The sequence below is a fragment of the Haemaphysalis longicornis genome, unplaced genomic scaffold (assembly GCF_048455015.1).
Source record: "Haemaphysalis longicornis isolate Haplotype H1 unplaced genomic scaffold, Haemaphysalis longicornis Haplotype H1 scaffold_99, whole genome shotgun sequence".
NCBI lineage: Eukaryota > Metazoa > Arthropoda > Arachnida > Ixodida > Ixodidae > Haemaphysalis > Haemaphysalis longicornis.
The window spans coordinates 8,268-152,446 of NW_027526471.1; the positions used below are offsets into that span (position 1 = coordinate 8,268).

General features: G+C 46.7%; 1 protein-coding gene across 1 annotated transcript; it reads right to left on the reverse strand.

The window, feature by feature from the left end:
• Window positions 1-11,217: 11,217 nt before the first annotated feature.
• On the reverse strand, window positions 11,218-86,049 carry LOC144154836 (protein O-mannosyl-transferase TMTC1-like). Its single transcript, XM_077685928.1, has 3 exons — window positions 85,238-86,049; window positions 18,255-18,432; window positions 11,218-11,295 (listed from the first exon to the last, which is right to left on the reverse strand). Exons 1-3 carry the CDS (start codon window positions 85,915-85,917, stop codon window positions 11,218-11,220), a joined length of 936 nt encoding a protein of 311 aa, XP_077542054.1. The 5' UTR covers window positions 85,918-86,049.
• Between the last annotated feature and the right edge of the window lie 58,130 nt (window positions 86,050-144,179).

Genomic DNA, 144,179 nt, shown 5'->3' on the forward strand with positions numbered 1-144,179 from the left:
ACAGTTTTCGCCATATCTTATTTAAACTTTTACGTTGCTTTCCTCGGTACAACCTAGAGCTGAGGATAAATTCAAAATTATTTCCTTGCGTCTTTCATCCTTAGGATTATTTTTAGCAATTCTGCAAGTCAAAAAAAAAAAAAACTGGCCGCGTATCTGCTCTTTTTGTTGCAAATGTCGACGTATGACGATAGTCGACTGGCACCTCTGGCAAGTAAATGCAACCCTTCTCTTTCGCTCTCATCTATCATGCTTTTCCTCTCCCGTCTCGTTCCTTCCAAGATTACACGCTACAGGTTTGCTCAAGTCAATTTAAATTTACCGCGTTCCACTGCTCCAAGTCTGGTACCTCGATGCCAGCGCTGCCGTACGGAGGAGACGCGCGTGAATCAAGGTACCCGACTACAACGTTTATAGAACCACGTTGCCATACTCCACGGGCGTCCCAAGCAGAACGCGAAACCTATATAGTGGAACCTTTCGTTGTGGTTGCCATTTGATTTTTTGACTTCCGACAGGTAGCGCGGTCCAACAGCAGGGGAGGGCTTTTGCAGTTGATGTATTATTTTATTTGTTACCGCAAAAGCGGGCATCCGTGAATTTTTGAATAAAGGAACATGGTCAAAAAGTATGGCATGGTGACGGGTAGTTTTGTGAACTTGGCGAAGTGCCTAGAATTTTGGCATGGGGAATGGTCATCAACACCGCCAAACTTTGCTAATGTTAGTTGGGTCACCACCACAGTAAAGTACTTGGGTGTTGAACTGGAATATTACAGGGATAGCGAACCATACTGGCTTAGCCAGACAAAGGCTTTGAGGGAGAAGGCCGAGAAATGGGAGGGGGCAAGGGCCACGGCATGTAACTTATTCTTTGTAACGAAGATCTGGTATATTATGCAGCTACTGCATTGTTCGCGAGTGAACGTCCAAAGGCTTCACCGGGTATTTGCGGTGTTCGTTTGGGGTTCAGCATGGGAGAGGTGCAGCAGGACTAACCTGTTTGGAGAGTCCGATATAGTGGCTAGGGGCTCGCGCACCTGTAAGTGCGACAGCTGGTAAACAGTTTTTTGTTTTGGCGAGATGTTCGCGACCTGTTCTTGCAGAGTGTCATGCAAGTACGGCTGGCGCGTGGTATGCCGAAATATGTAGTATCGACATGCTGCACGTCAGGTGGCGTGTATGGGTATTTAATGCAAATAGTCATGGCAGCCCGTTTCCTATTCGCACGTTTTTGTGGCGGAACCTGTCCTCCGTGACACGCGAAAAACTGTACAAGGACATTTGCGATGTTGTTTTCCCGGTCCCTATGTATAAATGTCATTACCGTGCTGGGCCAGGCCAAAATGTGCTAAAGCCCGTCAAAAGAATGGAGGTTCACCCTGAAGGGAAAACTTTTCTCTTCAAATTACACACAGGCACTTTGTCTGTTGGAACCTGGATGCAGGATAGAGGTATTTTTGTGAAATGAAGAACTCAGCGTTCAATTTACAAACAGCCAGAAACGATAAAGCACGTTTTTCTGCATTGTTTGGCTGCTGTATTTTTGTGGGATGTTCTCCGCAGGAACCTTCACAAAGACTTCCTGCTGAGCCCCCATGGTATACGCTTTTTAGGTGTAGAAAACCAGGAGGAGGAACCCTTGGACCTCGTTATGTTGTTGGGCTTGCATAGCATATGGCGCTCGCGCATGGCCCGGCTCCACGGTGATGTGGACGCCCGCCCTACGCGACAATGTTTTCGTGAGTCCATATCACAGTACGTAGAAGTGCAGAAGGGCAAGACATGCGCTCCTGAGTGGCTGTCAAGGATAGAACCCTTGACCACACTTAGGAAGTTTCAGAGAGACATCAGCCTTCATAGGTGGGTGGCTTGTCACTCGAGTTGCTCATGTAAATAAGTTTGTTTTGTGTTTCTGTGTGGTGTCGAAGACCGGCATTAAAGAAAAAAAGCAGACAGACAGACAGACAGACAGACAGACAGACAGACAGACAGACAGACAGACAGACAGACAGACAGACAGACAGACAGACAGACAGACAGACAGACAGACAGACAGACAGACAGACAGACAGACAGACAGACAGACAGACAGACAGACAGACAGACAGAAATTTTTCTGTTGAAGTAGCCCAGTCTTCCCAGTGCCATTGTATAGAGATGTATACTGCAATGGTCCAAGGCATATGTGCTAAAACGAGTGAACCAAATGGAAGTGCCAGCTGCGGCAAAGACTATTTTTCCAATTGCACGCGAGTACACTTTCAGTCGCTACTTGGATGAAAGAAAGGGGTCTCTCAGTGCCATGGGAAACCGACTGTCCTATTTGCAAACAACCCGAAACTATGGAGGATGTTTTTCTTCATTGTTGGGCCGCAGTGTTCCTTCGTGATGTCCTCCAACGTTCACTCCAGAAAGATTTTCCACTCAGCCCACACGACATACGTTTTTTGTGCATTGATAGAGAGGACGGTGGGCCATTTGACAGTGAATGTTGTTGGGCCTGCACAGCATTTGGCGTTCGCGCCATGGCTTGTATTCATTCTGATGTTGGCGCGCGAACAACGCGACAGTATTTTAGGAAAAGTGTGTCGCAGTTTGTTGAAGTTCTCAGAGCGAAGAACTCTCCACCAAAGGGGTTGTCGAAAATTGAGCCTCTAACTATGATTAGCGAATTTTAAATGACAACACCGGCCCTGGGGAGCATGGTGGGATTACTGTTTTTTTTTTGTCTTTGTATGGGGTGCTTGGTGTTGTCCGAGATTGCTAATAAAAAAATAAAAGGAAGACTATCACCTTTACAAACTGGACGAGCACAGAGTAGCATTTAGACTGGAAAAGCTTTCTCGCATTTATCAATTCCTGCAAAGGAAAAAAAAAAAAACGCCCCATAATTACGCTGAACCACTCCAAAAAATACGCAATAACAAACGCAGCAAAAATAGCGCCTGCAATGTTTACGGCCCGTTCGTATTTTCTCTTATCTAATGAGGAGGTGCTCTCTAAAGAATGAATAAGCATCCAACGACTTCTTGCTTTTCTTCAGCGCCAAGATTTAAATTTTTAATCAGCCTCGAGGCTCTTCCATTCCCCTGCCCCTCTCTGCGACAAGCTTAAGGAAATGCACGAAGCAACAGCCCGGCGCCTGAGGTGCCCAGCTCATTAGTAAGCGCCACGATTAGTCGCTACCGTGGGCTTCCCAGAAAGAGGAGGAAAGAGGGAGGGAAGGCTGTGTATTAGAGGAATGCAGAGAGGTTTCCCGGCATGTTGTCGCCTACATGCGACGGCTCTGCGGTGAACGAGAAGTAATGCAGATGAGAAAGGCGGCGGCGGTCGTCTGCACGCTGGCGAGATTATTCTCGCCTTGAGGTGGAAGTAACTCGCTTCGTTGGATATCACAACGAGCTTTTAGCAAGGTTTACGCAAGGCGGGGCTGGGCTAGGGAGCAGTGGGTATAGTTTCGGTGTTCTTCCTCCGGATCGAAGAACTCAGGTGGCCAGTACGAATGGCATCTGGGGTCATAGTTTCGAAGAAGCTGGAAAATCGCACGTTCCGATGATGCTAATCCGCAATAATAACTGGTCGAGCTTTTTTCCTTCATAACTTGTGCCTTTTTAGAATGCTCCTTCAATTGGATTACCGGCTAGTTTTATGGGGAGTAAAAGCTCAAGAAAGCCCAAAGTACATTCCAGTATAGTAATAGTGCTTGAAAAAAGTCTGGACTTCTCGGAAATATAAATCACCGCAAGGTATTTTATGCCCTGAACTTCGCGTGTTTCAGCCTTTCACATTTATTGGTAACGGCAGAGTGTTCAGCTAGCTGCTTTGGATTTGTGCATAGACTGATTGGCGGACGTACGCCGTGCACCCCTCCAGCATTACTCATTTCAAACAAGCCATTGCACAGATCATCCTTCAGTGACTTGTTTACCACCTCAGGTAATGCCCTTAGCGGGGCCTCTGAGGTATAATAAATAAATAAATAAATAAATAAATAAATAAATAAATAAATAAATAAATAAATAAATAAATAAATAAACAAAAAATAAATAAATAAATAAATAAATAAATAAATAAATAAATAAATAAATAAATAAATAAATAAATAAATAATGATAGGCAGAGCAGGTCACCAAATTACCCACTAAGTAAAAAAACACAAAACAATGGACATTGCACTACAATTTCTGTTTATAACGCGCAAATATTCCTGATTTACGGCATACATGATCCTCCGTTTTATTGCATCAGCTCCGGACGGAAATCCTAAGTGACATCATGCCGATCGCGCAGAAAGCGTTATTCTCAAAAGAATGCCGCACTATAGCTCTTTGAAGTAGGTATCTCCTGTGTTTGACGTGGTAGGGGCATAGCGGGGTATTGTGGCGCGTGATACTTGCTCTCGGGGACAACTTTGAACGGCATTGTATACGCAAAGCGGACACACCCACTATGAGAGCGCAGCGGTATGTACTCCAGAATTAAACAGCACATCTGTGCATTTTATTTTTCAAAATCACGTTTTCCTTCAGGTTATAGTGTACGGATACTATTGAGGCTAAAGCCTTAAAGGACAGACAACCGGTTTTTGTGGAGTGCATGCTCTCTAGATCACATGAAAGCCAGCGTTTTATATAGCGGGGTAACCCCAAAGAATTCCGAAACAAATGGGTGAAAGCAATTTTTTTTTGGCACTGAACTTCCTCAAGTCTCAAAGGTGGCGTGCTATAGTGTCGAAACGTGACACTACAGTACGTGTCCCGGTCACATGATGTGGAAACCTCGGAGCTACTTAAACATTTATTCACTTATTGAAAACATTTTAGCACAACTCTTTGTATAAGTTTAAATTGTTATCTTCTGTTTGTCATTTAGAAGAGCGCCGCAAAACCTTAATGGCCTGTAACGAACAGCTCAGTTTTGGTTTCCGAAACATGAATTTCCTGCTGGCGCCACGGCTGTTTATAACGCGAAAAAAGAACTTACAATGCGTGATTGAAAAAAAAAATACACAAAGGAATACGAAAACCTGCACTTCATTATTTTTTAGTTCGAGAAAAGTTCTTAAATACCGCTTTTCATTTCGCATGCATACAAAATCACGTTGCCGCGCTGCTTTATATCATGGTTGCCAGCATTTCTTTGGCAGGACACGTACGGCTTGCAGATCTTAAACTTCGATTTAAATAGTTCTCGGGCGCTATCAGCAAAACCGTTTCGGGTTAAAGGTGTTGTATGCGATGCCCTTTCATTTCCAATAGAGAGCGTATACTCGACAAAAACCGGTTGCCTGTCCGATTCTGCGAAAAACCGTCGTTGCTGTAGTTGCTGCCCGGTCATGAAAATGGCGGCTGCTATGAAGAGCAAACAAAACGGCACATACGTGAGCCGATGAGAGTTGATCGCTCGCCAGCACAGCAGATCAGTGCTCTACCAACTGTGCAACCCCCCCCCCCCCGCTTTTTTACTGCACGAAAAAACCCGTACAAACGTAAGAACACTACCAACACATTACATAGTGAAGCAGACAAGAGTATATAAAAATGGGGTTGAACACAAACACCTTGAAATTCAGGCAAACACACATTGAAAAGAGAAAACCGTTCGGATAACTTGGTTGGTCTAAACTACCATACGCACTGTATACGAGCCCTGCCGTTTTACGAAAATAACACTTGATCTAGTGGGTTGAACATGCATGCCTATCACACAGCTGACACCGCCACAGACGATAGTGACCAATTAAGCCAGGCATGTCGTAGGGTTGCTCATCAGGACACCCGAACGGAGGAAACTGGATTGAGAATGGCGTGATATTTTAACAGCGAAGCTGTTTAGGAAACCGTAATTTGTCGTGTCCGCAGTTACAAATACCAAGAAATTGCCGAGCGTGCGCACGTGAGCTCGGGCCGCGCGGCGCCCGCCCGGCAGTTAACAAAACCACGAAAATACCGAGCGCTCGTGTGTGCGTCCTCGCGACGACCGCCCAGCGTCCTCTGCGCACGACTTTCAAGTAAAGCATGCCCACTTAGGGGGATTTCCCAAGACTGGCCAGAAAAAAAAATACTGCAGAGTTCGCCGTAATAGAGAGTTTAAGTATAGCGGGAGCTAGCGTTTAGCGCGCGCAAAATATTGCGCTTGCGCTCCGCAAACGTTTTCTCCCAACCCCGTTTTTAGTACTGCGCCAGCAACGCTCCGCTAATAGCGTGGTCCTGCTGATGATGATGATCGTTGTGGGCAGAAATCCTTTGTATCGGGTGGACACCGAAATGTCCAAGCCAGGTGAAAAAGTTTACAAACTACATAAAAAAGGAAAAAAAAAAACGGCTGAATGCCCAAAGTTACTGCACTGTCCCCACCACCGAGAAGGCTTAGTGTCGTCGCTAGCGCCATCTAGGATGTCAACAAATAACTATAATTTCGCAAGCCAACCAGCCCATACAAACAAGAGCCAAGGTAAACGGTGTTATCGCCCACACCGGTTGTGCTCGGTACGGCTGTCACTGTCAGCAACGCGAGATCGTCGGTGAAGGCGAGGCGCGCGCGCACAGAACCATTCCGGGGGGCAGCGGCCAGCGGGGGCAGGCCGTCTCGCGCAAAGAGGTTTCAGGAGACCAGCGCCAGCTGCGCGCGGCCCGCAACGCTGCAAAGTACCGCCCATAAACTCTGGAAAATAGCGTGCGTCCGCAAAACGCAAGCCCTCCTTTTGCGGACTGCGCATGCGCACTCGGGCGCACGCAAGGAATAGCGCGCGCTAAACTCTAGCTCCCGCTGTACTAAAACTCTCTAATAGTGGCAACACTTGCTCGGAACGACCAAGACACGTCATAGCGTACGCCCCTCCAACGTGATGTCTAATGATTATCACTTTCACAAAAATTGACAAGCTCACACTTATAGCAACAACGATGGAGTAAAGGTCATTGCGGCAGCGAAGGATTTAATCCGCTGAATCGTGGACTTAAACCTTCGTCATGGTCGTGAAAATTGCGTACAGCTTCGCTACCTTCAAGTCTCACGCGTTAGTGTAAGCCTCGTTAATTTTTTCATTCTTTTCTCAGCGCTCTTTTCAAAATGTCCCAGAAACGGACAGCGCCCTGCATGCGATCTACAAATCAGCGAGCAATTGTTTCCGGCGCGAACACAGACTGTGATTTGTCGGCCAAGCTATCCCAGCGTGAATTCCCCGATCTTGCATCCGGCGCATGGGCATTTTTTTTTTCAACGTAGCAATAAACTTACGCGCGAAGCCTACGTCGTGGCCAGTGACCCGTTAATTGACATTCGCAAAATCACGTGATGGTGTGTTGACTTCTGCGCCGCTTTAGTTATCAGAGGTAACAGTCTTCGACTTGCAGATGTTTAGATAAAGGCATGTATTGTCGGTAGTAATCCGAGGCCTTTTTTCTTCAGGCGTGAAGTCGGGCGAATTCAGAAAAATGTCGTCTTTTTTTTACGTAAACAATAAATCAGCCAGAAATGCACGGAAAACAACTCGTGTCATCATCTTCGGGAAGGCTACACGAGTTGGTTATATTTAAGCAAATAATTCAGTTGCTGCCGCATAAGCTCACGCACACCAGTCTCGAGATTGAAGGGAATAGCTTCCATTTACCGACTGAGGGCACCCTGTTTTCAACATGGCCCCCGATGACGGCCGCGCACAGATTTGAGTTGCATATTATGCAATGTGCCACTCGAACTACGCAACGAAATTCTGAAATCAGACGTATGAGCTAGGAACGGCCTAAAGTCCTCAGACCTTATCTCTCCCAGGTTTAAAAATAAGAAGGGAAATATCTAGTCTCGCCGAACCAACTGCAAGAAAATCGGACAGTGACTAACGATTCGAAGCTGAACGTGGCGTAGTGTTGTACCCTCATTGGGCCAGGAAAGCTAAATACAACTTTGTTCTATTTTAAAGAACAAGACATCGGCAGCTCACACAGCTCCATTGCCTCCACAGAGGGCCTTTTAACCAAAAAAACTTCAAGGACTATAGAAAAACCTCATTTTGCGCCATAGTGACGTAATATGGGCTGGAGGGACGTGTTATGAAACGGCACTAAGGCAATTTTATCCGTGGGCTAACTGCGCTTTAGGATTCAAGTGATACGATCGAACGAAGCTAGAGATCATATAACCACCTCCCGGTCTCGTTTTTTACCGATGGCTTAGCTCAGCGGCCACCAATCGCGCAAACAATGCCAAAGATTGCGCCAATGGCGCAATTCTGTGACGTAGTAGAAATTTTCCAGAAAGTGGCCGGGGAGTCGCCATTGGTGAATATGTTTTCTTTAATATCTCCGTCATTTGTTCGAGGTTTGCGCAAAAGTGGTATTGTTGTTATCATGATAAAACGGACTTTTTAATGAATCAAACGCTGTTCGTCTTCATGGTCCCTTTAAGCACCACTCTTCATCTTCTATCCACGGGTCTTTAAGACTTCGTGTGTTTTTGAAGACCCCAACATGTGTTCAGGCTGGGATTTAATGGTGGTGTTACGAGTCGGGAAGCCGTTCTTCAGCGTTTATTGGCGCCGTGGAGAGAGCGACGCAAAGCCGTGCATGGTCGTTCAAGCGCAGCGTTCCGAACTCAATCACGAGCCAACGTGCCAGCACGCATCGGTGGCGCGTGTACGTGCCACTTCGTTGCCGGTGTCTCTCTCATCATCATGACTGTTCATGTTGGCGGGGTATTCGAAATCCGCAACAGGTGGTTCCCCTACAAGAAAGTACAACCTTTGCGACATTGCACGGAGCAGCAGAAGGACTGACTGAGCTTTCACGCAGAGACGTTATCAAAAAGCTCAACTTATCGTCTCGTGAGGACCACAAGTAGAAGCACAAAGAAACGCCTTAATTAAACTTGTGCCGCTCTTCCATGTCTTTCCGTGTCACAATTATGCCTACCGCACTTGTTTCACTCTCTTGGCTTCCGACGCTGGAATGATATAACGAAGATTAAGTTTGAAGAGAGAGCTTGCAGAATGTCAAGGAAAATGCTGTAGTATTTCGGGCTATATCCGTGAAGCTTCTGCTTCACAAGAAAAAGATCGAAGTACTCACCACCTTAGGCTCCCGTAAAGGGACTTGTGAGGCCATAGACCGGCGTGGGGTCGCAGCGGCCTCTTCGTCGAAGAGACGTACAATGTGCGCAGCCTCATCAGTATGCAGACAGGAAGAACGCTAATGCCTTGTTCCTTGGAGAGCAGGGCACAGGCGGCCATAAGCCCACAGGCGGCAAGCCACAAGGCCAGTTTGCTGCTGGCCACGGCACAATCGAAGTCGGTGCACCTACAGAAACACAAATTCGAACCCGTTATCGTACGCGGTGGTAGAATATGGTTAGGCCCGAACATGAAATAGTCTTCTCGGAACAGCGCAAAGGGACGACGACGAGGTGTAGACTGGGCACAGCGGGACACGTTGTGTCCCGTCAACACCTCGTCCCGTCAACATATAGACAAACGCGGACTTTCGTTACCCCATTCAGTTTGTGCCCGTTCATTGGTTAAATGAGTATTGTCAAGCGAGGGAAACCGTTATATTCGGCTTGAGGCAACAAATGTATAAGTGCGCATGTTCTCTGAGCACGCGCACTTAGTTCAGAACAGTGGAACAGCAGAGAAAATCAACTTAAGTCCAGCGTCTAGCCACAGCCTGAAGCTTCCCGTCAGGTTTTGGAAAAACCAGCGAAAAACACGAAGACACAAATCAAAGAAGGACAACCCACTAGCTTTCTTTGACTTGTGTATTCGTGTTTTAAGTGCGAATGCACTTTATAAGCGACCCCAAACCATCCACCGCCGGCGGCGGCGGCGGCGTCGGCGTCGGCGTCCGCAGTGCTCCTCTATATTTAGAGGAGAAACAGCATCCGGCGCCAGGTTTCGATCCGAGGACTTTGCGGCCGCAGCGCGACGCTCTACCGACCAAGCCACGGACGCGACGCTGATATCAGTGTTAGTGACACGCCTTATATCTTTAACGCATTCAAACTACGCCGTCAGCGGCGTGCGTTGGCGACTCAGCGGCGTTATAGCGGCTTGATAACTGCGTTGTGTACACGTGATACTACAAACCCGATGGAAGAGATGGAAGAGAAGGCGGCGAGGCGGTGGGCTGCGGGGGCCGAGCGCAAGCGCCGCAAGCGGGCCGACAACCGTGCATTCGAACTTTCACATTCTCCCCCTCGGGGAAATGCGGGGGAATTTTTTCGCTTGGTTTTTCCTAGGCGTCAGAACGCTCCAACTGGCCCAGCAAGCCACACGTCCCGTCACGCTCACAGAAGTTTGTACTTACAACAACCACTCACATCAAGCACAAACTGTACATGTGTCCGCACACTTATTTTGGATCGACCTAGACAAGTAGTTTCAGGCACACTTTTTAAACCTAATTTTGTGGCACTTTTTAATTTCAAAGTCATTTAGATGTCCGCTGGCGTATAGCTGTACAATGCCAGGTGATGCTCATCTCTGTTAAATGCAGAGCATTTCTTAGCCTCGCCTCTTCCTGCGTCGGACGGCGTCCACAGCTCCGCGTCCGCAGCAGGTGCGCCTCTCCTCCTTCCCTCCTCTCTCTCAACAGCAGCTGGCGCGCGCATGCGTCGTAGTCAGTCCGTTCGCTCCGTCGCGGTCTCGGCGTAACAGGCGCGTGATAGCAGCGCGGTGGGGCGTGGAAGGGCGCGCGCTGCTTGCGCGTGCGCGCTCTCCCCCCCCGTACTGCTCTCCCTCTACTGCGCGCGCTGCAAATGTAAAGCGGCTAGCGGTCGCTCGTGCTTCAGTCACTGCGTTGCTCCTTCCTTCCTTGGTTGACGCTCGCTCCACCCTAACGCGACTTTACTCTCCTCTCTCTACCCCAAACCAACACCAACGAAACAACGACCCAACTACCCACCCTAACACGACTTTACGCGGCGTTAACGACACCCAATGCTCTGCATTTACTCGTGTTCCCCTCGCGGGAAGGCGCGGGAATTTTTTTATCTATACGCGCACTTTTCTGCGTTCGGATTGGTTAAAATGCTGCACGCAAGTCCGCCTGTGGCCTCCGAACAGAGACGGTATTGCGTGTTCGATCGGTGCTGAATAATCGATCGTACACGGCGGGTAAGCCCCAAACGAAGACAATAGAACTGTGTAGGAGGGCGGAGAAACACTTGGACATCGACCGGCATAGATACCTCACCGCCATACAGGGTTCGGCCATAAGAACGCTCACCTTTGGTAGCACACGAACGACAGCAGAAAGAAAAGGCAGCAGAGAAGCTCAGCCCGGCCGACAATGCTCGACACCTGGACACAAGTGTGAGGGAGAAAGGGAGGAGAGAGGAGAAATGCGAATGGCACAGCCGATTTACAGGACGTGAAGTTCACGGGAAGCAACTCGTACAAATAAGTATTACGGCCACACTTTTCCGGCTGCAGGAGGTTCCCGCGAAAGGAATAAAAAAGGTTGTAAGCTTACAGCGATTATTTATTCTATAAGTTTCGGCTGCTCCTGTTGCAGCTATCATTGTCGTTTTTTCGCGTTTATGCTTTTACGCCTGACTGCCACTGTAAAATGATGTGGCGCTGCAAAGTCAACTTTAGTTGACTTCATAGAAATGTCAGCTTCCCGAGTGGGGTACGGATAGAGTCAAGCCGATCCTCTAAAAGCTTTTTGTCCCTGCTCCCGACATCGCTGAGAACGATGCTGAATAAAATATGATTTGATTTGAGTGTAGAAAAGGAGCAGAAAGGAGTATATAAAGTAGTTTAAAAGGGGTATAAATGAAGCACAAAGGGAGTCTAAATTTTTGAATGCGCCTTGGTTTGCAGCAGAGCAAAACGAAGAGTAGAGGAAGAGTCACAAATACAGAATAAAGCTTGACTGAAATGTACTAATCTGGCATAGAATACTACCGCAAAAAGCGAAATTACCGCGCATTCATAATTACCACGCAGTGTGCGCAGTCATAAATGCTTCCAGTTTGTCCACGGTGAATATAAATTCAAAAAAGTACTTTGCAACAACCTAGAATACCGTAATGACGTATTCTAGGTTATCAAACTCCTGTCTGTGGTTGTATCGCGCAGTTCAACTCCTGTCTGTGGTTGTATCGCGCAGTTCAACGCATGTGACCCACTACTCAGTTTTGTAGTTCTAGTGCGGAGCTGTAGCTAAGGATTAAAACTGGCAAAGGCATAAAATACTACCTGATTTTGTGGCAACTTGAGGAACCACCGAAATGGAGTAAATTTAGCTGGCATTAGGAAAAGGCGTGCGCTCAGCCTTCATAAACTGATGCCTGCTGAAGATTTTACTGCGCAGAACCAGACGCGGATTAAGACAAACTGTGATGCCTGCATATTTCATGCTTAAAGTAAATTTCTTTGTTCGAGGGCAGGCGAGACACACTCACAACCAATTTAACGCCACGCATTTGTCCGGTTGTCGTCACAGCTTCCGTAAAAATATGGCGAAGAATACGGCACTTTGATACGCAATTTTCTACGTAATGCGGATAAGGAGATGTTTATATCACCGCTTTTTGCTCTTTCCTTTGTGCTTAGAAGCATTCAAAAAACCGCAGTTGTAACCAGGACTAAACGGCGATACATCGCTTGCTGGCAGGTGCTGGCACTTTTGAATGATCACATTGGTCTTGCGGCGATTCCATTAAACCTGTTATTGAATGCTTCGCTCTGATTACTTCATTTGAAACCAAGGCGGCTGATAGCGGCCGTATGGCCTGTGTGACGCCACATATAAGCACACAGAGAAAAAAATTGTGGGGCCTAAAAAGATGTCGTAGCATGAACACGTAAACGTTTCCTGGGCGAGTTTCCATTTTGCTTGATGTGGGTTAGCAGGGAAATTTAGCTGGTCGTTTTGTGGTTACCTCATCTAAAAATCAGACACGAATAGTGACCTTGCAAATTTGTTTCACGAGCTGAACAAAGCTCATGCATGTTAAAAATACCCTAGCAAGTTAAGGACACGTTCTGAAATTAATTCCGATAAATTAGATAACGTACACAATGTTCATAACAATGAGGTAGGGAGAATGTGTTTGAAAACGTCACATGCTTTAGCAACATACAACGACGTTATATTTACAGCATATTTAAGGTATTTGTTTACAGCGTAATGCTTGTTTCAGTACCCCACGTACCCATATAACTTGCATCTTAAGTACAAGCTAGCATCACTATTCGCGAAATTCCTTCCCACAGTTCATTCATTGAATACCTATGCTCTACGTTTCAAGAACCAAGTACATCCAGAATTCTTCTAATTATGGCCCCCTGCAGACTGTGTGGAAGCCGAGGTTAAACTTCTCATCGGGACACTTACTGCATCATCAACACAGGCGGGGCTTGTACGCGTCCTTATCGGTAAATACAGAGGTGTCTTTCCGAGCACAGCCCTATCCTTTATGCATAGTGCGCATGTCGTCACGACTACGGTAGCAAGAAGAGCCCATTTTTAAAGCAATTATTTACACTGCTAGCGACACGAAAATCCAGCGGTCCGGTGTACTCAGAAAACTTCTCCGGCGCAACCTGCTGCCCATGCGCAAGAATAAAAAAATGGCCGCGTATCTGTTCCTTTCGTTGAAAATGTCGACAAAAGATGATAGTCGAGTCGGGCCCCTGCCAAATGAATGCCTCCATTATCTGTCCCACTCACCTCTCATGCTGTTCCTCTCCCGTGTCGTTCCTGTCAAGATTACACGCGAGAGGTTTGCTCAAGTCGATTTGAATTTACCGCATCCACTGCTCCACGTCGGGTGCCTCGATGCTAGCGCTGCCGCACGGCGTAGACGCGCGTGAATCCAGACACCCTACTACTATGTTCATCGCGGACCAAGTTGCCCTACTTCACGTGCGTTCCAAGCAGAACGTTGAACCAATCTAGTGGAACCTTTCGTTGCTGTTGCCGTTTGATTTCTTAAATTCCGCCAGGAGCGCTAGCAACAGCAGGCCACTGTTTTCTGCAGTTGATGTAGTATTTAATTCACTATCGCAAAAACCAGGCATCCACAATTTTTTAAAATAAACACTGCATATACTACTTATTTATTGACTTTCTGCTTTATATTTGCGTACCGTCTTGTTCTTGTTCAGCAATGTTGACATATATATGATCAGTGAAACCGGATTTAGACGTTCAGATTTGGCTGTGGGTATGTAAGAGTATTGCGCAGCTTCTGTTTCACATTGGCCGGTTTGCAGAATTGAGTCAGACAGACAGAGAGACAGACAGACAGACAGACAGACAGACAGACAGACAGACAGACAGACAGACATACCAAAGTTTCTGCGCGTAAGTAGCCCAAGAAAGACTATCGTCTTTAAAGGGACCCTGCAACACTTTCGCTAAACGCTTTTACTCTTTTCTTCGCGTCTGTAAGCACTGCGAAAGCTACAGTTATCGTCATCAGGGAGCGGCACAGCGTGATTTGCTCGTCGCACCAGATACGCCTTCCGTTTCTGAATTGTTTTTGCTTACAACGGGGAGAACGGGGCATAGAACGGGAAGCAAATGGGCTGGCTAGTTCATGTTTAAAAATGTAAAAAAAGTTGCTATCGAAAAGCGGTCATTGCTGCAACTGAAGGAAAACCGGTGGCCAACAACCGCTACCGCTGTAATGACGTAGTTCGAGCGGTCGAAGAACGTCAGGACCGGGAAAGAAAGAACAACTATTTGAGCGAGTTTCAAAGTTATCTGATGGGCATAGAGCAGTAATTTTTGGTTGAGCTACTTTGCGACCCCCTAATCTAAGTACTGGATGTGTTTGGTGAGTACGCTGTGCAAGCATTTAAGATTTCAAAAAAGTTGAAAGAACTGTTTCAGAGTCCCTTTAAAACAGGTTGTAGAGGAGTTGGGAATAAGGGGAGGGAGTGTGGCTGGGTTAACTCTGTCAAAGCAGTGCGCGCGCGCAGTAAGCTACTGCGCGACGCACAAATCAGGCGAGAGCGACGGTAAGGGTCAGCCGGTGGTGCGGGAGGAGCAGCGTCAACGTGGAAAAGAAAAACACCAGCCGCAGGTTACTTGGAAATGGGTAGGGCACGCGTCATGCGCGCTTCCGAGGAGCAGGCAGCTTCCGATCAGCGGCGCCGTGAGCAGTAACGGGAACGAAAGAAAATCGCAGTACCCAGAGCTTATCATGAAAAAGTTTTTAACGAACCATTTTAGTAGCGACAGGCAGTTCAACAGCAGCCGCACGTTGCAGCGTCGCTGCGGCTTAACCGTCTGTACAGAGCGCATGGGCGCATTGCATGGACCCTGCAACATTTCATTCAAGATTTTTTTGACATCCTAAATGCTTGCAGAACGTAGTCACCCACCCAATACTTAAATTAGGGGGTCGCAAAGTACCTCAGCCCAAAATTACTGCGCTATGCCCATCAAATAACTTGTAAACTCGATCAAAAGATTTTTGTCTTTTTCCCGGTCTTGACGTTCTTCGACGCCTCGAATTACGTCACTAGGGCCATGTAGTGGCAGTTGGCCAGTTTTCCTTCAGTTGCAGCAATGAACGGTTTTCAATAGCAGCTTAAAAAAAAGCCACAAAAAAACAAAGCAGAAATGGAAGGCGTATCTGGTGCGACGATCAAATCACGCAGTGCCGCTCCGTGCTGCCGATAACTATAGCTTTCACATAGGTTCCAGACGCGAACGAAAGAGTGAAAGCGCCTATCGAAAGTGTTGCAGGGTCCCTTTAAACTAATGCGTTTTGAGAAATCTGCGTGGGGCCGCGTTCCTCGAGATATTAACTTCAACGCGCGTTACGCTCTAGTGTTGTCGCAAAACGGCAGAGAAGATTGAGTTTTTATTTAATTACGTGGCCCAGAACCTACAAGGAGAGAAGCTGCGCGTGACTAGGTAAAGAAAGAGCCATAGAGAAAATTTTCCTGCAAAGGAGAGCAAACTTTCAAGCACGACGGCAAGCGTGTAAACGGATGTTCGCTCGTATGTCGAGTCCGATGAGTTGGTATCGATCCACTGTTGACAGAAGAGCGAAAAGATAAACCCGAGAACGGGAAGAAACGCACCGTGAAGCGCTGTTCGTCTTCGTGCTGTGTTGCCCTTTCCGCCCTCGTTCTGTCTGAAGTCATTTCGACTGAAGTTCCGTTTGTAAATGTACGAAAGAAGGAAAACCTGACGGCTGCTACCAAAAGCATTGGTAACTACCCTCTAAAAACTCTGGTTGATTCCTCTGTCATACGAATCAGTAAAACACGAAAGTGGCATGTTCAGCGAAATCTGCAGCTGAGCAGGATTTGGGGTCGGCGTTTGTCTTGTGTGTGTGCTTGGCGAGCGACGTCCTGGTGGCGGGTCGCTTCGGCAAGGGTGTACTGGCGTCATTTCGGTGAAGGATATGACGTCAGTGAAATATTTCATGTTTCATGTTAAAATGTTATGTTAACGCTTTCATGCTAAAGTCTAAAACCGAAAAACGAACAACCCTAAGTATAAGGTACTCTTTAGTACCAAAGGTTGCTTCACCGCAAGAAGACCCTGTGTGCAGGGATGCACCCTCTACAGGTCACTTGCTTCGTTGAACTGGAGTCACTTCCGTAACGGATGTGACATCAGCGAATTCTTGGGGCATCTGGGAATAAAGCACTTTCGTGCAAAAATCGGTTGAAAGCAGTGCGCTCAGCGACGCCTGAAAATGCGCGACCTTTTTGTAATGGAAACGACTCCTCATCGTCTTCATATTCAGTATCACATGATCCCCCCCAAGACAAGAACATCGCTGCGAGGGAGAACAAAGAGAGCAACAAAGCAGTCTTTTTGTAGTGGCTTGACTGCAAATCAAAATGTAATCAGCTGAGATTCTATGTCCTCTGAGGTTGTCAAAGCTTGTGCAGACGGGCGCGTGGTTTTAACCATCAGTGTCTGGTGCCACCGTTTGTAATGTCGTACATCTTGTATTTCTCGCAAGGAAAGGGCTAATAGGTTCGTGCATGGATTAAAACAAGGAAGTGTGTTTCAGAAGTTCAAAGTAAAAAAAATATTGCTGGTTCCTCTTCCATAGGAACCGAGAAAACACGAAAGTGAAATGTGCCTTCACAGGAGCAGCTGAATAATTATTGTGCATTTATATAAACTTGCACATCGCTATTTACATTTGGTCGGTATGGCACCGTTATACGCATCAACGTTAGACAACACTGGATTGCACGCGCCTGAGCACTGCGTAAACCCGACTGAAACCACAGGCGCTCGCAAACCATCCGGGCGAACGAAACCAAACGGGTTGTCAGCGAATCGTTGTAATGAACACACGGTCCGCTGCAGCGAAAGGAGCTGCAGACCATGCCAGCAGCGCGAGATTCGCACTTCGGCATCGATCTTACGCCGTAGTCGTTGCCTTACAGGCTTCTCCGCAGGTTACGCTGCGCGTCCCGCGTACAAGTAGGCGCTGGCATCGAGGCGCCAACTGTCGGGGCTGATTAGCGTCATGATGCATCACTTCGCTTCGGCTCTCCTAGACGGCAGCACCATCTGAAGGGAAGGATATAGGGCGCGTTTGTCGTCCTGCTTACGCGTGTGTTCATTGCGCAGTCGGGAGCACATTTCGTACCTCCTGTTGCGGCGAAAGAGTTCGTGGTTCAAATCCCGGCGTGGCTGCATAAAAATAAGTTTTTCTGGCGATGTCAATCCCGTGACGGGTATGATTTCAGTTAGATTTTGGTGGACCCCGGCATAAAACACTTTCATGTTAAAAAACCACGCTGCATAAACACATGCAGCCCGTACAGATGATTAAACAGCGAAGCTGAAACGTGCGGCCACTGTTTCGTGCGTGACACATGGCCTACTCATTTCGAGGTTCGTGCGGGCGGGTTCCCCATTGCCACATTGACGTTGCTCCGCCCATTGTTGCTTGAGCGATGCTTCACGCAGTAGCTCGCGTGAATTTCATGCATTCCAAAACGTTTTCCTTCTACTTGCCCTCATCAAAATCACAGCCACCGAAACGACCTTAAAAACGCTCCTCTATAAATTTCTCTCTTTCTGCATTCCTGGCTGTCGTACTGCTCTGGTAGCGGGGGGGATCGGGACACCAAAAAGGAAAAAATGATATCACGCACAGATCTGGCTTCACGTCACTTATACCGAAGTATCGGGTTGCGGAATGAAACAGATGGGACTTTTTAGTGAATGACTTTTGATTTAGCTCAGACCACAAATCTCCCCTGGCAATACATTAGACACTAAAGGACCACGGGCAACAAAAAGACCCACTACTTACGGCCTCCGTGTGTAGGGGGTGTGCGGCAAACAGCGTCGCAGCCAAGCCCGCAGGCAGGGACTGCATCCTGACATCCGATTGGGCCACGGTTGCGACCAGCGCTGAGCATGCGCAGTGCAGCGCCACGTTGATGACGTGGTAGCCGCGCACCTGGAGACCGCTTGCGAGAAAATTCGCCCTGCGAAAAAGAAGGCATGAACTTAATTAAGGCATACGGAGGAGAATCACAGTGGTCGTGGAGGTCACAGAAAAAAAAGGGCTTTATTAAAGACGAGAGTCTTCCTTGTTCAACTTAAATGCACAAATTTTGGCCTGTCTGTATGTCTGTTTGTCTATGTGTCTGTCTGTCTGAGACTCGATTCAGCCACGCGGCCAAAGTGGAGCAGAAACTGTGGAGTAGTCTTATATACCGACAGCCAAATCTAGCTTTCACGTTCCGCTTGGAACGGACGTGGAGCAGGGCAACATGGTTCTATAAACATTGCAGTTGGATGTCTCGGGTCGCGCGCAACTCTACCGTACCGTACTGCTGCGCTGGCATCTGGAGCAGTAGAACGCAGTAAATATAAATTGACGTGAGCGAACCTCCAGCGTATTATCTTGGGAGGAACGAGGCGAGAGAACAACAGCAGGACAGGTGAGCGGGAAAGAGATTAAGGGAGGCGTTTATATGGCAGGGGCACGAGTCGACTATCGTCTTTTGTCGACATTTGCAACGAAAGGAGCAGATACGCGGCCATTTTTTTCTGTGTTGCCCTTTGGAGTGCTTTATTGCCCTTTATTGTTTTCTTGGAATAGCGTTTCTTTGAAAGCTGTGCCGGGTGTCCTTCGACGGTTCTATCGGCGCTCAACTAAAGCGACGTCCACCCACCGGCGTTTCGCAAGAAGGAGGCCGCGTTTGGCAATACCTCGCCTTCCCTAACATAACGGAAATTAAACATAGCCTAACGAACGGAAAGCAACATTTTAAAACACTGAAAGCTATTATAAGCCACCAAAAAATTTAATTCAAACTGAAGATGTAAAAACATCCAACTTATCTTTCTGGGAGAAAGATGGTTGAAACGCGAAGATTTCTTCGATACAAACGCAAAGTCCACAGTCCAATCAGCAGGGGTCAAATATACCGGAACGCTCCTCTAACCAAATGTATGTTATGATTTTGTATCCATTAGTTTTTAATTGGGTCTTCTGAATATGCCGATTCGGTTAGCTCAGCGTTCTCGTTGATTTGTGATTCCCATTGGTTAAGCTTCTACGTGCCATGTGTGCTCGACTGCCGTGATCAACGTGCCATATGTGCGCTTTCATCATCATCATTAGCAGCAGCAGCAGCAGCATCACAATCATCATCATCAACAACAACATCTCTTAATCGTATGTCGCTAAACTGCATTAGTCTACCACAATGCAACCTGTTATGCCTGTAAAACCTCCTATTGTATACGAGGTGTGTCATTGACGGGCTTTTCATGGAAACCCATTGTGGCGGGGTGACTTTCTTGCAGCAATTTTGGCATTCCTGCAGTGCGTCTTTCCGACACCGCCACAAGGAAAAGTTAGAAAGCTGCGCTTTAAAAAAACACAGTAGGAAAGAGCCGGACTCAACCACTGGAACCACCGCCCTAGGTATCAGGAAGCCAAGGCGGAACCTCTACACCACAGCTCCAGACGCTCTGCCCTCTGCCAGCCTCGTTTTAAAAGTTCGGATGTTGTCGGACGGCACTCTAACCTTGGCTGCAACGTTGAGCTGGAACACCGTCTGACTTCCCTCTAGGCATTGTATTCTTTGAAGACTACTAAAGGCTCCGTCAACTAGGCCCCACCGCCCTATGCATCAACAATTATCAACACGTCGTCGTGCCCGCCCAAGATTATTCGAGCAGTTAGCCAGCTTGCGAGCCGCGAATTAAAAAGCATTATGTGTTCTCCTGGTGTTCCTTATCAAGGATTTCTTCGTTGCTACGTCGCGTGCGTGTAATGCTGGTTTTACGAGCCTATTAGAACACATGTTCGCAGCTTCTCTATGGGTAGTTTGGAACAGTGTGTGGTCTGGTAAGCAATGATGGTAGAGAAAAGAAAGCGGAGAAAGAGACGCAAACACGAGGTGTCAGTCTTATGAACCAGGCTATTGGATCCGCTAGGGGCGCGTGTTCGTATTGGTGCCGACACGCAGTTTTAAGTGCGATGCACTTCTTAAGCGACCCTGAACCTGCGTCCACCGGCGATGTCCTCATAGCATACCCACGTGGGGGATTGGCCAGGAATCTCCTCGTCTTCCTTGGCAACGGGGGGAGATGGGCGCGCGCTGCCTGGCCGCTGACATGGCACATACCCACGTGGGGGATTGGCCAGGAATCGGGCGTGAGAAGGGCTAACGCACCCGCTTAAAGGAGTACTGACACGAAATTTCAAAGCTGAGATCCGCTCTAGCAATCAAGTACAACGACAACACAAATAGGTGTCTGTGAATAAATGCATCTTTCTTTCTTTGTAGTTGTGTGTGTGTGTGTGATCTCTCTTTCGCGAACATTACCAAACCGCTCAAATTCAACTCGTGCATTCGCACTTTCACATTCTTCCCCTCGGGGAAATGCGGGGAATTTTTTAAAGATAAAGCCTTATGGCGCCTCGTTGCGAAAAGTGTGCCGTTGTTCATGGCTGCATTGTTGGGTAATTACTGCCCGTGTTCACAAATGTAAAAGCACAACGAGAAACTTGACCTCAAACAACGCACACCAAATGTCACGTCACATACATATCCTCTCTCAACAGATTCCAAGAAATTTCAAAATCTCCATCATACGGCACAGATACACTTCGCAAATGGTATTAACCTCCAGTGATTCCCAAGTGCCCCTACAGCAAAACACTCAAACCTCCGAATCTCCATAATCTCCTCGTCTGACAGCACACGAAATTTACAGAATACAGAACTCTATTTCCCCTTGCTCTGACCCCCCCCCCCACCTTCTGTTGACTTAGCACATTGGAAGGACATCTATCATTCAAACTCCACCGCTCGCTATTAAGAGCGACTTTGTGGTATAGAGTTGGTGTACTCCGAAGCCGATGCTTTGTCTAAAAAAAAAAAAATATTCCGGACGCGTTTTGTGGTGCTCAGTGCTGAGGAACTCTAAGCTTCAGCCCTCTCCCTACACACCCAGTACCCATGCCAGGCCTATACCTCCCTTTGATCAGTAAATGGGCAACAGTAATACCAACCGCGTGCCAATCGATGCAATTTAGCCAAAATGGCAGAAGATGAACGCGAGCCCCTCGCTACTTTACAGCGCGCCCCTCGTGGCTTTATCGCGCGCAAGAGAATGCCGCAAGTGACAGCTTTCGGAGTGACTCGCGCCGCGTCTTGTGATAGAAAGCGCTTCGACGAAAAGGCTGGTTTGGGCGTGTTAGCAGGACATGGCAAAGATTGGAAACGCTAAGACAACAAGGACGATCACCAAGATTTGTTGCTGGACTAATTGGTCGGGTACTTGAAAAGCCATGAGAATGACGCAAAAAGGACGCTCGTCCTGTTGTCTTAATTCTTTCGTGTGGCGTCCTTTTTAAGCAATTTTTATGGCTTTCCAAGCAACAAGGACAAGCGAGTGTGTGTGTACATAGCGCCTTGTGTGTGCCTACGCACTTATCCTTGTGTTAGCACTTCCAATCTTTGCGCTTGGACGTCGGGTTAGTTTGGGCGTCAGCAAAACGGGGTCTGCCACGCAAGTACCGCAAGAAGGCCGCAGCGCGGCAGAGGGAGCTCAACGCCACGATGTTGGCGATATTCCAATGGTGTCGTTGCCTCTTAACCAACTGACGCACGGAAACACCATGTAGCAGTGCGAAACTCTTTCACAAATGACGCAGACAAAGTTGGAAGGCGTTCATATTTGAGGAACGTGAACACACTCTCACAAGTCCCCGTAGGTTGCCTTCAGCACAGCGCCCCACAATGACCAATCGAAGTGGCCTAGTGAGAAAATTTGGCTATTGAGGACGCCCAACATACGGTTTGACTAAAAATAGTGCATGTGGGCTGGATCAACACAAAAGACGTGCAAGGGGCTTTGCATTGCGCGATGTCCCAGCGCAGAAGCCCTTTTTCAATCAAAATTAGATGCTCGGTCATGTCATTCGTCAGATTCGCACAATGGGCTACCTCCATTAGCAATTCTGGAACATTGTGGCGAGGACGCTTTACGAGCACTTCTTAGGGTGTAGTGTGTGCTGCTTAGTTCACGTGAGAAATATTTCTTTTAGGGGCGAAGCACCTTAAGGCCGAGGCCTGTCCGTTCGGCGTCTGGCGTCCTTGCTCAGGGCACGGCACCGTGTAAATCAAAACATCGGTTAACAAAGGGTACACAAAAGGTTAACAACAACAAAATACAAGGTTTACTAACGGTTAGAGAGAAAGAGAGAGAGAGAGATAGAGAGAGAAAGAAAGAGAGAGAGAGAGAGAGATAGATAGATAGATAGATAGATAGATAGATAGATAGATAGATAGATAGAGAGAGAGAGAGAGAGAGAGAGAGAGAGAGAGAGAGAGAGAGAGAGAGAGAGAGAGAGAGAGAGAGAGAGAGAGAGAGAGAGAGAGAGAGAGAGCTCATGGAGAACCGTGCTGCGCATGCGCGAGGGGTATTTTATTGGATTGGATTGAAATGGATTGGATCGGATTGGATTAGATTAGATTGGACTGGATTGGATTAGATTGAATTGGATTGGATTGTATTCGATTGGAAATCGTTTTAGCAGCAGTAAGCACTCTCACGGGTGATTTACGGCAAGAAAGATCGCCAGTGCTTCGCGCACACGTCATGATTCACTTCGTGGAGATGCGTGATTTTTTTATTACATACTTCGAAGGAAGGAGGGAAGGATTTAGACGAAAGGCAGGAAAATTAACCTTGCTAGAGACTAGTTTGCTATCCTGCACGAGGGAAAGGAAACTTTCCTCCATTACATACTGTGGACCATTGAAGGTCCACGCAGGGTGGGTGATTACATAGTAAACAAAGCAAGAAATACAATGCGAACACGAAAACAGTGAAGCAAGGCAACAAACACCACTGCGAACGATACGTGACATTTTTAAGGGAATTCCATTCAGCTATTGTACGAGGGAATACAGAAAATTTAAGTGTGTCAGTTCTAGCGAAATACGGTGTTAGGAAACGAACATGGAGATGTCGCGTTTGTCGGGTCATTAAAGGGGATAGATACGATGTGACGTACATGGTAATTGGATTGTTAACAAGTTGCGCGGGAAAGTTCAGGCGGAATGTTTTCCTTCGTAGCTGAAGGGATGGGATATTGTTAGCTTGCATAAAGTCAGGGGGGAAATGTAGGAAATCTACGCAATACTCAGGTAATAGTACGAAAAATGCGCCAACTCTATCGTGCTAGGCGGTATTCTCATTGAAAATCTGATCATTCGTAAAGAAGAATTTCTGGACAAAGTTACGGCCACTAGGGTAACTATATTTTGCTTAATTGCAATGTAAATCTGAAAATTCATACGCGGATGAACTAGAATGCTGTTGTAGCTAAGTGGTAGAACTCTTTCTTTGGGTAGAATGGCCTAAAACACATTGCTGGGCTAATTTTATGGCCCAAGGTGACGTTCAGAGCGTACCCTTTTAAAATAAAGTCTGAAGGAGTGTGTGATGTAGACAAAGGTCATAAAAACTGTTATTAACTGCTCCATATAACCTGTGTAATCCCATAGAGGCATCGAATTACCGGTAACGGACGGACGGACGGACGGAAACATTTTTCAGCGGGGTTGCACCCGTTAATGCTGTTGTCCCAGGATATAGTTGATATTGCACCCCGGTACGAGCAGAGGTTCGAACGCTACAAATTTTTTTGAAGTTTGTTGGGAGTTATAAATCTGCCGGAGCACCTTATAAGCAGACGTTTTTCACGCGCGCGAAGACGATCCATCACCCGTGATTGCCGAGGGCCCGGCGTGCACCGCGAATTTTTGAAAATCTGTTCTCTCTGTCATTTTGCTTCCCTCGACGGTCTCAGGAATCCGCCTCATAAGGCGCCATAGCAATAACGGGACACCGCCCCGCCGCCAGTGCTTCAAGATTGGAAGCGCAGATGTAAAAGAATGCTCTGCAAAACTTTCCCGAAGCTTCTAACTCTTGACTCGAATGTGTGCCCGGGGCGGCGGGGATAAATATTTAGGCTCATTCTTCAAGTCTTTAACAAGTTTGCCGAGTGCGAGATTTATGGACATATTAGAACTTGAAAAATAAAGCTTCATTCGAAAGTTCAGGATGAAGTCTTGGGTGCTCCACCGAGCAATATCTCGGCAATCGGTGGGGGAAAAACAAAACTGCTCCAGAAAGGTTATATCGCGGATACTCTCGCGGGGGAGTCACCGGGGATTAATAAAGGCGCATGAATAAGACAAGAACGGGGGCGTATTCGCTCGCTAAGGTAGACGGTACCTTTTTACATGTCGCGTCCTCAGCGACCTTGTTGAGAAAATGGTTAACTGTAATGGTTTCGTCAGGTTAAGCGGTTTTTCCAAATATTTTTTATATCGGGCGGCAAATGGAGTGGAAACCACCACGATGACTCAGTGTGTAAAGCGTTAGAGATGTAGGCAAGAAGTGAAAGCGCCCGCGTGTCGAGATTTCGGCGTACGTTAAAGATCATCAGGTTGTCAATATTAATCTGGGGACTTCCACTGCGGCGTGCGTCATAGCGTAGGTGTAGCATCGGAGTGTGAAACCCTGCGATAAATCAATCAATCAATCAATCAATCAATCAATCAATCAATCAATCAATCAATCAATCAATCAATCAATCAATCAATCAATCAATCGACAAAACTAAAAAATAAATAAAGAAATCAACAAATAGATAAATAAATAAAAATAAATAAGTAATTTTTTCCGGTCTCACGAAATTTTACGAAAGCGTTCTTTACAAGCGGTTTTCAGATCGGGCGGCAAATAGACAGGCCGCATGTCAGGCTTACATATGCTGCTGTCGCAGAAAAACAATGACCCGGCGTGCTATTTATTCTGTCGACGATTGCGAACAGACTTTGCACAACGAACTACATTACCGTGCGGGTGGACTGGGTGCCGGTACACGCGGGTGGCGTCGGGAACGAGGCCGGCCACGCGTGGACGAGCGACAAAGCAAGTATCCGCTTCGACCGATCATACCCTGTTCCGTCAGCGCGGCCCGGCTCAGGCTTTGCGCACGACAGGGCCGCTGCAAAGCGAGAAAGCAGGGTGACGCTCCGTGCCGCTACACCCCATGACCCACGACCACTGCCAGGAAGTCTTCCCAGGGGGGTCCCAAATCCTGGTCACAAAATAAGAGCTGGGGCTGCTCTTACAGGAGGACGTGCTCGCAATGTAGCGAGAATACGTTCCTCCACGCTCAAGACCCTTGAGAGAACTCCTCGAGAACTCCAGGGAGACGACCATTGTGACCAGCTCCTCGTGTCACGTGCCAACGAGGCCCACAATGCCGCACATGCTGTGGGAGTGCTCAAGGCACGCGGCGGAGAGAAGAGCCTAACTTCCGCCGACCATCAAGACCCTCCAGGAGTGGGCATCACCTCCTCTGGGCCAGACTCACCCAAAAGAGGAGGTTGTTATGTCCCTGGTGACTTTCGCAAGTATCACGGGGATACCAAAGAGGATGTAGACGCTTCCACCTCCTTTAGCACCTTCCCCATCCCTAACTAGACCTTGAGTCCCCCCTTCCGAATAAAGAATTATAATAATAATAATTCTGTTGACTGTCTGCGAAGCGTGGGAGGGATTTGTACATTATGCCTTCCTGCTTGCATCAAAACAATGAAGGAGGATCACACTAACGCGTAAGACTTGAAGGTAGCGAAGTTGTACGCAACCTTCACGACCATCACGACGGTTTAAGTCCACTATTGCTGTCGATTTGCTTCTTCTTCGCTGCCGCAATGACCTTTACTCCAGCATCGTTGCTATAAATTTGAGCTTCCTTCAATTTTTTGGAAGTGATAATCATTGGACATCGCCTTGGAGGGGCGTGCGCTATGACGTGTCTTTCTTGTTACGAGAAAGTGTTGCCATGATTACGGCGAACGCTGGAATCTTTCTCGTTCTGAGCAAGTGTTGGCACAATTACGGTGAGCGCTGGAGTCTATTTTTGGCCAATTGTGGGCAATCTCCCTAAGTGGGTATGCTTGGCTTGACAAACGCGCGCCGGGGACGCTGGGCGGTCGCCGCAAGGCACGCACACACGAGCGCTGGCCATTTTCTTAGTTTTTTTTTAACTGCGGAAACCCAGCTGTAACGATACGTTTTACAGTTTCGCAGTTAAGAGTCGCTAGCGGCAGTTAAGAGTGTAAGTAGATTGGATCATCAAACTGGACAGAGGAGGGAGGAATGGCGGGAGAGAGGGAGGCCTCATTGATAAAGAGAAATCAGCCTGGAAGCGGGCTCCGCTTGCTACTCCATACGAGTATGAGAGGGGCGAAAATGAGCCGAAGAAGCGAAGAAACAAAAACACGCACAAACACTAACAAACGCAGATGAGCACGCAGAAACTGACAGGTGCACGAACGCACACACAGCCCATGCGCAGCAGTAAAGTTAAGGCAAACGTCCACAGAGTTTTGTTGAGACCGGAGTTACGGAGAAATATCACCAAGGCCCTTGCAAGCCGCGTCACCACGGCAGTTGTATCGTTTCAGGGTGCATCAGAACGCAGTCCCAAAGTTGCCTTCATGGTTAGCCGTGGAGCAGCAAAAAGGGGAAACACACATAGTAGTTGTTTAATGTGCTCAAAAACACTGCTGCAAGTGTGACAGTGAGGGGACGCAACTCGGCGCTTGCTGATTATCCAATCCAGTTGCACACACTTTCATTTTCTAAGCGCTCGCTTTTATTTTAACAGCGAAGCTATTTAGCAAACCGTAATTTTTCTCTCCGCAGCTAAAAATATCTAGAGAATGCCGAGCGCGCGTACGTAAGCGCGAGCGTCGCAGCGACCTCTCAGCGTGACGGGCGCCTGTTTGTCAAGCCAGGAGTACGCGCTTAGCGAGATCGGCCAAGATTTTCCGAAAAATTCCCAGCATTCGTTGTAGTAGTAATAACACTTGCTCGGAACGTGAAAGATACGTCATCGCGTATGCCCCTTCGAAGTGATGTCCAATGATTATCACTTCCGAAAAAAATGAACGAAGCTCACACTTACCGCAACAATAATGAAGTAAACGTCATTGCGGCAGCGAAGAAGAAGCAAACCGGCTGCAATCGTGGACTTAAACCTTCGCGATGCTCGTGATGGTTGCGTACAGCTCCGATACCTTCAAGTCTTACGTGTTAATGTGAGATTCTTTCATTCTTATTGGTAAATAAAAACAGCTAGGCGCATACAAGCACATAAAGACAATCCAGAAATACATGTAGGCAGGAATGGGTACCATTAAAACAAAAAAATAACAGGAAATAAAGCAATGCAGCTGTTAGAAGTGTGGCTAATGTAAATGTAGAGGGAAAAAATATGAAACGTCCGCCTGTAAACGCCAAGATAACTTCCCCGAAAAGGTTTTCCTCCTGGCCTCTAGACGAAACCAAGACGAATGAGTAGCAATTTGCGAGCAGGTCTCTGCACCGGCTCGAACGCGGCTACACAGAATCTTTTCGTGCTCAATCCGAACTTGTTTCCATACTGGCGCCGGCCATCTGCTGCCACTTGTAGGAATTGCTTTTTCCTTGGCGTGGTTGACTGTGTTGCCGTGTTAATCCTTCCGCTTACTTTAGCTGTCCATTACCGTGCTTAATCATGTGCCCACATGAGTACTCAGCAGTGAATGAAAGTATTACTATCACGTAAAAGTTACTCTCGCAATTTTCACCCTAATATTATTTTTACAGGGAAGCGGTATGTGGCTACGATCTTGGGTTTCTCGTCCCGAGGAGACGATTTCCTCGGCGCGGCTTCTCCACTTGTCCCCACCAGCGCTAACGTCTCTTTCTTAAATTTATCCCCCTCGCCACCGCCGATGGCTCTTTAACAAGTTTTGGAATGGGCTGATAACGGCCATATTCCTTATCAGCAGTTGCACTTTTAACTCGCTATGAGACGGACGCGTTCCGTTCGCTCGGAGGAAGAAGAGCAGGAATTGAAGGAGCGTCGGCGCCCGCAGAAGCGCGAATTGGCGCGACAACACCGGAAAGCTGCCATCGCAGAACGCGCAGCCGCCGCGGTTGCCGCATCATGTTTCATCTCGACGAGTAGCTGAGAATCTCTCCCGTATGAAGAGTAACTTGCCCGCTTGGAACGCCAACTTGAACCATTAACGATTATACATAAATGCAGTATAGCACAACCCAACCATATCAAAACGTACCGTAGCTACAGCTTCTCTGGCTTGCATCTTCACACGCAGGAAAGGCTCTGAATTTTTTTAATGTCCAGCGCCAAAATTTGTTTTTTTAGAATAGAAAAAAATTTGGAAACTTATAATGGGAAATAAATTAGAACTGGCTACCTAATTTAGGATTGCAACGCCTTGGGTAAAAGTGTTGTATCATTATTCCCCCATGGGTCATATTATTAGTTTGTATGCTATACACAAGTAATACCAAGACAGATGCAAAATATATGAAGTAGTTAAGCAAACGTAAGACGGAAACAATGCCTAAACGACCTGGATATTATCTTTCAATATTGTTTTCACGTTTCATGGGTTCTACGCGCCGATGATAACCTGGCCTTTGAGGTGTGCCATTATGGAGGGCTCCGGAATAATTTCGACAACCTTGAAGGTCTTACACGTGCGCCGAAGTATCGACCCATGGGCGTTTTTGTCTTTTTGATTTCGCGCTCCGAAACGGCCCTCGCGGCCGCAATCGCACTCCCGCCCGGGCACAGCATCTTGCACACAGCAAAGGATGCTCAGCGTGTGTACAAGTTGCCATCTTCGTTTAGTTCATAACTCTACTGCTACAAACTTCTTTATATGGAACTACTTCAGCCGAACCGGTTCTTTATTACCAACAAATGTCATGCACTTTGCCATTCTACATCACGGTTTGTTTTTTAGGTAAGCGAACTCGAAACCAACTCGCCGAAACCCAAGGGATTCTGAAGCGAAGGTGATTGTCAATGGTTTTAAATCGAGTCTTTCTTGGGCTGCTCAAACGCGAAAATTTTGGCCTGCCGGTTTGTCTGCCTGTCCCTCGAATCAGGCAACCGGTCAAAAGTTAAAATAATTTTGAAACGACACGTTTATATAGGAAAAACGTTTCAAGTCAATAAATCTAAAAACACTCCTTATATTTCCCCCGTTGTTCAGAAAAAAAGAAAAAGATTATGCATATTGAGGCAAAACACCAATACCTAAGTGGTGTTTTAGAAGTGAAGTTTAAAAGATGTGTGCTCGATTGTTAAGAAATAAAGTAAAAAATTGGCCGCGTATCTGCTCCTTTCGTTGCAAATGTCGTCAAAAGACGATAGTCTTTGTAGACATTTGCCAAGGAAATGCCCCCTTTGTCTTCCCGCTCACCTCTCATGCTGTTCCTGTACCGTCGCGCTCATTCCAAAGTAAAGACACTAAAGGTTTGCGCAAGGCGATTTGAATTTGCCGCGTTCTACTGCTACAGGCCGGGTTCCTCGATGCCAGCGTTGCAGTACGGCGGAGACGCGCGTGAAAGCAGGCGGCCGACTAGAAGGTTTATATAGCCGCGTGGCCGTGCTCCACGTGCGTTCCAAGCAGAACGTGGAACCTAGCTAGTAGAACCTTTCGTTGCTGTTGCCGCGTGATTTTTCATTTGCCGCCAGGAGGCGGCGGTTCTCTGCAGATGTTGAATATCATTTGCTATCGAAAAACCAAGCATCCATGAATTTATTAATAAAGGAACACTGTAAATACCCCTTGTGTACTAATTTCCTGTCTTATATTGGCGCAATGTCTTCTTCTTGTTCAACAAAGTTGACAAGTATGAACATATAAACCGAGCTTAGACGTTTACATGTCGCTGTGAGTATATAAAACTATTGCGCCATATCAATATTACTTTGGCCGGGTGGCTGAATCGAGTCACAGACAGACAGACATACAGACAGACCAAAATTTCTGGGTTTAAGTAGCTCAAGAAAGACTATCGTCTTTAAAAACGTTGTAACCACAAAATGCTACCAAGGCTGATGCCCGTGCCCCGTGGCTCATGTCTCGAGCCATGAGTCCCAACAGTCCCAACAGATGGCGCGGTAGCAGTGTGAAAACGGAAAAATTTAACCCGGAACGAACGAACGAACGAACGAACGAACGAATGAATGAATGAATGAATGAATGAATGAAAGCTTTATTCTATATATATTTTGTAGGTATGGGTCCCTTCTGTTCAGGAAACCTGTAGGTTCCCTGTCGTAGCTTCCTAGACAGAGTCGTAGTCCTGCGTGGACTAGGTTGAGTCCTTGTCGGGGGCTTGTAGATCTCCCTTCCGGATGCGTTCCAGGTGGTGCTTGATGAAAGCGGCGAGGGCGGTTTGGTCTTCACGTGACGAGAGTCCCACAATATGTTTCTTCCCCTGGTCCCTTGTTACACTTGCCGAATAGGTGACGCTGGTCCAGCACTCCCAGGAATTTCGAGCACTGTGGGGGTGGTCTGGGTAAAGGGCCATTCGTGCTTGGATTGGGAGAACACCCGTTTGCGCCTGCCTCACTAGGATCTGTTATTCTTTTGTTAGGTGTGTGCGGGGTTTAGGGTAAGCTTCGGGATGTGTCGTAGATCTTTCAGAGTGATGGGTTTTGGTGGGACGCGATCTCTGTGGGGCTGGAAGCGGTTGCAGGGAGACCGGAGTGCGGATTCGCTGGCGAGTCGGTTTGTTCTTTCGGAGAAAAAACAGTGTGGGAGGTTAAGCGGATGAGACAGGAAGGCGGTTACGTTGCAGGGCCGGCAGAAGACTGTTGCCTTTCGACGAAATTTGCTGCGACGCAAGGAGATGCGCTGTCATTTTTTTTTTGGGGGGGGGGGGGGGGGGGGCGTTCAACAATCTCCGGCGAGGCTCACATAACTGAGCTAGCTCACGGGCGTGGCAATACATGATGCACCTAACTCCACCTTTTGACTGCGTGCTGACTGGGACACGTAGCGCCTGCAGACGGAGCGGCTACCAACGCTGTGATAGTATAAATCACGAGACCTCTTGCACATATCGCACGCGTGTTCGACACTTGCGTTGGGTGTCTTCGGTGACACGGCTTCCTCTAGAAGTTATAAGTACGGCTTGAAAGCAACTGAGTTCAATTTTTTTTTTGAAAAATGGTTAAACACGTATTTTAACGTCAAGCTGAGGACATCCACAGCACACGTTATGTACGTTAAACTCGCACCGCTGTTCTTCCACTTAAAGTCAAAATATAGGAAGGCATTATCAGGTGCCAAAAAGCTACTAACATTTTTAACTACGTTGTTAGCACGACTCGCACGTGTGTCTGAAGGAGTTGAAGAATGGTACTTTGAATGAATTAAATTGAAATAACGCAAGAAACATTATCCAGCTTTCGAAGTATACACACATATATATGCAACAAAAATGCACCGGATACTTATGGGAAATACTTCGACAGCTATTCGTATACCTGAACACAGAACCATAGAAACGTAGGATTGTGTAATCAATCGTAGTCCTAACTATATCCCGTACCTGTGAAATATTCTTTTTGGGACACGCGGCCAAGTGCACAGAAAGGACCGACACTTGTTAACGTAAAAAGAGTGCATAGCGGGTCACAACTTATGTGATAACAAAAACGAGGAATATCACAAAAAATGGGAATTATTTACAGCGTTCCAAAGACAGCCCACAGCGTCTTTTTTTTGGAGAGGGGGGGAGGGAGGGCTTTCTCCTTTCTCCCCAACTGGATAACTGTTATAGCCGAATTCTCGTTACACATGCGGTACACACGAGCGGAGAGCTCATTTAAATTCAAACACCTGCACGCACGGAGTGCGCACACCACTCGTACGATTCAAGATTCTTTTCAGCCATTCAACATACTTTCATCGAACGCCAGACCGCCGCTTCATCGAATGCATTGCAATCTATTTTACTTCTTTGTGTTGTAGAAGGAACGAACTGACGGTGCGCTTAATTAAAAGCATAATCACCGCCCTGGGCAATACATCGCTCTTAAAGCGCAACAAGCGGGGGCGGCCCATTTCGGGACCATCCGCCTCGGAACAGCACGGAATGTTGGTGTTTTATGAGGTTATTGAATTGGGTATAGTTCCCGGTTACTGAATTATAAATATTAATAAAGACGGAAGGTGGTACTGTTTCACTACTGTCAGATAAAAATATCCGTGGAATGCAGAGCACGGGTTCGGGCTAGTTGGTTAATGACTGGTTGGATTAAATAGCACCATAAAACGAGGACAAATGAAAGTACCAGCGCTCGTGTCGTGGGCTCCTTAACTTGTCCTCGTTGTATCCCGCTGTTTAATCTAACCAATCCGTGGACAGCTAGCACTTTCTATGGGTTGTGAATGGAAAAGCGTGAATGTCCTGCTGAATGCCATAGACACCTTGCTTTGCCTCGCGTTGTCGAAGGACTTTGTAATCTTGTGTGTCTTTTATGTAAGAGATAGCGTGTCTTAGTGCGTCAAAACAAAGTGTGTCTTGACATTGTTGGTCGAGAAAAAGCATGTCATATATAAAACACGCTTTGTTTTAAGATCGGCGTATAGGCTATCGTTTTAGGCTATCGTTTGGCGTTTAGGCTACCTTTTAGGGCTACCCTTTAGGGTTGCTTATAGCTACCCATAAAGACACCCTTTAGGGTTGCTTTAATAAAAAACATAGCTTAAAGTTTGTTTATTTGAATGTAACATCTTTCAGTCTCATAATAAAGTACTTCCGATGAATTTTTTATCAGATGGCGAGCGCTAATTTCCAAATTGCTTCTTGTTATTTGGCATATTCTCTTTATCTCCACAAGAGCTTCCAGAATGAGCTCTGGACCGCCCCCCTATTCGGAAGACATACCGCAGCAAACGAATGAATTTAGGCCATACACGTGTGGCGACACGTCGATATTTTTTGAGCGCTGTACCCACAACCAGAAGTTACAAGCGGCATTCGCAGACGATGATTCAATTACTCGCACAGTAGAAGAAACGGCGGCGCGGGAATGATTACTTTCGCTTCCCTGTATCTTCCAAGCACCGCCACGACGACCTAAAGCGGCCATCAATTACTTCTCGCGTACACGAGAGCTTTTCAGCCCAAAATAACGCTACTTTACAACGCACTTTGCTGGAAACGGGAGCCGCGGTGCTTTTTTTGGTTCTTCTATCATTGCTATTTTCTCCGAGATGCATTTTTTTTTTTGCATGCTGGCTTTCAGTCCTGTACTCACGTGTTCCGAAACATTGTTGCATTTTTGTTGGCGAGGACGAGCGCAGCAAACGCGTGTATATGTCGTTTCTTTCTAGCCTCATCATCGTGTTCTCAGCGCCCCATTATTTTTTCGTTGAGTGAAACCCGGAAAAGGAATTAGGTTGTCGTCAGGCCATCATAAGCACGTCTTTCATTACAGGCCGCAGAGGACAGTGTCGGTCCTTTGTTTGAATGCATGTTACCCGAGCCAAGAGGCGTTACATTTAATTCACATGCATCAGTAACCTCGAGTATAAAAAAACGTGTCTTTTGTTTGTCAGACTTGTGCAGGCGGATCCACAGTTAGTCGGATCCCAGGGAAAGACTGGAAATGCACTTCGCCCTTTGTGGACTGACGAGTGCATCATCTATGCGCGGCGTGGGAGAGGCATCATCACGGGCGGTGTTATTCTGGCCACTATAATGAACAAAAGCGCGCCTGGCCATCATTCTTTCGCAAAGAAACAGCTTTGGAAAAAATTGGCCGCGTAATTTCTCTTTTTGTTGCAATTGTCATCAAAAAACAATAGTCGATGAAGGAACCTGTAACTAAAGAATTTCAAAGCTAATGCAATGCGTAGTGGTGTGTCCTACACTGCTTACATAAAAAATTCGCCCATTTTTGTGGTGGTTCAAGCATTGCGTGACTCAGTGCTAGCTTTGACAATTTCTTGATTGATGTGTAAGCGGGCGTACGGCGATAAAAAACAATTTAAGTACACTAAGATCCTTAGGATGTTCCAGAAAAAACGCGGGATGCTTTTGGGATGCACGCGGAAATTTTAGGACGTACGTAGCCTTTGCTATTGAACGCCGCGAGACGGGAACACTTTGTACACTACTGCAGAAAACCACCGCCTTCTGTTGCCCTCGCCACTTCTAGGCGGCATATGAAAAATCCGGCCGGCAACAACAGCAACGAAAGATGATGATGATGATGTCCTCAAAGATTTTGGCACGCACCCACAAGAGGGGATTGGCGGCCAGGGCTAAATCGGTTGTTTCACTAGCTAGGTTCCAAGTTCTGCTTGGAACGCTTGTTCCACTAGCTAGGTTCCATGTACTGCTTGGAACGCACGTGGAGCACGGCTACGCGGTTCTATAAACCTTAAAGTCGGGTGCCTCGATTCACACGTGTCACCGCCGTACGGCAGCGTTGGCATCGAGGAACCCGGCCTGCAGCAGTGGAACGCGGTAAATTCAAACCGCCTTGAGCAAACCCTTGGTCTGTTTACCTTGGGATGAGCGCGATGGTACAGGAACAGCATGAGAGGTGAGCGGGAAAGCAAAAGGGGGCATTTCCTTGGCAAAGGCTATCGTCTTTTGATGACATTTGCAACAAAAACACAGTCACTATTATCGCCTAGCATCTACATAAACGCACTCTTCATTCGGCGCTTATGTGTGCCGATGGCCGAGCGGATTCCCCGGCACAAGCCTGACAAAAGACACGTTTTCTATACTCGAGGTTACTGATGCATGTGAATTAAATGTATCGCCTCTTGGCTTGGGTAACATGCATTCAAACAAATGACCGACACTGTCCTCTGCGGCTTAGAATGAAACACGTGCTTATGATGGTCTTACGACAGCCTAATTCCTTTTTTCGGGTTTCGCTCGACGTATTCAACGAAAAAATAATAGGGCGCTGAGCAGACGAGAATAACGGTAGAAAAAAAAAACGATATGTACACGCGTTTGCTGTGCTCTGTCCTCCTTTTCTTCTGTACCCCATTTTGCCCTCTCCCTGTCTCCTTTGCCTTTGTGTTGTGGAGAATAACAACAAAATGGCGGTGCCCATGAACCGTCGCAGTGCAAACAAATGCCATGGGATGCGAACTGACCAATGATCACAGCGGTGGCACCGAACAATAGAAAACAATGAGTGCCGATACTCTGTAATCTTATCTAGGTAGGCCGCTAGCGCACGTCCATTACCATCCGTCTTGAGAGGTGGATGTACCGACGGGGGTGAACAGGGGACTTCTGGCGATGGCGAGACAGTGGAATGACCTGCGATGGGGGCGGTCCAGTGGTGACGGCCGCGGCTACAGTGTTGCGCATGCGCGAGGAGCATTGGATTAAATCGGATTGGATTAAATTGAATTGTATGGGATTGGATTGGAACTTTATATACTGTACACAGGCGTTGTCACTAATTTAAATGCGCGAGTGGGCAATGCCACTGGTGATTGACGGTAAGAATGATCCCCAGTGGTTCGCCCACTCGTCATGATTCACTTCGTGGAAATGCGTGAATTTTTTTTTGTCGACTTCAAATAACTTTTTTTTGTGACTGACCCCCCCCGTCTGGTCCTAGGGTGTCATCGAAAGAGGGAGGTGATGGTGCAGAATCTGATGACGGTGGTACGGTAGCTACGCCACGGTGGACACTAAGCCAAGGGAAAGATCGTAATAACTGCTGAGTGGAGTTTATCGGATGGCGCGTAAGCACTATTTCCAGGGACTCATCTGATCTCTTACACCGCTACCATTTATTGCCTCAGACGCCACATGACTCGTGCATATATACACTGTAAAATGGTTTATATTCTTAAGGGTAGCTTTTACCTACAATCAACACCCTTACACCCTAACAAAAACACAAAAAACACCCTTGTTAAGGGTGTTATAAATGACAACAAACCCTTTCAAAGGGAGTTTTCTTGTGTTTTTGTTAGGGTGTAAGGGTGTTGATTTTACTATACATTACATAGAGGGTGTATCCTTTTGTTTTCTTCTAGGGTGTAAGGGATTTAGTTATCGACAATCAGAGTTGTCCTTAACGGTGCAAATCATTTTACTGTGAACGAAGATGGTCATGTAAATCGTTACACACTGAGAGATGGACGGACGGACCTATTTCTGTGAGGAGTAGCCTGAGAATGTTTACGCATTAATAAAAATCGAATCTTTAATCACAATGCAATGCACTCTGCTGTATACGTGCGGAGATAACTTTGGCGCGCGTGCAGGCTCCCAGGCAAGGAAATCAGTCACGTCGTCAAAAAGTGAGCATGACTGCACGGACTTTGAATAAAACCGCTCCTACACTCTTTTGCGGCCACTCGTATACACCAGAATTTAGCCGGGTCGGCCATTTTCCGGCGACCGGTGCACCACCTGGCGGGAAATTCTTGGGGACTGCGGGGCGAGCAGACGACGCTGTGGTCACAGGCTGTAGTTCCGTGCCGTCCGTGGATATCAGACGTCTCAGCGGCATCGAAAATCGGTAGGTGCCATTTATTCGGTATGTAAGCTGCGCGAAGTTGAACAGTGCTTTCAGGAGAGCGTTCAAAGCGTCCGAGAGCTGTCAGGTTTGCCCATAAATTCTGTTTCCAACCCGCGAAAGCGGCGTCCCAGCCGACAGGTGCCTCGTCCTGACGGGGGTTGCCTGTGGGGCTACGTTTCACCGCGCCAGCAGGACGCCAGACTTTTTATCACCAATTGATGTTTATTTTCCTAATTCTGGGCAGATTGGCGTTATTGCCTTTACTTGCAATCTATAGAAGCTACTCTTCCGGGTGTCATTACGCCGTTGTTGGCTGCACCAACAATCGGCGTATCAGCTGTGTTGGTAGTACGAAATAGCTTTATGCGGCGGCAAATATAGTGTCCGATATCGCGGGGTTCTTAGGGGTGACCTAGCCAGTACTCCGGCGTCGGCCACCACGCTAGCTCCCGGCGTATCAACCACGCGGGCTCCCATGGCTACGGCAGCCCAGCGAGGTTCGCCGATACGAGAACACAGTAGACAGTAGTGCCGAAGCACAGCCGTTTATTTGGGGAATCCCAAAGCATGCGAGCACAAGGCTCGACGGCGTTCACGAATCACGCCGTCCGGGTAGCGACCGCGAACGGGAGGCAGGCACTCACGGCGCGCGACAAACAACAGTTCCCACCTGAGATACGTGTATCCATCACCGCCGCGCTGTTCCGCCACGTCTTGCACTGACCGGGCCTCCGGCGAGACTGCCTGCGTCTCCCCCGCGCACATGTTCGCACCGCCCGCGGCCCTATGCCCCGCATTGACCGGTGGTGCCATCTCTCGGGGGCCGCCGACGAACCAGTGGAGCGCCGGACCGGTTTCAGCTCAAAGCGTCTCTCCCGAAGCGCGCGCCAGTCGGGATCGCGGGACACGGTTCTACGCGGTTCCCGCAATAGTTAAAACATATTTGACTTTTATAAGCATGTAACGTCTACGACCTGCACAGCTAAACAGAATATAGCATGGCCTGGTTTAAGAACCAAGTCACGTTCGCGCTCCGGCAGCAGGAAGCCATGCTTAAAAAATTTGCCCTTCCGCGCGATCGGAGGCATTCGCTGAATATGCCAACCCACTGAATTCTGAGCGTACGTAGGCGGCATTCGCAGGAGGCATATTTGCCGCTGCATAGCACTATTTCCTGCTACCAACAGAGGTGCAACGTATAAGGTACACCAAGGTTTTCGGCCGTTTGCTGTCCCAAAAGAACTTTTGCGTTTCAGCGGCGGGTGCACATCAGAACCACGACCACCAATGTACCGACACGACCCGGCGTGCTCCGACACCGCGACGCTCCTATTTCATGTTCGGCTCGCCTTTTGCCCGTTTCCGAGCTGCACCACAGGTGAAATGAACAGAGAATACCTCCAGAGCACAGAAACGTGCGATAAGAATTGAGTATGAAGGTGAATAAACAGTGCTCTCAAACGCAGCGTACGATCGTACTTACTGTCGCAAATTTCCTAGGTTCGAAATCTTTCCGATTCGGCGCGACGATTAATTCGCGGCGGTACTCAAGGGACGCAGGAAATTTGTGCAGCGAATAGACTCCGCACATGCAGACACTTCTTTCGTCGTGGTGCAGTTCGCACGTTTCTTGTATACATGAGCACTTTGCGCTTACGCTGATTGTTGTTGCAGCCAGCACCGGCGTAATGACGCCCGGTCGAGTACATTCTTTGCTATGTACGAATGAATAAGTTTGCGCAAAAGACGAGGACGAAGAGACGAGGGGACAGGACGGTAGGACAGGTCCTGTCCTCTCGTCTCTTCGTCCTCGCCTTTTGTGCCAACGTATTCCTTCGTACATCATGAACCAACTAGCCAGTAAACAAGTCCTGCTAAGATTCTTTACATCACCAAGTAAAGGCAATAACTGCATCCTGCCCAGAATTAAGAAAATAAACATCAATTGGTGATAAAAAGTCACGCGTCCTCTGGCACGGCGAAACGTAGCCTCGCAGGCAACCTTCGTAAGGAGAAAGCGCGTGTGGTGTCGTGCACGCCGCTTAGCGGGTCGGGAACGGAATTTATGGGCATACCTGACAGCTACCAGACGCTTTGAACGTTCCCTTTAAAGCACTGTTAAACTTCGCGCTGCTGACTTACCGAATAGATGACACTTCCCGATATTTGATGCCGCTGGTACATGTGATATCCACGCACGGCGCGGAGCAGTAGCGTGTGACTGCGGCATCGTCTGCTCGCCCCGCAGCCCCCAAGAAATGCCCGCCAGGTGGGCATCGATCGTTAAAAAATGGCGGCGTCGAGTGAGCGAAGGAAATTCTTGTGTATACAAGCAATGGTAGCTCAGAACAATCTCCATGGTACGCGTGGCGCAGATTAAGATTATCGTGAACCAAAAGACAGCGCTTGCACCTACCAGTTCTGATATTTCTGGAACTCGTTCATCCTCAGCTTGCGTCCCCCCTGCGTTCATTTCTGCGGCATTTGCGCAAGCAACGTGATTGTTTTTATTGCAGGAAGAACCACCTCTTTTTTCTAGTTTCTGCGGTTTAGGATTCCTCTGTAATATGCTTCCTATTACAAGAAATTGAGCAAACTCACACTAATGAGTAAAGAGCGAGAGACATGCACGACTACAGCATGCGACTAATAGTTACGACGGTCGCCAAGACTAGTCGTACGCGTGAATTTTAGGCACATCTCCAGAGTGCGCGTGCGACGAGTTGTCGGCGTCTCTCCGCCCACTGTTTTCGCTCCATGGTTGCCTCCTTGTTTAGGCGCTCTCCGGCAGATTTAGAAATGTGCCAGAGAAATCTGAACAGGAAAAGAAAACATTTATCAACTTGAAGTAAGAATGAATTGTGCTATATTACGGTATACATTGCATTTATTTTTGTTCAGTAAAGCGGTGTGGGGGAGGTTAGCACCGATGATTCCACTCGTCCATGCTTGTTGGTACCGCTCGCAACATGCATCTACAAGGTTTCTGTATTGTCGGCCGAGAGCGCGCGGGTAGGCGGCAGCACCGGAGAGCTCTCTCCACAAAATACTCGGAACTACCATTAGTGCCTCCTCGAGGCTTTGAAAGAAACTTCCACCATGACGTCATTATGACATCTTCGGGCTCTCATTGGCTGCAGCCTCACGATGGTCGCAACGATGGTACGATTGCATCTGAATCGCCAGTCGTACGTCGTGACCCTACTACAACAAGAGTAGGGCGCGAAAAGCGGTCCCAACGATCAGTCGTAACGATCAGTCGCATGCCAATCGCGTGCGCTAGTCGTGCATGTGTCTCGCGCTTTACACTTGAAGATAGCGAAGCTGTATGCTACCTTCACGACCATCGCGAGTGTTTAAGTCCCCTACTGCAGCCGATTTGCTTTTTCTTCGCTGCCGCAACGACCTATACTCCAACATTGCTGCTGTAAGTGCGCCTGTCCTTCATCTTCTTGGAAGTGATCATCGTTGGACATCACCATAAAGGAGCGTACGCTATGACGTGCCCTCTTTCCGAGCAAGTGTTGCCACGATTACGGCGAACGCTGGAGTTTTCTCTTTTGTTTTGGTCAATCTGCCTAAGGGGCTATGCTTGGCTTGACAAACGTGTGGCGTTCGCCGCGAGCCACGCACACACGGGCACTCGGCATTTTCTTGGTTGTTTAACTGCCGAGGGGTCGCCGCGAGGCACGCGCTCACTTGCGTTCGACATTTTCTTTGTATTTTTAACTGCGGACACGCCAAACAGCGATTTGCTAACCAGCTTCACTGGTAAAATTTTTAACGGTTAGCAAATGTGCGCAGATAACCGGGCCGATATATTTGCCACTTTATTTTTAGTTTTCTTGTAGCTCGACTAATTTTTGCCTAGTTTGGTCCTGGACTTGCGGACGATATGGGAACGACGTGTAACCGGGCTTAGGACATCCCCTGCCCATTCCGCTTTTTTGTTTTCGGGGCAACATGGTGCTGGCTCACAATTTATTCATGGTGGGTTGGATAACACGGAGTTGGACGCTAGGTGAGGTTAATTACGCAATACAACCCGTACGAGTTAACTCTGCACCTGGACCGGACGGAATCCCAAATAAAATGATCCGAACTATCGACGACACATTGGCGCAGTTTCTGGCAAAACACTTCAACGATTGTTGGGAAAGTGGCCACATACCAAGTCAGTAGAAGGCAGCCGCAGTGAGGCTCATTGCGAAACTAGGAAAGAAACTCAATCTGGAAAATCCCAGACGTCGTGCCTACTAAAGCTTCTAGACAGTCTCTACTTGAAAAAGGCGCTAACAAATACACAACACGAGAACGAAGAAGGACGGGACGGATGCGCTTCGTTGCGCTTCCTTGGACTTCGTTGGCTTCGTTGTGCTTCCTTCGTTGCGCTTCCTTCGTTGGACGGATGCGCTTCCTTCTTCGTTCTCGTGTTGTGTATTTGTTAGCGCCTTTTTCAAGTAGAGACATGCACAGCCCAACAACGTACTTTTCTAGACAGTCGTCTTCAACAAACTCAATCGATGCATGAAAGAAAAAAAAGGAAACAAATGTGGTTGATCCCTTTTTCATAGGAATCGGTAACACACGAAAGTGAAATGTGCCTTCAGAGAAGCAGTGGAATGCTTATTCTGCATCGATATGAACTTGCACATTACTATTTAAATTTCGTCGGTATGCTGCCGTTCGACACATCAATATTAGACGCTGGATTACCCACACGGGAGCACTGCGTAGATCCGATTGAAACCCTAGGCGCTGGCAAACCGTGCGAACGAAACCGAACGGGTTGTCAGCGAATCGTTTGGTAAAGTCACGGTGCACAACAGCGAAATGAGCATGATTTATGGGTCGGCAGCAGTCTTGTCGGGGTGCTTGGAAAGCGACGTCCAGCTGGTGGTCGCTTCGGCACAGGTACGACCACTTTGGTCCTGCTCCGTGACGTGTACGGCATACGCTGGCGTTGCTACGAGCTCAGATTGTGGAACGCGAGACGCAGAGTTCGTAGCTTGGACTGTGAATGCGTGAACGCATTCCGCTCCCCGCTGGCGTGCCTGTCGGCACACCAGAGCAGTCACGACAGCGACATTCAAAGTCGGCGTCGATGCCTTTCTGCCTTCACGCAACAGTTTTCCTACACGGGGCCACGGCGGAGGAATAAGTTATTCCTCCACCGCGCACGGGGCCATCACAACGGCCGCACAGCGGGCGGATGGATACCGCAGCTTACGCTCCTATACGCTGCCCTCAAGAGGGGCCATCTACCGGCATTCATTTACGCCATGACGCGCTATTTTGCTTCACCCCTCCTAGACGGCAGCACCATCTGAATAGAGAATGTTATAGGCCAGGATATAAGGCGCGTTAGTAGAGCTAGACAGGCATGAGTTTATAGCGTAGTTGGCAGAGCGTTTAAAACCTCCCGTTGCGGCCACATTGATCGTGGGCTCGAATCCTGGCGCCGCCGCGTCAATAGAACTTTTTCTTTTGATGAGATTTCCGTTACCGATATGACGTCGGTGAGGTCTGGCCCCGGCATGTTAAAAGAGCTATACCCCCCACCATGGTGGGTTTAGGAAAAAAACTCTCCACTCAAGACACCATACTGAGATTGAAGAGACACATTCTCGAGGGACAGGGCGGGGTCCCCCTAGACACGACTTAGATCTAGCCAGAGCATTTGATACCGTGAAGCCCGACGCTATTCTCCAAAGTCTCCAAAAGGGAGGGTTAGGAACGCGACCACATCATTATATCCGCAACTTCCTAAGCGGCCACGCGGCATCACGCATCCAACAGGCACTTCGAGATCAGCGCTTCGGCTGGTCGGGACTGAACATGGGTCCCTCTCGTTGCGAAGCCATTGTCAGTCCCATTGCACGACACAGGCGTACGTTCCTCATATTCAAATTGTTGGGGGTGATCTTAGCGCTGCGCCGTTACTACGTGGGCTGCCGTTGATAGTCCACAAATAAGTAGGGACAAAGGGAAAAAGTCATAAATTAGGGACAAAGGGACAATAGGGACAATCAGGGACAAATTAGGAAGAAATTAGGGACAATAGGGACAAAGTCATAAATTAACGCACATATAATTGCCCCAAAATAATGACAACTCAACCCAGTGTGTCTTTATACGTCATTTCAGGGGCTGCGGCACCCTCTCACTATCTTGACTGCTTTCGAAATCCACGCCAGGCTGATAGTGAAACTAATCAAGTGAGGACGCCACAGCCCCTTTGGGAAATCACTGAGCTGTGCTTGACAGCTTGCCTGCGTGAGTGGAACTGATTTAATTTTTTTTTTGTAATGTTGCCTTCCTTCACACTTCTGCTGTGCTTTTACCCCAATGCCACGTCCTCGTCGTTTCAGCGCTTTATGTGGCGGCTTACGCCCTCAATGCCCTCGCGCCGGGATCGGCAAGGCTCATCGTTTTTGACCGCGACAGCTCTACCAATTGTTTTGCCCGAGTTTCGCGTCCACGTGCCCGAAAATGGCGGCGCCGCATTCTCGGAGCACACATGGCCTTTACGGCAGCGATGGTTCATTGATTGATTGAATGACTGACTTATTACTAAAAAAATTGACTGACTGATTTATTGATTGACTGATTGATTGATTGATTGATTGATTGATTGATTGATTGATTGATTGATTGATTGATTGATTGATTGATTGATTGATTGATTGATTGATTGATTGATTGATTGATTGATTGATTGATTGATTGATTGATTGTACCGTGGCGGCTTCATTCCACTCTTGTCACTCGTTGCTCGTGCCTACCAACAAAATGCAACTTATGTTCCAATTCTTCAAATTCTGCGCCTCGCGCGGTAAGATTTTCAGCTTGACAAATATCTCGGGCAGTTGGGTTTTTACAGAGACAGCGCGCCACTTTCGTGATTCCAGACTCTATCCTGCATTTGCATGCGTCAGTCACGTTAGCCAAAAAGTTCAGCAGATCCAGCTCCTGAGCACGCGAAACTACTTCGCCATTTGCGCGACATCTGTGTTTCTGTTGTCGAGAGACGAGCCCAAAAACTGGGGCCCCGTTTAATTCCACACTCTTGGCGTTCGTGGCTCCTTGCGCACCGGCGGCGCGTGGCCCGCACTCATCGCTTGTCGCTCAGCCCCAGCGCCATCGCTCTTGCAGCGCACGGCTGCGGCAGCAGACGACCCGAGCCGTTGGGGCGCCGCCACACTGTCAAGTGGTGACGGGAGGGTATTATAATGTGCAAAAGTATTACGAGCGACCTATTAGTGGAATTTATTTGTTTTTGTAACACAATGCAGGAACACGACAAGATCTCCCGACTACTCTCAATCTGGCGATGTAATTGTCAGGCGAATAACGAATACTTGGCGCTTGGTGCTCTCTAATGGCGTAAAAAGCGGGAAAAATTCAAGGTGAGGAAGACCTGGCGAAAAAAGCAGCTTGCTGGCGTCTCTATTCATTGCTGGGTTTCTACTTTATAAGAAGCCCTGAATGAAACTAAACGTAACAAAAAAAAATAACAACGAGCGAAGGCAAGCAAAGGAAGGAATGCTCAATAGTTGGCCCTCTTAGACCAGGCGGACGACAGCTATGAGGTTCATCTGATAGAAAAACCTTGTGCTGTTTTTTTCGCCTAACAAACAGTCAACGCTCGTCATTTTGGCGCTAGGAAAAATGCCTCAGTTTCCCAAGCCCCAACTAGCCACACTTTCCGCTCTATTTCTCGAGAGAACCCTTTTGGTTGCCCAGCAGTGCAGAGCAACTAAACTAGATTGCGCATTCTAAGCGGGGCATATGCTTTCTGGTGTACATAAAGTTGTCATCGTCTATACTGCTCCAAAGAACAATAATGTTATCCCGTAGTTCTCACATACGTCGGTTCCCCAAAGTAATTTCCTTATTACGTTCATAAATGTTTGCTGTCGAGGCCGTTTTTTTTTTCTCACCAGCCAGTACTCTTTCAAAACTGTGAGTTTTGAGGCCCATTTCTCTAGGATTGCTTTCTGTTTAGTGAGTTTTTTTTTACCTTTGTTGGACGCTGCCTGGCGGGAATCCAAGACCACCCGCCGTGACGTACAGAGGAAAGACACCCAGTTCACCTTTCTGCTCTTTTTTTATGTGTGTACGGAGACATAAACAGCGAAAGGCACTCACTTCCATGGTTCAGGCCACTAGAGGGGCTCATCGCGGTTTCTTTCTGTCTAAAGAAAGTCGAAAATACAAGCACGCCGCTACCCTATTCACCAACAATTCCACGAATTCCTGGACGGGAAAATACCGCCTCCTCAACCTCGCTGGGTCGCAAGAACCGTTACTGCGCTCTTTTTGAAGCCCAGCAGGAAACATAGGCACAAAAAGGTGCCCCTCAATAGATTATGCATGACGTCTCCTCACGCCCGCGTAACCTCGGCTCGTTGACGGCTGAAGCCTGATTTCCATGACAAAGGGAAGAAAAATCCCCCTCCTCCGCTTCCCTCCGCGGTTTCACCCGACGCCCCTTCGGGAGCGATACCCCCCGCCGGCTGCCGCACCAGGAGCGCAGTCGTGCGACACACGCCTTTGTGCGAGGGCTCGCTCCGCGTCAGCAAATACGACGCCCCGTGAAGTAGGGGGCGCCACTCGTTGCACACAAACCCGATTACCAGCGCGACACATTCGCGCAAAGGGAGGCGCAAAACAAATAAAAGGAACCCGAAGAGGGGGCGAGGAAGACGCATCCACTCGTGCTTGGTTGGGCAAGTGTGTACGTGGCTCTTAACGAGTTGAAATCCCCGCGTTCTGTGGTATCGATCGCAGGCAGGGCGTGCTGCTCGTTTGCGCAGTGATCACACGAGGCTTTGCTATGAGATACAAGAAGGCGTCGCGTTCATCGAAGCGCTAAAACCCTGCCTAGTAAAGGACACCCGTTGACGTTAGACGACACTGGGTAGCAGTGTCAAACATGGTTGCGAATTTTTGTTCTTTTTCCCGATTGCCTTAAGTGTCTGTGATGTGACAAACTGTGGGTTGCAAGACATACTTCTGGCACATTGCAACTATGCTACCACAACATGTCCACCTTGTAAGAGCTGCATTTCCCGTCAAGCCCGTTGTTCTCCTTTTAGACATCTTGTATTCCGTAGCTTGTAAAAACGGGAACTACGGTTCAGTTTTGGCTGGTGTACTGTGTAGAATGGAAACATGAATGTCAACAGGTTCGACAACCTATCCCGGTAATTCAAACGTTGCAGCAGCTGTCGCACCCCACTTCGCCAAGGATTAGAATTCTCTGAATCCTTTGGGGAGACCAGTTGCGTTTCCCACTGTTCGGGCAAGAATAGGCTGAGGTAGCTAAGGATAGAAGCACTTGGAGGTCAATGGGGGAGGCCTTCGTGTACATAAATGTGATGACAACGATGATGACGATGACGACAAAAATGATGATGACAATATTAATAATGGGCATTCAGCCGTCTCTCTATCGCACCCAATGACGCGCAGCAATCAACTAAAACTTCCCGCTCCCGTGTAACCGTGAAGTCCTGTTTTGACGATAAAACGGTACATCAAGAGTTCCTAGCCCGTGAGACGAAGCAAAGATTTTCACCAATATGACACCGTTAACAGCGCACCACGAAAGTTTTGGCCTTCAAATTAAGCAGATTGATCAGTTGTTTGTGGAAACTAGCTGCGTTCGCTCGCAGTTAAATTGGCGGAAGCTCGATTGAAGTATGACAAAAAATGAGTGAACTATTACTGTTATTATCACGATCTGAAATAATACACTGTGCTTAGCGGCTCTAAAATTATTCCAACTATGGCTTTTACACATCCTGGAAAGATATCGCAGGAGAAAAAGAAAATTAGTTTCAAAAATTCAGAAGTTTGGGCCGGAGCTGCACCTGAGTTGGGTCGCGCACCGCATAGGGCAGCGACGGGTTAATTCAGACCATTCGGAGTCTTAAACGCAAGCCAAAATTTCGGCAGGCAAGAATCTCTTAACACGTAAGTGTTTTATACCATGATACACAAAGATTTCACTGACGTCATATCCATCACGAAAATGACGCCAGTAAAACGAAGTAAACAACCTGTTAAGGCTGCACCCCTGCACACAGAGTCTTCTTGTGGGGAAGCTACCTTTAGTACTAAATAGTACGTTATACGTAGGGCCGCTCGTTTTCGGGTTTCATATTTTAACACGAAGTGTTATATGCCGGGATACACCAAGATTTCACTGACGTCATATTCGTCATGAAAGTGATGCCGTTCGCCTTTGCTGAAGCGACCCGCCAGAAGGACACCGCTCGCCAAGCACACCCACAAGACAGCCGCCGACCCGCAAATCATGCTTAGCTGCAGATTTCGCTGCACATTTCACTTTCGTGTTTTACCGATTCCTATGACAGATGAATCAACCACAGATTTTTTTAGCCTCCACTAAGAAAAAAAAAACGTCCGCAGTGGTGGGGATCAAACCCGAGCGCCTGCACGTTAGAAAATGAGCCACCATAGCAGCTAAAACGAAAGAAATAATCGAACTGATGTACGGCTTGAGTGCAGCCCTCCGTATCTTTGGGAAGTCATCGCGCGGCTCATCGTTTTAAATGGACCCGGTGGACCCTCTCCAGTAATCACGTTCTCCGAAACTCTTTTTCCCTTTCCTTATCACTGTTGCACAGTCGGAGCTACGTGCAGAGCTTCGTGGGGAGACTTACGCAGGTAATCCCCGCAAGGCTTACGCAGTTAACCTAGTCTTGTCTAGTAGTGAAGTTAATTTCTTTAGTAGAAAGCCCCTCTATTGTCCACTTAATTTTTACTAGCGCCATTGTCTTAATAGAACCTTTATCATTACCTCCACATGCTGGCAGCGGTGCCGCTCGAAGGAGAAGGGTTGTTGATCCATCCTTGACATTTTTGCACTTTTTACGTTATATCCCGTCGTCCACGGGGGGCTTAGTTGTGATCATTAGGTTTGGGTGCGCATTCTGTTTTAATAGAATTAAAAGGCTGTTCCCACCCTGATCACGCACCCAACAACTTGTTTTGTACTCATAATCATCCTTTATGGGTTTCCCTTTGGCTCGGATCCTCCGTCTCTCTGTGGAGAAACCAGGCAACCGAGAGAGAGAGAGAGAGAGAGAGAGAGAGAGACAGAGAGAGAGAGAGAACCTTTTTATTGAGCTTTATGCGGCTAGGGCCGCTGGCCGCTGGCTTGGTTGTGGCCGCTGGCTTGTGCCGGGCGGCGGTATCGGCTTCTCTGCTGACCAAGGAGGTTTGCACCTCTAGGTCTGAGCTCCCCAGCGCCTCCTCCCACTGCTCATCAGAGGAAATTAAGGGAAAGGGATCTTTCGGACACTCCCAGATGCGGTGAACGGTTGCGAGGCCTCCACGTGTAGGCATTCTGGGGAAGGGTGTAATGAAGGGTGGATTCGGTGGAGTATCGCGGGATTAGAAAACGAGTAGAAAGACGCTCATACTTTTGTTTTCATTGATATACAAAAAATGCGTATATTACAAATGAGTAAAAAACTAGATACCACAGAGTAAAAAAGCAGATACCAGACCCCACCAAGAAACAAAAAATGCAGATTTTTTAAAGGAAAATAACACAACACAATTTACCTCTCTGCAGACTTCATAACAAAGACCTTTTCGTTTTAACTGAGATCAAGCATAAAAACAACCGCGTTTCCTGCTTTTTTTTTATGCCCTAAATACACGTGAAGCAATAGTAGGCGCATGCAAGTCCGCATTCCACCTTAAAGAACAATAGCTTAAAACTTAACCGTGTGATGCCGTCTTAATTAAACAATAAACTTCAAGCTAATCGCAAGCCAATCGTTGAATATTTATTATGGCTTATTTAGGATAGGATATGCCCTTTGATTTGGTGTATTAGATCGCGGAAAAACCTAAAAGGAAAAAAAATTACGCCCATCTTCCCGCGAGGGAACCCTGGTGTGATGCGACGCATCGGGGGGTTCGTTTGGAGTGACGCTGGTATTGGATTGTGTCACACCACTCGCTGAAGAGACCGTCGCTTCCATCACGTCTTCATCGGAAGACTCAAGTCAAGCACGCAGTCGTCAAGCAAAGTGACGCGAAGTCGAACGAGAGCGAGCGTTGACTGAACCGCCGCAGCGCGATACCCGCTTTATATTCACAGCGCCTCAAGGAGAGGAGACAACGGAGGAGAGTCGCGCATGCGTACGCTTGAGCGACGGGAGCGGAGCGAAACGAGCGAAGCGCGCGCACACAGCTGTTGTTTGTGATGAGACGGAGTGAGAGCATTGCGCGCACAGCTTTCGGAGAGAAGACGGGAGGAGAGTCGCGCATGCGCAGCTGGCGTGCGGACGCCGGACTACGCCGACGCAGGAGGGACATGCCTCAGAGCAAGAGATGCGTCGCATCTAATAAAACGAATCTTATTCTGATGATTCATATTGTAACCTTCTTCAGCTTAGTATATTTTTTGTTCTGAGGTACGTTGTGTCATTACGTCATCAAATTGTAAAAGTGAAGTGGTATAGCTGTATTTATGCTATAAATTCGACCGCATCAATGTCAGATTTATTATTTCAACATAAAATAGGCGGTACAACATGGCATAAGAAGTGTCAGTTGGTCATAAAATTAGAGAAAAAAAGGGTGGTGGCTGCATTTCATGCCACATACTTGGTCGCACCAATGCTAGCTTTATTATTGGAAGGACAAGAAAAAAAAAAAGCTGCGCAACTACCGGACAGAAAGAGAAAACTACGGCGAACGGGTGCTTGTTTTTCAGTACTTCTGCCCTTCCGTCTTGCTGTGGCGCTGTTTGTTCTTTCTCTCCGGCCTCCCAGGCCCAGTAAAGCTGTTTGTTTGCAGCTTCTAGCTCTGGCGACCCTCCAGGCAATCTTTCCGGGAAAATAAAAGACGAATGGAAATTGAAATTGAAGTGCGTTACGCCAACCCACCCACACGAAGCTTCCGCTGCAGTTGGGTGAGTTTTTTTTTTTTTGTTCTGCCTTTCTTCCGTATCGTCGCATCTTTATGGGACAGTGATTTTATCATCCCCTTCTACTCCTCTGTCAAAAGAGAGGAACGGCCGTCCTCCCGCGAACACCCGACCATCTATCAGGCTTTGTAGCATTGCTCTTGCTCAGAGTTCTGTGCATAAGGCCTTGTTTATCGCATACGTGCACAGACACCGAAGTAAGTTCCTATGGCTAGTCGAGTGCTTCGGCGCTGTATGTCATTTCCATGACACAAAGCCCGAAACTGTCCAAACTCGTGATGCGAGCTTCCTCTGAAGTCGGCTTCCTTCCGGAGTGAGCCCCCGTATTTTATGCAGTCACGACTGCCTCAGGTCGAGCTTTTGCATATGCAGGAATGACGCGCAGTGTTACACACGTACGTTGTGGAGCAAGCAAAAAAATAAACGTGTCGAGTGTTATCCCAAACGCTCCTCGAAGGTGAACGCCGAAGTGGCGATGCACTTCGCGTCACCATGTCTATTTTTTAAAGACGGTAGTCTTTCTTCGGTTCCTAAACGCAGAAAATTTGGTCCATCGGTATGTCTGTCAGTCTGTACCTGTGTGACTCGATTCACCCACCTGGCCAAAGTGAAACTGTACTGTGCAATAATCTTGTATACTCACAGCCAAATCTTAACGTCCAAGTCCGGTGTCACTGTTTATACTTGTCAACATTATTGAACACGAAAAGGACATTACGCAAATATAAGGCAGAAAATCAGTACATAAGGGAGATTTGCGGTGTTTCTTTCTTTAAAAAAATTATGGATGCTTGGTTTTTGCCAAAGCAAATGAAATACAGCATCAGCTGTAGAAAACCGTCGCCTGCTATTGCCAGCACTAACTCCTGGCGGAAATTAAGAAATCAAACGGCAATAGCAGCCGAAGTTTCCACTACGTGGGATCCACGTTCCCCTTGGAACGCTCGTGTAGTAGGGCAACGTGGTTCTATAAACGTTGTAGTAGGGTGCCTCAATTCATGCGCGTCTCCGCCGTACGGCAGGGCTCGCATCGAGACACCCGACTTAGAGCAGTGGAACGCTGTAAATTTAAACTGGCTTGAGCCAACCCCTTGCATGTTATCTTGGGAGGAATGAGACGGGAGAGGAACAGCATGAGAGGTAAGCGGGAAAAAGAAGGGAAGCCGTTACTTGGCAGGGGCTCCAGCCGGCTGTCGTCTCTCGGCGACATTTGCAAGGAAAGGAGCAGATACGCGGCCATTTTTTTCCTTAACGTTCATCATCGACATATCTCTCTTCCTCTTCCGGCATGACTATTTATTAGCAAATCTTATATTGACGTCTGCACGAATTCACGTCGTCACCAGCATTTTTGCATTTAAATCAGCCTGGTTAGCTTCCCTGCTTCTATGTTCACAGTTTACCAGCGTTCTTCAACTCCCTTCATTTTCGGTTGTGTTGTGTGGGCGGCCGTGTCTCGCTTCCGCCAACTTTAAGGTCGCGCTAAGGAATGCTTCCGGCAATGGAGCGCCTTATGGACGTCTTTTAACGGTGAAGCTGTTCTTGGTAGAGGCTTTTGTGGCACAAAATGGGTTAGCGCGGTCGCAGTGATGTGGAGAGGGCATAGCCTAGTGAGAAGGAGATAAAGCGCCAAGCACACGTGCAGCACGTTGAAAGAATTCTTGAAATCATTTCTAAACTGGACAATCTGCGGGCAGTGTCTATACTTGTCAACACTGATGTGCAAAAAAGAAAACTGTGGTTGATTACTCTGTCATAGGAATCGGTAAAACACGAAAGTGAAATATGCAGCGAAATTAGCAGCTGGGAATAATTTGCGGGTCGGAGGCTGTCTTGTGGGTGTGCTTGGGAGTGACGTCCTGCTGGCGGGTTGCTTCGGCAAAGGTGTGCTGACGTAATTTCCGTGACGGATATGACGTAAGCTGCAGACGCATTGGTGCCGGCGCGTGCCCAGCTGTGCGCCTCCGTTGCGCAGTAGCCAAGTCTGACGCTGCGCCCAACCACCGAGCCGTCTTCGTGGCAATCTTCGTGAATTCCGGAATAAAACACGTGCGTGTTGAAAAAAAAACTATGTATATTTCAGGCAAGAGATCAATGCTTAAGTGACATTCACATTTTTAAATTAAACATACATGGCGGCTTCATTTTTGCCGTAGCAAATAAAACTACGCCTTGAAAAATTTTTTGACCTCAAAATACAAAAAAAAAAACGGTCACGGCGCTCCTGCGTGCCAGCGTTCCGAGTTCAAGAGTAACAGAAGGTTCGAGTAGATAGTGCGAATAGTGGAACACGGCAAAATTGAATGCACCGCATGAACGGCAATCGATCTGTGGCTATGAGAAGTTCTGCAAAGCTTGCGTTGCGATTAGGGATCGCCAAGCAACTTCGCTGTTAAAACCAGCGTTGTGGACAGGATTCAGTGGAGCTGGGTTTCTTCAGAACGAGAATTTTTTTTAAATACAGTGGGGCGCTCAAGGTCACTGAAGGTCGACTGAGGGGCAAGGCATGCAGGGGTTCTTTGTTAATTATCTCAGCTGTGGGAGAAAGGAAGCTCCGAGTTCGCTAGCCAAGTAGCACAAAAGCGGGCCTTTATTCCCGACGCCAGGGACGTCTGTGTGCCGTCAAGCCTTAAGACGCGGGCGGGTTGGTTCCATGTGAATGCGAAACGGAAGCAGCACTTGCTTGACGAGGCACTGTATGAACGAAGCAAGGACAATTCACTTCTCCTCCTTTTAACTTGCGTCTCTTCGAAAAACTGCTGGTCCCGTTTTGTAGTATCAAATTAGCCGGATCTGTAAGTTGTGCGGGTTGAATCAGGCTCTATGCGTTTCGTACTCGGTGTCATCACTGCTCATCCACAGCTCCTCTAATGATCACGACTACAGCGCAGAAAAACGGGCACAGGACCCAGAAAGGGGTCCATAAGAACCGCTGGCTTCCAACTGAACGTTTATCATGACGGATACCCTTGCGCCATGTTTTTATGTACACAAGGGCTTTTTTATCAGACACGTTCACTTGGAAGTCAGCACTGCGTATGTCCATTCTCTGGGCTCTGTGTACGTTTTTATGTGTTGTGGCCGTGATCATGCTTAACCAAATAGACCAAACTTATTCTCCACTGAAATCAATAAACCCTTCTGGGTTTATGCTTAAAGGGACCCTTCTGCCCTTTCGATAAACACTTTCACTATTTCCTTCGCGTCTGGAAGCACTGCGAAGGCTATAGTTATCGCCAGCACAGAGTGGCACTGCGTGGTTTGCTCGTCGCATTAGATACGCCTTCCAGTTATGTTTAGTTTTTGTGTCTTTTTTTAAAGGTTGCTATCGAAAGAATTCATTGCTGCATTGAAGGACAAAAGGCCAATTGCCGCTGCATGGCCTTAGTGACGTAATTCGAGCCTTAGAAGAACGTCAAGACCGGGAAAGAGAGAAAACTCTTTTGAGCGAGTTTCTATATTATCTGATGGGCATAGAGCAGTAATTTTTGGCTGAGGTACTTTGCGAACCCCTAATCTAAGTAGTGGGTGTGTTGGGTGACTACGTTCTGCAAGCATGTAAGATTTCAAAAGACGTTGAAAAAGTGTTGCAGGGTACCTTTAAGGTTCCCTTAACTGCTCAAGAAGGCGGAAGAGTTGTTGGTTATGCCTCGTATAATCTGCCACAGCTGCTAACATGACGAAACAATACGCAACGTTGCTAGATATATCGACACTCTACAAATGCATGGGGGTGAAATCAACGGCCCCAGGCCCATACACATTTGCGTCGGTATGGATAAAATGAATTATACCCGACATGCCTATCACTCGTCGTAGGTAACACCTGGCATGGATAGTAGTCGCGTCGAGGTATAACCCAAGGGCAAGCTGTTTCTAAACAGCTTTTCATGATCACCTGGCGTAAGCGCAAAAGGACTCCACGTAATTCACGGAGAAAAAAGAAGCAGCTCGGCAATATCATCATCACCCTAGTTAGGTCTACTGCAGGACAAAGGGCTCTCCAATCGCCCTCCAACCATGTCTGTTGTGTGCTGCTGGAGTAGATTATTTTCCCCCGAATTCCCTTATTCGGTCCCTCCATCGAGGTATTGGCGGTCCCCTCCTCCTAGACTTCTAGACCCGTTTCTCAGTACCCACTCCGTTGCCCTGGTGGTCCACTTGTAACTGGTGACAAATGCCAACGTCGGTGTGAATGAATGAATGAATTAATTAATAAATGAATGAAGGAAGGAAGGAAGGAAGGAAGGAAGGAAGGAAGGAAGGAAGGAAGGAGTGTTTATTTCTACAAACAACGGTACGCAGAGCAACAAAGCAAAAATTGCAATGCGCAACTTGACGGGCTCTACAAACATTATTCCAGGCGGAACATTATTACTTAGAATGGCGTCCTTATAGATGCGACGCTCAGAGCATCTCCTGTCGGCGGCCCTGTCCTTCCTGCGTGCGTCCGTTGTCCGCGGCGTGCGTCCGTTGTCCGCAGCCACTCTCTCGCGAGGGTAAGGTGGCTAGAATGGGGAGGTGTGAGTACCGCGGCGCCTTCCTTCGGCCGCGCGTGACTCCCTTGCGCGCAGATGACACCAGGGAAAATGTGGCGCTGCCCGTCGAGGCGCGGTAGCCGCAGCCGGCCGCGCCGTCCTGCCCGCGCTCTCCCTGCCCTCGCCGTGGCCAGCTTCGTCGTGCGTTGTAGACTGTCTCGCGTCGCTCTCCCGTTCGGGCATCTGTTCGGGGTGCGATGCTGTCGACAGCAAAGAAGACGACGGAGCAAACGGAGAAAACAAACTAACTTGCGCATTCAGCGTAACACGTTTGCATGCTAAAGCCGCGGCAGAAATTCGCTAGTCGATGTGCCGCAGGTTGGCTGCCGAGACCATTCTGCTGCCCTGAGCTTCACGCTATACGGTTTTATTGCCTTAGGAGGATACAGTTTCTACTTAAGTTGTGAACTAGCAAGGTAATGAGAGAAACTGAATGCAGTGAAACCTTGCATGATGCAGGCTGAATTTTACATTTTTTTTAATTCTTCACCTGTACAAAAATTCACGGAAGCTTGCATTCACGCGCAATACTTGAATGACGAAGCTCTTGTAGTTGGGCATTGCCGGACGCATAGTTAAGTTTTTAGTATCATTGTTTAGTTGCATTGTTTGGGAGCTAGTAATCGCGTGTCATATGCATTGAAGATGCCGTCGTCTTCGCGGCGAGTGGTAGATGCAAAGTCATCCTCAGCATTGTAGACTCGTACCGTGCTCTTCTTATCCATTCTCGAGGCAGCGGTGGCGGGAACTTCCGCATTAGCGCTGAAGTTTTTTTGTTTTTTTTTTCTTTTTACATGGGCGGTAGAGCTTGACGACAGCGCTGTTTTTTTTTTTTTTTAACTAAAGCCACTTCCCGTGCCGAAGGCGCTCGGTGGTCGCCGCGAGGCACGCGCTCACGAGGGCTCGTCATTTTCTTGGTATCTATTTTCTGCTACGGCGAACTTACGGCTTGTACAACAGCTCCGCTGTTAATACTTTTTCTTTTCCCCCAATAAATATACTTTTGTTCTCTCTTCACCTGTAAATACTTTTTTGTTTCTTCATCACCTGTCAGTAGTTTGTTTTTCTTCATCTGAAAATAGTTTTTCCTACTTCATACCTTCTTTTAGTATCCTCACTATGAACATTTTTTTTAGTTTTTTTTTTCATCTGTTAATGCTTTTTTTTTGTTTCTTCTTCACCTGCAAATAGTTCTTCCCCGGTGAATAGTTCTTGTTTTCTTTTCAGCGGTAAATGCTTTTTGTGTGTTTCTTATATACAGGTGCTAATGGGCACCTGTCAATATAGTTAAATTTGTATCTTATCATGTAAATAAACCGTTTTTTTTTTTTCATTGTAAATAAACGATTTCATGACGAGACCAGATGGGTTGCTTCTATGTCTGCTATCATTTCTGATTTGAGCGGGATAACTGCATGCGGTCTAGCGGTTTGTTAAGGGTAGCAGAAAGCGCGGTGTACTCCGAGACGCCTTCAGTTATTGACAGTTTGCAGGCCCATGCGGTAGTGCCGATCTCGAGGATGGCGGCCGTATTTCGAGGGAAGCGAAATGCAAGGCGCCTCTGTACCGGGCGGTGTCAGTGCACATTATATAACTCCAAGTTTTTTTTAATAGAAGCCGGAGCCACTTCACGTAATGTGCAAACGTGCTTTTGAAACTGCATGCAATGCGAACTGTTCCCGTAAAACTAAATTTCATGGGTGTAATACAATGGGCTCATAAAATTTTTTTAGTGATAAATATTCTCTTTTACTCTTCCAGAAAGCTCGCCATATCGCAACGGGTTCGTTTCCCCCTTGATGGTAGAAATGCAGCCGACGCGATGCCGGCGGCGCGCTCATTCCAGCTGCGCGCATTACCGCGCCCTACCGCGCCTTGGTCAACAGCGCCGCCCGTGGCATCTGCGCGCTTTGGAGTCACGTTTCCGCCGCCGGTACTCACACCTCCCCATTCTAGCCACCTTAGCGAGGGGCATTGGACTGGATTCGATTGGATTGGATTGGCTTGGATTGGCTTGGCTTGGCTTGGCTTGGCTTGGATTGGATTTGGATTGGATTGGATTAAAGTGGATTGTGTTGGATTGTGTTGCGTCATCGCCGCGGCAGACGCACTGACGCCGGCGCGTGCCCAGGTGAGAGCGTGTGCGGCCCAGCGCGCTCTCACTCCGCCGGTGGGCGGCGCTGCGCGCAGTGCTGCGCATGTGCAGTAGTCTCTCTCTTCGCAGTTTCCTCTCCTTCGGGCGCGCTGCGCATATATAGTGCCTAGAATATAACCGGTGTGCCGCTCTCCGGTGGCCTTTCGGTCGACGGTTGCTCTCCGCTTGCGCTTGAACCCCCTCAGCGTCGCATCACACCAGGGTTCCCGCGAGGGGAGGTGGGCGTAATTTTTTGGTTGTTTGCTAATTTCTCGCTGACTTCTTCAGCCAGAGCGTTAATTTCCGCGTTCGGATCTAACGACGGCTTGAGGAAAAGGTCGCGTGGAGGTTTTTACGGAGATTGCCTTTAGCTGCAGAATTATTTCGGAAAGGTTGCTGTAGCAGGCTTTTAATTTTGTCCTCAGCTCGTTGGATGTGGCGGCCTCTACGAACAAGTTTACTGTCGAATGAGGGAGCTAATTGGCGAATGTATTGGAACAGACCTTCTATATTAGGCTTAAGCGGGAACTTTCAATTACAAAATTGAAACACCACTCCAAGCTCTGAAAACGCACATGGGAGAGAAAATCGAAAAGTCACTTCAGGAATAAATATTTTCTTCCTCCCTGCTCTTTCAAATCAAAACTGCCAGAAAAAGATCGACGGTGACGTCATTGCTTAAACTTTCACGGAAACCTCTGCCCTGTTAACGGTAACCGCACACGGCAAGATTTAAAGCCACCGCCGAAAGAAGGTGATTTAGAAGTTGTAATGTTGTTGAATCATTTATGGAGACGAAGGAATGCTGGAGGTGGCTGAGATGGGGGATGGGGTAGTAGCAATTGCAAGAAAGAAAGAGACCGGCATGGGATTCATTGAATTAAAGGAGTTCTAGGGCGCCTGAGTGAGTTGTTGTGGAGAGGCAGCCTGGGTTCTCTTCCCTTCGTACTGCTCAACACTGAATGGTTCATTTACTCATGTAAGCCGTCGCTTTACGTCTCGAGACTAATGCTAGAGCGCTCTTAGTAACAAACGCACAATCGGCGCGACGATGTGTTTTCTTGTATTTGACACTGATCAATGGCGGGAGGGGATACCTAGTAACACGGGGATGGCCTTGGCGCTGACGTATCCCGATATGTGTATACGGTGAGGTATACGTCGTCTTTTTCCAGTCACTTTTACTCTGAATTGATGATTAAACCTTGAAATATTTTTACAGCCAAGCTGTTCACCTCTAGCCCCTGGTAGGTGGGGGGGAAGGGTCTACCCAAGCCTTAGGTGCCCTCGTACGTTTTGTTTCGTGAATGTGCGCAACCAAATGAAACTCAAATAGCTTCGCTGGGTAATCACCCAGCATTTAAATGCTTCGGGCGTTGAATTGATAGGGTGACATCCCAAGGCGTAGCTAGAGGGAGAGGGGGGGGGGGGGGTTCAGTGTCAGAACACTCCCCGAAAGTTTAATAAATGGCGCATCCCCTCCCCTTTTCAGCCTTTATTCCTGCCCAAGCTTTTTACACACTTTATAAAAATTAATTTAATTGTAGGGTTTAACGCGCCGACGCGACGCAGGCGATGAGGCGCGCCGTAGTGGAGGGCTCCGGATTAATTTGGGCCACCTGGGGATCTTTAACGTGCGCCGAAATCTCGTACACACGGGCGTTTTTGCTTTTCGCCTCCATCAGAAAAGCGGCCGCCGCGGCCGGGAATCGAACCCGCGACCTCGGGCTCAGCAGCACAACGCCTTAGCCACTGAGCCACCGCGGCGGGTTACACACTTTATAACGTTACACACTTCATTTATAACGTTAAATGTAACATTGAGATTGAGGTCAGAAAACGAAAATAATATACTGTGGACTCGCGATAATTCAATCACGGATAATTGAATACTTCGCTTAATTGAAACAAATTTCAAAATTTCGGTTGCCCCGCTGTGTTTCCAATGCATTTTAAAGTCGCCTTATTCAAACTGCTTCATTGCGTGAATTCAGTTATTTCGTACTTTTTGGTTGTCCTTGCCAGAAAATAGCTGCTGAATTTGCCGCTTCTAGCTGCCAATTTGCATCCTCTCAGCACATTGCTGAAACCCGCAAGTTCTCGACCAGCGCAGAAAACTCTCGGAATAAACTGGCTGTCCATTCTGGCATCGAAAACTTTGTTTCGAACTATCACGCAAAGACAAAGCAGTCATCCATTTGTGGTTTTTGTTTTTCATAACGTTAATAGCACTTCAGTATTTTGTGTGAATATTGCATTATTAAATATATGCGAAAGTTTGATTGCAACACAAGTCGTTGGGTTGTCCAGAGTCATATTTATGAGAAGTACTGATAATTAGAACTTCTGATAAATCAAACAAAATCTTGGGGTCCCTTCGAGTGGGAAATATCCCAACCCTAATGTATTGTTTTGGCGCAAACTATCTTTTAAAAAAATTCCAACCGGCTGGCTATAACAACCCCGAAAAATACTTCTGGCTAGGCCACTGGTGCCAGAAAAAATAAATAACTCCTCAAATAGCTTCCCGGCCTTGGTGTCGATATAAGCCAGTCAGCAATTTGGTAATTGCGATACTCCCTTTCTAGTCATTAGTGGAGTCAATTAAGATACCCTTCCTAATTTCTCAACCTAATTAAACAACTTCAAGTGTTCCTGGTATCCATAATGTGGAGTACTTGCTGATGGTTAAAATTAAGCGCAGAAAAGCGTCTGTTTTCTGTGCTCTTCTCTACGCGAGAAACGCCCTTACATAATCCATCTTCTACATAGAAAAAAAAAGGACATCCTTTAAGGGTAAGCTTAGCATTTTTCTCTCGTCTCTGAGAGCAAGAACTTCAGTCCGTTCCTCCCATAAATAACCAAACTTCCACGGTAAGGCCAACGTGTATTTACGAAGGAGAAAAAAAAAGGCTGCAGCGCGAACCGAGCCAGCGCAGGCGAGTGCAGCCCATCTCCGGCCGTGATCGCGTGACTCACACCCATCTGGCGCCAACTGTGTCCAATGGCGTTAAAGCGTAGCGGGAGTTGTAAGGCGGCCATTCGGAGCAGCGGTGCTGGAACACGTGTATTTGGGGAGATGGCGGACGCCCCACCAACGGGGGAAGAAGCCGCGCCTAATGCACTGGCTATCATCAGAAAGCCGGCCATTGATGACGTCAGCATGATAACGAGGGGCTAGTGCAGGGAGCTGAATTCCTTCCCATCTTTCCTTTGTCTGGGAGAACACTGAGCCGAAAAACAAGGACAAAGGGCGATCAAACATTGTGGCGAAACAGCGCGGCTTGAAAAGGACACAAGGGGAAGGAATCAAGCAGGCGAACGCTCGTCCTGTTTGATTCCGTCCTCTTGTGTCTCTGCTGAGCCGCGCTGTTTCGCTACATTGTTTGATCACCAACTCGCCTGAGTGTCTATCCTTCGACAAAAGATCAGGGGAGGACCGGACAAAGGCTCCTGCCCTCGTCCAATCTTCCTCGTTTTTTTTTTTCCCGCGCTGTGTTTTCTAAGTCAACATGAACCAACACGCCCACGATGTTTCCCTTCTTTACTTTTTGTTTGGATGTGCTGGCTAATGAAAAATTCAACATAATTAGTTTGAATATTTATTCATTCATTTACTTATTTACACTCAAAGTTGAAGCAATACAGGAAGGAGTGGAGAAAACCAAGCAAGAAAACAAATGCAGCAAGGTGGCAAAAAGTAGTCAGACATGGCAGTTCATGTACACGCCGATCCAGAACGGACAGTATATTTCACAGTGGTTAATAATTTTTCTTCCCCCGTTGCCATGCAACTTCGGGTGTTCTTGGGCCTCTTTTATTTTTTATTTATAATAATGACTTACCACATAATCTATCATCCAGAATGCGCTTATTTGCAGATAATTGAATTGTATACCACCCCATCACTGACTCTGTCAATTACATAGCTCTCCAACATGACCAGAACACTATTTCCCATTGGTGTGAAGTCCGGCTTATGTCCCTCAACCTGTCCAGATGCAAGCTTGTATCATTCAGACGCAAGCGTAACAGTTCCATCTTTAAATATGTCCTAAATTACCTGTTTCCCTAGCTCCATCATGTACGTACCTGTGCGTGCATCTCACACAAACTTTCCTGGTCCTTAGCAATTTTCACTATTTGCGCCGAACCCTCCAGAACCATGGTATATTTACGTCGAAATTTAAAACCACCTGACAAATGTCCGTAGGCTTGCCTACCTAAGGTACGTTTGCTCTCAACCTTAGTTTGGTTCATCTGTCTGGTCACCTTACCAAAAGGTAGTGAAGTTCTATGATCGAAGCAATACAAAACCGAGCTGCACGTTTCATTTCTCAGAAATGCAGCCGTCGTCATAGCGTAACTCAAATGAAGGCTTATAACACTCTCGAACCCTCAGAAATAGGTCGTTCCGTGGCTATCGCTTGTTTACTTCAAAAGTATGTAAACTGCTCTTTTCTTCCACCACATCCTATCGAAGCTCCCGTACGCATGTACAATAGGTTAAACAATCCGCGGTGTTTCAAATGCGTTTACGGCCACACCCCAGCTTTTAACTTATCGCCACTGCACATAGCGGTAACATTATGGAATGATCTTCCTGACACAATTGTTTTAATCACTGAACATACATAATTCCGCAACCAAGTGCACCTGCATTAGTCATCATAAAAATGTGGATTTGCGCATGTGCCTTGCCACCTTTTTGCTGTTTTGAAGGAAGAGCGCACTCTTCTGGTCGCAGTGTATTGCACCATTTGCATGTGTACAGGTGTCCCCAAAAGTAAATGGAGCACGTATTGGTGATTTTGAGCGGATATCTCCGCCATGTGCCTTGCCAGCAAACTCTAAGTGACTTCTCGATCAAAAAAAGTCATTCTAAAACAAAATCAGGACGCACATATTAAGTTTATGCTGGCAGCCGCATAAAAAAGAAATTATTCGATATTCGCGAATCCGTGATCCATTTGCCTTTTGGGTCATCTGTACCTCTCGCATTTACACAACTTTGTACTAGAAAGCATAACTGCAGTACGCTTCTTCCATCTTACCTTTTCTGATAGTTATACTCTATCACCAGAATGCATCGTTTTATACCTTGTTGCTTCAGTTCAATTTGTGCTTGGGCTTTTAACACGAAAGCGTTTTATTCCGGGATACACAAATATTTGAGTGACGCCATATCCGTCACGGAAGTTACGCCAGTACAACAAAGCAAACGGCCTCTAAAGGGTGCACCCCTGCACATAGGGTCTTCTTGCGGGGAGGCACCTTTCAGGACCAAAGAGTACGTTATACTTAGGGTTGTTCGTTTTCGAGTTTTATATTTTAACACAAAAGGATTTTATGCTCGGATACGCCAAAATTTCACCGACGTCATACCCGTCAAGGAAATGACGCCCGTTGACCTTTGCCGAAGTGACCCGCCAGCAGGACGTCGCTAACCAAGCACACCCACAAGACAGGCATAGACCCGGAAATCATGCTCAGCTGCAAATTTCGCTGCCCATTTCGCTTCCGTGTTTTACCGATTCCTATGACAGAGGATTCAGCCGCAGTTTTTTTTTTTTTTTGCTTTTCTCGCCCCCCTTACTCATTCAATGTCCCTACGGGAACCTGTAAGGTGACGTGAATAAATAAATGAATATAAGCCCCTTCTGAATGCGAGAGGGAATTCGACGCCGGGATAGCGCAGTTGGGAGCGCATCACACGCGTTATGCGGAGGTCCAAGGTTCGATTCCCCCTTCCGTTCAGGGTGGATTTTTTCTCGACTTTGATTTAATTATTCCTGAATCACACACAAAAAAAAGTCAATTACCTTATTCGGCGGTACACAGCACCTTCAAGTAGCCGCATAGCACTGGCAATAAAGGTTGATTGATTGTAGGGTTTAACGCACCGACGCAACGCAGGCGATGAGGCGCACCGTAGTGGAGGGCTCCGGAATAATTTTGACTATCTGGGGGTCTTTAACGTGCGCCGAAATCACCTACACACGGGCGTTTTTGCTTTTCGCCTCCCACAAAAAAGCGGCCGCCGCGGAACCGAACCCACGTGTCCTCCTGCTCAGGATAAAGGAGTTCATCTTTGATGTATATATGGCCGCTTTTTAGATGCGACGCATCTCTTCGATTCTTCTTGTCCCTCCATCCATCCGTAGTCCGCACGCTTCTCCCCCATCCTCCTCGCCACGCCAGCTGCGCGGTAACGCCGCTCTCACCACGGCGCCATCTTGCGTTAGCGCTCGCTCCCCTCGCCATGCCAGCTATGCGTCAGCGCGCGTTAGTGCTCGGTTAACACATGCGCATGCGCTGCTCTCTCTCATTCCCCTCACCGTTAACGCGCGGTATATATAAACGCGATAACTGCGCCGTTCCACTCAGTCGCTCCACTGCCGCCGCTCCGATGACATCCGATGACCACCGATGATTTGAATGGAGACTAATAGGTCTGCTACCGCGATGGTCGGCGCAACCGTAAGAAGCACCGCCCAGATGCGTCGAATCACCCCATGGTTTCCCCCCGCGGAAAGATGTGGTCAATTTTTTGATGGAGACGAAAAGGAAATATATATATATATATATATATATATATATATATATATATATATATATATATATATATATATATATATACACATTATGCATATAGGGCTTGCATCCTAACCCTCCTTGTCTTTCTGCATCACGCAGGCAGTGTAGAATCAGAAACAAAACACAGCGGCAAGCTGTGCCAAGCAGTTCGGGAACTTACCCGAACGTATTAGCAATTCAAATTCGCAAAGGTCCTATATCTCGCACCCCGTCCCCTCGACGTTTCCTGCATATACGGGCATACGACGGCGGGGGCAGAGGCAAAACGAGCGATTCATTCAGGCCTTAGGCGCAAAATCGCCAAGTTGCACCTTTACCACCTTCTAGCAACAAAAGCATGCACTTTACATTTATTAGTTAGGTCTGTTCTTTTGCTATTGTTTAAACGCGGTTTTCACTCACTCCTCGTCCGTACGTGCTCCCGCATCAACATCTCAGTTCCTATTGTTTGCGTTAAACATTTAAATGTGCTGAAACAGCATAACGGGTCCGAGCTATGCAAAACGAACCAGGAGAGGGCAATGAAGCCCGGTGAGCTCTGTGTTGGCGTAAAATAAATAAATAAATCTATCACATGAAAGAAATGTGGGTCGAGGGATTGTGTAAGAAGACCTGCCAAAAAAAGGAGTCCTTAATACCCTGCCAATGCGCCTTTGTCAAATAGCTTTATAAGGCCGAATTTCGGTATAAAACTGTCTTTTGGGGACTAGAGGGTAAAGAAATGAAAATGGAGAAAAAAATCAGCCGAGTTCCATAGGCCGGAATGAAACCCACAACCTCTGCATAACGCTTGCGGTGATCTACCAATTGAGCTATCACCGTGGGGAGCCTATAGCGACTTCAGCGAGAGTTTGTACTTAGAATTGTTCACATGCCGGACAAGTTTGGCCAAGGACGTGGGTTCAATTCCCGACCCCGGCGGCCGGTTTTCTGATTGAGGCGAAAAGCAAAAAGGGCCCATCTCCCCGCGAGGGGGACTCGAGTAAATGCGTCGCATAGGGGGTGGGTGTATTGCGTTAACGTTTAGTGTTTGGGGAGTTGGTGCTAGTGAATGCGTTGTATCAGCAGCTTCTTGACGTAGTTTGAATGAGTCAAGGATATAATGCGCGTTCGTAGCCTTTCATTCTGTGTCGGTTTTGTGGCGCAGTGGGAAGAGCACCATGTACCTCGCGTTCCGCCCACAGGTAGTGAATGCGTTGTATCAGCAGCTTCTTGACGTAGTTTGAATGAGTCAAGGATATAAGGCGCGTTCGTAGCCTTCCATTCTGTGTCGGCCTCGTGGCGCAGTGGGTAGAGCATCATGTACCTTGCGTTCCGCCCGCAGGGTCGTGGGATCGAAACCAGGCGCCGGTAAGTATTATTTTTTTATATAGTGTAGGGGGAGGGGTGCGGACCTGTTGTTGAGAGCAAGAAGGGTAGCGTGATGCGGGAGAGGAGAGGTGGGGGAGAGGGCGCACCTGGAAAGGCTGTTGCGAACGCCGAGGCACGCCGACAACGCCGGGTGACATCGTGAGTTAAAGAAATGCTCTGCATTTAAAACGCCCGTGTGTTCGAGCCTTTGCGCACGTTAAAGATCCCGGTGGTCAAAATTAATCATCAGCCCTCCACTACAGCGCGCCTCATCGCCTGTGTAGCGTCGGCGCGGTAAACCTCACAATCAATCAATCAATCAATCAATCAATCAATCAATCAATCAATCAATCAATCAATCAATCAATCAATCAATCAATCAATCAATCAATCAATCAATCAATCAATCAATCAATCAATCAATCAATCAATCAATCAATCAATCAATCAATCAATCAGTCCATCAGTCAATCAATCACTCAATGAATGAATGAATAGATCAATCAATCAATCAATCAATCAATCAATCAATCAGAAACCGGTCAAAGCGTCACCCCTCCATCCCAGCGGGAGACGTGGAAACTGTTGATTTGCCTGCTACAGGGAAGTTAGTTAATTGTATTTTCGAACGCTGGTAATGCATGGCAGAACAGAAATATGGAGATGAGGAATTTTGTACGAGCATACACGGCACATTTGCGCACACAGCCACAACAGGGGAGATATTACGCCCGCGAAGAACAACTCTTCCGATGAGGCGGTATTTGCGTAGGCGAGACCGAGGAATCGACAGACATTGCGTTGCGGTAGTAGTGCTAAGATTATAGACGATCTTTTCCTTATATGGGTAAGGCCATATTTGGCAAACGCGAAACCTAGCCCTTAAAGACTTGTCTGAATCCTCCGCGTGCGCCCTGAAACATGATGCGCTAAAGGCCTGTGCGTCCGCTGTCGGTGCCGAATTCCTGTGCCATTTCTTTTCTCTGCCTTATTTGTGCAATTGTTTCGGTCAGACCGCGCTTTGGGTTAGAAACACCATGTTTGCGGACATTTGCAAGACCATTAGGTATGCACAATGCAAGGGCAGACCAGAACTTTGAGCATAACGAGATGGTAGGCTGTTCGCACACGCATTCACCCCCGTTGAAACACTCGAGAGGCGCTTTTTACGCGTGATTACCACGCACCCTTCGTTCTACTCGACCTAACCCGTTAGTGCAGGGCCGTGGTTGTTTACGAGTGGTGTTGCGAGCCCGCATGTTCGTCTACTGCCCGGCCAATTACGTACGGCCGTCATCGTCGGCGCTCTCTGGACGCCGGCTGTTAAATATAGGCCACTGGTTTGTCAGCGCCGCGGCGCCACCGTTATCGTTTCGCTTAAGTTGCCGTTTTAGTGCTACGTATGTAGGCACTTGCGTTCCGCCAGATGCGGCTATTGAGCGTGCATTTTGGCGACCGCCTGCCTACGCACTTCAGCCCGGAATAAATTGCGGACGACCGGGAGCATTGCGGCTAAACTGTGAGAATGCAGACGGTTGAATTGTAGCCATTAGTTTGTTAGTGCTCCGACGGCTGCTTACAGTGTTTAGTGCGTACTATGCTTTTCGTGGCGCTTAGGCAGCTGAGTTGAATGGTTTACAATGTTGTTTTTAGCCAAAAGTGCGCACAAGTCTTTGTCGGAGCGTCCGGCTTGAATTCTGCGCATCTATTTGCGCGAGCTGTCGGTTCTGCCTTATGCTTATCGGCCCCGCTGCGTGTCGGAATAGAAAACAGATTAAGCGGCCCGTTTGGTTGCCGCGCACGTCATGGCGCCACTTGTTAAAGCGAAGCTTTGTACGGCTACGTGAAAGCAAAGTCCGGCAGCCCCGTGTACGCAGAAAACTCCTCCGACGCAGCCCTGTGCGCATGCGTGAGAAAAAACAAACACCACTTGGAGTGAAATGAAAAGCAAAGCTAAAGAGAGTTGCTTGGATTTTAGATGACGGAGCTATACTTTCGAATTTACCGAAACTGATTCAGAGCGAAAAGAAAAGTCTTTTTCACAGCAGGCGCGCACGCAGCGAGCTACTGCGTCAAGGATACTCAAGCGCAAACGTGGCAATGGAGGTCCCTTCGGCCGGCAGGAGGTCACTTCGAAAGACGCATTCGTCACGCGCCAAACGTAAAACACGGGCCGCACGTCACAGCTCTGCTGATAATTCATACCTACGGAGTGTATGGGCACATTTTAACACGAAAGTGTTTTACTCCCGGATACAAGAATATTTTGCTGATGTCATATATATCGCGGAAGTGACCCCAGCACAACGACGCAAGCGGCCTGTAAAGGTTGCACTCCTGCACACAGGTTCTTTTTGCGGGAAAGCAGGAAGCAACTTTTAGCACTATAGAGTACGTTATACTAAGGGTTTTTCGTTTTCCCGTTTTATATTTTAACACGAAAGTGTTTTACACCGGCATACCCCAAGATTTAACTGTCGTCATATCCGCCTCCGAAATGACGCCAGTGCACCTTTGCCAAAGCGACCCACCAGTATTGCGTCGCTAGCCAAGCACACCCACAAGACCACCGCCGACCCGCAAATCATGCTCACCTGCAGATTTCGCGGCGCATTTCACTTTTGTGTTTTACTGATTCCTATGAAAGAGGAATCAACCGCAGTTTTTCTTTCTGAAGCTTTATGGTTCGCTTCATGAAGACACTAGGATGCCTTCTGCAATCATAGGCGTCATAAGTTGCAAGGAATCAAGTTCAGTTCAGTTCAGTAAAACTTTATTGAGGTAGGGGAAGGGAAATAAGGGAGAAACTTGGGTGGAGTCCTCTTTCCAGGGCCCCAGAAGCTTGTGCCCCGGCCCAGGCCCTGTCGATCAGCTGGCGCTGGTCTTCCAAGGCCTCGCTGGCCAGAGTCGCCTCCCACGTTTCTAGTGAATGAGGCGTATTGTTCTCTGTTTTCCATATAACTGGGCAATTCCATATGGTGTGGAAAAGGGTCGCTTTTTCATTGCATTGATAACAGTCCTCACTAAATCTGTCTGGGAACATAAGCGCCAGCCTTGATTTGTGTGGGAATGTGTTGGTTTGTATTCTTCTCAGTGTTTGTGCATCGTAGGCGTTTAGGCCCATGTGAGGAGCGGGTAGCGTTCTCCTTTCAAGTCTTTTTCTTTTAAGACGTTCTCCGTAGGATTCGTATGGTGGACGGGCGTAGGAGTGGTCCTCGTCGCTGCGGTTCGTGAGACTTCTGGCAAGCGAGTCAGCGCTCTCGTTTCCTTCCAAGCCTTCGTGCGCAGGGCACCATGTAATGTTGTGTACACGGTTCAGCTCCCTTGGGATGATATGTTTAGAGCCAATGGGTATTACTCCGCCAGTGATGTTTTTGATGGCTCTTGTCGAGTCCGTGATGATGTTTAGGCTCCTGTCATTTGCTTCTCCCCATCTGATAGCCATCAGAACAGCACTGGTTTCGGCTTCATCAGTGTCCTGTTTTCTAAGGGTGGCGTAGTCTATGGGGGAGCCTTTGAAGTCGACAACTACTGCAATGGAAGAGCCGTGTGGTCCCTTACTTGCGTCATTGTAGACAGTGTTCGCATGATTTCCGAACTTTCTTCTTAGAAAATTAGTCCTTGCTATTCTCCTTTCCTTGTTGAAGGTTTTGTCCATGTGTTTGGGTATAGGTAGGGTTTTTATTCCCTTCCTTTGGTCTGGTGATTGTTCTGTCGTTCTATTCAAGAATTCTTTTTCTGCCGGAGAGCCAATGTTGGATAGGATTGCTCGGGCTGTGGGAGTTTTGAGTAGTCGTTCTTTTTGGTTAGCGAGCACTGCATCCCTTATTTCTTCGAATGTGTTGCACACTCCGAGATCGTACAGCTTTTGATTAGCTGTGTAGATGGGGAGGCCGAGTGCTGTTTTATAGGCTGTTCTAATTGTCGCATTGATCTTATTGAGGTGGTTACTCTTTAGAATGTGGAAGGGTAGGCTGTAAGCTACTCTGCTAATTATTAGGGCTTGGGTAATCCTCAGCGTGTCCTCTTCTCTCATTCCGTTTCGGGTTCTGGTGATTCTTCTTATAATCTTGGCTAATTGTTGGATGGTTTTGGCGACTCTTTTTAGAGTTTCGTCGGCTCCGTTGTTGCGTTGGATTACCATGCCCAAGATTCTTATTTGGCTTCTCTCAGGGATTGGTTTCGAGTCGATGTAGAGTAACGTTTGCTTTTCATGGCCTAAGGGGAATACTCTGACTAGCTCTGATTTTTCAGGGGCGCATTGCAACCCGTTGTTGGCTGCAAGTTCTGTGATTTCATTGATTGCGTTTTGCAGCGTTTGGATTTTTTTATTTCTGTGGCCTTTATTTGTCCATAGGGTGATATCGTCCGCGTAAATTGCAGCCCCGAGTTGGTCGTATTCTGTGATTCTTTTTGTTATTTCTATCATAGTGATGTTAAAGAGAAGCGGTGAGATGATAGATCCCTGTAATGTGCCTTTGTTGGGCATGTCAAAGAGATCTGACTTCGTGTCTTCAATGCAAATGCTAGCCGTTCTGTCGGACAGGAATGCTTTCACGTAGCGGAATGTTCTATCCCCGCAATCTAGCCTCTCTAGAGCTGTCAATATGGCGTCGTGTGTTACGTTATCGAAAGCTCCTTTGAGGTCTAGTGCCAGGATAAATTGTTCCCCTTCTTCCTTCTTTTTGAAGATATCGTGCTGCAGTTGGATAAAAGCGTCCTGTGTAGCTAGGCCATTCCGGAAGCCTATCATGCAGTGGGGGAATGAGTTTTTCGTTTCGAGATGTTTGGAAAGCCTGTTGGTCATGATTTTTTCCAAGAGTTTTCCCAGACATGTGGTTAGTGAGATTGGCCTCAAGTTGCCAATGTCAGGGGGTGTGCCCGGCTTCGGTATGGTTATTATTTCGGAGTGTTTCCAGGATGGTGGTATTGTACCGGGTATCCAGATTTTTTCATTGAAGTATTTGGTGAGCTGTTCTATTTGTAGGTCACCTAAGTTTCTTATTATAGAGTTGATTATTCCGTCTCTGCCTGCTGCTCCTTTTCTTTTTGTTCCCATTATGGCTGCGAAGACTTCTTCTTTAGTAATGGGACGATCTAGAGTCTCGTTCGCCGGACCTTCGTATCTCATCATCTTTATTTCAACATCAACAACTACAAGAGTTCTCGATGCTGGGGGCACAATCAAAAAGCCGTGGCTCTGCTTGACTGGGAGAGTGCCCCATATACATGGCAAAACACACAACTAAGTAAAAAACACACAACTAAGTAAAAAGTAGCAAGCGCACCAGTCACATAAATGCGTGTAAATTTTGCACAACTTACAAATTACACACAACTAAGTAAATTTCACACAACAGTACAAATAGGCGTACTTTGTAGATACACAGATGTACATCGGCACATTCACTTTTAATTTTTACAAAAAAATAAATAAACAGTCAGCAACACTCAATCTGCGCGTAGGTTTGCGCAAACAAAGAAAAAAGACAAAAAAAGGAAAACGATTATGAACCTGGAATCATTATAAAAATGTTATTAAACTTTGTTACTGAACACCTGACGTGTTCAGTAATTGAGGAAGCTGGTAACGCAACATCTGGAAGCCGTAATTGGTGCGGCAGTGGGGGACATTCCAAATACCAGTATTACGCGTAGGGTAGTTTATCTTTTTTAAACTTAAATCTCATATTGTGTTCAGGTACGTGTTTTTATTTTTCAGACATGTTCTGTACCGGCGGAGTAGTTGCAGCCTATAGAGGTCATTTAGAGGCGTTATTGATAAGGACCTGAAAATTGGGGCTGTATGTGCGTCGTAAGGGGCATCTGCTACTATGCGGACTACCTTTTTTTGTAATAGCATCAGTTTTGATGTGTTTGAGTTGGTAGTGGTACCCCACACCAGGTGACCGTACAAAATGTTGGATAGAAATAAAGAGTTGTAAATGATCATCTTAACTGATGGTGGTACGAAAAACCGAATCCTAGACAGCATGCCTGTTATCCTAGACAGTGTGCCTCTTACTTTATCAATATGTAAATCCCATAGCATGTTTTCATGAAATATTATGCCTAGGCTCTTTACCGATTGAACAACTTCAATGCTCTCTGCATCAAGCATAAGGGGGGGTGATGAGCACAAGGCTTTATTTTTGGGTCTGAAAAATACAGCCTTTGTTTTATTAATGTTAATTTTTAAGGAAGAGTTGTTGCTCCAGGAATATAATCGCGCAAGAGTTCTGTTGGCTTTTTTTGTTATATCTGGAATATTTGGGCCACAAAAAAGTAGGGTTAAATCGTCAGCATATATAACAAATTTGGCGTTTTCATCAATGCGGACAACATCGTTAATATAAAGGTTGAACAGTAATGGGCCAAGTATACTGCCCTGTGGCACACCTGAACGAATGGGCTTTATTTCGGAACGGTAGCCGTTAACTACAACCTGTTGTTGCCGGTGCTGTAAATATGACTTTAGAAGTTTCAAGAAGCATCCCCGAAATCCGTAATACTCCCGCTTTAAGCATAAAGTTTCATGATTAATGCAGTCGAACGCTTTTGAATAATCTATAAATATTCCGAGTGTGTAACAACGTTGCTCAAATGAGTTTAAAATTATCTCTTTTTGAGTTAACAGTGCCGATTCTGTAGACTTCCCTTTCGTAAAACCGAACTGGAAAGGTGTTATTATATCATGTTTTTTCAAGAAACTAGTCATCCTGTTATGTAATAGCTTTTCGATACATTTGGAAAAAATTGGAATAATAGATATAGGCCTGTAGTTAGATAATTTATTTTTATCGCCGCCTTTAAAGATAGTGGTGACTTTAGCAATCTGAAGCTTTTTTGGAAATATAACACATGAAAATATTAGGTTTATGATATATTCCAACGGAGAGGCAATTATACCGGACACATACTTTACAGGTTGTATTTGCAGCTCATCAATATCACAGCTTTTGCTGTTGTTAAGTAGTTGGAGCGTTTTCTGCACTTCCTCGCTTGTCACGGGGCTTAAAAATGCGCTATTAACGACTTCCCGTCCCATATAATCCGTACAGCTGTGAGAATGAGGAATGCTCGGAGCAGACACAAAGAAGTCATTGAAAGTGTTCGCTAATTCTGTACCTTCTATAATGGTGCCATTTACACTAACTTTATCGCAATTAGGGTTATTTTTGGGGTTTATTAAATTGTTTAAGCGTTTCCAGCGTTTCCATGTTTTGTTTGTTACCTCAATCGGACTATTAAATCTAAATTTTTCCTTCACGGCATGGATGAGTTGCTCGTTTGTACCCTTGAACAGGTGCGCAACTCTTTTCAGGTTGTGTTTACTCTCCTGTTTTGTGCCTTCTGGGTTGAGCAGACTTTTGATGATGTTCCATGTTTTAGATGTGCTAAGAGTGTTCTTCAGGGTGTCACAGAAATCGTTCCAGCTTTTTCTGGAGAGTCTCTCTGCGTATTCTCTAGCTGCCTTTGTTATGTTCTTGATCCGTCTTTTCAGAACCTTGTTGCTTTTCTGTCTTTTCCATCTTTTAACTAGTTTGGCTCTTGTATCCCATATATTCGCTAGGTATCTGTCAATGCAGGCGAAGGTTTGATCTTCCGAGACGGCTTTGGTTGCTTTGTTGCGTTCATCTAAGATCAAATATAAATCGATGATACGGCCGCAGTTTCAGGTGAAAGGAAACAGCGTCTCAGCCGCTCTGGGACCTCAAACCGGCCACCGGAGGAATGGGACAGAAGAGATTCCAGACTGACTGCCCAACTGCGTGGTGTCGCTCTCTTCTCCCTCTGCAGTTGCATGCGTATTAGTCGGGAACGAAAGCGATAGGCCCGCACACTGCAAAAATAACCGTGAAGTAATCTTTTTCGGGCTTCTTGTACCGTTTTTTGTCCCTTTTCACTCCACAGGGTCACCTGTGGGCAGTTTCTGAGTTGCTCGGAATGGGATAGGACTATTCCTTAATTGGCGTTATTTTATTTTATTTTCTTCCAAACCCAAGAGGAGGTTGAGTTTGAGACTACATAAATGCTCATATGGCGTGTCGAGGCTTCAGCCACCGAATTCGCAGTGTCAGCAACAAAAGTAATGTTCACAAATTTACATACGACAAATACAGCCCAGGGGTGATATATTTCCTACGCCTTACACAAAGCATTCTTCTCTGGCTCACAGAAGATTCAATGTGGACGCACAAACAGTAATTCACACACTTTACGCCCAAGCGATTATATATCTATGTCACAATCATACCTCAATGTGTTTTCATGTGCAGCGGTCCCGCTCGTGGCAGTCCGTTCAATAGTGGTTACTCTGTAGTTACTTAGCGAAACGTAATTTCTTTTTGCACAGCTAATATTGGGGGTGACAACTTGCTTTGCGCTCAGTTTCAATTCTCGTACGTTGCGCGACTAAATGCCTGAGCCATGGAAACTATCCCATAGAAATGAATGGGAAGTAAAATTTGACAACGTATTACAGAAAAAAATATTCATAATCTTGGAAAATAATTTTAGAGTTTTCATCTTCACGTTGAGCTCTTGCTTTGTGCCAAATGTCATTTTCCTGGAGTGGTCTTGCTAGGTTCCTGAGAGGTCGGAATTTTGAGCAAGAAAGCTGGGTATGAGTTTTTCAATCTTCCTTTTCATCAGAAGAACACAACCACATATACTGCGAAAACTTAACTATACTTCAGTTACATCAGACCTAGTGGAGAAGCGCAGTGGTCATTAAAGGTGGTCTCGCGCACACGCAGTCTCGTTGAGGAAAGACCAGGGAAAGTTGACAGCGCCGCCGCACTTTATGTCTAAACGCACACAGTTTTAGTTGTCTTCATAGTAAAGCGTTCTCGCTTTCTTACACCACAGCTAATGCATAAAATTGTGAACCAATTGACAGCTTCTCGAAATCTTTGCCTTTTCTGACATGAGGACCACGAAAAAGTAATTACTGACATTACGTTGCCAAAAATGGCCATTTTTCTGGCACATTTCCAAGCTTTCAGTTATAGGTGGTAACTTTTCTGGCTCCTCTCAGCAACTTGCTTGCCGGTTGTTTTATTCTTCAGGTTGGCAGCCATGCGAAAGCGTTCCCCGAAATAATTTTTATTTATTTATTTATTTATTTATTTATTTATTTATTTATTTATTTATTTATTTATTTATTTATTTATTTATTTATTTGGATGCTTTCCAAGTCTGAAGGCTTCACAGAAAGGAGTGAGGGTTAAACAGTAATATGTTGGGGCTATACATGTCACAATTGTTCCAGAATGGAGTGTTCGAACGTTGCCGGGTCGCGACGGATGCGATGTCGGCGGAAAGGCGGTTCGAGTCCTTGTAGGTTCTTGAAATGAAGGAGTCGCTGTGACAATTTGTTCGGCAAGGTGGCACACCTAATTTAAAACTTTGATCACAACTATGACTTTCTCGCTTTCATTCGACATTACTGCCTGTTATAGTTGTTTTTTTGTTATCTGCATGTAGAGAAAATGAAAGAAGAAAGTGAAGAGTTGCCTGAGGGCTATTAGTGGGGGACGCTTTATTTATTGCTCCAGGGGAAAGCAATTGGGGTTCAGGCATTGGGCAACGGGGACCGTCGAAGCATGGCGGAAAAGTGGAGTGCGCAATCACGCAGAGATTGTCCGTAGAAGCAAAGGCAGCAAAGAAAGCGGGAACAAACAAGTAAAGTACCGTTAAAACCGAAATGCCAGATCAAAGCGATAGGTCCGGGGCCGGGGCCGGGGCCGATTGCGTTATACTTCTTTCGGCTGGACCTGGATGATAAAAGGATATATCAACAAATAGGAATTTCGTTTGGTAAAGGTGGAACTAAGGAGGGTAAAGTTGCGAAAAATGGGTGGACGGTCAATTTCCCGCTGGCGGTACCGCCATCCCGGAGATCCGGTCATTAAACCGAAGATGCAACGGTCGGCTAGGCCCATTGCATTCGAAGCAGGCCAGCTTTTTGTAGCGTGACCTACACTGGCCGTGGTTGAGCAGTTTCGCATGGCTCCTGGAGAGCCGTGCTGCGCATGCGCGAGGAGCAGTGCCGTCTCACTGCGCACAGCTGGCATGCCGGAGCCGCCGCCACCGCGACTGGATTGGAATAAATTGGATGCAATTGGATTAAACTAGGATTGGAATGAATTGAATTGGATTGGAAATCGTTTTAGCAGCAGTAAGCATGATCATCAAATCAGCTAATACTAGACAACCAGGAAACCTAACAATAACCAGATGAACCTTAGCCCACGCTATGTATATGCTGGCATAGCCGAGCGAAGCCACTGCTATTTTTTTTAAGTGCGCAGTACCTAGAGCTTCGTCCGATACCGCTCCAACTCAGCGCTGCAGCCATGGCTGGAGTTCCGTCCGACGACATTCGAGTTTTCAAGAAAAGGCTCCGTCTTTGATTACTGATACAAAGGTATGTGGTTGAAGTGAGTGCGGCTCTTGCCTCATTTATATTTGTTTTATCTTTAGTTTTGATTGTAGGTTTCTTGGTTTAGCTTAGTTTCTGGAGTTTTAAATGGGTGCTCTCTGTTTTTTAGGCAATGTTAGGTTAGATTACGGCGGGTTACGTTAAGGAGGGTGAAGTATTGTCAGATGCGGCATATTTTTGTGAAACGCCGGTGGACGTCGCTTTAGTGGAGTGCTTATAGTACCGTCGCACGACTTTCAAAGTGGGTGTCGTATCCTCCTCGGCGCCCTTAACGAGACGCGCAAGGCTGCTTGAATATTAAAGACGATAGTCTTTCTTGGGCTACTTAAACCCAGAAATTTTGGTCTGTCTGTCTGTCTGTCTGTCCGTCTGTCTGTCTGTGACTCGATTCAGCCACCCGGTCAAAGCAAAACAATGCCTGCGTAATAGTCGTATATAGTCACAGCTAAATCTCCCCGCCTATGTCCGGTGTAAGGTTCATACTTGTCAACATTGTTGAAGAAGAAAAAGACATTACACAAATATGAGACAACAAATCAATACAGAAGTGATATTTGCAGTGTTCTTTTATAAAAAATCAAACATGATTGACTTTTGCGAAATTAAATACTTAGTCAACTGCAGAAAAAGAATTCACTCCGCCGTCGCCTGCTGTCGCCCGCGCCAATAGCTTCTGGCGCCATTTTAAGAAATCAACCGGAAACAGTTACGCAAGGTTCCACTAGATAGGTTCCACGTTCTGCTTGCAACGCACGTGGAGTAGGGAAACGCGGTTCTATAAACGTTGAAGTAGGGTGCCTCGATTAACGCGCGTCTTCGCCGTACGGCAGCGTTCGCATCGAGACACCCGGTTTGGAGCAGTGGAACGCGGGAAATTTAAAAGGATTTAAGCAGACCTTTGGCGTCTTTACCTTGGGAGGAGCGCGACGCAAAAGGAACAACATGAGAGGTGAGCGGGAAAGCGAAGGGAGGCATTTACTTCGCAAAAGCCGATAAAGACTATCGTCTTTTGACGACATTTGCAACGAAAGGAGCAGATACGCGGCCAATTTTTTTCTGGTGCTTGTTGTCTGTTCCTCGGTTAACCAGTAATCCCCACCGCTCAAACAGCGCGAACGAAATAAAAACGATTAATTGGTGTTTGCGCGGTGAACGCAACTTTCCAAGTACATGAGAGGGGGTGTAAGAAAGAATGCATGTAGAGAATCTCCTGGGGTTGAGACTGCTGAGCTTTCTATCAGGTTTATTTCGTGAAGCCGGCGAGAACCGACAGGTAGTTTTCGCGCCATTTTTTCTTTTCAAATGAACAAACGAGTAAGCGCTAGAGACAAGCGCACTGAATGAAGAAAAGACGTGAACTAGCGCTCCTCACGACTTAAATTATTTTTTTCTGGGAGGAGGGGGGGGGGGAACCACGTTATGCAAGTCCGCGCGTTTGTAGAATACAATGCCAAGCATGGCCCACTCCATGTCACGTGTCTTTCTGCCTTCTGCAGCAGATTAGCTACTTGTGATACTTCCAGATGCCCTATACGGTACCCCGGAGGCAGTGGTCATGTGACCTCCTATGTGGTCATGTGACCTCCTATGACCTCCTATGTGACCACCGGAGGCAGTGGTCATGTGACCCGACGCCGCATGTGCGGAATCGGGTAGGGCACGGAAATATTGTTGCCGCTCGGTATGCCACTACTGGATCGGTAACAGTACAATGAAAGGATAGTCGTCTAGCAGTGATAAGGTTTTTATGCAGCGGCAGGTGCTGATTACAACTTGAAAATTGTAGACCATAGGGACTATAGTTCAAGTACGACTGCTTTTGCAAACCCGGCGTTAATCTTACTCTCTTGTATGATGCTTTCTATGTGAGAACGCAGAAGATAAGAAATATGCCGCATGCGAGACGGGACAAGAACGAGACTGTATTTCCCCCGGTCTGCACAGAATATCAGCAACACCCTGCACTACTTCAATCACGGAAGAAGCTGGTCTCGGCAACCTAAGAAACATTCTCGATACTTTTTGGAGACCCGTTCCGTCGGCAATGGTGTCGCCTTGTGTTGGTGTCCTGTTGCCTTGACCGCGCGTTCTTTTACAGTGTACATCACCAGAACGAATTCTTTCGGAGACCGTTTCACGGCCCCGCATTGTACTCTTGCGAATTCCTCCTGGGCTATGTTGCCCGTTGAGAATTTTCAAGACCAACTACAAGCACCGTACGAACTCACCGCATGGGACGCCACCTAGAGGACATGCTGGTACATAGGCATGCCTGCGGAAACCATATCAGTGGTTCTCAAAAGGGTTCCACGGAAAGCAGTGGGTCCGCGAGAGAATTTCAGGGGTCCGCCAAACCTTCCACAAAACTAATTCCCCTCCCCCCATTCTTTTCTTTCTTTTTCCAAACCTTAGTGGTAATGCAAATAGGTGGCTTAGCTGCGTCACATTTAAGTTTAATTTATTCAAGTTCCAATAACTTCAGCTTTTTGCACGTCACGCCAGCTATGCAAAGACGCCAGCCAAACAAAAGGCAGCACATAGGTGTTTAGGTAACACTTAGATGAAAGAGCACATTGTGTGGCATTTCGACACGCACCAGCATAAAAGTCAGACGCAAACGCGGGCATTGAATAAGAAACCGGGCCACTTTGGCTGCACCTGCAAATTGTTTATCGTTATGACAGGAATCAGCATAGCCCATAGGGGGGTCATCGTCTCTTTTTGCACGCACGAAAAGGCTCTCCAGCACACTTATAGTTGAGAACCTTTGTATCGAAGGATGTGGCCGCTTGTCTTTTTTTTGCCAAAAATAAAAGGAGTAAGGAGGCACCAAATGACATAGTTTATAAAACAGGCGAGTATGCTGCTGGCCGGCCGTCAAATCTTCTGATCACTGATAAGGCAGAGGCATTTCCCGCTTCTTACCTCAAGCGACAGTAGCACGAAATCGGCTATCAGCAAAAACTTGGATACTTGCTCCAATTGGCAGTTTCTATCTTAATAATTCTGATTCAGTTAGCTTCAACAAAAAGGGGCTCATAGGAGCACCTTGAGGGAATCCCTGACGTACGATAACTGACATGTGTTGAATATTAGTAAGTAATTGAGTTAGCCAGTGGTGATCGCATTTTGCACTTACAAGGGATGTACAAGACAAAAAAGTGGAATCTAATTACCTCTTACTATTGAAACAATGCACATTTTGTACTCGAACAAAACCCACGGAAGAGTTTTTTTGTTTAGTCAAAACACAAATCTGCTCAGCTTTTAATGGACCCGTAAGGCACCAAAGCCTAACATAGATCGGAATGCGCATCAAAAATAGTTTTACCATTGGCGAAGCATTGATTCGGCTGCTGGGAACGTCAAGTCAACGGCGCGGCCCGTGCAGAACACTTCAGGAGCGCTGTAGTTGACCAATGAGAGGTCACGGAGTTAGGGGAAGTCACTATTGGGGACTTCAGCTCACCTTGTTTCCTCTCTTTCTGTGCCGTACCTATATCCTATCTACTACATATAGTTTCTTATGCACTGTGGCAAAATGGCGCAATAAAACAAGTGCCTCATTCTGCAAAACGTCGGTGTTATTCTTGTCAACTAGATGTATTGTAGCTTTGTCTGCTTTTTCACTCATTTCTTCTTTGTTCTTTTCTGAAGCGAAACAGGAAACGAGACAGAAGGCCAAGAGGCCTGGTAAGCTCTCAGCTCTCTTTACAGTTTGAAAGTGGGTTAGGAGTCGTTACGGAACAAGTAGAGGAAATAGAATAGGCAGGAAAACACATCATTACAAAACAGGTAGTCCGTCTTTACACACGCCCCATACACAAAGAAAGGCCAAATAATAAACACTGCAATGAACAGAGGAAATGTTGTGAGTGCATTCGTGTGCGGCCGTGTACACGCATAAAAAAATTGAGTATAACCAATCGCCTGAAAAAAGAACACTGAAAAACACAAGAATACAAGAGGCCTCAGAGAAGCTCCGGATTGCATTAGTATTTCTTAACATATCTGGAGAAATTTCTTTGAGATATCTCATATTCACAATCGAACGAAAACAGGTTAAGAGCTGGGGGCACCTGAAACTGGATACTTTCTTCGCCATAGTTTGTGCGAATTTTGGGTAGGGTAATTTTTTTTTGTGTACGGAAATAGTATTTAGTTTCTCGTGTTTCATGAAGGAGGGATTTAAACGGTTTCGATGTATGTTTTGCAACGGACGACAATAGCATATGCATACCTGTATACTTGTGCCTATCTTGTATACTGTATGAAGCAGAAACATCTCCTACCCCTCCCCCCATGCGCTCGTTTTTGTGCTAGTCTACCACTTTTACCGCCCCTCCTATAACGCCTCATCTGCGGAGGCCCTTGAGGGATGAAAATAAAATAAATAAATAAAAAAAAAACAAACAAACAAACAAACAAACAAACAAATAAATAAATAAACAAACAAATAAATAAACAAATAAATAAATAAATAAATAAATAAATAAATAAATAAATAAATAAATAAATAAATAAATAAATAAATAAATAAATAAATAAATAAATAAAACAAGCTAGCCCGTCTGCAAAGAGTAGAAAAGGCATCCTAGCTTTTATGGGAAATCCACTTCGTCCTTCAGAGTAAGAGCTGAGTGCGTTGCCCCCGCGCGAATTAGGTTGACAGGAGGAAGAAACGAAAGCAAAGAAAGACACGCAGAGGCTATGAAGCAGAAATGAAGAATTTGATAAGTATCGCCACCTTTTTGCCTTCAAAGCGCGTTAGCAGAATTAAGTGCTCGACAAATGTTTTTGCACAAAACTGTGTGTATGTGTGTGCAAAGCGAAATCTTTTGGAAGTTCACCAGAGAGGTCTCACTCAGAAATTACACGAGCCAGTGAAAGAAAAAAAAAAGAAAAAAAGGATTAGACAGAGAAGAAGCAGTATTCAAGTCTGGTAATTTTGGATAAAGGAAAAATGGGCACAACAATGAAAGACGAGGAAGGAAAGCCAACATTAAGAAGGCACTTGAGAAAGGCATGGCAGAGTTAGCGCGATAAGCGTTCAGATTGCGCGAGTGTCGCTACCGTCTCTTGTGGTACGGTCTTCAGTACAGGTCTGTCACTCACACGAAGCACATGAGCACATTAGTGTGCGACGACCACGGAAAAGGCGAGTGATCCAATATCCCCTCGGAGAACAGCCACCAAGATTCCAGTCTTCAAATGGTTTGTGGCAGAGACATTCATTTCGACGAAAAACCGGGAAACTCGCGTAACTGGTGTCGCATAGTCACCGGCGAGCTTGAGACTTCGCCCGCCTCGCTTGCTGGCATTCCAATCAAGAAGCAGCGAGAGGCCGCGAAGAGGACCAGTCTGTTTGCGCTCATCGAGAGTTGTGGGAGAGTAGTAGTATTCGTAAAGAAATGCGACAGCGAGAAGTGCACATGCGTATGAAAAACAGGTACCCGATTGAAAAACTCGTGCAACTTACGGCACAGCGCCTGGAATTTTGTTCTCTGCGTATTACACTATTCTGGCCAGTATTTTTAAACGAGAAGCCTTCTTCCATATTAAAAATGTTTTCTTCCATTTATTTGCGAGCAGCAAAGATAGCAATGGAGCGTGCAGCTAGAAGCTCGAATTTGAATGGTACGCATAAACGAGGAACGGAAAGCAAAGAACAGGCTATTCCAGTAAAAAAGCCCATGAACGCTGGAGGAAAGTAATTTCAAACCACATTCGCAATCACCATGGTTCTGAAATATTACTGAGGTCCAGAAAAGGCTTGAAAGAAGAAAACACGCCCAGAAGGTTTGCGAGTGCCAGAAAATTGGAGGGGAAAACTCATCAGTGAAGTAGGAAGTGAAAAAAAAAAGAACGTTGAAATTTAATATATGTAAAAAAAAATGGCTGACAAAACTGAATGTTTATCGGATACAGGCCTTCCTTTATCATGGTACATACGGGTCGACGTCGACGTCTTCAATTCTAAAAAATACAATGCAGCGCTGCTGACGGTTTCATTTTAGCGCGAAACTAAGGGTGCAGTTTCTCATTGCGATGGTGTTTGCTTTTCTTACTGAAGAACTTACCATTTCATGTCTATGATGTAAAATCGAACACCGGCTGGACGCTAATCTACCGTCAACCGTGTTTTGTGAACAGCGGAGTTTGGACAAAGAAAAGCAGACATTACTAGCGCTAGATCGTTTCTGTCATGCCGAACCACTGGGTAAACCTAATATCACGGGTGGGCTTATTAAGGTGGAACTAATATCACGGGTGTAATAAAACTAGGGTGGACCTAATATATTCACATGATTGGTTGAGCAAATAAGCACTATTTATAGACCCTGTCTTGGTTAGCGTTAAGGTGGCAGGGACGATACGAAAACTTCGCAATGAAATTAATATTACCTAGTTGCTTGATTTTCAACTCGTATTTGGTAATAAAGATATGAACTTCATACGTGGAATGTTGGTGCGGATGGTCATTGTGGGCGAAAAATTTATATCGTGGAATGTTTAGCGCTTATCTCGTTTCTTACCTATTTGCTATTTTTGTTATATTGATGCAAACTTCAGATTTATCTCCTGTAATAAAACTGTTATCTCGTTTCTTACCTATTTGCTATTTTTGTTATATTGATGCAAACTTCAGATTTATCTCCTGTAATAAAACTGGCACCGGGAAACTTGAATTATTTGTACATTGCTTGGTTGTTTTTTACACATGCTAATAAAGTGGCGGGCAGTTATCTCGAAAATGTTTGGTTGGCGAGTAGTGCGGATTTTAGAGACCTGGCAAATAATGTTAAACGATGCTTGTAGCTGCAGTGGGATTATTTAACAAAGACAATCGAAAGTTCCTTAATGTCCTCGGAACAATGAAAGGCCGTTACATAAGGGTATTCGTGCATCGGTTTACAGCAAGGTTTGTAGACCAAAAACACCCAGGGGTACCAGATTTCGGCGCACGGTAAAGATCCCCGGGTGGCGCAAAGTAATCCGGAGCCCTCCACTACGGCGTGCCTCATCGCCTGTGTTGCGTTGGCGCGTTAAACCCAACAATCAATCAATGTTTGGAGGCGAGCGAGTGCGTACGCGTGAGAACTCAACAGCGCTAAAATCAACGTGGCAGAGAGGTATACACCAACGCTTGCGCTCTTACATCTTGATGTGTCTGCATGTGCAAGATGTCAAACAATACTAAAAAGTGCTCTGTCTGCAATCGTGATCGATGACAAGCCAGGAGGGAGTTCGGGGTACCTACGGTTGAATCCCGTTTCGCACGTGGGTTTATTGCACCGTTTTATCACCCCAATAATTGCTTGACACTCCTTCGGATCACCGCCGGTGCGGTTCGGTCTTGCACTGCGTTGGTGAAAATGCGATGCCAGGCACTTATGCTTTATGTTTCCTGCTGGACCGCATACTTCCTCTAGGCCCACAGTGGAAGGCTGCATGTACCAGGATCGCTCGCGAGCTCACCGAAGGCTTTGCGAACGCAGAACAGCGCGACTTTTAAACTCAACAGTGAAAAGAGCACCGACCCGCGTTCGATATATTTCGGGTGGACCCACATAGTTTTGAATAGGTTGCATCGGTTGCCTCCGAGGGCAGCACGGAGTGCAGTTGTTTGACGTGAGCTAATTTAATACTGCAATGCAATTTATTGACGCCCCGTTCCACATGACTCCCTTCCCTCTGCCCATGAGGGCGCGTGTTCGGGATGTTTCTGATCAGAAATTTGCTATGTGAGCGGTGTAGAAACCATGCCGCCGCCATTGCGAAGCGTTGATGGAGCTATTGTCGCTATGGGTTAAAGTGGCGCAAGAAGCAAACGCTCATTATGGAAAGAACCATAACGGCAACGTGCGTGCTTGTGAGATCCGAAACGACTATAGGAGACTTTCCTAACCCGCTCAACTCAACTACGGCCTCAAGGACGTTGCTTTTACAGAAAAAAAAAAAACAGTGTCGTCAGTGAAGGTTCAAACTTAGCGCTACCCAATGACTGCAGGGACGTCATTGGGAAGTCACATAACTAAAAGAACTATAGCTGTGTCAACTCAGTGCTTGCATTCAAGTCGTGCGACCAAACGAGACGAGAGGAACTTCTTCAACAGCGCTATCCTGTTTATTTACGGTAAGGATCGACTGCAGCCGCAAATCACACAAATCGGTCGCTGTGACGTCTCGCGCGGAACGAGCAATATTCAAATGTCTCCACCATTTTATCCGCTTTCCTTATTGCCTAACTTAAGTTCTTAATGCTTCTGTTAAAACTGGCACAAGTGGTTTTATCACATGGCGACGTGGGGAATTACCCGAATCCGTATTTGCATACGAGGCTCTTTAAAGGGACCCTGCAACGCTTTTGATCAGCGCTTTCACTCTTTCCTTCGCGTCTGGAAACACTGCGAAAGCGATAGTTATCAGCAGTCCGCAGCGGCACTGCGTGATTTGCTCGTCGCCCCAGATACGCCTTCCGTTTCTGTTTTGTTTTTGTGGCTTTATTTTTAAAGTTTCTAACGAAAAGCGCTCATTGATGCAACTCAAGGAAACCCGGCCAACTGCCGCTACATGGCCTCAGTGACGTAATTTGAGCCGTCGAAGAAGGACAAGACCGGGAAAGAGAGACAAATCTTTTGAGCGAGTTCAGAAGGTATTTGATGGGCAGAGAGGAGTAATTTTTGGCTGGAGCACTTTGCGACCCCCTAATCTAAGTACGGGGTGGTTTAGATGACTACGTTCTGCAAGAATTTCAGATTTAAAAAAAATGTTGGAAAAAGTGTGGCAGCGTCCCTTTAAGGCAGAAGTCACAAACTCCGCTGACCCAAATAATGCACGCCGCAGCGCTCATCCGCGGCTCCCTTCCAGTTGCCTTACACCTCGCATTGACGTGCGCCCTAAATCGATACGATAAACTTTGTTGTCGAATTACGGTAAACTGCTCGCCTCTCTATCGAGTGGGAGGGGGGGAGGGAGAACGATTTGATCGATTCAAGAAGGGAGCGGGCGCCTTGATAGCAAAATGCCGTTTCTTTAGCCTCGGCATCTGTTTCTTGGTCAAACGAAACAGCGCTGATTCGGCCCTTCTTTTGTGAAGTCGCGGAGCTGCCATAAATCCAGCCAACCCGTTGGAGCCGCGAGTAATGCGCTTGGTTTAGGTATTTTCATTATCATTCATCATGGTATGCGTGTGCCGAAAGGCGCCTTGATGTAACGCGCGAGGTTTAAGAACGCATTCCCCCGTGAGAAGCTTCACGATTTAATATGTAGACTAGCATCGCCCGGTGTTGAAATTCGGACCGCTGACCCTTGCATTAGTCACTGTTGTAGTTGTGCGACCCCGTGGCCGTCCCATTAGAACACAACGACCATGATCGCAGTGGTACTAGTGATTGAGTCAAACGCATAAACCAAATTCGTAGTACTGTTTCTACTTGAATCTACCACTGTTTACACCGAAAGATAGGCAATTTGTTTTCAAGTGTTTCAATTCAAGTATTTAAAAGATCCGAAGCTATCCAGAGTTGATACGGAACCCTCCACTTCGGTGCGCCTCAGCGCCCGGGTGAAGCTCCCATTCTCAGCATAAGAGGTACTTAGACCAGCTTTGGTAAAGGGGTGAAATGAATGTGTGCATTTTTTCTTGGGACACTGTAAGCGTCCGTACGTATAAAGCGACTAACAGTGACGTCATCCTGCGAAATGCATAGCATGTTTGAGCATATGGTTTTCTGCCTAATAAATATTTTGTAGTTAAGGAACACCCCCCTTAGTTTGATATCGCGCTCCTCCGTGTTTTCTTGCTGTTTTTGTTCTCAAGGAATTTGAACAGCCATGCCCGCTCTCACTCATTCCGCTCATACGACCCACCGCATTGGCGCAGTTGCTAAGGCGTTGTGCTGCTGAGCCCGCGGACGCGAGTTTGATCCCAGCCATGGTATCTGCTTTTCAGCCGGAGGTCAAAAACGAAAACACTCGTATGTAGAGATTTGGGAGCACGTTAGAGATCCCCTGCAGGTTGTCAAAATTAATCCAGAGCCCTCCACTACGGCACGCGACATAGCCCAGGTGTAGCTTGGGCACGTTAAACACCACAATCAATCAATCAATCAATCAATCAAACGATCAATCAATCGATCAATCAATCAATCAATCAATCAATCAATCAATCAATCAATCAATCAATCAATCAATCAATCAATCTGTCTGTTCATGGTGAGACGTATAAAATTCTTACACATGCTGAACCTTCTGTGATATAAACACTATACCTTCACGCCGGTGCTATCGCGAGCTCACCTGAAGCTGAGAACAGTAAGCGGCCTGTACGACTTGTGGCTCTGCGGATCCGACATGGGTCGCCCCCAAAAGTCGTTCATCCACAGTGAAGAGGGCGCCCGCTGCGTCCGTGGTCGGTGGTGCTCGCCTGTGACGTCGGGGTTCCCCACCACCGCTACCATGTCGTCGTGCACGAACTCGCCGTCGAGTGAATTGAGATAACACAGCACCGCCACAACTCCTGCACACACCGCCGGCCACCTGGCTACCACACCGTCGCAACACATTCTGCTTCGAGTGTCGACGAAACGCGCGGACTCGCGAGCACTGGAAGCCATTCCCCGCCGTTTATTCCTATGATCCTCTGCGTGACGACCACGCTCGGGAACCTGCTGTTCTTGCAGTCGACCTGTAGATCCCTTGGATGCATCGTCTGCGACCGTCACAACGGCACGTCCTCGGCAAAAGCGGATGCACGCCGCAAAAACGCTGCAAGCAACGCCGGCAAAGTCTGTCACCACGCGCACCACACTATCGCCAAGAGCGATGATTTCGGCTACAGGACCACTATTCCTTGAGTCAGCGTCGAGTTCAACCAATCCTTTGGGAGCTGTCCTCAGCGCCGCGTGACGTGGAACCCAACCAATCGTAGTCTGCAGGGCCGGGTCCGTGCCTGCGCCGATACAACTCCCACAGGCCATAGTTCGAAGCAAGCAGAAGTACTCTTACGCAACAATCAACGCACCTGCTGACAACTGGCTCCCACTACAGGAACTGCTGACCTCATCTTCGGGACACGCGCCGTGTAATATCAAGAAATTATAGGCAATCATTCGCCCGATTGATTTCTTCAGTCTGTGATACCTCCTGCACTTGAAAAGTGACCGCCAGGCCGACACAGCTCGGGGCACCGTTGTACAGGAAGTACGCTACCGCCATAAAAGCCCGGTGGTGTTCTGCTGCGGCGGACTCACGCTAGCAGCAGCAAAAATTATTCAGCTCCGCAACCCAAAGAACTGTTTAATTTACGAGGGGACAACAACGTTCACGCTCCTGAATAACAATGACGCGAAACCTACGAGAAATTCTTCTTCGGTTGCAGTCGAATGGGAGTCTAGGCAGAGGAACCTTTACTGGAATTTCCGCAGGGTTACGACGTGCATCCCTATTACACATCTCACGACGGGACGCATGAAGACCGCTGACCGGAAGGCGAAAAGTAATTCCACGGGCAAGCAGAGGGGCAGAGCGAGTGACGTAGCTCCTATGAATGCGCCATCCAACGCCGGCGCACGCAAGAGTCGTACTGGGCCGCATGCTTGCCGGCTGCGTCCACCGCTGCTGCCGGCCGCAGGGTGGCGCGGCGTTCCGCAGCGGCGGCGGGAAAGGAAAAGGCGGAGCGGAAAGATCCCATCGAGCGCGCGCCTCCTGCTTCCCCATCGCCGAAGCACGAGGGAAAAAAGAGGGACAGCAGCGCGGCGTTTACTCAATCTGGCGCTTCACGTACACTCCCCTTCTTTCCCTGGCGAGCTCGGGACAATGTTATCTTGAAGACAGCCTGCTTTACGCTCGGCGCGCGAGCAGAGATTTCGCTCTTTGATTAGTGGACCCAAATGAAAAGGCCGGCGAGTAGTGCCTGACCGAAGGACCAATGAGTGGCCGGGAAAACGGAAGGGAACGGGGGAAGCTTCGCTACCTGCAGTGAAGTGGTGGGGAGAGAGAAATGCGGCACTTGGGACGGCGAGGACTCGGCAGATCCCGGTGATTGCTGGCGCGCTGCGCAATTACATTCACCTTTGGGAATAGGAGCAATCTGCCGACAGGCTCTGCAAGAATGGTGTGTTGGGGGAAAAAAGAGGGAATAAGTTATTCCAAAGCTGGAGCGTCTGTGCAGTTTTCCAGGAGAGAAAATTTACGCAGTCGCTTATCATCGCTTTGGAGGAAGCGGTGCGTGTGAGTAAACTGAACTTACATGCCGTTATTTCCGCCAGCACTAAACATAAGTAGTATTATTAGAAAAGCTGTTTTTAGACCCTACTGAAGACTCTCCGGAGATAACATTATTTTACTTGTACGATAATGTTAAACTTCAGGAGAAGGCGTCCTCAGTGTAGTTTCTTAAGGGATTTAGCCATCCAGAGGCTCCGTAATTTCTCTCCCACATGGAAACGCGGTTCCTCAATGTCCCGACTAGACAGGTTTTATATAACTCCAGACCTAATCACCGCTGTGCCAAACATAGAAGTAAGTCAATTCCCTAGTATGGCCGGTTATATTTACGACCATTACCCAGTGCTCCTGTCCCTATATTCAGGTCACCGTAGACTTGATGGCGCCCGACACTGGAAGCTTGATACTAGAATACTGCAAGATGATGTTGCAGTATTGTCATTAAAATATGTTTCTTCTTCCCTACCGGTCGAAGTTAGCATACAACAGTGGGACAGTTTAACATCCATATGGAGGCAACTAGCTCGTACAGCTGGCCAACAGAAAGGTTCGGAACACAGCTTAGCTTAACAACACGCTCAAGCGCATCCGGATATTTAGATATGATAAATAACTAACGCCTTTAATGAGTGAATATGTTGGCATCCTTAGGGAGCGATACAAACGCCAACTGAATGAAATAATGCAGCCATCCACTGCCTACAATATTCGTGGTCCTTGCAACGGTAGTTTAGAAATTTAAAGATTTTTGGCGACTCATGAAACTCCAAACATTACAGAGTGTTTGCGCTGCCCGAATAACACCATCTCCACAGACCCATCAGCAATAAAATCAGGGTTTCTTTCTGTATTTTGTGAGGTGTTTGCAGCGGATTCGCTCGAGGTAGATGAAAGACACATGGTAGCACAACGGTGTTCTGCTTCAAATTCCCCACCTCAGGTTTCAGGAAGCATATACTCCCAAATACTGAAGGACGTGACCTGTTCCGAGATATACGACATTTTAAGAAAAATGAAAACCGATCCGCGCCTGATCCGGGCGGTTTGCCAACGGAATTCTACAAGCGCTGCTGGGCAGAATAAGGCTCTTCCTTAGTGAAACTTATAAATTCAATCCTAGCAGATCAGCAGCTTCCAAACTCGTTTAACAGAGGCCGTATAATCTTACTTTTGAAAGAAGGAAAAGGCCCCTCCCTCCCGAGTTCTTACAGACCAATAACTGTTTTGAATTCTGACTACAAGATTTTAACTTAGCTTTTGGTGTCCACAATTAAGGCTCTTTGGCCGGACATCCTCTCACTCCAACAGGTTGGCTCGGTCCCATACAGAAATATTTTTTCGCCACTTAGCCTAGCCCGAGACATACTTGCCTATACACACCAAACTGGTATTGCAGGCATGTGTGTCTCTGTAGACCAAAAACAGGCATTTGATAGGGTCAATAATTCATACCTGTTTGCCATATTTCAGGCATATGGGTTTCCCTCTGAATTTGTTCTGCTTCTCTCAGAATTGTATGATAATTTATCCAGTGACCGGGTCATTCAGGGTGTGGTAAAGGATGAAATTACAGTTCATAGAGGCGTCAGACAAGGATGCCCCTTGTCGCCGCTTGTTTTCGTCTTATGTCTAGACACCTTTATCAGAAAACTCGTTGATAACTCCAAAATTAGGGGTCTCCCCTTGCCCGGACAAGGCTGGCTTAAAGTGTCTGCGTACTCAGATGACGTCACTACTTTTATACGGGACACTGATAGCCTCACGGCTGTTTTAGCGGGCTTTGAGTCTTATGCTCGACTTTCAGGAGGGGCTGAGTTAACTGTCACAAAAAGTGCTGTCCTCCCTCTGGGAAACGCTACACTCGCCCCCAATTATAACTTAAAAATAGTTCGAGACCTGAAGATTCTCGGCGTCAAACTTACCGAAGAAAGTGTTTCTCCCGACATGTGGCGCGAGCTAGTTGATGATATTCAAAAGAATGTTGCCAGAGCTAGTTCTTTCAACTTGTATTTTTCGAAGCAATCGTATCTGAATAAATGAGTTTTTCTTGCTAAATTATTTTTTGTCTCCAGGACTATGCTGCCTCCCAATCCTGTTATCCCCAAAGCGTCTTGCGATATTTCTTTCTTCTTTTTGGGATGGAAGAACGGAGCGTTTAGCGAGAGATGCCCTGCGGCTCCCACGCCGCTCTGGGGGTTATGGTCTTCCTTGAATCGACCTCATGAGCCAGTTGTTGGCCCTTAGAGTCGTCCTTTCACTTCTCAGGTACGTAGGAGCTCCGAGCAGACCTTTGATCCTCTGAGTCTACGTCCTCGTCCCTTCTAGACGGTTTCATTGTCCAACTATGGCCAGCAACCTACACCCCACTGCAGCTATCCCACGGAGACTCTTCAAGCCCGTCATTACTTTACCTAAGGAAATTTGTGCACTGGATGCTGAATTCGATTTTGTGAATGAACAACCTGCCAAGTGGTGCGGAAAAATAGTTGCTGCGAGGTCGGGTAGGCGTGGGGATCCACCAGACTTTCCCTGGTTACGTCTGGCTTCAGGTAGGCTGCCCGAGAACGCCAAAAAAATTCAGTGGCAAAAAGCTCGGCGAATGCTTCCCACAAAATACAGATTATTTCACTGGGGAGTAACACAGAACTCTTCTGTAACAACTCCGGTCAACCAGAATCCAGTGCAGACACTTTCTCAAGCTGCACTGTTGCGCGTTGCCTTTGGCGCATTATGCACCGTGCCGCTCCAAGTTTGGGGCTTGCACGGTATCAACAGAGAGAACAGTGCCCTGGCACTCCCCTAGGCAAACTATTCGTAGCAATTGGGGATTATGTACAATGGCATGATTGCTGCAGGGCCGTTGCACAGAATCGCAGGCTACGTATGCAGTGGCCCTTGCTTTCCTTTTTTCAGACACCCCGTGACTTTCTCGAAGGCGCGTTGGCCCTGTTGGGTGATGAAGAGTTTCTGCAACGTTGGTCTGCCCGGTTTATTGAGGTTTCGAACAAAAGGGGTAATATTCATCAAACTTTCCAGGCCTGTGTCCTTAGGGATTTTCGTTGTTGCAATTGATTTTGGTGTTAGAACTTGTAGTTATTGCGCTACAGTACTCGCTGTGACATAACAGCAACCCTGTTCTGTATATTCCTGCATTCTTGAAGCGAACGTTTTTGTACCCTTGTTTCCCTCGCATGTTAATCTTTTGGTTGTGAGCAACTCTAAATTGTTTGTATGTTAATGTTTTTTCTGCAATCAACTTGAAACTGTTTGCGTGTTTCTGTAAGAGTCTGTAAATGGCAGCCTTCAGGCTCAGTTAGTTAGTAGCAACAGGCGCTGATATGTTTAATTGTGTGTGGTTTTTACGGTTTATTATTGTTACCAGGATTTTTTTATATTAAATTTATACTTTCAAGATGGACAGACAGACATACAGACCAATAGAAAAAAATTCTGCGTTTAAGTAGCCCAAGAGAGACTATTGTCTTTCAAAAACACTGCGCCACCTGTAAAGGGTGCTCCGCTGCAGACCAATATCATAACAGTGAAACTATCTTTCGCGCCTGTTCCAGTGTAAGCACAAGGGGCATATGGGTATGCGGACGCCTTACTTTTCAATTCTAAAGGCGATAGCCTTTCTTGGGCTACTACAACGCAAAAAAAACTTGGCACAGCTTGCCCCAGTGGTGCAAGACTGTTAAAACAGCGGAGCTGTTTCAACAGTCCTGCTAAAGTTGCGCTAAACGTGACCGGCTAAACTTGGCCTGGCCCCTCACCCTTCGCCTAGCCTAGCGAGAGCGTCTCAAAGCCTAACAAACTTAGCGAAACGTAGCAAACCATAGCAAAACTTACTTAAACCGAAAGAAGCTAGGTCGACCCCAGCTCCGCTGTTTCTCCACCGTGGCACCACTGCTCAACGGTGCAAGCTGTGGCAATTTTTATACAGCTTCGCTGTTGGGGCTTTGCCATGTCCGTTTCTATTTTTTTTTGTTTTCTGCAAAGTGCGCTCATTGTCTTGACGGTACTACTCTCTGCAAATCTATCCATTGCGTTCACCATTGCTCGTTACCTTACTTGGTTATGTACTACTTTTGCGTCACAGTCTCCCATTACTGCCGTGCACTTTTTTGTTGCGTTATCCGCTCCCTGTGCGACATCCACGTACAAACTGCGCGCAGCTTCATCATCATAGCTTGATGTTGGTGCATCGACATACGCTACCTTTAGCGTACACATCTTGTCATGCTTGATCAAAATTGTTGAAACGTTTTCGCTAATAGCGTAGAGTTCCCCAACGTTATCTCCTATTTTTGTGGGTCAGGAAATCTACTTGAACTCTATTTTCTCCTCACGCCTAGCATATAGCGTGCCCTCTATTCAACCCCTCAGGCCTCTTCACATCTTCCGACAACGCTTAATCCTACGATATCTCATTCAACCCCTCAGAGCTCCTCCGACAGTACAGCTAAGCCCCACTCATTCAATAGTGTTCCATCGTTAAACATTTCCAGTTTCAAGGTCTAGTGGCAGCCTGCATGGACCCAGACGTTTTTAACACCCTCCGGTGTATTGCTAGACTGATCGTCACCGTAGGCAGGTGCTCTACAGCGGCTGCGACCGAGGGCTGTGCGTTGAGTTATGGGGTCATTTGACGGGAGAAGTTCTACGGCACTGGGCTACGCATCATAACCCCGGAAGTGTGAGTACGAGTGTGTTTAAGTTTTACCATTTTTGCGCAATGCTTACGCAAAGCGAACTCACAAGCGGGAACTTTCAGGTACGAGTAGTTAACTTGACATGCTCACCGGTGTCGAATGATAATTTGATGCCGAGTTTAAAGGTAGTAAGGAACAAAGTAGATGAGCTTAGTTACGTTTCTGTTCGTTTACTTGTACATCCCGCCAAAGTTTGCTTGCCTTTCTCTTTTTTGTGCAGCAGACGCTCCAAATAACTAACTGTTGGTTCTTTACTCCAATACGTTCATTTTATGTATATTCTTTGTCTCTCTTTCCCGCCGCCTACGCAGCGCAAGTTATCCAAGCTGGTGTTCAACGTGTACCAACTCGCCCTAAGGAGTTATTTACTTAACTGCATGTTCTGAATTAACAGGGAATATTTTCGCAACACGCTATTTTAATGACGGGACAGCAATAACCTGCATATTTTTAATATCGTTGGGAAGGACTCATCCAACATTAGTTTTTTTATATTTTAGATGCGGTTTTTTCCTGAGAGGTTATCATCATCATCATCATCCTGTGGACGCCCACTGCAGGGCAAATGACTCTCCAATAGGTCTTCAATTGTACCGGTCGTCTGCTAACTGCGACCAGTTTATCCCCGCAAACTTCTTGATCTTACCTGCCCATCTAACTTTCTGCCGCCCCCTACCACGCATTGCCCTCTCTAGAATTCCACTCTGTTACCCTTAATGACCAACGTAAGGCGTTGCGCTGCTGAGCACGAGGTCGCGGGTTCGGTTCCCGGCCGCGGCGGCCGCTTTTCTGATGGAGGCGAAAAGCAAAAACGCCCGTGTGTACGAGATTTCGGCGCACGATAAAGATCCCCAGGTGGTCAAAATTAATCCGGAGCCCTCCACTACGGCGCGCCTCATCGCCTGCGTTGCGTCGGCGCGTTAAACCCCACAATCAATCAATCAATCTTAATGACCAACGGTTATCTTTATGGCAGGGCTTAACGCGCCGACGCAACGCAGGTGATGAGGCGCGCCGTAGTGGAGGGCTCCGGATAAATTTTGACCACCTGGAGATGTTTAACATCCGCCGAAATCTCGCACGCACGGGCGTTTTTCATTTCGCCTCCATCAGAAAAGCGGCCGCCGCATCCGGGAATCGAACCATCGTCTTCGCGCTCAGAAGCTCAACGCCTTAGCCACTGAACTACCGCGGCGGGTCCAACGGTCATCTTGCCTTCGCATTACATACCCTGGCAAGACCCATTTCTTCTTCTTAATTTATGCTAATATATTCTTACGCTAGCTGACCCTTTGCACACGCATTAGGACGTAGCCGTCAGAAAAAAATTTAGCTGCCTCTGTATGCTTTTGATAACTAAAATTTCACTTAAAACCATAAAGAACTCGATGTCATAAGTAGTTAATAAATTGGGTCATGTCTTAATCGTAAACATGCCATCGTAAACGGGACCATCCTTTCCTAGCGATTACTCCAATAGAAAACGTATACACATTATTGTTATTGGTTGATTGTAGGGTTTAACACGCCCACGAAACGCAGGCGATGAGGCGAGCCGTAGTGGGGGGCTCCAGATTTATTTTGACCACCTGGGGATCTTTAACGTCCGCAGAAATCTCGTACACGCAACCGTTTTTGCTTTTCACCTCAATTGTGATATTTAGCCCTTATATATTATGGTAACCGCTTAAGTTTTGCTATAATAAGCGTTTTAACTCGACAAAAAAGGTAACACTAAGGACACCTACTTGATGTGCCATAGAACGCCGAGGCGTTCATCTTGCTGTCTTGTTATGGTAAAGCATTGGTGGATGCTAAAGGCGCGGCATTCACTAGATGGCAGCACCGTTTCGTAGAGCGGGAAACGCGAATGCATGCTGAGCAGTTAAAGTGGGAATGACAACGATTGTAACTGACATAAATGTTCTTAAAAGTCGTCCGCGCAGTTGTGCACGCCGTGTCGCAAAGGGCTACTATATGAATACGCCAATTTCTGGGAGGTACCACATTAAAACTAGTAGCGGTTGCAATGCTGTGCGCGTAATGTGGCTGGCATTGGTTACTGTAGCCGCTACAGTGCCGAATGCCTTCATTATCAAAAGCTACTGGAGATCTGCGATTCGCCTGCTAACTGGCAAATATTTCTATTTTACGCCGCTTGTCAGACTCACCAGCATTACCTTCCTTCGATTGCATTGACAAACGCATCAACCAAAATGGTTCCTTTCCTGTTTTTTCTTGTTTTTATTTCACGGAGTGAGAGCTTGTGATTGGATTGACACCTGTGATTTCTTTAGTGTATTCTCAGCTTAATCAGTCTCTTTTTTGCGTCGTTTTGTTATTCTCACGAGGGTGTTTTTTTTGTTGATCGCTGCAATTACGGTAATTAGTTTCAATTTTTATATACCTTATTTTTCGGGGAGAAATGATGGCAGCCATTTAAGTCTGTAAATAGCAAAACTAAACGAGTTTTGCTTTGTGTTGTTGGCGAAAATTATTTTCTTCCTGACGCTACGTGTTTCGGATCTTATGAACATAGAAGGAATTAAACTTTTCATGTTGCGGTACCCACCAAAAAATCATCGTGACAAAACAGCACGCGACAGAAGAGCAAAACGTCAAAGCAGAATAACGCCAGAATAGCCCCGCAACAGAAGGGCAGGGCGACAAAACAGAACGCTGAAGCAGTGCAAGAAGCAGTGGCGGCCTGGCCGCAAACTTTTTCCGTTCGTGTAATCTGCGTGCGATAGACCTAGAAAATTACCATGCTCAAGGATGGCTTCCCAACTGCATGCACGGCCTTCTCAGCGGTAGAGAACTAACGATATGCATGAGATAATGCAAGGAAATACATATTCCAAACTCACAGCGAGGAATCCCACAGGGATTCCTATTGTCGCCCAACCTATTCAACCGGCCGTATTTAGCACACGCAGAGATTTACGTGGATACGTGGCATTATGCATCCACAGCGTGCACGTGGAATTACAATTTGCACCAACGCGGTAGCACACAGAACATACAGGACATTCTCTAAAAATCCTTCGAAGCTGTAGGAACAGCAGCGAGGGGTATGAGACGGGAGTTCTCCGTTTAAAAGACAGAGCTACTCCTAGTGTATAGCGCAGTCATTGAAGTGACATGCATTATTTACACATGAAAAAGCACACCATAGAACCCACTAACTACATAATAGTCCGTGGTATTTGCATTCAAAGTGGCAGCGGAGGGTATGTCACTACCAGCAGCACTATAAAGCACAGGGATTAAATTCAACGTTTCGAAGAGCTGCCAATGAAACAGAATTGTTTAGAGACGGTCTTGTTACATTGAAAGATGCCCCCTTCACACCAGGAATAAGATTCCGCTCTCCTACACAAATTTAACAAAACATAAGAGAACAAGCTTAACAGGCTATTGAAGAAGGTCACGAAAAAAGCCCAGCCCAAGGTGCAGCAGTGAGTACTAACACACAGTTACTGCTCGAATCAGGGACAGTATACACAGAAGAGATTACTTCCACTCACCGACACAATCCAATCAACAGCTTAGGCGTAACAACTTAGGCGGAGATACGGAAACATTAAGCTTTCACACCACTTCCTAGTACCCCTACCTTAGAAAATCTCCAGCCTTGTAGAAATATCCCCGCGAAATGTGTGAAGGCGTGAAATTCGCAGAGAGCCTGCATTTTTGAGGCACAACGTCTACAAGTCGCATGGACAGTCATGCACGTCAAATGATAGCGAAGTAACCAACATAAAACGGAAGAGCAGATGAGGTATAACAACCTACAAAATTTTGCAGTGCTTCATCTCAACGCGCATGCGTACCAATGCAGAATGCCGAAGGATTGGCGACTCGCCTCTGTCGTACCAGCTACAGTTCGGATAGTGTGCCATATGGGTAATCCGCCTCTTAAATGCACCACATACACAGAATGTGAACGTTCAACGAAGCCTGCTGAAAAAGCTGGGGTTGTTGATTGCCTCAGTCTTATTTCTTGTTTGCTTAGGCACATTTTGATATCGATATCGCCCATTGCGGTTGTTCAAGTGCCTGCTATTACAGTATACGGCATGTTACTGATGTCACTTTCTGTTTTAAATGAGAGAACAAAGTTGAAACGATCACTCCCCCCACCTTCTTGTTGTTTTCTTTTTACCGTGTAGTAAGCTTTGTATTTCGACTTTGATTTTTTTGTTGCTTCTCCGCTGACGTGAACCCTAACTTTCTGGGAGCTGTGAAAGCTGCAGTCTGTGCTATACGCTGAATAGGGAGGGCACCATTTGTATAAATATATTTTTAATACCTGTCTGTACCATTTGTATAGGTTGCCGAACATGGTTTTAACGGTATATTCGACCTAGTACCATCATGGTTTTTTACATGGCATAGATTCATGTACTAGAGTGAGGCTGCCAGAACGTCCACCCTTCCGACTGGAGACGTTATTTCATTGGCTTTGTCTCAATGCAGTGTTAATTCTTATCTACATCGGATAGGCCAGACATCAAGCCAATACTGTGATAATTGTGGCTGACCTGACACTGTCGAACGTATATTATTGGAGTTCACTGCTTATGGCGATTTACGGTGCCGTCTAAAGGATACAGTTGATTGCCTCCACCCTGGGACAGTAACACTGAGACTCGTATTTGGACCATGGCCCTCTTCCTGTGCTCAGCGCAAAGCCCTGTCTGCACTATTAGAGTCTCTCCAGAACGTTAGCGTGTCTATGACGTTGTAGCCTTCCCATCATTTCATGAAACTTTTAACTCAATGCCCTGAAGCACGACTCTGTATTTTTTTATTTTGTTGTTTTCCTTTCTTTCTTCTCTACTGCTAATCTGATTAGCTATACACCTACTACCTTTTTTCTCTCTCTTCCTTGCCCCGCAGGGTAGCATTTCGGCGAACTCATGTCGGCGAACTCATGTGGGCGAACTCAAGTCGGCAAGCCTCTTTGCGTTTTACACTTTAATAAAGAGTCTCTCTCTCTACCGCTGCTCTACACCCCCCCCCCCCCTTCCGACATTTTTCTTTTCATTTTCACCTTGAAGTAAGACTTGCTCAGTGAGCTCTCTTTTGCTACCTTGCTTTTTATCGCTTGTCCACTCAGGTTAATGCTAGACGTGCTAAAATTGAGTGTGTCATTCATATCATTTTTAAATTTTTTTTGCGACTGTCTTGACCAGTTGTATAAGTTTGCACTTGCTGACACTGATAAACGGGGCCGATGGGCCAGTCAAGCTGCTCTAATGCAGCTTCTCTCTGCGGTTCCCTCCCATGTGAACAGTGGAAATAAATAAGTACGGGAAAATAAATGTTCAAATACTAAAGCAATGCTACATACACTCAAGCCGCCTAACCGCTTCCCCACAATTCCTAAAAAACGATTGATAACAACCCACTGGGTTCCCGGACACATGGGATTGGCGGGCTATGAAAGAGTTAACCTACACGCCCCCTAGGCCTTGAAAACGCTCCGTTAACGCTAACCAACCCCAGAAGTGCGAGCGAGCCTGCACCAGTATGCAGAAGCACGTAAGCAACCACCAACACCGCAGAAGGAGCTTAGCGGAGCACAACAAACAATAATACGCCCATCGCAAACACACTGCTGATGCAGCAAGAATACATGAATTCCCAAGGCACTTGAATGAGCCACACCACAGTGCCTTAATTGTCAGTAAACACTATACAACACGTTCTAGCAGTAAGGACAACCAGCGGCATAACATACGCACAGGAGTGGCTGACTAAGCTAGCAAGTGTACAGAAAAAAATTAAAGCCGTTACATCCAATGTGAAATCTGTGGGAAGTGCAGAGCAGTGATTCGCCGCTGTAGCGCCGTTTTGCTCTCACTGCTACCACCCAATGAAGGTCAAATTCCCTGCCTTCGCAGTGATCACGCGCTCCCTGCCTGAAACTGCGCCAGCGGTAGTTCTGTTCTTTTTGTGCTTGCCTTTCCTCCCGCACGTGCCGGTGTTGCACTGCCACTTTTTTTCGCTTACCATAGTAAAAACGAACCGAAAGAGCGCTCCTAACTAAATGAACGCGGCCGCTGCTGGTTAATTACGTATATTTTGCCGCAAATGTACCTATTGAATTCTTTGCGCTGAGCAATGAAGAGATGTGGGACAAGCGCCAGCCTCTCACGAGTTTCGAACGCTTACGACTACATAAACCACTTGGCTTTCGGAGCCTCTGGGTTACGCCGCAATGACAGCGGCTTCGACGGAGCGCCCTGTTGCTCTACTTGGGGCCAGCGAGCGAGCTACGACGACAAGGCGAGCGCGTAAAGTTCTCTGCACTTTAAAGCAAGCTGCTTTCGTCAAGAAGGCGACCAACAGCTCCGTTGATTAACGGCAATTTAAGTCCAGTGGGACAACTGAAATTCTCGTCGTCCGGCCTGTCACAGGCTGTGGAACCGGGTGTCAAGGAACTGGACAAGGTCGCCACCCCCTGTTAGGTTTTCTCCGTCCCCGACAGTCGGAGCCCGGCATGCAGGCTGGGGGTAACCCCGTTGCAGGGGCAGCGTAATCCTATATTGGCATAGTCTGATGCCCTTCTTGAGGTGGCAAATCAGGCCTGTAAAGGAGCCAGACTTCAGAGGATCAGAAAAAAACCTCGCTGTCTTCATTCCCTTCTAAACTCCCATGACAGCTTCCCTCCTTCCTCCACCCATTCCCCAAGAACCCAAACTCTCCCGCTACTGCCCAGAGAAGATCGGGCGAGTCCCCCGGGCCCGCTCTCTTGGCTGTGGCGCCACCTTAGCAGCTTTCTCCCCTTTTATTTTACCGCTACTATTGGACAGTTCGAACTTCATTTGCCGCGGAAAAGTTTGGTGCTGGGCTTGTTGGTACATACCGTATTTTCGCGTGTATAACTCGCCCCTGCATATAATCCATACCCCCCCTATCAGCTTTCTGGAAAAGAAAAAAAAAATCCTCACGTATTGCCCGCACATTTGATACAGAAAGGCTGCACGAAAGCTACTGCTCAAGCAACGCATCGCATACTATGTAGAAAGAAAAAAAACGTATATTTAGCAAGTAGATTACACTAACTGCAAAGCGAAAGTCGCAATTCACTAATAAAATTCAGTTGTTAGAGTGCACTCCTCCTTGCTTTTCCTTCCTTGTCCTTGCATGTTTTGCGCAGTCGCTGCCACGGGAGGCTTAGCCAGTGTTACTGCGCAGGAGCTTCTCGGCACCACGCGCGTTGCCGTGAAGCTGCACTAAAGAAAAAACCCCGCGTATTATTCGCACCCTTACTTCTCCACCTAAATTATCGCATTTTCGGTGCGGGATGTACGGCCGAAAATACGGTATTTTGAAGAACGGCGAAACTCAGCCTTGAAGACGCGTACAAAAGGAGAGAGCAGGGAAACGCACACGCTTTGACACACGCTCTGACCTTGTTTTTTCTTCGCATTTTTTTTTTTCATTAAACTCGGGCTAGTACCAGCGTGTGTGTTGCCCTGCTTTTCCCGTGTTTACGCGTCTTCAAGGCTGGGTTTTACAGTTATTCATTTTCCGTTTGGCAAGTTAATTTACTTTAGTATTTGGTTGAGTCGGTTACACTGCGGTAGTACCTGCCTGCTTGTCTGCCTGCCTTAAAGCCTAGACAAATACAGCTCCGTTGTGAAAACGACTTTATTTGTCTCGATTTCAAGCGCAGTGGGTCTGGGTGCGGGGACGTGTACCTTCACTATACTGCCCGCGGCTTCTGAGGAAGGGGCAGCGTGGGCATTCGAGACGTGGGTGCTGGGTTTAACAATCGCAGCGCGGGTAAGGGGGAAGGCGTAAGAGGAGGTTTCACTTGTCTCCACCTCTCTCCGCTACTTTCGCGTCCAGTAAAGTGTACACACGATTACATTTATTCTAGCGTAAGCTACTCTGGCCGAGGTTGAGCAGTTTCGCGTGGACCCTGAAGGGCCGTGCTCCTCAAGCGCGAGGAGCATGAGATTGGATTGGATTAAATTGGATTGTATTGGATTGGATTTCAATTCGAGCACGGGTGGGTAGAGAATCGGGTATGCATATTCGCCGGTCTGCGCATTCCAGAGGAGTGACGTCATAGCCGCAGGAGATGCACTGGCGCCGGAGCGTGCCCAGTTGTGCGCCTCCGTTGCGCAGTAGCCAAGTCCGACGCTGCGCCGGAGCCGCTTGATAGCCGTTTTTTGTGGCTCCTGGAGAGCCGTGCTGCGCATGCGCGAGCAGTGAGTGGACTGAACTAAATTAGATTGCTGGACCTTAGCTCACGCTACTTATATCCTGGCATATAGCCGAGCTAAGCCACTGTCATATTTTTTACGGGTGATCCCATTTTTAATCACCAGCAAGTTTTAAACCTATTTAAACCCTAATCCCCCTTTAATCAATTTCTTTGCGTTTCGCGGCGAAGCGAGGGAGGGCCCTGAAAACGTTTCGAAATAGCATTTTCATCAGAGGAACGGGGGAGGGGGGGGGGGGACGTAAAGCTTGTTAGGTGACAACCACCCTCAGGCGAACCTTAGGGCAACCCTACAAAGCGACCACGTAAAACCTTAAAAAGTTCGAACAACATCACACAAATGAGATTTTTTTCCCGTTCCGGAGAAAACAGTCATCAAGACCGCGGTTAGATTTCTTTGTGTTCTTTCGCTTCGGTTCGTACTTGCGTAAGTAGAATACCTGCAGCCTCAGCACCCTCACACCCAGTCCTTTCGGGATTGGGGAGTCGAGGGGAACTAACTCGGTCCTCCGTGGCGTGATTAGCACGAGGAGTGCTTGGTGCCCCGCGGGCGTCCGGGACCCAGGGTTCGCGCGCCGCAACCACGACCCCAGCCGCGGCCTAATGTCGTTACCGCTGCGGACAGGCATCTAAAGCACATACAAGCGCCCGCATTCCTCCCCAGCCACCTTTGCCAACCGTTCCTTTCGCCCTCCAAAAGCGAGGGGCCCAGACGACGTTTAACCTCGCTCCTTTGCGGTGGCTTTCACTGCGAAACGTTGCGCCCCTCGCGCGGTGCCTGGCTGCACGGCACTCGCGGATTTCCCCGAAATGCGGGAGCCAGTTGGCGGCCTTAATGTGACGCTGGCGTCAGTTTTTGTACGCGCATTCTATCCGGGGAGATAAAACGTCAGAAATTGCCAACAACGCCTAGTGGAAGCGATTCTTTTATTGTTCCTTGGTTAAACGAACGTTACAGACGCCGACGGGGAAGAAAATGTACTTAAGGAATTAGGCTCCTACTGAGAACACAGCCCCAAATGACCAGATTTTGTGTTAAACTATGCCGCCGTTTCGTTCAACTTAAACACCGCATTGTCGAGTGATATGCGGATTTTTATTATTCGCTAGTTACTATAAACGCGAACCGGTTTTCGTTATCCTGCCGTGCAAGGGCGGCGATTTCCCCGGGCTGCTTCATTCAGTTCGCGAGAGCTCACGGTGTTTTTAAAGATGGAAAGAAGACTTTGTTTTGAACAACAAAACAACAGCTTTGTTAAGACTCAATGCATCAACGGCTGGCACATTGGTGTAGAAAAGGTGCTGTATAGTCCTTCTTTAGGAATTGCATTTCCTCAAGTTAGGCGGTCATGTCTCACAACCGTATACTCCCTGGCTAATGCGGACTCTGGGATTAAAAAAAGCGTTCGTGCAAAGTAGTTATGCGACGCTCTGGCTACGTTTCAGTGAAAGCGTTGCCAAGTAAGGAAAGAAATCACGAGCAGCAGATTCTCGGCTTAAGAAGAAGCAAGAACCTGTCCCACGCCTATGTGGCACTGGAGGTGCAGTTCTGCCCCAGTGGTTTTTAAAGAACCATAGGAAAAATTAAAGCCGTTCCACTCAATGTTAAAGCTATCGGAAGTGCAGAGCAGTGATTCGGAATTATGGACTGTAGCGCCGTTATCCGCTCACTGCTACCACCCAATGCAAATCAAATTTCCCGCATTCGCAGTGCTCGCACGGCTCTTACGGGCTTCGCCGACGTCAGCAGCATATCAACACTGTCCCCTCTGAACACGTCAGCACAAGTGAATTCTTTGTTGCTCCGTTTTGATCTGATACTGGCACAGTGAGAGGTGTGTTTCGTTTTGCAGCGTTGTCACCGAATGCGGCTTTGTTTCGAATGTACAGTCGGTAAAACGCTTGTCTATAACAGCGATTTCAACTTCAACCAGCTGCATTTGAAAACTGCCGAAACATACTCGTTCCAAACATGTCGGAGGCAAAAGCGAAGGACTAGGACTTCAGAATTCCGCAGTAGTTTTATTTAAATCCCGCTCCGGGGGGCAGGACAGGGCTGGGAGTACGAAAGCTGTGTTATAGACAAGCCTTTTGCCGGCTGTACACGTCGTAGAAAAATGATTAGGGGATGTTATAACCCAATACCAACAATAAGGTGCGCCTTTTATGGGAAAATAAGCCACAAGAAAATGGTAAGTCCATTCTAAGGCTGCGCGGCATTAAATTAATACGCTCCCACACTCGTCTTATAGCGAAAAGCTAGCAAAGCTAATGACACCACTGAAAAATAAATGCTCTGCAAGTCCACAAGAAATAGAATAGCCCGTACGGGAATCAATAAACCCAATGCAGCTTCGGAAATGCTAAAGAGTTTGTCTGGTAGTGCTCACCAGACACACTAGACGCGAAATGCACTTCTATTTCGTAAGAAATGGGGGAGGGAAGCAGGGGGGCGCTTAACTATCGTTATGTACAATCAGGAGTGAACTCAAGAATTGAACGTTTTGGTAATCACGCGCACACCTTATCACTCCGCGGACGCATTTTTTGAAATGTGTAGGGTAGGCGCAGTTCGCAAGTGATAAAAGGTATCGTAGGAAAAGTGTAGTTTCTGAGTCCTCGGATTTCAGTTTGTTATAGATTCTGCAGCCTCCCTGTGCCATATGATGGTGTTTCGAAGAAGCGCTTAGTCGCTGACGCGGATTACTCAATGAGCCTGTCTCCGCGCTGCTCGCTGAGGATATATTAACGTTGGCGAGCGCTCACCTCGCGACAAGACGACCCCGCATTAAATTTTTTGTCGTGTGCTGGGTCCAGAGTATAATTTTGCATTATCCATCGTAGTTTTTTGGTACAATGTTCGCAAAATATATGCGAAATTGGCTTGTCCAGGGCAGTGATCAATATCTGAGGTATGATATTGGCAAGCATAACTGACGTGATGTCAGGTATGAGTGCTCTTCTAGATTATGTAAGCACACAAAACTGATTTGCACCGTAGTGTATAGCTGTTGCACTACCATCTGTGAAAACGACACTTACGGAGACACTGTTAGTAAATTTCAGAGCAGTGAAATGACAATCAGCTCCATGCATGCCGGTTTCGCGACGCCGGCCTGTGACACACACATGGCGCCTATACAGACCGAATGTACCACACTATGATCGCGTAAGAACATTTACATTCTCGCAAATACACCACATTTGGGTACAGAGGGATTGCTCCACATAGATATGTATTTCCAACGCATACAAACGGTAAATCTCAGTCGTGAACATGCAGAAAAAGCAGCGGCCACGGTGGGGAGGAGGCTGTAGTCTCCCGCCGCTACTTTCGAAACAGGCCCCTAGGGAGTTCAGTGGCGCCCCTACAGGCAGCGCTCGAGGCGTATGGGCAGCCCGAAAAGGTTCTTTATTCTGTGGAACCTCATGACATTAGCCTCATGACATTTGCCTCGCAGTGAAGAAGGAAGGTGTCTTGCTCACTCTCACGGGGGTTTATTATTCTCCTTCAGGACGCCTCGATTGCCACAGATAAGATAAAATCATCAGAGACGCCCTTGGGACTTCGATCCTTATGAGAGAGTTTGAAGCACACCATATGCTGTGGGGAAGCCGAGGAAACGATCCAAGAGGTCGAACGCTTGTGTTACTGGCGTCCCGTGATGAGCTTTGCTGTGTAAACGATGGCAGCCCAACATTTCGTCGCGGAACAGCATATAGTACTTCTCTGAATTTGAATTTTTTCTCGAGAAGTCTCGCTTACAGCAATAAATAGTTCACAGACACTGAAACCTGTGGAAGTGACCGTCTTCCAACATACTTGAGGATCAAGGGCTTTGATGCTTTGCTTCTTGGGAAAGTCATCCGATTAATAGAATGAAAAAGGTTTAAATCTCCATTCGGAGATATACAGTCAAACCCGATTATAACGAACCCGGAGAGAGCGAATTATGCTATATGTCGAACAAAGAAATATCAGTTACGAAAATACACGTGAAACATATTCCTTATAGCGAACTTCACATCTGATATATCGTACTCGGCGCGCCTAGAATTGCCGCCAAAATGCGTAGTCTCGGAGCGGCGATTGAGATGTTGATTGGCTGCGATGAAGATGTTGAGCCTCCCATGGAGCGTCGTGTCTCCCGGCACTTTCCGTAATTGTTTCCAACGCACCTGACTCACGATTAAACCCTCCCAGTCAGCGAGTCCGGACCAAGATGGAAGCATCGATAAACTGTGAGAAGAGCTCGCCAACGTTCCCGATGTTGTGCTGAAAAGAGTGCCCTTCGAGGATTGCCTGAGTGTCGACGACGACGTTGCCTTCACTGTGAGCCCCTAGGACGCCGACACCGTCACCGATGTCATGGATGCTGGCGCTGCTGGAGGCACCGAAGAGGTGGAGGATGTCGCGAGTGAAAGCCGTACGATGCTTAATAAAGCGCTTTCGGCAGTCAATGTGCTCCACCAATATGCTGCGATATTGAAGGACACGGACTGAAACCAAATGATGCCTCATGTAGAGCAGGTGGAGGGGGGTGGGGGTTAGGGGGTCCCGCGTATTGAGAACTCGTGACAAGAAACTCGTTATAGGCGGGTTTCGGCTATTTCGAACTATTGGATATATCGAACTAATCATGGCGCATATTGCAGTTCGCTATAACCGGGTTTGACTGTATGCCACAAAGGGCTGTCCTCGACTTTCGAAAGTTCCCTAACTAGCAGTGCACAGGATTCCATGTGTTCTGTTCGCGTGCATCTAAAGGTTACAGAATTTGACGAGGTGCTAGAACACCTCAGAGCTATTCGTTGTAGTGCAGAACGAAGATGCAGGCGCACAAAGTCTATTCATGACCTTCCTGAAGCCAGGTGTACACAGAGAAAAATTCAATGTCGTATCGTACAGGTGCACGCACAGCGCTGGAAATCGTTATGCGAGAAACTTGATCCTTGGAAGCCTTTATCTCACATCGGAACACTTTCAGAGGCCTTCGAACAACGACGCAGCAACTTCGGCCTTTCAGTGCATTGGCACTTCATTAGAAACGTTGAGAGGTCGGCGTAGCGGAGGACGTTTGGTTAAGAATCGCGAACGGCCAAGCTTCGACCAGCCTAGTGGACAAACGCATCGTTCCGGTATCGCGGGACTCCTACATGGACGTCCCAATTTCAATAGAAGAGATCAATGCGGCGCTCTGTGCCGAAGTGGATCTTCGCCAAGACCAGAAGGAGTGCCGTACGCTGTCTTGCGTCGTCTCAGTCGAGAAGCCCGTCACACCCTTCTGTATCGGCTGAACCAGTCCTGGCAAAATGGTTTGGTCCCTGAGGACTGGAAGGGTAACCGCCTGGTGCTAGTTCTTTAGCCAGGCAAGTCTCCTTTTTACCCGGCATCATAGCGTCCTATAGGCCTTGCAAGCTGCGTAGGAAAATTTTTAGAAAGGATTGTTTTCGGTCGTTTGGAGTAGTACCTCGAGCCCCGCGAAATTTACCCACATGCTATGACTGGAATCCGACGCGCACGTTCTTCCATTGACAACGTTATTGACCTTGTGACATAGATTAAGCATGACAAATCACTCAAACGTTTGTCAGCTGCTTTGTTTCTCGACATAAAAGGAGCGTACTGTAACGTAATACATGACGCCATTCCGGATGCCCTACAAGATGCGGGAGTCGGTGGGCGGACATTTAGATGGATACGAAGCTTTCTATATACAAGATATTTTTTGTTGAGACATCGGAAGGCCCAACGTCAGAGCACTTTGTTTCTCGTGGTGTCCCGTAAGGAAGTGTGCTCAGCCCTACGTCATTTAACCTCACGTTGATATTACTTATTGAAGCATTACCAGCCAACGTCCACCTCTCCCTCTATGCTGATGCCCTTTGCCTTTGGGAATCAGGAGTTTCACGCCGTCAGATTCGGTCCCGAATTCGAAAAAAACACTCACATGTTTGTTCCTGCGCCAGCCAGGCCTGTAATTATCTCCAAAGAGATGTGTACTGGTTGCTTTTACCCGCAAAAAAATATCACAGTATAAGATTTTTTAAAATGAACACCCAATTCCCTACGTCAAACGTCACCGGTTTCCGCGAGTTATCCGGTTTCCGGGGCCCTTAAGTTTCTGGGTACCGGTTTCCGGGACTCCTTAAGTTTCTTAGTTCAAGAAAAGACTCACTGCAGTGGTCCAGCTATTCTAGCTTCTGGCAGGAAGGACCTGGGGTGCCTCCGTGCACTCGATGTTACGCCTACTCAATGCCTTGTTTCTTGGTATTTTGCGTTATAGCCTGCCTATAATGACCAACACGTGTAAAACTCAAATACAGGCAGTTCAGGACATACAAGACCAGCGTCTTCGGACATGTCTCGGTCTCCCACCTAGCGCTTGAACTGTGGCCCCAAATTGCGTCGCAAGGGATCACCTGATCACAACCCACATGACAGTCGAGACACTGAGGGCGCACATTACGCAACTCACCCGGTCGCCCCACCACCACCTTGCATCCCTGCCTTCAACACGACCGCAGGCATCTTTTTGTAAGGTGGTTGCCGCTCTGTGTGGGAGCTTGCCATCGAGCTATGCACCTGCGTCTCGGCCCTCGTCGCCACTTTGCTGCCTGTTACAGCCACAAATCCACCTAAACATCCCGGGAACAGAAAAGAAAGCGGACCTTCCACATAGTGGCCTCCAACAGCCCTCCCTACTCTTTCTACATGAGGCTTACAGAGACCGGGTCCATGTCTGCACGGATGAGTCTGTAACCACGTCAAGTTCTGCCGGTGCTGTAATATTACACCAAAAGTTTGTCGATATTAATTTTAAGTTTCCAAACTCGCGATGTCAACCATTTTTGAATTGACAGCAATTCGGGTGGCTCTTCTATTCATACCGCGGAAACCACCATAAAAATGAGCTGCGCTCTGTGACTCGAGGCCCGCTCTTCAGTACCCCTTCAGTCTGCCCTTCGCCGCGGCCCATACGAACAACTTGTGGCTGAAATCCGGTGCTTATATGGTGCAGTAATCACGCATGGGCATGATATTGTTTTCCAGTGGCTCCAGAGCCACTGCGGCATTACTGGGAACGAACATGCGGATAGAGCGGCTCATTGCGCCCACAAAAGCTCAAGATTGACCTGCATCCCTATATTACGCCCGCATTCCGCTGTTACCTAGAGCCCTTGGGACGAGCGCAAAAACGAGTTCTTAGAATAATTACGTCTTCTGGCTACTCTCAACCCAGCAAGGCACTGTTTATTGATTTACGCGTGTTGCCATTGGAGCTCCCTCGTGAAAAAAAGACTGCTGAATGCATTCATAACATAATAAGAAACAACTTTCCCTTTTATGTGTCTACACTTCATACTCATGCACGCGCAACTCGCAGCCATGTCCTCGTAAATTTTAACTGTGCCGCAAAAAAAAAAAAGAAAACGTTTATGGTGAACGCATGTAGAATTTACTAGTATATACATCTAGAACAGACTGCCGCATGACCTTCAATTTGCGAACAACTTTTGTGTTGCAATAAAAACAAACTACCTTAAAACGAATGACGCAATTTGAATTCATGCTTGCAGCTGTTATTTGCACACACTCCCTTACCTATACCCATATTGTGGTGGTGATGTGATACTGCTTTTATGAAGTGATAAATTATTGCTTTATCATGTGATTTTCGGGATATGATATGATGTATTCTTTGTAACCTGAGTGACTTGATACGGTTGAGGTATTTACGATATACCCATCGCGGTGGCTCAGTGGCTAAGGCGTTGCGCTGCTGAGCACAAGGTCGCGGGTTCGATTCCCGGCCAAGGCGGCTGCTTTTCTGATGGAGGCGAAAAGCAAAAACTTCCGTGTCTACGAGATTTCGGCGCACGTTAAAGATCCCCAGGTGGTCAAAATTAATCCGGAGCCCTCCACTACGGCGCGCCTAATCGCCTGCGTTGCGTCGGCAAGTTAAACCCTACAATCAATCAATCAATTTACGATGTGAAAGCAAACATGCAAAACGAATTTACAATTTGATAGCGGACACGCAATTGCCGTTCTTTATGGCTGGTACAAATTCAATGCGCTACCGTTTATAAAATTCTAGTAATTCTGGAAATTTGCACTCTAAAGAGTATTTAGAACGCTTTTTAACGTATTTGCACGTTTAGTGTAGACTATGCGTACTGAAATGTTTAATTTAAACTAATGTTTGCCTTCGTTTTCTACATCTTTTTTATTGTACCCTTTACAAGCCGTTGGCTATGGTTTCAAGTGGTGTTTAGCGCATGTGGTCTACTGCAACAAACAATTAATCGAATTGAATGGGTGTAATACGGGCCTTAGAACTGAACCTTGCAGCACTCTAAGGAAAATAAAAACAAAAAAACACTCCCTAATACTTGAGGCTGCTACTATTTATGTCTACGTAGTGTTTTCTCTTCGTTAAATATGCTATGACCCAGTTAATTATTTCCGGAGGAAGCCCGATATCTTTCATTCTGTGAATTACTTTGAAATAAGGAACCTTTTCAATGCGACCGTAAAGGTCACTCGCGCGTCCAGATGGAGACAACGCTTTTGGGAACACTAATCTACCGGAACTTATAATTATGAGAGGTTAAAAATGACACCGGGGACTAGCAAGTAACGTTATCTTGTTGGTACCTTCGATGAGGCGACGTCATTGCTTCCACCATCCCTGCTTCCCCCGCTTTAGCCAAGTTGCATTAACAATATGCCAGAAGCCCAAGTTCGGAGGGCAATCAGATCTCTACAATGAAAACGTCCCAAAATGCGCCTGAATTTGTCACTTTTTGCGATCCCGTAATGTTAATCTGTTTCCTGTCCTATAGTTCCCCACGGCCGGCGTAAAACTTTACCGGCCACGGCCGTGTGCGTATCACCGCTTAATACAACCGCTTCACCTCCACATGAAAGGCGAAGGTGGGCTTCAATTGGTTTACATTTGGCCAGGATGAGACAAACTAAGCCCAACTTTAGTACCACAATACTAGATGAGAAAATTCGGGCCACGAACTATGTGGTATTGAATATAGTCTTGACGGCTCCCCGCGAGGCTACAGTACGAGGCTCTTTTATATCGATGTCTTACAGGCGCCACATATAGGTGGCGCACCACCTCGTCCATGGCACCAACACTCGGTTTGTTTTAGATGCGACGCTGAGAGCATCTGTTGTCGGCGGCCCTGTCCTTCCTGCGTGCGTCCGTCGTCGTCGGCATCCGCACTCTCCTCCGCTCACCCCCTTTCCTCTCCGATAGCGAACACACTCTCGCGAGGGGCATTGGATTGGATTCGATTAGCTTGGCTTGGCTTGGATTAGATTGGATTTGGATTTGATTGGATTAAAGTGGATTGTGTTGCGTCATAGCCGCGGCAGACGCACTGGCGCCGGCGCGTGCCCAGGTGAGATCGAACACTCTCTCTCAACATCTGCGGGTGTGCGGACCAGCGCTCTCTCACTGCCCCGGTGGGCGGCGCTGCGCGCGGTGCTGCGCATGTGCAGTACTCTCTCTCTCCGCGGTCTCCTCTCCTTCGGGCGCGCTGCGCATATAACCGGTGTGCCGCTCTCCGGCGGCCTTTCGGTCGACGGTTGCTCTTTGCTTGCGCTTCAACCCCCCTCAGCGTCGCATCACACCAGGGTTCCCGTGAGGGGAGGTGGGCGTAGTTTTTTAACATAGACCAAACCGTACAAGTGGGTCGGTGACATTGTTTTGGAATGGCGATCAGCGAGCACTGGAAATGGCTCAAGAGTCGAGGCGCCGGCACCGTCAACACCTTACCTCCATCTTTCCTCATTATCTTCCCTAATTAGATGCAGTGCGCATTGAACTTGGCATATTTGTATTCCAGCATGGCTATGTTGCAGTGAAAAGAATAACTATGTCATAATAATGACCTTTTTAGGAATTTCCCCTCTTTGAGTAATTCCGAAACCAATTTATAACCACGCGCTAGCCTCTTTGAACCCACTGCCCAACGCAGTATACATCACTCCTTCACTCACTCACTCACTCACTCACTCACTCACTCACTCACTCACTCACTCACTCACTCACTCACTCACTCACTCACTCACTCACTCACTCACTCACTCACTCACTCACTCACTCACTCACTCACTTCTCGTATATGACAAGAGAAAAGAAGACGTTGGCCGCGCTCGGTAGACGCAGAAACCGGCGCTACTCCCCGACGACTAAATACTTTGCAGCACAACACAATATACCCGATGCACCGACTGATCCGACGAAGAACAGGCCAATTGACGGCTCCCTCTGCCGCATCAGGCGCGCTTTGGAGCCACGAGAGGCTCACGCTCGGTTTCACGCCAGCCCTGCGCACCTTTAGTCAACCAGAAAAGGGAGAAGCCGGGGCGCAAGTGTTCAGCACCCGCATCGAACCACGGAGACTTGGGATCGATACTCAACAAGGGGAAAATGCACAGAAATCTCCCCGAAGAATTCGACTTAAATACAAGCTTACCAGTTGAGTTTAAGTCATAGCATCCTTTGTCGAGTACCCCGACAGATAGAACCGTGTAACACCCTGCATTTGCACAAGTATGGATAATTGGCAGAAGTAACACCTTTTCTCGTTAAAACAGCGTAGCTAGAGATAATTTGTCGAACGTTATAAAAAAAACACACAAAAATACAAAGGAAAAATAAAATGTACAAAAACGAACATGTGAAAGAGTGAAAGAAACAATATGCATCCTATAGGATCCCGCAAAAACCGCAGACAAAACAAAAAGATTAGCGCAGCCTGCTCTAATGGTGCAAAGCTGGAGAAACGAAACCGCAGAAGAGACGCACACCCGGTGTTGAAAAAAAAAAGCGGGTCGCCATGAATAGCGCTAAAGACAAACAAACGAATACGATGTTGCAGCAAAGGAGTCGTTAATAAGTGTCGCCAGGTTCTCGCATCAAAGCACTTAAGCAGACTTATTTGCCTGAGGAATTTTTTGGCAGTGTTGTTCTGCGTGTAAAGATTTCCCAAAATAAACGTGCCGAACATACTGCACAAAAACGGGTCTCGAGGCGGCTAGTGATTTTTCGCAGGCTAGAAAAATATCTGTAACACACACAGCACGGCTCCCGCTGACTTCTTACTTCAGATATGGAGGAAAGCGTAAAAGAATGCCGTCGGCTTCGTAATTAGTCTAGCGGAAGCGAAATACTCGCATGCGCAGACTCGGTCCATTGTGAATAGAAACTTTCTCGCCGTACTGGCTCTGATTACACGTCATCTGGTGTAGGTGTGGCTAGGCTAAAAGCGGACGGTGCAGCCACATAATTAATCTACAAGTAAATATATACTGTGTGCCTTTTTCGTCCTTAAACTGTCTGTTATGTCTTGAATGGGAGTGCGAACCTGGGCGAATCGGTAAGGACCCACGATTAAAACAGTGCATGGTCAGGACACGAATGACAAACTACAAGGATGGGCGCTGACTGACGACTATATTTTATTGAAAGAAACCGCGAAATATATATGGAAAGTACAAGAGCACGTAGTGCCAAATATTTGTGGCATTTTGCTCTATAATGTTGCAAGGCTGGAGGAACAACAGAGCTGGCGGCTCTCCTCCCGTCGTCGGAGACCCGGCAGTTGCACCCCACGCGGATTATCGAACATTCCGCTGAAAGTTCTCATGACTAGCAGGCTTGGATCGTTTCAAAAAGTCCGATGGCTTTCACATCTCTGGTAAAGCACGCGCTAGAACCCGCGGCAATCGGCTTCGGCAACTCGACGTCTGTGCTCGCCACTTCAGGCGTGCACGCACGTGAACTGGCGAGAACAGCACGCCAGAGATCACGCCATGAACGCCGGGCAGAGTGTTCTCGAAGGTCCAGCGGGCCAACGCCGGGAGCTTGCTAGTTTTTCTTGGTATTTTTTGCGAGCTCCTCACGTGGAGAAGGCCCACGCGCAAGCCTGGACGACGCCTGGCGCTCCTCACGAGGCGCACGATCACGTGCTCTCGGCTGAGTTTTCTGGTAACTCTCGAAGGCGGAACTGAAAGCCTAAACAGCTCTGCTGTTAAAATATCCCACAAACGAACTTTCAGAATACGAATAAAAAATAGCAAAAATAAGCCAACCGCGTAAAGCCCGGTCTTTCTAAAGAATGCACAACTTGTGGAATTGGCACATTTCAATTCAAGTTGTCAATTCAAGTTTATTTTTCCCAGAATCAACTGGACGACTTCCTGGCTAAAAGCTGCTTGAACAGCTTGACAAAGGCCAGGAAGCCGTTACAAGGCACAGCAGACAAGGTAAATAAATACAGCTGGAATAAGACACGTTTTTGCTCAAGATTCACAAAAATATTTCATAAAGAAACATATTTCGGGAAGAAAAGAAAAGAAACGAACTTTTTGACTGGATCAGAAGAATTCAAAATTTAGATTCATTCTCACGCAGAAAATTCATATACACCATACGTAATCACAATGCAACAACTACGATAGCAGAAACAAACATGATGTACAACACACTGTACAGGCACACTGTACATAACAGTCAGGTCGAACACGGAAGCTAGATACAATAATGACTGAACACTCCAGATATCTTTTTTTTGTTACAATCGCACCATGTATTTTCGAAGCTGCCTACTGCTGTATCCAGTAGTTTCTTGGTGTTTGTTTAGAGTAATGGGAATATTATGAGCTAATGATTGAAACTTGTAATTTGTACGGAAGTGTGGTACCGCCCATATATCGGTGCAGCGAGTTTTGACAGCCTGTGAGTAAGGTTGTAACGATGCCAGAAAGGAGAGGCAATTAACAATTTTGGTTGATGAAAACTTGAACATTTGCAATAGGCGGAACTCGTACATTTTATCGGCTCGTAGCAAATTATGCTCTTCAAAGGCTTCTCGGGTTGTGTCTGTGCGATTTAGATTTGATATTTGTCGAACAATTCTCCTCTGTATGGTAATAATCCTATTCATGTTGGTTTTAGTTGTTGTAGCCCAGACCAAACTACAGTAATTTAGGTATGAATAAAAAGGGCGCAGTAGATTTGAAGCTTTGCTTCTAGCGGAAGGATACTACGGCAACGCGATAGTAGTCCTATAAATGACGAGAACTTTTTGCTAAGAAAGTCAATTTGAGTGTCCCACTTTAAGTTTGATGAAAAATATACTCCTAGAATTTTGTGGTCACTGACAATGGAAACAGGCTGGTGTTCATAACTTAGCTGATGAGAAAAAGATAGTTGTTTGTTTTTAGCATGGAAGATGATGGCCTTCGTTTTCGTTGGATTAATTCTGAGCCTATTCATTTTGCACCATAAAGATATCTTGTTAAGGACGTCATTGCATTTTACAATTATGTTATCTAGATTAGAACCCGAAACAGTGAAAGTGGTATCGTCAGCGTAGATCATAAATTTAACTTCGCCATCAATCTGGACAATGTCGTTTATGTAAGTAATAAATAAAAGGGGACCCAACACACTACCCTGAGGTACTCCCTGCGAGACAGGTAGAAGGGATGACTTGTGGTTATTAATAAAAACGCACTGCTGTCGGCCGTGCAGGTAAGAGTCAAGCAAGGCCAAAGGTTTTCCGCGAATACCGTATTGTGCAAGCTTAGCAGTAAGAACGTCATGGTCAATTAAGTCTAAAGCCTTACTGAAGTCCAGAAAAAGGCCTACTGTATACAAGTTTTGTTCAATGTTTCTTATGATGTTTTCTTTTAGGGTCAATAAAGCCAACTCTGTGGATTTCCCTGCCCGAAAGCCAAATCGAGACTCAGTTAGCACTTTTTTTTGCATCGAAAACGTTTGTTAATCGGGAACCTATAATTTTTTCAAGCCCTTTGGAAAAAACAGGTAGAACAGAGATTGGTCTGTGATTGGCGGCATTGTTCCTGTCTCCCCCTTTGTATATAACTGATACTCTGGCCCTTTTCATGGCATCGGGAAAAATGCCAGACTCAATTGCTAAGTTGAAGATGTGAGCAAGTGGGGAAGTAATAAACGGCAAGACATATCTAACAGGTCTAATTTGAATGTTATCAATATCCAGTGACTTGTTATTTCGCAAAGTCATAAGCGTATTGTGGATTTCATGCTCGTCTGTTGGTTTAAGAAATACACTATCAAAATAACTACAATTGTGACTGCTGACATCTGGTGGGCAATTATCTGTTACATGTGTGTTAACAAAGTGATTATTTAAGTAGTTGGCAAGTTCTTTTCCTTTCAGTTCACGGTTGCCCACAGTTAACATTTCCACAGCAGACCTATTACTATTCCGACCGAGGACATCGTTTATCGTCTTCCAAGCAACATCAGGGCGTCGCTGAGTAATGTTTTCAAAGATATGTTGATAGTATGTTATTTTTGAACGCCGCAACTCTGTGTTCAGGTGATTTCTGAAACGTTTGAACTGTTTCAGCTTTGCCTCCGAGCGGGTTCACGAAAAAGAATGATAGAGGCGATTTTTAGCCTTTATCATATTTATGTGTTCTTGAGTCACCAAAGGCTTCCGTATCTTTTTCAATAACTTCAACGCTGTGATTTAATTAAATTTTACTTGTTATATAGGCGTATTTGGAGATAATATGTCCCATAGAAATTTCAAGAACCAATTACTACAAAGTACAAAAAAATAAAATTTTCCATGCAATGTGCATGTCCACTATTTTTTGTACCCTGAGTAGGCCCCTGAGCCGACAACCATGGGTTCTAACATTATGATGCTTAGAAGACTTTCGCATAAATATATTGCAGAAAGTTTCCAAATTGTCAACTAATGCTTTCTTTCAAGCCACTCTGTGATTCATCTAACCTCATTAATGCAGCCTTCACTATGTCCACGTGCATTGCTTGAAAAATAACTTATCCAGCGCAAAACAAGCCCTGCCATATCATGTGAAAGTACGAAGGCACCATGAATGGTCGGGGGGTACCGTACACCAACGTTCTTTATGTTGGAATCGCTAGTCTTCCCGAACCGAATACACAGCGCATCGTGACAGCCACTTTTTGTTTTCCTGGTTTGGCACCATTTTTCTCCATTCTGAAGGTACCAACCACATTTAAACTACCAAATATGATTGATGAAATAACTTGGCCAATTATTTTGCAGACATAAGGCGTCCCACTTTTTTGTCTTGTCCACTATTTTTGCTGCATACTCGCCCAAGAACGCTAAGGCAAGAACGTGCGCAGTAAGGAATGACGAGAACGCAGAGGCAGGCATCAGCTGCAGCAGGACATCGTGCCGAACAAGCTCGTATTCTTGACGCCAAAACCATCTGTCTCGGACATCTGGAGAACTTCGGAGGGAAAAGTTGGTTTGGCCGGCAGAGACTGTTCGTACGGCCTGGCACTTGTTTTCTCCTGCTTCATGCCAGCGGTTCCGAAGTGTTCTTCATCGTGGCTTTGTCCCACTGCCCTGCGGTAAAAAGGAGACGTGACTGGGGAATCAATAAGAACCTTCTAGCAGCTCACGCGCAGGTGCAGCTCTCCAGTACCCACAGGCCGTGCGCTTTCATACCAGCATCAATGCCGTGTCTCCGAGGAAATGTCTGCCATAAGAAATTCTGTGGAGCCCTTGGGCTCAAGAGTTCTTTACTACTTCTGGGAGCTCCAGGTGCCGAATACGTTTCCGGAAACGATTGTTTTCATTTTGAGGCCACGAGTTAACGGAACGTGCTATGTCGAATCGCCGGATCCGCTGCTATTTTAAATATAACTGAGTACCTGTACTAAGATCGTTGCCAAAGAACAAAATTTGGAACTGCTGACGAGTGCAACAAGTCGGCGAAGTCCTCCCTCAGCGGAAACTTTGTGGTTTACTTCTTTTGCGCCCACCCCAGGCAGGACAGTTACATTTTTAGCAAACTGTCGGGATTCGCCGAGAAACTGTGAAGCTAACAGGCGTCCTACCCTGTTACAAAATTGCTCTGTGAAAATTCCACGCTTGCCAGTTTTCGCAAACAAAGTTCTCTCGTATAAGCTGTTTAGTAAGAAGAGAGGTCTAAACCTTGAGACATAAGGACACACTTTCGCACTTTCCTTGTGACGCCATAAAAGCGACATTTTCAGCGTTCAAGAACAGGGCTCAAAAGAGGGACGCGGACACAGCTCTAACTAACAACAGCTGAAAGATTTATTCAGAAGAGTGAGGATAAATACCCTAAAACAAAAATAACAAGTACACTCAAAGTATGTAATCTTCTCCTCTCATCGAAGGTAGTCCAAATATTACCGTTTGTTGCCGGATAAAGCTAAACAGGGAATGCTAATGCAGTCGTTTTCAAGCCTGCAAATCGAGCAACGGCTCGATTATTTCTCCTGTTGCTCTGTCATGACCATTACATATCAGGCTAAACTTATCATAGCGCATTTTGAGACTGCATTGTTTGTACTGATATGGAAGGAGCCCTCCTACCACGAGTTTCTAGACATTGCTGTGGTGATCTAGAAGCCTGTCGCTTACGCAAATTCCTGAGTCGGCTGGTGTACTGTTTTCTGTGGGACAACGTCAATGAGTGAGCAACTTATTCCTTGCAGGCCAGAAATTATTCGCCATGCTTTTTGCCACAATCTAAACCTTCTTTGTTTCTTGAATTCACTTTTACGCATACTCAAACGAGTTTTTCACTTGCCGAGGAAATATCTGTGAAGGCACGCTTACCACTCTTCTTTTAAGTTCTTCGGAACTGCGTGAATGCATGTTTTATTTCCTTTCCTTATTTTCCTTATTTTCCTCCTTCCTTTTCTTGAATAGCTGTAAGACGACGTTCCGGCTCTCTACTTCAGCCCAATCTGCGCATGCTAGCTGTACCTGCAAATAAAAGACACGCGGGGTAACCAGCAATGAACAAGCGAGTTTACTGTTGTCTTAATGAAACTGAAAATATATGTGCAGGACCTTAGGAAGACATTGCTAAAGGACGATTTAGTCTGTGCCCCTTTTTGCGAGCTTCCAGGGCGCGGACAAATAAGCGGGGAGTGGTTCCGTGTTTCACTCACCGCGGTGTCTGAGTGACTAAGGCGTTGTGTTGCTGTGCCCAAGGACGCGGGTTCAATCCCGCCTGCGGTGGCTGCTTTTCTGGTGGAGGCAAAAAACGAGAACGCCCGTATGTCGACATTTCGGTGCTCGTTAAAGATCCCCTCATGGTGAAAAATATTCCGAGGGTCTTCTACTACGGCGCGCTAAGAACCCGAGGTGTAGCTTCGGCAAGTTAAACCCCACAAGCACTCAATTTCATGTTTCGTGGCCGATGTTCTCGAAAAGCATTGGAATCAGAAAATAAAAGACGTTCAGCAAGAAATCAAATTATTATTTGTTATCACTCATGACGGCATTCTGAGACTGTTTCATGGGCTCAATGTTCGATCAGCAATCGGTCTTGACGAAATTATCTCCTACGTATGAAGGCTTGTGCCGAGGTGTTAGCTCACTGTCTGGTCTTGCTTTTTAACAGCGAAGCAGTTTAGCCAAACGTAATTTGTCGTGTCCGCAGTTAAAAATAGCAAGAAATCGCCGTGCGATCCCAGGTGAGCGCTGGCTCGTGGAGACCGCTATGCAGTTAACAAAACCAAGAAAATGCGAAGCGCTCGCGCGTGCGTGCCTCGCAGCGACCACCCAGCGTCCCCGGCGCACGTTTGCAAGCCAAGCGTACCCACTTAGGGAGATTGGCCAAGATTGCCACCCACCTCCTAACAAACAAAAAAAAAAAACAGCTCCAGCGTTCACCGTATTCGTGAACGCTGGAGCTGTTCACGAATACGGTGTCACTTAGTGGTGTCACTTAGATAAGTGGTGTCACTTAGATCAGTGCTGAGTGATTGTACCAGCCTTAAACGTGGTGTCCCACAAGGATCTATCTTGCCACCTCTTCTTTTAACGCGTAGCATTCCTTGCCGAGTACCCCCACAGACGGGACCATGTAACACCCTGTATTTCGAAAAAATGCAGATATGGCGAAGTTCCACCTGTAGTAGCTATAGTAGCGTAAATTGAGATAACTGGCCGCCTGAAATTTTGTAAAAATAAAAAAAATACGAAAAATAAAAAAAATACGGAAAATGGCGAAACGTCTAACTTCCTGCATTTTGCGAAAGTTCCACCTGTAATCGTTATAGTAGCGCAAATGGAGATAATTGGTCGATCGGATTTTTTAAAAACTAAAGAATAACAAAAATATGAAATAATTACGAAATCTGGCGAACGGTGTGACGCCTTGCCTTTCCACAATAATGCAGATTTCGGGAAACATCAAAATGTAATCGTTATAATAACGTAAAGGCAGATAATTGGGCGCAAGAAATTTTGAAGAACCAAAAATAAGAAAAATATAAAATATTTACAGGAAACGTCAAAACGTATAACGCATGGCATTTCGACAATAATGCAGATATCGCGAAAGTTCCACCTGTAATTGTTATAATAGCGTAGGTGGAGATCATTGGCCCAACGAAATTCTGAAAAACTAAAAAAATAAGGACAATATAAACTAATCACAAAATCTGCCGAACCAATTAACGCCCTGCATTCCCACAATAGCGCGGATTTCGGGAAAGTTCCGAATGTAATCGTTAGAATAACGCAAAGGGAGATAATTGGTCCAAGAAAATTTTGAAAAACAACAACAAAAAGAGAAAAATATTAAGAAATAACGGAAAATATCAAAGCGTATTACCCACAGAATTTCGACAATAATGCAGATGCCGCGAAAGTTCCACTTCGAATCTTTATAACAGCGTAAATGGAGATTTAGGATTTAGAAAAAAAAAAACTTTGTAAAAACTCACACTGAAGACAAGTGGCATCAGAATGCTGCGCATTAGTAGATAATTCTCTGAATTTCTGCCGAATTTTTAATTTGTATGTTAACAATTTGACTAGTGTGGTTAAAACCTCGAAAATTTGTCCATACGCTGGAAACACCATGCTGGTATTTGGCAACTCCAATTATTACTCGCTCTCTCAAAGCTCCAGGATGATTCTAGAAATTTAGCTGATCGGTTCCAGGCAAATTTAATAATAGTCTATCCTTTAAAAAAGAAGGCTAATTTGTTTCCGAAACGGATTGAAAAGAATGCCAAAGGACTGCTTCATTACGTTACACACATCTCAGTTTGCCTCTTTTTCCTGTACTCGTATTTTCCGTGCTCAAGTATTTCAGCTGCGCTGATTACCGAACTCTGATTGATTGTAGGGTTTAACGCGCCGACGCAACGCAGGCGATGAGGCGCGCCGTAGTGGAGGGCTCCGGATTAATTTTGACCACCTGGGGATCTTTAACGTGCGCCGAAATCTCGCACACACGGGCGTTTTTGCTTTTCGCCTCCATCAGAAAAGCGGCCGCCGCGGCCGGGAATCGAACCCGCGACCTCGTGCTCAGCAGCGCAACGCCTTAGCCACTGAGCCACCGCGGCGGGTGATTACCGAACTCTCAATGTTAAGCAAATACCACTGCCGTATATATCTCGTCGTAACATGACGCCAAGAATCTGCACCCATAACGGAATGGCTGGAAGTCCGTATTATATACCCGCTATTTTCAAAGAATTGCCTGACGAAATGTTCTCTTCAACTACGCGGAAACACTTGTGTGCTGCCATTCTAGCATTAGATGTTACTGAAGAATGTATGTGTGCGCGGTGACCGTTTGTTTATTTCTTTGATTGTCAAGTGTCAGTTGGTGATGGGAAGGCATACAATGGTTTGCAAGAGTAGGAATCGGTTACGAAAGCGTGTTGCGTTCTGCTGAGAAGTGCTAACAATGTAGTTATAACCAATGTCGATTTATTGTATTTTTTCGTGCCTGTTTGTCTTTGTTTTTCTATTTGTCTGTTTGTTGTATTTTTTCTCTCTTTCTCTTGTTTTTTTCTTTTTTTTCTGTATTCAGTTATCACCATCAATGAGTACTTTTGACACTAGTGATGGCCACTGCGGCCGGGTGACGGCGCACTAGCCCGCCTGTTGGCTTTGCTGGGCCCCTTTTGTAGTGCGAGCTACACTGGCCGGGGTTGAGCAGTTTAGTGTGGCTCCTGGAGAGCCGTGCTGCGCCTGCACGAGGATCAGTGACGTCACACGGCGCTCAGAACGTTGCTCGCTGCCCGGTGTCTCTCACACACCCCACGCGCCAGCGTCTTCGCCGCATCATGATCATGCGAGGGGGGGGGGGGGGGGGGGGGTGGAACCGCGCGTCGCAGCAGCACCGGCGTGCGCCTGTGGCACCAGCTCAGCTCTGGAGCGATTGGTGACGCTGCGCCGGAGCCGCTTGATAAATACACGTGTGTCACATAATGCGTATACCGTGAGTGTGTCATTGAAGCAGCAGTAAGCATGATAATCAAGCTAATTCTAGACGACCAGAAAATCTAAGAATAACCAGCTCAACTTTAGTTCACGGTACGTATATCCTGGCATAGACGAGCTAAGCCACTGCTAATTTTTACCTCTGTATGTACTGCTTGATAATAAACAAATTACTATTATTCAAAAAATATGACTCCTGTTGTGTTGATTCATTTTAGGGTAAAGAGCATTAAGGTTATTGCAATTTTTTTTAGTTCCTGTGGATTTACTTCTGCCGTTTCAAATATCTGACTGAACTCCTCCTGCATTGCCTGGATTCGAGTTTGCATTGGTATGTCTGACGCCCTCCCCCCAACTCTTCCCTGAAATAAATAAATAAATAAATAAATATATAAACAAACAAAAAAAAAATAAATAAATAAATAAATAAATAAATAAATAAATAAATAACGTGAAGATTGCCGACCAGGAAAGCTGTATATATAGATGAATACATTTAGGGCGGTATGGTGACTTTATATATTGTTCTGAAAAAGAAAAGACACAGTCACATAAATAGAGACGGGAACTTTAGGCAAAATGCATATTTTTCCCTTCAGTCCCTATCAAGCCTATTTAACATATAAGCACGAACTAATGGAAGGGGCGCATTTTAAACAATAGTTTATTGTGCCTATAGTGCCTATTCGGACTATATCGACTTTTTGGCGCTTATAAATGCCTTTTTTGTGTATTATACATGCCTTTTTTGGACAGTTTGAGTCGGTGTCCTGTAGGGACTGTTCTCACTTAAGAAGCCCGCAACGGGGTGTTTGTTTGACGCTGTTTGCAGGAAAACTCCGCGGGTCGTACCAAACACGCCGAGAAGCGCAAACCACGCCCAAACCGCAGCCACCTCGAACTTGCCACCTCGGCCGAGCCGCTAGAAAAACCCGCGCGCAGCTACACCGCAGCCAAGCTCACACGCCTCCTGGAAGAATCCACGTGCAAATATCACACACAATATTTTACGGTGACGCCACGAACACGTGCACAGTCAGCCGCCGACAACAGGTACACTACCGGCTGGCAAGATGCAGTGCGTGAAGCACGAAGAATGAACGAGAAACGCAGCTTTGGAACCGGGATCTCAGCACTTAACAAGTAATCTAGTAGTGACACTCGTCATCTCCCGGGCAGAGTAATCCTTAAGCGCATTGGAAACGTAGCGTTAAAGGAATTAGTTCCACAGAATCTTGCGTGCTGTCTACTCTTGACAATCGGCATATACTGCACAGTCACTGAAGGGCGTCATTCTCGCAGCTCAGCTAATTATCTGCATCTGCAGGACAGAATGGCTCAATACGTTTTAGAGAATTATTGCCCTTCACTGTACTATCCATGGGATTCACCGGTCTTGTGAAGAGCTGGAAGGTTGTTCTGCTTCGTCAATGAATAATCACCTGCAGTCAAGATCTTTCATCGAAGCGCAGGTATGTCTTCAAGTGGCAGTTTCCGATTTTGCCTCTTCTACCGCCACCCGTTGTTCCACTTTCAGGGACTCGGCTGAGTGCTCAAAACTAACACAAAACACTCCGCTTTTATCAACAGCTTTGCAATCGCCAAAAGCGTCGCCGCCGAAAGTATTTGCACCACGCTACACTTCAACGTGGCGGGGCACATCCGTGTGCTTATTTCGCATTCTTAGCAGAAGGCATTTCAGCAGATGAGGGCTTTGGCGCCACTCTGTCAGCTCAGGTCATTTGGGAGGTCCAGGAAAGATCGACCACCATCTCCCAAGGACCGTTTGATTAAATCTGACTGGCATAAAATTTCTGGAATCCGTGCGGTAAAATATCTGCCGAATGTTCTTATCAGCAAACGTTCTCATATTCCAGATTGAATGAGGTCATGGAGCGCACAAAAGTACAAGAGCGCTCCCCAACTTCTGTGGACGTTGAGCGCTGTTTTTTTCGCACACAACTGTCGACTGAAAGGGGCTACAACTTAAAGCAGCAAATCATTGACATTGGTGTCGTTTTTCATGGTCGTCAGTCCCTTCTTTTGGTGGTGAGTCCCACTGAATTTCACATCAATTTTAAAATGGCAACTCTTGTGCGGCCTATTTTCCCGAATAAGATAAAATTGCTTTGCCCCAGCACACGATTTGTCCGCGGTTTCACTGCAAGTAAACAATAAATGCGCTAAAATATGCTTATGAAGTAAATACGAACTGAGCCTATATATGCCTAAAGGAGAGTATTTAGTGCCTATATATGCCTACATGGCTATTTTGAGTGCCTATTATAGGCGCGAAAAAGCTGGATTTTTCTTGCCTAAAGTTCCGGTCTCTACACATAAATTGCTTAGTTTAATCCGAAATTATTTCTGATGTAAGAAGCTTTTAGATAGTTTCCAAGACACATTCACATAAATTCCCCAAGTTTAATCCGAAATTAATTCTGATGTAAATTGTTTTTAGATAGTTTGGATAAAACAACAGTTATAGTAATTTTATATATCTGTACTTTCTATGTAGGTGGTCATGTATTGATAGTAAACAGAAATTCTGTAAATTTTCAACTTCGCTAGGAACTAATTGGACAAGCATATAAAACCCGGCGGAATTCATTAAATAATTTATCCATTCATTCATTCGTTCATCATAAGAATAGAGCCGTTCCAGCTGCTCATTTCAGTGCTAGCCTTCCGAGATACCTATAGAAGATTGAGAGCTGCAAAGCATTTTACACGAACTATGCAGCGAGTGCGTGCGATTTTTTGTCGACGCGACCGAATAGACGGACACAATTTTGGACAGCAACTAGCGCCACGTAAATTCCATATAAAAGGAGGACCACTGCTCACGAGGGAAAGAAGGGTGGTGACTGAAGACAGAAGCATTTCGTGCGATCCGTAATCACAACAGGAATACCGCAAAAACCTAACAAGAATTCCTGTTCTACGACAAAAAGCTTTGTTGGGACAAGAGAAGTCCTGTTGCTACGACAAATCTATCTCTTGTTAGGACACACATTTCTGTCGGAACTACAAAGTCAGTTTTCTCAGCGACAAACATTCCTGTAGTCACAGCGAAACTGCCGTTAACGCTACTCTTCGCAGTGGACAATAACAATAAACCCATGTGCAAAAACTGATGGAACATCATGATCACGACAAGAGAGGTATTGGGCACGACAGAACATCAAAATCAGGACAGGACTACTACACACGACAGAACACCAGAATGCCGACACCAGAAAAATACAAGACGACAGTACGACACGCGAAAATACGACAAAACTACTGAATTTTTTTCTGTCGTCTTTTTCGACTAAATATTTAATTTCGCCGTTATGCCGAATGTGCTATTTGGGCAGGGATGAAGAGCCGCGGTGCTGTATTTGATTGCGAGAGAAAACAAGTTACCAATACAGTTTAAATCACACGAACTGCGTTTAAATTCAGGCGGGAACTTAATTAGTGAAGGAAGAAATTTAAGAAAAAAGGGAACTTCCGGCATCCTTCGTGAAATGTTTCGGCCGCGCTTTCTTGGTATAACCTTTTCAACCTCGCGAGGTTCAAAATTTCTTGCAATCGTGAGAGTCGTCGTTACACCCTTCGAATAAGCCATCTTATGACGCAGGAACCAAGTGAGCATCTCCTGCGGCCTAACGTATACCGAGTGATTTTGAAGACATCCCCGTACCACGTCGCAATTCAAATTTCCCGCCATATGGACTGCTTACGTATTTAAGACGTTGACCAATAAACACTCGAACAGAAACATGAACACAGAGGGAAGTAGTATATGGGCCCGATGAACCTTTTTTAAAGCGAGCAAACGATTCCTTGCACATTAATTGAAAATTTTACAAACTTTTTTTTTCTGTTTTGATCTTCCAGGAAGGCAATTTTACCTTAATTGTATCAGTATATTTTGATTCCCAAGGAGGGCTGAGAGTGTTGTCTTTGGTTAATTGAAAACGAAAACTACGAATTGCGCGGATTCGTGGAGACCTTCCTTTCGTCGGCCCCATGGCTAGCTGTCTTTTGTTTTTCGCACTTCCACACATGTTCGGCGCGTAAAGCTACATGATATGCTTAGGCATTACGGATGGGGCGGAGACAATTTCATTATTGTATTTCATTATTCATTTAGTAGTACTGCAGCCCATCGGGGGCGAGAGCAGGAGTGGGCACAAAAATTGTATATACAGCGCGGATATAATGGACACGATCAATATTGTCTAGCTATGCTGGAGTGTAAGCAACAACGAAAATAATACCAATCAGTTTGATTAAAGAAGCGCCTAGGGAGCCGGAATATTTAGTTGTCGTGTCGTAGGGTTTAGAATCCTTTAACAGACATCATACAGTATAACAGACCTGGAAACGGAGGGAAGAGAGAGAGAGAGAAAAAAGCAAGGGGAGGGTGGTAAATACTGCTAGTTCTGGGGATGTAAAAATAACCTTTGGTAGAGCTTGAGGAGCGACAAGTAAAGCTTTGCAAAAACTTTGCTTGAATGTAGTCGTTCGGGAAAGTATTCGTGTAATATCTGTATCAAAGACACTTGCTTACGTTACAATGGGGAGGGGGGAGGGGGGGGGGGCAACCGATTTGCACAATGCCCCCTGAACAGCAGAGAAGTATAGTCGTTAAAGCGGCTACTTGTAAAACTGTTACAATAAAAACAGGAAACTTCACATACAAAAACATGTGCAAGTACTAAATGGGAGGAAGTGTTGGAATACAAATTAATTGAACGGATGCCGAGCTAAAAGCACGAGATAGGCCCGCCCGAAACAAATAAGCAACAAGCGGGAGTGCTTCATTTTTTATTACACACAATGACACAGTTCAACAACTTCCTCGCAAGATTTTCATGGTTAGCCATCACGGCAACGCGCTTTGGGAGGGCATTACATTCACTAATGGCTAAAGGCAGGAAAGAGAGGCGGTGTTGGTCGGTACGGAAAAATATAAACTGCATTTTGCTCGTGCGGTCTACACCTGCGGAAAGGTGTTACGCGGGTTCTACTCTTGAGGCAGTAAAATTGTCCGAGTGATGGTAAAGTTTATGAAAAAATGTAAACCGGGAAATTTCCCGCCTGGTTTGTAGAGATTGAAGACCGAGATTTCTTTTTGACGATGCAATGTTCGATTGTGGTACGTATTGGCCTTATATGAAGCGGGCTGGTACGAAGACGTGGATGGCTTCAGCGTAGGTAATGGCGTGGAAAGCGTGAAGTAGGTAGATGTTGCTGCGTGAGTATCCTGGTCAGCGTACCACAAAACGAAAATATTTAAAAAAAGTCCCTGTGATTTTCTGCAGAAAGCAAGGCTAGGTTTAAATGGCCCATGCAACACGTTTTTCAACTTTTTTTGAAATCTTAAATGCTTGCAGAACCTAGTGACCCTACACACCCAGAACTTAGATTAGGGGGTCGCAATGTACCTCAGCCAGAAATTACTGCTCTATGCCCATCGAAAAACTTTTAAATTCCCCCAAAAGATGTTTTCTCTTTCCAGGTCTTGACGTTCTTCGACGGCTCGAATTACGTCCCTAAGGCCATGTAGCGGCGGTTGGCCGGTTTTCCTTCAGTTGCAGCAATGAACGCTTTTCGGTAGAAACTTTAAAAATAAAGCCACAAAAAGAAAGTAGAAACGGAAGGTGGCGTATCTGGTGCAACGAGCAGATCACGCAGTGCCGCTCCATGCTGGCGATAACTATAGCTTTCGCTGTGCTTCCAGACATGAAGGAAAGAGTGAAAGCGTGTATCGAAAGTGTTGGAAGGTCCCTTTAAGGGGAACAGTACAGGAACCCGCCGCGGTGGATCACTGGACAAGGCGCTGTGCTGCTGAGCCCAAGGTCGTCGCGGGTTCGATCCAAGCCGCGGTGGCTGCTCTTCCAATGGAGGCGGACAGCGAAAATTCCCCCCGTGTGTTGCGACGTCCGCGCAAGTTAGAGATCCCCTGCAGTTGGTTATAATTAATCCGGAGCCCTCTACTACGGTGCACCTCAAAGCCGAGGTGTATCTTCGGCGTGTTAAACCCCACAAGTTTGAAATTTTTGAACAGAGCAGTGAGGGCGAAAAATTATTGCACTTGCCACGGCGCATAAATCGAATGGAACGGTTCTTCTTTCCGCGGATTCAATTTTATTCAACTCGAACTGCATGTGCGAGTTCTCAGTTAGTCGAGGCATAAATAGTTATTGGGCGTATATGTAACCTACAAATTTAGTATCTTGACTATCACCATCTACGATACCTATTAAATAACTGAGCTTTTTTAGTGTTGTTAGTCCCGTCAGCTGCCAATAAATGGGCTCCAACCGGACGCGTGGGGTTAAGAAATCGACGGTCACAGATGTTCCAAGATTTAAGCAAACTCCACCTTCGGGATTTTTTCTGAAACATTCTCAATTAATACCTGTCTTTCACTTCGAGTTGTTAAACAATTTGCTCCCGCGCTACCAACAGCTGTCATCCTGGTTAGTTTGATAGGTTGAGCGACTGCCCTACGTAGGCGGTTGTACCAGGTTCGAACCCTGGAGCCGGATGGTATTTTCTACAACGGCGAAGTTTCCGACGAAGCTGTTCAGCTTTTTTCGTTAGCCGCACTGCTGTATTTCAGGTGGATGTACAATATGTCTTCGCAAGATGCCAGAACAAAACAAATGACGGACCAAATATGGTTTGCGTGATACGAGGAACGCGGTGCCGCGAGGCGCTAAGTGTTGGAAAGAAGCTTCGTAACCATGAATTTTGGGGGAGGAGAAGGATCGAAGGGGAGGATGCGGTGGGTAAAATTTGAATTAGTGGATTTCGTGGTGAAGGGTTCGTTTTCTGTTGGCCAAAACCACTAGTGCCCATTTTGGGCGTTCCGTAATCACGCAGTAAGCTTCGTTTTCATGTTTAAGCTATCAATACGCGAAAAAACTGCGATAACTTCACGCCCATACACCACATTTCAGAAGTTCTAAAAATGCAATTACAGATGTTACATTTTTTGTTTGCAAAAGTTCACAGAAACTCCTCTATGTTTTGGGATATTGTGTCCGCAATCGTAGGGTGCAGGTCCAGAATCGCAAGACAACAATTGCAGGATGCAACTCGACTAGCCCTGTTACACTTGAAAGAGTGTTTTGCATACAGTTTCCTAAGGTGGGATTTATTTAACTCACGGGTTATCATCACGGGTTATCATTTATCATCACGGGGAAATTTAAGGGGTTAATATTCCGTGCCCAACGGATACCGGGGTAGCCTAAAAAAAACATTTTTGATCCTCTTGAGTACAGTTTGGTTTCAAGAATTTTACCTCCCTCATCGCTTATACAGGGGGGAATTTTACTATGAGTTGAATTCTCTTTATAAGTGTTAATTGCGAGCCAAAGATAGGCAGCCAGCCAGCTAGGCCAGTAATAAAATTTTCGAGAACTAACAAACATTGTAAATATAAAAAGAACACTAGATGACCAGAGCAGTATTCCTTACCTTTTCCAAACCACTCAGGCCTCCAAACAAACCTTTATTATCGACCCAATTAACTTTCGAACAACTCCATCCCCGCGAAAGTAGCCGAAGAATTGCAGTTGCAGGTCGATGTGGCAAAGGCCTATGCCGCAGAGGGGACGCGCTGCCTCCCACCAACGTCATCAGCCTTCCGGAAACAATCGGCGCCATCACGCGCCATCCTTCCAGGCCGGTCGATGCGAGAACTCGAGATGGCCCAGAACACAGCGCCGATCGCTTTCGAGGGGCCCTTTCTGAGCCGCGGAGCGTGTAGCGACGTTCATCGCCGAGGGAAGCTCCCCCGCAGGCGGCCGTAGCCCCCCTTCCCTGCTCCGCGCCGGTGATCGGCCACGCACGCGGTCGTATTGAACGGCTCGGCTGATTGCGGCATTCAGTCGGCCGGAACGCCTGCATCCCCGAGAAAGGAGCGCCCTGGCTCTAGGGCGATTCGTTATCGAACAATGCTTTCCAACTTTCCGAACCTTGTTCGCACCAAGTGGAAGTTGTCCACTTTTCGCGCTCCCCTGCTCGCCAGTCCGCTTGCCTCACCGCCCGACCGGACTTACCTAAAGGGCGCCCACTTATACAGCGGAATCCGCAGGATGATGCAATGCTCATGACATACACAGAGATGTTGGGAGAGTCTGCCTCGTCACTGAGAATTTCGAGCATATGCAGATGGCGTGTTCGGTAGGCCTCACACTAAAGGGAGTTTTGAGTTCTTGGTCGTGCAGACGTCTGGCCGTACAGGATGCCAAAGCTCTGTTGCAGCTCATGCGGGTAACGGGCAGATTGCGAAGTGTTGCGACTCACTTCATTGCAAAACTCTGCGACTATCTTCCAAAATTTGTGCGCATAACCCAGGATTTTTTAACACGAAAGTGTTTTATTCCGGGATACACCAAGATTCCACTTACGTCATATCCGTCACGGAAACACCGCCGGTACAACGAAGCAAGCGGCCTTTGAAGGGTGCACCCCTGCACACAGGGTCTTCTTTTGGGGAAGCAACCTTTAGTACTAAAGAGTACGTCATACTTAGGGTTGTTCGTTTTCGGGTTTTATATTTGAACACAAAACTGTTTTATGCCGGGATACACCAAGTTTTCACTGACGTCATATCCGCCACGGAAATGACGCCAGTACACCTTTGCCGAAGCGGCCCGCCAGCAGAACGTCGCTCGCCTAGCACACCCACAAGACAGCCGCCACCGTCCCGCAAATCGTGCTCAGCTGCAGATTTCGCTGCACATTTCACTTTCTTGTTTTACCGATTCCTATGACAGAGGAATCAACCACAGTTTTTTAATACATACACTTTCGTGTTGTTTTTCATCATATGGCGTAGCAAGCTAAGCTAAACGCCCCGGCTAACCTCGCCTCATGAGCTGCGCAGTACTCAACACAACGAGATGACATCAATGCTTACGAAATAGGCGTCTCCCAGCTGCAAATGTCGGCAAAATGAAGTCGTACAATAATGATTGTGATTACCCCAGCACTAGCCAGCTGAAGTAATCAGAGATACGCTCACTTCAGTACATAACGCTGGCACTGACAAACTTGTTTACGTAGTTCGACAAAGTTATGCCTCACCAAATACAAGTACCTTACAATGATCGTAATGGCAGAATCACGACTCTCGTAACCTTCGTTGGTCCGTTGTATACGTGTGTGTGTGTCGAGTTCCCCACATCGCTGCCGCAGAGAGAGCACTGGGATCACGATGGTGTAATCGTAGCGGGTAAATCGCAAAACTGTGTAAATAATTCATACCGGTGTGACTATCACGTGAATAAGTGGAGTCACGCAGCTCCTTGTGAACAAGTTGCAGACGCCCGAAGTCGAGGAAGTGTCGTGACCGCGTGTGTAGCCGCTCTAATCCGGTCTGCTACACATGATCCCTGAGATCTGTCGCGCGTTGGTAGGCGGCCTGTGGACACGGTCATGCTCATTGTACAGCGCATAGCCATAGCCACTGAGTTAAGGAGGCACGGAAATAACTAAAGGGGCTTTTAACACGACAGTGTGTTATTCAGGGACTCACGAAGACTTCACTTGCGTCATATCCGCCACGGAAATGACGCCGCTACAACGAAGCAAGCGGCCTGTAAAGAGTACACCCCTGCACACAGGGTCTTTTTGCGGGAAGCAACCTTTAGTACTAAAGAGTACGTCATACTTAGGGTTGTTCGTTTTCGGGTTTCATATTTTAACACGAAAGTGTTTTATTCCGGGATACACCAAGATTCCACTGACGTCATATCCGTCATGGAAATGACACCAGTACACCTTTGCCGAAGCGAATCGCCAGCAAGACATTGCTGGCTAAGCACACCCACAAGACAGCCGCCGACACGCAAATCTTGCTCAGCTGCAGATTTCGCTGCACATTTCACTTTCGTGTTTTGCTGATTCGTGTAACAGAGGAATCAACCACCGTTTTTTTTTGCCATAAACGTAGTCTACGTAACCGAACTGCAAGTTACAGCGGCCTTGGTGAAAAGTATTTTTCAAACGCATTACAGAAGTTCAGGCTGCCTGCCGCAGCACAACGCGTGATCATCGCGACATTGTTATTTCCGTTCAGAATACGTGTATTTTCGGGTTAATCACGATAAAAACATTTCTTCTAAATTCACTCGTAACAGCATCCCTTATCAACGAATTGCGAGTCATCGGTGGGACAAATTAGGGGCCGCACTGCAGTGCTAGAAAAAACAGGGGATGACGTTCGGTAAATTCTATATAAAACTCACGGTGATATACTCTAGAATTGTGGAAGCACGAAGCATGTCAATCCGACTCACTCAAACTTTCAGGTTGCATGCTTCCTCAAAATATGTTGGGAACTCGGGAGTTTAAAATGCTTGCAGAATTTGCTTCATCGGCAGCAAATAAAGTAGTGGCCGATCGTTTATTCGGACTCCGAAAATTCGGACTTGCTCGATATTTCGGACTTTCCCGAGGAACCTCCAATTGTCCCATAGGAGTAATAACTCACGAATTTTTCGGAATGCTCTTTTATTCGGACTATTTTTCGTTACCCTCCAGGTCAGAAAAATCGGTCGGCGGGCATATTATGATTCCATGACGAGCAGTCGTTGAACTTAAGTTTGAGAGAAGAACACGTGTCAATAACTTTATCAATTGTAGTCCCAATGTCGATCTGTGAGAGCATTAACCGTCTTCGATTGTTCCATCTGCCGGTTCTGCACTAGGCCGTGGTTACTGAAGCGTGGTGCCTCGTACCAGCTTCACATGGCTGGTCACTGCTGCCCCCAGTACCCATCCGAATATGCGTTGTCCAATCGCCCTCAGAGCGATGAAGTTTCTCTCCATCAAAGAAACAAGGAAATAGAAGCTTCTCTCACTCAGACTTCGGCACAAAGAAAACAAAAAAAACAAAGGCCCAGCAGAACAAAATTTTGTTATGTGGTTTGCCGTGACAAAGCACGCAAGAAATTTAGTTTTACGTCATGTCCGTTAAATAAAGAAAGGAATGTGTCCTCAGTATACGGCACCAAGGGGAGCGTTCACGTAGAAAACTTCGCAAGGCCGGAAATATTCATCTGGTGCGGTTTAATTTTATCATTCATTTCGCCCAAAGAGCGTTTCCTTTTTGGGCAATCTTCCCTGGAGGTTATTGCCGACCCTTGAAGCGCGGCGACTTTTGGCTGCGCTCCGCTGCTCCTAATTACATTCAAGCTGCCGGTGTGTAAGACGGGAAAGCTGGTAGGCTCGAAAGTGCTGAGCGGTCTTGTCGTCTACGTGCTCCGCTCGAAATGTTTTCGGAACCCGGCAACGAGCGTCCTCCTCTTATCAGCTGTTGGATGTCTCGCTTAGGAAGGTCGGCTGCTTCAAGCTTTTCGCACAAAAAGAAACCTTGTATTAAACTTGTATCAATCTACTGAAGAAGGTACTGGCGACGATTGAACAAGTGGGCCATAAAGGAAACAATTTCCGATTTCAAAAAGGAAATAGAAAATAGAACGTTGCTCTTAAGCTTGCCGATGAAGCAGTGGCAACACTTTCGATAACCACTTTCACTCTTTCCTTCGCGTCTGGCACCACTGCGAAAGCTATAGTTATCGCCAGCACAGAGTGGCACTGCGTGATTTGCTCGCCGCACGAGATACGGCTTCAATTTCTGCTTTTTTAGGTTGCTATCGAAAAGCTTTCATTGCTGCAACTGAAGGAAAACTGGCCAACAGCCGCTACATGGCCTTGGTGACGTATTTCGAGCCTTCGGAGTACGCCAATACCGGGAACGAGAGAAAAATCTTTTGAGCGAGGTTACAAGTTATCTGATTGGAATAGAGCATTAATTTTGGGCTGAGGTGTTTTGCGACCCCTAATCTAAGTACTGGGTGTGTTAGGTGACTATATATACGTTATGCAAGCATTTGAGATTTCAAAAAAAATTGAAAAAAGTGTTGCAGGGTCCCTTTAAGCGGAGAGGCGAACTGAGGAACAGCTTATCGTGTAAGTCACACGTGCCGTCGGTGCCTCTGAGCAGGTGGCCAGAACGTTACGAAACCGATAGACGGTTTACAGCGCAGCGCTGAGGGCGCGGCCATGTTTGCTGGAGTGACGTCATTAGGCATGAGTGGCCTTTTAGAACGCGTTTTTCGCCGTGGCCTTCGCTGGTTTTCGGTGTGCATCGGTGAGTGCCGGCTTGGCTTGATGGGCGAATTTGACAATTTTTTTGGAGTGTTACGACGAATGGGGGCTGTTGTTCAACTGGGCACGGTGTGCCAACGTTCAGAGGTTACTTAGTCAAGAAACCCCAAATAATGGTTGTTTGAGTGCAGCTTGATTTAGTGTTCGTCGCCTAGACTCCTGTTTGCGCGTTTCGTCCAAGTAAAGCTGTCCGATGTCATTAGTTTTTTTTTTTTTGTATTTGTGCGCACTCTCACACTATGGACTCCCACAGGCTCCATAGGCGACCAACAAGACGCCCTCCAAAGTGCCATCCAAGAAGCACAACAATAACTGCAATCCCGGGGGTTGGAATATGCCCCGAAAAATCTGCCTTTTTTACACTCTGGTAAACGAACACCTAAACAGCGCGCCCGAGAATTAACTGCGGTTACGACCATTACAAAATCTATAGAAACAGCTGGAGAAGTTGCTATCGCCCTAGCCGTCACCACTTGCGAAGACTACACCGTTATACTGACGGACTCGCAAGCTGCATGCCGCAATTTCCTGATCGGACGAATATCCCTACCAGCATTGGCTATATTAAAACAAATTAAACAACTTCCAGAACAACAGATTGTCTGGTCACCTGGCAAAGAATCCCTCAAAGGAAATGAGCCGGCACACGCCGTTGCCCGCGCTTACAGACACCAGGCCGTTTCCCAAGAGGGTGATAAATTACGAGAGAAATATTCAGACGACTACAAGCAAACTCTTACCCCCTCCCCCCTCCCCCCAGTACTCTACTCCATGCAATGTACCCCATCCTCAACCCTGAATCTTGCGGTGTCAACAGGCCCCTTGACCCTTACTCCAAATCCCACGCCTACCTACGAGCAGCGCGTGGGATGGCTGACCACGGCCTTCCGCTCTTCCCAGCGTAGCCTGGTGGAGAGGGCCGGAGTGGCCAGAGTAGGCCAGGGTATCCCATACTAAAGGAAACCCCCCACCATGCGGGTGCCCAGACATCAGCACCTAAGGCTCGCCTAACTAAAGTTTACTCCTGCTCCCCTTCTCTTCCTCCAGGTACTCGTATAGTAATAACAGGCTGTAACATCATGTCATAAAGAACAATTCTGCATATATTATTAACATTTTAAAGCTTGTTTTGAAAGCTTTTCTTTCCGGCCAACGCCAAAATGGTTGGCTGGGGACGCACTATATTATGAATACGAAGCGCTGCAAAGCAGTCCTGCATGCGTGTAGAAGTTGTATGTTACTTTTTTACCACTTTGTTATGTTTATACGTGCGGTGGAAAAGCCGCAGCGCACAGCGTTATAATTGTCAGCTTACTTACAACTGACGCGTTCTGCCTAGTATATTGGTTCCGCATTATCAGCTGTTGCCTGTTGCGTTGTATGCTAACTTGCGGCTATGGAAACGCACATGTTAAAACTGCCATATGGCGCATGTAGGCGAAAATCGCACCTGCGCGGAAAATCGTAAAATAATACCACTTAGCGCGCACAGTGAGGTTTAAAAACGCTCAAATAGAGTGAACAAGCTTTCTTAACACATACAAATATCTCCCGAGCTGGTTCGTAAGGCTGCGGATCTGAGCGTTTTTTGTATTTTTTATATTATAATTGCTTTGGTAGCATATCTGACACGACCATTTTGGATACGTCCTTAGTTTTAATGTTTACGTATGCATTCGTGCATATATTTTTGTCAGATTTGCTGCAGCACGTTTAATTTATTTGGAATCTAATGACTGTACTCCATGCCGCCTATTGGAACCCTATAGGATTTAATTAGAGAGTTGAAGTGGCGAACTTCCATTTTGTGCCGCCTCAGTTATGGCTCTGCATCGGACTACGCTGAAAATGTACCGGTTTAGTAATCTACTTCAAGGATTTGCGCAGTGAAATGTTTTGCTCAAGGTTTCAGGTACTAGTGTTCTCGAGAATTCCCTTCGCAAGGTATGTGATGGTCGCTGAGGTCGCAGAGTGAGCATACTTTCCGAGGCGCAATTGCAATCCACAAGGTTTTCTTTCTCCATTTCTCTACTTCCTCATACTTCGCTGATCTACCTGTGAAAATAATCGCGACGCATGGGTCCTATTGAGGGAGCCTGAGCTGTCGGAATCGAATAACTGAATCCCGCTTGGTCGTGCCGCACTAGAGACTTCACATGCCCTCTTTGGCCTCTTCATTGGGCTCTTCGTTGGCTTCCGTCAGCATGGCCTCTATCACCTTGTCGGAGAAAGAACTAAATTTTCTACGCATGCGCAGATAACCATTAGGTTGGACGGCTCGACATATTGTCCTTCTTTCAAAATAAAACCATTTGATACTTCAGCGCAGTCCTTGGCGTGTCTCTCTCTCTCTGTCTTTGTCTCCTTTTTTGCGCTGTTTTGCCGAGGTTATGTACCAAATCGGCCAGTTTTCCACGTTAGTACATTGCAACGCTTCTGCGAACGTCATGTTCAATTTCGTGACGACCAACATGAGCTCCGACCGCATCTAAAATATTAAATTATGGTTTTTCGTAGTTGCTAACCCATTGCACTAACGACGCACTTCGAATGGGTAATGGGAGTCTGCTCCGAAACCGAAACTGGAAAAGGCCAGTAGTGGCGAGGGTGGCGTTGACGCCATCTGGCTAAAGCGGGCCTAACTGCTTGCTATAAACGGTCTATAGAAGCAGAAAAAGTAGATAGCGCGAAATCTCAACCAGCATAAATAATTAAGTTCATTATAGCGTGTAATGCAAGAAGTGCAACTTTTGTATTGATGCATCGTGTACCATTGTGAATGACAAGCTAGGGCCTTAACACTACTGCACCTCAAACCAGAACGCTGAAAACCTCCCCAATTCAGGGAAAAACCGCCGATGCCGTGGCCCGGTACAGAGAATCGGGGTGTTGCGTCTTTATTACCGCAAGGAGAAAGATGTGAGCGCAGATGTTGGCAGAAAAGCACAATGAATGAGAAATGATGGCGGTGATTCGTCATGTTCATGCTGCATACAAGAGTGTAAATAGAGTTCTTTCCCTCACCGAAGTCGTAGAAGTCGCGAACGCCGCAGCAGTGAACACCAAATACACGTACAGTATTGAAAATAAATTAGGTTGAAAATATTAGTGCCCTTGGATTCTGTGAAGATGGACGGCATGCGAAGCTGGAGGCAGTCAACGGAGTGCACGAAACAAACCACGTTTGTTCGTAATTTTCAAGTGCGCCTACTTCCTAGTCGTTTCACTGAATGAAATCGGGAAGGACTCGAGCTTTATTCTAGCGAACAAACATGGGGCGGTCTGTTTCCCTTCGGCGTCGTAGGAATCTTGCTGTCTGTGTAACACAACCCAACCCGCTCGACCAGTGAAGACACCAGACAGGTCGCATTCGGCTGCTCGATGTCCACATGTAAGCCTCCCGCTAGCACAACGGACATGTCATCAATGAGAGCATGCCCCCCCCCCCCCCCCCCCCCCGCCTTTCTTCCTTACCCACTCCCCGCACGTGCACGCATAAACCACAACCATAGAGTTTTGTACTATATACACTAGAGAGGAATCTGGTGCTAGCGTCTATGCGGCTCACATCAAGACCATCTCAGTGTCGTCGTGGGCCGCCATTACAGCATGCGCTCCCCTTAGTTTCTCCATTGTCTGGGATTGAAGAGTTGCAGTGGCCGTATATTGAAACACAATGCCACAAAACATGAAATGATTGTTTGTTTTAATACAAGTGGGAAATAAAACAGGCTGTTTAAAGCTACGAAAAAAGGCAGTAAAGCGTAGTTTTGCGGGAGCGGTTGTGGCTTCTATTGGGCAGGTCAAGGTGACAGTTGACAACAATGTTAATATTTTTTTAGAAAATCATTACAGACCCCCATTTTATTAATTTTACCACTATGTCAAATAATCAGTTGTTTAAAAATCGTGGAAATGTTTTTTGAGCATACATTAAAAGGTCCCCTTAGTGGTGAACGGGTGCAAAGACCGTCAGCAACAGTTTAACAAAACTTCTTGCTGAGCGAGTTGGTTCATACTTGAAAAAAGAAAAAAAGGAAAACGTGGCGTTAAGCAGTCGTCGTGAGCGAAGACAAGAAATGAATGGCCACAGGCGCCAGTATCTGTCGTATCTGGTCTTCGTCGAAGTACATTTGGTTTATTTTTGTTCGTCCACTACAGATTTCGCGGCGGCATATTACCCGCTCAGGCATACGTTCCTTCGACTCCGGCATGACCAACGTTAAGTACGATCACGCGGTGCCTGCTCTTCACCAAGTACGCAGTTTCCACGGCTCACGGCTACCACAGAACAGGGAGCATTTCGGCTACCGCGTAGTTCGTAGGCGTGTTAATGCATAGTAAAGAAAGCAAATCCAAAAAACTTCTAAAGAATCCAATTGTCATGCCAAGCCCAAGCCAGAAGCGGGGGTCTTCCCATAACCCCCAACCACGACATGGATTCGCAGGTGTAGTTTTCTCTCTAGTCCACTTACTAAGAAACTCAAAGCAGCCGTAAATGTTTTTTTTGTTGTTAAGGCAACTGCGCGAGCCGGGAACTCGTAGGTCGCCGCGAAGAACGCGCTCATGAACGCTCGGAATTTTCTTGGTATTTTTTTCGGCAACGGTGAACTAACGGCTTCAGCAACAGCTCCGCGCTTCAAATACATTCGCGGCAACGAAGGCAGCTTCTGTCCGGCTCCGCTTCTTAGATTCAGGAAGACTTGATTATTCGAGCACGGAGAGGAGCAGAAGAGTCTGGAGCCTTAGAAGGAGGGCATCACCTCTAGGATAATGACAAAGCCCCCTTTTTTCAGTAACCTCTTCTCTCTCGCTCTCTCTCTCTCTCACACGCTTCTTTCTTGTGTAGGTAATCGGTCACTGTAAATAAAGGGTAAATGTATTGCAGGACTGTGCATATTATGTGGAATTTCGGCGATGACTGTAATTTTAAGTTGTTCTTTAGGCGTCTAGTACCAGTGCTGTAAGCGGGCATTCTCCGTCAAGCCCATTGTTGGATTTTTGAATGTACCCCTGGCATCATTTGATGTTGAAATAAATACCTCGTCCTCCTCCTTCTTCTTCTTCTTCTTCCTTGGTACCACACCTTCTCCTCATGTACGCCGCAGAAGGGGCTGCAAATACTGCAAAGTGACTGCAAGTGGCTGGCCTTTCGATTCTCGTCGCAGGCGTGGCCTGCACCGTCTGCATCGAGCTCCGCGAACATGAAACACAGACCGTAGTTCCTTGGAGTAAGAACTGTGGTCTGAGAAACACTGCGAAAAAAATAATGTGCTGCGAGGTCAAACATTCATTGCACATGTAGTTTAGCAAAAAATCTTGTATGTTCTTGTGTCTTGCTCGGCCTGGAAATGAACTGATGAATCCATATTCCGTTATACGGAGCGCTGAAATTTTGCCAACGAATTTTTTTTCCAGTAGCGCTCTGCGCATGCTCTACTCTCGCTCCCAGCGTCCGATTCGCCATTATCGGGGGCGAAATGTAAACAAAACGACGACATATTAGATTAGCCAGTTGCGAACGCCGAGCCAGGTAAGTGGTGCTCCATTTTCTGAGCCCTGCAAGCGGCCGACAGGCGCTACGGCTGTCATCTAAAAATTGTCCACGTATCTGCTCCTTTCGTTGAAAATATCAACGCAAGACGATAGTCTACTGGCGCATCTGGCAAGTAAATACATCCCTTCTCTTTCCCGCTCATCTGTCCTGCTTTTCCTCTCCCGTCTCGTTCCTTGCACAATAACACGCTAGAGGTTTCCTCAAGTCAATTTATATTTACCGCGCTCCACAGCTCCAAGTTGGTTGCCTCGATGCCAGCGCTACCGTACGGCGGAGACGAGCGTGAATAGAGGTACCCGACTACAACGTTTATAGAACCACGTTGGCCTACTCCACGAGCATTCCAAGCGAAAGGCGGAACGTCTAGTGGAACCTTTCGTTGATGTTTCCGTTTGATTTTTTTTTAATTCCGCCAGGTAGCCCGAGCAACAGCAGGCGACTGTTTCATGCACTTGACGTAGTATTTTATCTGCTATCGCAAAAAGCAAGGACTCGTAAGTTTTAAATAAGGGAACACTGCAAATATCACTCATGTATTGATTTGCAGCCTTATATTTGCGTAATGCCTTGTTATTGTTCAACAATGTTGGCATGTATGAACACTAAACCCGTAAGTAGACGTTCAGATTTGGCTGTGAGTATATAAGACTATTGCGCAGCATGAGCTCAGCTTGGCCCGCTGGCTGAATCGAGTGACATACAGACAGACAGACATACAGACAATTCCCGTTCAAGTAGCCCAAGAAAGACTATCGTCTTTAAAACTTCTCTGCCCCGAAAACCATGCGTGGCGCCTGGGACGGATTCCTCAACTGCTCAGGGCAGACGGTATAAAGGGGGTGTGTTATTCTATGATCCCCAAGTGTGGTTCAGGCAGCCGCTACCAGAGGTCTACGCTACTGGGAAGGGAAGTGCGCAGTGCGCAGTCGACCTGTTCGGACGTGTTTTTCTGGTGCTCCGACAACAGCGTGTTTCTACAGTGAAGGACAGCGAAACGGCAGAGACAGCGGAGGACAACCGAAGCTGAGTATTTACCTGCACGGTTTCTTTCTCGTTGTGTCGGGGTTTCAGCCGAGATGACGCGTAGAAAGCTGGTACAGTGTATTAGCTGTCCGCGGCACGTAGACGCAGAGGAGTTTCAGCGGGATGGCGGCGAGGCAGACGAAGGGGCAGGTACGTGTCGGTTATGCGTAGTGGTGTCGCGGCTAGAACGCGTAGAAGCGGATAACTCTGGGTTAGCTAAGCGGGTTGCAGAACTGGAGGCAGCGCTAAGTAAGGAACGCGATGAACGGAGGGCCGTTGAGGGAAAGTTAGAAGCAGCTGAGAGGAAGCTAGAAAGGAGCGTCATTTCGCCAACAAATGACGACCACCTCGGCCCATGCAGCGCAGCGGAGGCATGCGCCGAGGTGACACCGGGGATGGAAGCAACAATAGGCAACAGCTACTCCCACGTGCTGCGAAATAGGATAACAAAACCAGTCGATAACCCGGGTACCAGTAACGAGCGGCACGTGGCAGATGATAGCGTGGTAATCATTGCGGGTGACTCTAACATGAAGAGGAGCAGCGCTGCCATAGTGGAAAGGGTAATGGGGGATAAGCGTGTGAAGGTGGGGTGTTTCCCAGGTCAAACGATGCAGACGGTGATGACTGCAGCGAAGGGGCAGCTGGCCTTGTCTAGTAAAGCTAGAAACCTTGTGGTGATTGCCGCGGGGCTTAACGATGTTCTAAAGGGAGAGGAGGGAAAACTTGGCCAGGAGATAGCGAAGGGGGTAAAGGACCTGCGGGCGACGGCCCCAAATGTGCGCATTGCAGTCTGCACCGTGCCGGAGGTGATGAAGCAGGGCGTGCACACCGAACGGGTAGTACTCGCTGCTAACAGCGAGATCGTGAGGTGCGGCAGGGAACTTGGGCTTGAAGTGATAGACGTGAACAGGGTAGTGGGCAGCATCGGACATAGGCAAGCTTTTCAGTGGGACGGGATTCACTTCAGCCCCAGGCTAGGAAACAAGGTGGGGTGGCGCTTAGGTGGGAGAGCGGTAGCTTTTTTAGGGGGCCCCGCGCAGCTAAGGAAGGCAAACTAGGAGACGAAGGGGAAGCAAGAGACACTTGCACACTCAACGCTGGGAGGCAGCCAGGCCTAGAGCTAAACGGAGAACCTACGGACGTAACTGAGAGCGTTAACAGAAGCCATTTAAATGGAAACAATGGAGCAAACAATTCTGAGAAAGACAAAAACAGACCCCGTAAGCGGAAAGGGAAAAACAAGTGCAATAAATATTTAATCAGCTACATAAATATGCAGGGAGGCAGAAAGCCAGATAAGTGGGTGGAAATTCAAAAGCAACTTGAACGGGAAGGAATAGACGTGTACGCTTTAGCCGAGACTCACCTCCGGGACCTAGAAGCCCCACCTATCATAGACAATTATGTCTGGGAAGGTTGCAACAGGACCACAGGAATGAAGAAAGGGGGAGGTGTTGGCATGCTCATTAAACAAGGGACCGACTGGCAGAGAGTGCATGAAAGTTGTAAAGAGCATCTATGGGTTAGAGGCACCATAGAGGGGAAAAATACATGGTTAGGAGTGGTGTATCTGTGGACCGGAAGTAGTGCTAGGGAGGAAAATGAGGAAATGGTAAACTGTTTGAGAAGAGATATAAACGATTTCAAAGACTCGGGCGAAATAATCATAGTTGGAGATATGAATGCCCATATAGAAGGTTTGGATGGATACACAGACCACAACGGTTCTCTAGTGATAGATCTATGCCAGGAAAATCGGCTTGTAATAGTAAACACGGAAAGCAAGTGTGACGGACAAATAACGTGGGAATGCGGTAACAGACAGTCCAGCATAGACTACAGTTTAGTATCCGAGACAGTATACGGAAGGCTGCGGGAAATGAGGATAGATGAAAATGGAACAGACAGCTTAGGAAGCGACCACAAGCGGTTTAGCTTGCACTTGGGAGGAGCAACCCGGACGAATGCAGAAATAGGTACAATAGGAGGAAATAATTTGAATAAGGAGCAGTTAAAGATCATCGCTGATAGATTGGAAGATGAAATCAATAAATACCCAGGCAAAAATTGGGATTACGACGAAATGATTGCGTTCATAAAGGGTAAGATGAATGAAGCAAAGGAACGAAACCGATGGAAAGGGAAGAGAAAGCCGAGAAGCTGGTGGAATAAGGAAATAAAAGAGGCTATTGACCAGCGAAGGAAGGCGTCGAGAGAACATAGAGAAGCAAAAAGAACTGGTATGGAACCGGAGGTAGTGAAGGAAAAGTGGGATGTCTACCGTGGGAAAAAACTAGAAGTACAGAAAATGGTGCAAGCAAAGATCAAGCAGAAAAGCGAACAATGGATGGCAGAAATACGGAAGAAGGACAAAAGCGCATCCAAGAAGTTTTGGAACCATGTAAAATCACTAAGCTCAAAAAATGATAACCATCAAAAATTCCTGATTGATGAGGAGGGGGAACATTTAGAAGGAGAGCACGCGTTGGCGCATATTCATCGAGTGATTAGTGAGAAGTTTAGGACAATAGTGTTAGAGAAACCTGCACCGATAACATCAGCGCCACAAAAGACTGCGGAAAGGGAAATAAGTTTGAGCAACCTTGATTGGAAAAAAGCAGAGCAAAAGGTTTCCCCCCAGACAGCAGTGGGCCCGGACGGAATACCAATGCAACTAATAAACCTACTTGGACCTAAAAGTAAGGAATCGCTTATGAGGGCAATAGATAAGGTGATAGAAAGCAAACAAATACCAGAGGACTGGTTAGAAAGTAGGATGAATTTAATATATAAAAGTAGAGGAGACAAAGCCAGTATTGATTCATATAGACCACTCACAGTAACGTCAGTGGTGTATAGATTCGTAATGCAGGCGATAAAATCAGAAATTCAAGCATGGATGGAAGAAAATGAAATACTTGGGGAACTGCAGAATGGATTTAGACAAGACAGGCGACTGGATGACAATCTGTTCGTGATAACGCAATGCATTGAAATTGCGAAAGCACAGAATAGACCACTATGGATTACATTCTTGGACATAAAAGGGGCATATGACAACGTAAACAGAGAACGGCTGTGGAGAATGCTGAAACTCCAGGGATTAGATGACGAGTTAGTACAGTTCCTTATAGCAATCTATAAAGACAATAGAGTGCACCTTACTTGGGAAGGACAGAAATGCGCCCAGCAGGTCAACATCCATCGGGGACTGAAACAGGGATGCCCTTTGAGCCCAATACTGTTCATGCTTTACATGGCAGGGTTAGAAAAGAAACTGGAAGAAAGTCAAGTAGGGTTTAGCCTAACCCATATGCTGCAAGGCGAAGTGGTACAACAGCATATTCCGGGAATGTTATACGCAGACGACATTGTTCTTTTAGCTGATAACCAAACCGATATGCAGCGGCTAATAAATATTTGCGGCCAGGAAGCCACTGACCTCGGGTTAAATTTCAGTGCAGAAAAATCAGGAATAATGGTTTTCAATGACGCTACCACCGACGTAGTGTTTATCCAGCAAGGCGAATTACCTAGAGTGAAGGAATATAAATATTTGGGAGTGTGGATAAACGAAGGGGATAACTACTTAAGTACTCACGAGGAGCAACTTAAGCTTAAGGCAAAGCGAAACGCAGCTATAATGAAGCATAGAGCTCTGTGGGGGTATAACAAATATGAAGTAGTAAGAGGAATGTGGAAAGGAGTAATGGTTCCAGGCCTCACGTTTGCGAATGCTGTACTCTGCTTAAAATCAGACGTTCTATCAGGCCTTGAAGTAAACCAGAGAACGGTAGGACGTTTGGCCTTAGGCGCACATGGAAAAACAACTAACGAAGCAGTTCAGGGAGATATGGGCTGGGCGTCGTTTGAAGTTAGAGAAGCTCAAAGTAAAATATGCTTTGAGATGAGGTTGAGGGCAATGAATCAACGAAGGTGGGCAGCTAAGGTTTTTAGGTACCTATACTTGAAAAGCGTGGACACGCAGTGGTTAAGGAAGACTAGACGGCTAACGATGAAATACGGAAAGAACAGTGGGGAATTCAAAACAGCCAAGGTAACCAAAAAAGAGGCAAGGCAGATTGAAACTAATAAATGGAGGGAAAAAATGGAAGCTAAAACGTCGTTAGAGATGTACAGGGCTGAGAAGATGAACATCAGAAAGGAAAATTTCTACGATAATTCCCAGGGCAGTGCTTTGCTTTTTGAGGCTAGAGCAGGGTGCCTGCGAACTAAGAGTTTTGTGGGGAAGTATTCACAAAATGATGGGGTATGTGTGGTCTGCGGAAAAGAAACAGAAACTATGCGGCACATAGTGTTAGAATGTGAGGGTATCCATCCAAATCTACATGAAGGGAATATTGGGCTTTCAGAAGCCCTAGGATTTAAGGGTATCAGTGAGGAAGTTAACTTCAAGGCTGTCGAGGGGACGAAAAGAAGATTAGAATGCTGGTGGATGAAAAGCAGAGAGGGGAATATTGCCTAGGACAGTTACCACCTGTAACCGGGAAAAGAAAGTATTTCGGGCCTAATAAGCCTTAGGGCCTGCCATAAGCAGCGCTAGTGTTAAACCAAGAGTGTAAAACACGGTTATATTAGTCCTTTTTGGTAAGATGACATGTCATCACCCCGATTCAAAGGGGAAACCAATAGGAATCATCATCATCATCATCAGGTCCATTGTATGAAGCCGCAGATGAGGATTCTCGCTGGCACAGAGAGACTTCAAAAGTCGCCTTTTTGAGCGACTTTTGAAGTTTGTTTTGCTGGCAAAACAAACTTTTTGCGCAAAGATGCTGTCCACCGGGCTGCAGTGTCAGAAACGTAGGGTGACATTGCCGCAACGTGCGGGAAAGACGAGTAGAAAACGTACCCACTGAGTAAACTTAAAAAAAGACTTTTAAGCTGATTGGTCCTGGGCGTAGGTGCTCGATCTCGTGCACCAAACGGCACCTTGCGAGCATGTTAGCGGGGCACTCTAAC

Bases quoted from the DNA above. Each gene is read 5' to 3' on its own strand.
- LOC144154836 (XM_077685928.1), bottom strand. From the start codon at position 85,917: ATGGCCTGTGGGAGTTGTATCGGCGCAGGCACGGACCCGGCCCTGCAG. The intron at 18,433-85,237 runs GTGAGCTCGCGA...TCTTTTTCGCAG, and splicing joins CTTACTGTTCTCAGCTTCAG to GGCGAATTTTCTCGCAAGCG. The intron at 11,296-18,254 runs GTAAGTAGTGGG...ACTTGTGTCCAG, and splicing joins ACCCCCTACACACGGAGGCC to GTGTCGAGCATTGTCGGCCG.